Consider the following 136,627-nt stretch of genomic DNA (forward strand, 5'->3'; position numbering starts at 1 on the left):
TATCGTGCGATCACCATAACAACACTTCCTGAAGTCTAGTTGGCTCCAAACAGAAGCTGAAGTCATCCGCATCAAGCATGATCAGAAACAGCGGTTTGGTCATTCTGGTTTGGGTGGAAATCGTGTTTGACAGCTCGAGTTTTAGCATGTTCGATTCGCTGAACAATCACTCCAGATCGTGTAAAAGATTACGCAAACATTGACAGGCAAACACACTTGACCGATCTGGTCTAAAGGAATACTGCCGACTGTCTCTATGGCAGATTCAAATCTGTTACTGCTTTGCAAACTGCTTTAAATCGTCTCTTCGAGGCCACACTTCATATCCACCACATCGCCAACTTCCGTTCTCGCAGAAACTTAGGAAAAGAATCCGTCTAGATACTTTTCTCTGAATTATGAAAGGGCGGCCTCGATAACGTAAGGTCGAGTTGAACTGTCTGCAACCTGTGATCCAACTTCTCTTCGCATATCAACATCTGCATCCTTCGACACCATGAATCGAGAGCATAAAACTCATCGTTCTTTCAACTCTTCCTAATCGATCAGCCTTGAACCTCCCCTCAAAGTACACTTTCGGAAATCTATGCATGACAGGTTTACTTATATACAGATCGAGAGTTGCACACTCCCAACCACCGTCAATAATCAGTTTGTCGTTTGTAGCAGCAACTACAAGCTCACATAACTGAAAACCTTTTTCTTCCAAGTCTTCTGATCGACCTTCGGCGATTCCCCCAACGAATCACAGCGGATCCAGTCCCTTCCATCGTCAAAGGAGGAGACTTTGACGGTCGCAATGCGAGTACCGTCAGTAAAGTACTACCACACAAGCGAGTAGCATCAGTTCTACCCAAACATCGGATTGTTCCTAGTTCCGGCAACCGTGTTACAGGTTTACCCACATGCTCATCGGTCAAATACAATACATGTGCTGCAATGAAGGATATTTTCTGCAGATTTGGTAATACTGTTGGGATAATTTCATAATCCAACTGGGTGTCGAGTCTGTTCACGTAGAACACCATAAAATCAACATTCTTCAAAGGATTCAACCTCATGAAGAGTCCGCCCGCTATGGCATCATTATCGGATATTTTGAGTATGGTCAACGATGGGAAATCATTGTCAAGAAATACAGTCTGTTTAAGTTGGGGATTCTCGAAACCCTATTGCAAACTTTCCAATTAAGACGAGCTGTTTACCAAGAGCGTTTCTAAATCTATTGGGTGTTCATTTAGCATTCGAAAACGCAAGATGATTGCAGTGTCTTTACCTCGGACAGTCAGATCTTGAACAAAACCTAGACTCAGAACCTGAAGACGAGAGTCTTCTAAAGATTGAGAGAGCCAGTAGGTAGGGCGCTAAAGAAGAATTCTACAGTATCGTGTTCGGTGCATGTTCCGTGGACGGCGCATGATATGGCAGTGTGCAACTGCTGTAGATGCAAGTGACGTAGTGATTCTCTGCTTCCTTTGGCCAGAGACATCCATCCATCAGAGTCCATATCACGTTCTCTGCTTGAAAAGCTACGCAGAGTCCATCTATTCAGCGCTTCCTTTATACCAGAGGGGAGGAGGGCATCGTAAATCGAGTGCACGTAAGTTGGGACGATTGGCAGCAAATCTAGACCAATCTGGGGCCGAGACCGAGCGTGAAGTTTTCTTATCTTCGTCATAAGCTGTACGTAAAGTTAAAGCTACTAAAGACGTAGATACATAATCCAATACGGAGAGCTGGTCTGCTCTTATATCGAGTGACATTAGGTTCACAGAACATGATATGATGCTCTTTCCTACAATATAACGAGCTTCCCGGACCGAGTTTTCTGGCCATGTATGTGCAATGAGATTTTTCGTATAATTCAAAGGGAACCGGCTGTATATTGGGTTGGAAGGCGACGGGACTTGAAGTATCCAGCTCAGTGACCCCATAAAGCCATTACAATAAATGTCGACGGTTTTATACACTTTTCTGATTGCGGTCATATTCCATTCTTTGGATACCAAAGCTGCTGAATATACGATGTTTTGGGCATCGGTATGCTCGATGATGCAATCGAGAACCGGTACGGGTAGATATAGACGAGGTGGAGTATCGATGTTCGAATTCTTTATATTAGTGCTATCATATGCCGTTGTTATAATATGCCTATCTAGTAAACGACAAGTCGGTCAGAAAACACATTCAATGTCGACATGTTTAAGGCAATAAACAATAAGAAAGGGGAGAGACAAAGCACAGAAGACTTAACTTAATGTCATTAAAGTAATGATGACATATTCACAACCACCAAATAACGATTGATGCTGGCATCTGTGCAACCAAATCGCTTGCAGATCAGTAACACACCCTAACACCTTGTCCAGCTCGAAATGCGACCCTCTTAACTACTTCGATCGAGTGCTCTTCAACTGCTCTGGAAGCTTGGAACTAGAGCTGAGCAAAGTGAGTCTGAGTTTTGAGCGAACACGATCAGTAGGACAAAAGGCAGACCAATGAAAAGGCAAAGGTTGCAAAACTTGACGGCTATACACATCGCATTCATCGAAGAGTTCCCTTTTGCACGCAACACTCGCAACGTAACAGTGTTAGATTTATACGTCATCAATATACTCTATACAGTTTTTGCCAACCCCTTTTACGGTATACAAAGCTTGCCAAATCCCTCTTTATTTACCAGATATAAAAGGATGCAACAGCGCCTCCTTGGGAGATATCCTCTTTTCAGGATTGAGTTGCAAACATTTATCAAGCAAATCCGCAAACTGTGTCACCAATGCTGCTTCGTCACGTGGTACAGATGCTGCATCAGCACTGAAAAAGCCCTTCAAGTCTCGTGGTGGTTGTGCTGGTATTTGGACTGTCTTTTTCACATCCTACATCAGATGCAAAAAAAATCAAATCTTGATGATAGACTAATGGTTAAAACCAATCACCAGAAAACATAATAAGAGCATACCTTGCCACTAAGCTTATCAACGTCCAATTGCAAAAAGTTGGCATCATCATCGAAATGCAATGATGAGAATTGACCACGACGCAGCATTTGTTTGGCAAATCGACCTCGTACTTCCATAATCAGTTTGAGCATTTGGTTGTTGGTTCGTCCTGGAAATAGTATCTTGCCTGTATATAGCTCATATAGTGTACATGCAACTGACCAGACATCAAGAGCAGCATCATATGGCATACCAAGTACTGAAGAAATTGCAAAAAAACCTGTTAGCTTACACCGATTCAATCCTTTTTTGGCGTTGGGATGGAGATACTTGCTAATTTCAGGTGCTCTATAAAACCTCGACACCAAGTAGGGTGTGATTTCATTCTCTGATGAATCTGAAGCTGATCCCAAGTCACACAACTTGAGAGAAGACTTGTTGGCACTAACCAACACATTGTCTGGTTTTATATCCGCGTGCATTATAGTACACTTCTTGAGCAAATGCAAAGCCTGGAAGAGCTGTTGAGAGTATATTTTCACAGCTCGAATGTTGAGGCCTCGATTCTTGCCAAACTTTTTCAAGACTTCACGTAGGTTCATGCTAGTTAACAAAAGAGTCAGATATGACAGAGACTGGAGAATTGCTTTCGACATATCAGCACCATGTACACTGGAAAACATACCTGAGTGATTCAAATACCAGACATAAATGCTTACGATGTTCAAACTGTCTCAAGAGTCGAACTACATGCTTCTTATCATCTGGATCAGTCTCATTCAGCTTCCTCAATATTCCAGCCTCTTTTATACCAGCTCGATACATGGTCTCGTTATTTCGAATGATTTTGATGGCTACATCTTGATCTCCATCTTTGGTATCTTTGGCCTTGACTACGGACGAGAAGACTCCACGACCTAGATTGGCGTAGACGTGATATCGATCTTCGAGTACTTCACCCAGTATGACACCTGCAAAGCGTTGGTTGGAGGGTTAGGAAGGGGTGGACCATTTTTTTTTACCCTTACTTGCTAATGTGTAACCACTTACGATAGTATCCCTCAGGATCATCCCAGTTATCCAACAAAGACGGATTGTCAGATATTCTTACGACAGGAGCTGATTCCAGTATCTACAAGAAGCATGACATCAAAAAAAAATACGAAGACACTTAAATGTTTGTTCAACTTACATGAGCAGCCCCCTTGATCGTATCTGACATGCCATCAGCGTTGGCTGACGATGCGGGTGGAGCAAACATATCGTCAATAGGAGCAAACATGTCATCTTCGTCATCAATGACCACAGCCTTCCTTTTAGATGAAGGAGATTGATCAATCATGGCACTATCAGCAAACATGTCATCTTGCTTTCGTTTGTTTGATGTCGTTGTAGGAGCGGCTGTGGTTGTTGTACTAGCAGTTGGATGTTGCATGTGGTGTAACTTGTACTCATCATCCTTCTTATCTTCATCCGGATTATAATCAGCTGCATCTATATCGTCGCCTGCAGCAGCATCGCCTTGTTGAGCATTCGTGCCTTCGTTGTGCTTTTCAAGTGAAAAGACATCAATATCAGGCTGAGCGGATTCTTCTTCTAATAAACAGCAAAAAAGCGTCGCTTAGTAGAGACTTAAGTTTACTAACTTGGAAACAAGTACTTCCATTACGATTTGGTACCAACTTACCATCTCGTGGCGTTGGGATATCTATGCTACCATCAGAGCTGGGAATACGTGACATGTCAGCAGCTTTAATATTTGCTACACGAATATCGACAGCCCCTGCACCGGACTTGACTTCTAGAGCCTCGCCAGAAGCAGCAGCACCAGCAACTTCAGAAGTTGCAGCTCGTTCCTTGCTGTATTGTTCAAGGAGCGCTTTTCGTCTCTGTCTCCTTTCTTCAATGAGACGATCTTCATCCACAGCATCCATAACTTGTGGTCGTATGATTTCTTCTTCTTTTGACTTCTCTTCACTGCCAGATTCAGGAGCAGATCCTACTTTACCATCCATAAGTTTACGGACTTTGGTAGCAGGACCTATTGTACCCTTGTCATAATCTGGTGAGAGAGGCCTCTTGCCAGAGCTCACAGCAGCCTCCGAGTATCTGTCTCGAGGATGGTCGTGAGAAGTAGATGATTTGTTGTATGATGATGAGGTAGGAGGTGAGTGATTACGATGTTCTAGATGATTACGAGATCGTGATTCACCTCTACCAGCGTCACGTCCGTAATCACGATTGTCACGAGGCGGGGTATGCCTTGATGAAGAGCTATAAGTACTGGGACCTCTATCAGCATCTGTAGAATATCCGCGATGATCATTATATGAGACTTTGCTACTACCGTAATCACGTCCAGTTGTTGTGCGAGAAGAGGAGCCTCCATCACGGCTTGAAGATTCATGCGGAGCTGGTGTATATCGTCGTCCAGGAGAGCTACGACGGTCTCTATAATCGTGGCGTGCAGAAGGAGACCTTTCTCTATCATCAAGATCATCTCTCCTTCTTCTGCGCGAGTCTCTATTATCATGGCGATCTCGACTATCACGGCGACTCGATCTACTACTAGACTTGTGATCAGTTGTTGGATCGTCTTTGTCTCGTCGTCGATGATCAGATGAATGATGGTGTCGTTTTGATGTCGAGGAAGATGGCCTGCCGTGTTTATCGTCGGGTATATCCCGGTCAGAATTGGGACGTGGAGAGGCAGTTCGAGCAGGATCGTCGGTGATATCACTAGCAGTGTTGTCCTTGAGTCCAGTTGATGTCGAGTCGACATTATCCAGGTCTATTACATCCAATACTACAAGTTTGCTTGCTACGGAAGAGACATCTGGAGACTTTAGATCAGTCTCTATAATTTCTCCTTCTTCTTCGTCTGCCATTCCTATGGATGTTCGCGTTTAAGTGGCTGTTGTGGACGGGTTTTGCGATTTCATTGTGCGAATTTGAAGCAAGAGCTCAAACAGACCAAACCGTTAAGAAACTTGGAGATTCCTTAAATATTGGGCTGCCTACATGGTAAATCGCGTGAATCTAGAGAATCGGACGAATCGGACGTGCCAACTAGTGTTTTGACCCGTATTTTCAACAAATTCAAAACTTTATCAAACAAACTGTAGCAATATGAGCAGCGAGGACCACGGATTGAATAATTGTATCTTTGGACGCGTAAATAATTGCTTCGCCGACGTGATTTTCATCCTTCAAGTCTAGATTACAGAGCTTAAACCACTCCAAAATCGATCAAAAAAGTAGTATCCAATGGAGCAAACTGTAGGCGGTGGAAGTAGCTCTGGCCGAGATTAGCCTGTTTAACCAGCTATGGACCCCTCATCTAGCGGACTGGCGCCTATGCCACGGCCTCATCGGCTCTCTGTATCGACCCAAAACTCGGAATCCAATGCTCCTACTGGAACTGCTGGAACCTTTTATCAAAATATGGCCATTCCACTGGAATATCCTGTTACTTCTATGAGTATATCACCTAGCGGGCGTGACATTGTACTAGCCGCGTATGTTGTTTGATCATTTGTCGTCGTGTTGCAACACAATCTAGCTTCATCTAACCCTCTTTTTACCTCAAATCACCATAGAAAACGAGGACTGTATATTATAGACTTGGAAAATCCACAGGATGAGTCATCTACACGCTTCATCCAGCACTTGACGCGTTGGGAGGTTGCGGACGTACAATGGAATCAACATCCTTCGCGTTCGGCTTGGGTCGCCTCAACTGTAAGCTGCAATACGGCTTGTGTCAGTGATTTCGAACTGATTCTGCCTCTCGAGCGATTATGTAGTCAAACCAAAAGGCTCTAGTATGGAATGTCTCACTACCAGACTCTGACTCGAATCGTTCTGTCGAGTACATTCTTGGCGGACACGAGAGAGCTGTTTCAGACTTGAATTGGTCCCCACATCAAGCTGAAATGCTAGCAACTTGCTCTTATGACTCGTTTGTTCACTTATGGGATCTCAGGGGTCCTGTGGATAAACCAGCAATGAGTTTCCCGGCTTGGACGGCTGGTGCTACTCAAGTCAAGTTCTCGAGAAAGAGTGATGTGCTGTTAGCTAGTTCTCATGATGCTGATCTCAGAATATGGGATATTCGAGTGAGTGGCACTGAATGTCATTGTCATGTTGACGTGCTGACTTTTTTGTTTCAGCGAGGATCATCACCAGTCTCGCTGATACGAGTTGGACTATCCAAAATATATGGTATTGATTGGAGTAGGACAAGTGATACTGAAATTGCTACTTGCTCTCAAGACTCTCGTGTTCAGGTAAACAAAACGTTCCATCGCCATTAAAGGTTCTAATTAATCTGATCTTTTTGGCTAGTTCTGGGACGTCAACAGAAAAACCTGCTCAGGCGTCATTGATACTGGATCTCCTGTTTGGAGAGCTCGTTACACGGTAAGTATTACCTTTTTTCGAAACGATATTTGACCAACAAAAAAATCTCACACTAAATCTCTCACTCCAGCCATTTGGACACGGAATTCTAACAATGCCACAACGTAAAGACAATTCATTGACTCTTTGGAGTCGTGATACTTTACAGCCGATACATCGATTCACAGGTCATATGGATGTACCTCGTGAATTCGTATGGAGAATCAAGGGTGGAACTAGTGGATTTATTGGAGGTGGCGATATTCCTGCTGATGGTGATGATCGTGAATTCCAACTTGTTACATGGGCTAAAGATCAGTATTTGAGATTGTGGACTGTAGATATGGATTTCATGAAGGTAAATATGCGTTTTCGCTGAAAGCTAACAAAACAACCAGGTAATCTCAAATTGGTGAATAATGCTCTTCTAGGGTGTCGGACATCAACCATCACATCGAGTATCATCTCTAGCCAAGATAGATCATCAACCAGCCCAACTATCTATATCAGAAACCGTCCATAGTCCTGAACCATTTCAATCAAGGGACAAGACACCGCCCACTTCTCCTTCTCGTAGAATAGAACCATCAACACCGTTCGAAGATGCCCCCAAGTCATGGGAAGAAGAAATGAGAGCTATACGGAAGAAATTTCCAGGAGTCACTTTTGATGGTGTTGATTTTGTTGGTAGAGTTTGCACTATGACGATTCAACGTGCTAAAGAAATGGGTGGTTTGATACGAGTCGATATCAGATATCCAATGGGATATCCTGGTCAAATTGGTGTTGCTCCTTCATTTGAAGTGCAAAAGACTGCTATGATGTCTATGGCTGATAGGACTCGGACATTTGAGGTGTGCATCCACGTTCTGTGCTCTCCCTTTTTTTGCTGTTATCGATGTTGCATTCGCTATGGGTTCAAAATATAGTGTGACTAATGTTTAAAAAAACGTAGGCTCTAGCAGACATCGCTGAACAAACGGCTACAACTGGATCGCTATCTCTGAATTCTTGTGTCAAGTACCTCCTGTACGAAGATACTTCAGCAAGAGCAACTCCAATGGCCTCACCGACAAAACCCACCGCAAAGACTCAAGCCCTCGATACAGTAAACGAAGCAAAAGTAGTAAGTGTCTCACCTCCTCCTGTGGGAAAGACACCTTCTAGAGACCGAACAGAGAGTCGTACTTTAGATGTATCTTCTACGACACCACTTCAACCATCGGCATCAGATGGGCTTAATGTACCATATCCATGTTTATGTGGTGTGCGATTCTCTCCAAGTGGTATGAGTGTTGTATATTTTGATTTTTTTGCTTCTGGGGCTGCTTCGTCTCCTATTTTTCACTCACTCACCCTCACTTTACTCCATCGTTTCAGGTCGTCTGGTAACATTCCATTCGCCGGTCCCTCATCCATCAATGACACGATTTTCCCACACTTCAACAACTCCTTCGTCTGTTACATCATCAGGAAATCCGAATTCTGGCCAGCCACAACCACAGAACTATGCTACCTATGAACGATTCCGTGCATTCCTGTTAGAAGGAGGTCATGGACCTCTTGGTCCTCATGCAACATCGGCTCTGGGAGCAATTGCCACCAATCTCGCTACATTTTTACGGACACCTCGACCTGTAACTTCTGAAGACTTTGAAGATGATGAAGATGTAAAGAGAGGATTTGATACGAATAAGGTATGCAGAGGTTGCTTCACTGAAAATAGGGTGATTGACCTTTTCCCTTCTCTAGTCATCTACTGCCCCAACAACACCAACCCCAGCCAACCTGCTGACACGTCTATCTATAACGAAAACGTATTCACCTGTGTCGAATCGACCAAGAATGCCATCATTTGGCCAAACCTTTAGTAACGGAGACACGACACCATCTTTCGCTACAGCTTTCCATGCAAGGCATAGACGAACAGGAACTGTCTCTTCATCACCATCAGATACATCCGATATACCATTAACTCGTGTACCTACGGAAGAAGCTAAACGGTTACAGCAAGGCAGTTCGACAACCTATACAAACCATAATTCACCTCATCGTCGCAACACTAGTAATTCAGGAATGGGAAGTGTTATATTTAGTGATGGTGATGACATGACAAGCGACATGATGACTGATTCTATTATATGGTCTCGTGGTGCGCTCGTCATTGTCAAGGATGTACGTGGGATTCTACCCGTCAGTGAAGAATTAGCGAGGGTGTATACTCTAGCTGATGACGATCCAGTCACCGTATGTGGACAAAATTGTCAGGCTGCGACGATTTTCAATCGTCCAGATATAGCTAAACTATGGGGTCTAGTAGGACTATTACTTGCTCGATCAGCGCCGTATTATTATGATTTGCGAATAGCCAAGAATAAGAAACGTAACATTTGGTTGTCGTTATTTCAGAGTGCTGCCACAGCTGCTGGTGTACCGTCATTTGATCATGTCAATGTGCATCGAGACGGTGGTGTAGCTATGGAAGCTGAATTTGATGCCAAGGCGATGGAGATATTGGTGTCTGAGGGCAAATGGAGAGATTGGAGACGCGTTGAATGGGGATTTCATCCTTTTGGACAGAGGCTTATTGATAGCATGTAAGAGTTGCAATGAGAAAACATCAAGAGTTTGAAGGAGTCTGACTTTTTTGCTGCCTTGAACGCTCATATCACATAGGTTCAAGTTTCTTGAACGTACAGGAGATGTGCAAACAGCTGCCATGCTATCTTGTGTACTGAGTCAGCCATTCAAGAATGAGAAGACAGAAAAGGATTTCCTTCCAAACATTCGGGTATTTTGTTCTTAAATTCAAAGCGTTTTTGGCAGTACGCTCACAATGTTTCATCAAACGACAGCCAGTAGAACGAAGCCCTTCTCCAACATTCTCATCTATTGGGATGCCTGGTAATGCTCCCAGCCCACCTTTAACAGTAATGTCACCGCACTTTATGACTTCAATAGCAAGTGAAACATACCCACCGCTCCATCTAAATCGTCAATGGGGAGCTCTTGACGCTCGAGAAACCTCAACTTCAGGCCCATCAACAATCACAGCACCCTTTTTTCCTCAAGCCTACACCAACAAATCCGATAATAACAGCGTTACATCTATACTACCACGCAGCAGACGACTATCAGGAATACCAACTAGCCTGCCGACACAAATATCAGCTCTACTCATGGCAACTATACGTCCCAGATCCGTAATGGGTGATTCTGGTATAACCACTTCGAACGGATTTATTATAACAAAGTTTGGACTGGATGGTGAAGAGTCACATGGCGAAAGGAGAAAGAATGGACATTCGTTTCTGTTGACTGGGAACGGTGGAGGAGGTAGTAGTGGTATTAAACGGTCGTACTTGTTGGATGCTTCTAAACGGTATACATTCAATTGTATACGTTTAGCGTATGCTGACATGTTGTATGGGTGGGGATTGCTCGAGCAGCGTGCTGAGTTGTTGAAGTTTGTGGCGCATTTGCCTGGATCATCTTTTGAAAAGCATGAAGATATAGGTAATGCTTGAGACTGTGAAGTGATCCTTATGTACTTGGATCATGGCGCTAAAGTTTTTTCGCTTCCTTGTAGAATACGGTCTACAATGTGCATTCTGTGGCTCAGAACTCTCATCTCTTCCATCAACACCACCAACATTCAAACCCGCACTATCCGCATTCCGTCATTCTTCCTCTACCACCTCATACTCACCATCACACGCACCTCATAAGCAATTCAACTTTGTCAATCCTGCACCATGTCCCTCATGCAACCGTAAATCGTCTGCTCCTATATGTGCGTACTGTCGGCTACCGTGTAAAGGACTTGTCGCGTTTTGTATATTGTGTGGGCATGGAGGGCATGCGAAACATATGAAGGAGTGGTTTAGTCGACATAGCCGAGGATGTGGAGGTGATGGTGTTGAGTGGCAGCCGCAGCAGCAGGATGACGAGAATGGGGAGGTTGAGTGTCCTACTGGGTGTGGATGCCAGTGTTTATATGAAGGGTATTTGTAAATGTTGTAGAGAATATAGGAATTTGCATCGCAAAAACTCGGCGGGCTAAATTGAAGAAGGCTTTGTATTTGTTAACTTGTTTGACGCATCTTGTGTCTTTCTCAATATAAGCAGTCTCAAGTACCTCGATTTTGTTGCGGATTATATGAATGTGTATTTGCGATATACAACCCAAGCATTTTATTCTAGATATTACACTATGAAGCTAACTTCTCATCATCAGACAAATACATACATCCCATCACGTAGCTGATATAAAACTCAACAGAAAACTCTTACAATCGAAATGATATGCTGAAGTCAGTTACTATTTTTTCAAGGGATGCACCTTGCACCATTGTTTGTGTGCAGGATAATCCAATCTCTGGCAGGCTCGTGAGCAATACCAAGCACCACCACAACCTGAGCATCTTTGGGTACCAGCATTTGGGACAGCATTCACAAAGAATCAAATCTACCGCTTCGTCAAAACAAGCTCAGAATAAATAATTCTTCATGGATTCAAGAGGAGTTTTGACGTGAAGTTCCATACGTTGCCATAATAAGATTCAAGTCCGCTTTCGACGAGCCCTTTGCTCTAGCAGAGCGCAAGAGTTCTCGAGCTTCATCAGAGAGATTCCAAGAGTGGACGTACTTATCAACGTCATATTGTATTCTGATTGTGTTGTGGACGATATCACGACATAAGTCGAGGCTCGCCCACATAAGAGTTTGATTGAGCTGAGCGTCAGAGTACTGGCCGGCCAAACTGGGATCGCGAAGATCCAACCGGCCAGTTCGGTTTGTTTTCAGAATAGAGACTTTGGCTGTATGGTTGTCAACAAGGACAGCAGCGCTAATTGATTTCAAAGAAGAGATTAGCAGTTGAAAGTTACAGTTACGAAAAGGAGCGCACGAAACCCAACTTTTACCTCGTGCAGATATAGGGGCAGTTGACTACATCAGCTTCAACTCCATTCAATTCAGAGCGGAACTCTTTAAAATCATTCACCAACCCTTTCCATACGATGCCTTGGCATAACCAACACGCCTCAAAATAGCAACTGAGACCTTTACTACAGGCGCCATTGCAAACAATAGAAGTTGTCTACTCATATGAAGCTCAGTCCCGAGACCTGAAAATAGCAAAAATTACTAAGTCAAAGCTACGCAAAATAGTTTGCAACACCTCAAAAGTCCAAATGATCTCAAACCTTGAGCACCCAAGCCAAAATTGGATGGAACTTTGCCGCGAGATACATGAAGTTTGGAGAATGAAAAAAACTGTTCTGGCAGGACAATGGACTATAATCGCAAGACAAGTGTTGAGCCTTGAAGTGCATAATCCTGGGTGAGAAAAGAAGGCATTCATTCTGCCGTAGCCATGCTGGTGAATTGGGACATGTTGGACGTTAAGTTGGAGATCTCCTCGTACTGTTCTAGGCGAAACCTCCAGATGACAGATTTCAATACTTTTCTTTTGAGGTTTCTCGACATGACCTTTCATGAGAGATTGACGGTTAAGTTTGATGAGGAGAGTGATGTTGAGACTGCTCAAAGAATCACCAGAGGCTGATAAGGTGACACAAATATTCCAGTAAAAGCATAATCAGTAAGCTGAATGAATAGGACTTGTATGGATGCCAACTTGATGCGACAAAACTAGACCATACCGTCCATCGAGAACAGCTTCATTCAGTATTCAGACGTTAAAACATGATTGTCTCAGTAGGGGCATCATTTTCAGGAGAGCTTGGATCTATACGTGATTGCAGCATTTGCTTTTTTGGCAGTCGACATGGTCACAAATCCAACCCTGAGACTGCGACCAAATACACCATCTCTCGGTACAATGGCATCTGTGACATGTCCGTATCGTTCAAACGCAGCTGGGAGTTGATCCGCTAAAGTGATGACGACAGTGTTGATGGATTTGGATTGGCAAACTTGCTTTTTGTTGATATTTTAAGACCATTTACATTCAGTATTCGATGAAAGGTTTCCAACAAGACTAGTTGAAAGTGAAGATATGTTTGACGTCAAAAATCCCTGACTTCTGATATTCGATTCTTGCAAAACAACAGGTTCAAGAGGGAAACAGGATCCATGAACAGGATATGTGATAGTGTCATAGGATTCTGTACTTTGAATTCACGAAACTTAGAAGCGTACGGTGACCATTCTCAAATTTTAAAACCTTCACCCAACCATACCAGTTGGTTCCAGGAGGCGCTTCCCGTTGACTCATATTTGTCCAAATCAAGTAACAAAGTCCTCTTCTTCTGCAATAGTCCTATTCTTCAGGAGTTCTTGCCGGATGCGTTTGATAGCACTAGAGACGTCCAGTGTGAAACACGATGGATGGGATCAATTTTTAAAGTTCTGACTAGAGTCACGTGTGATGCATCATTCTTCAACACCACCTTATGAGATACAACTGTGCCATTATGTATAAATTATAACACTACCTTACGCGATGCAACTGTGCCTTTATGTACAAATTATAGCCAAGTAAGTGTTCCAAATTTACAGCCTCCTGAACTTCCCTTGCACAAACACCCTATCAGAGTCAGTCCCCTTTGCCCTATTAACAGTATTCTTTCTAACATACACAATCTCAAGCACCTCAAACCCCCTCTGTTCAAACAACTCCTTCAACCCTTCCTTACTGAAAAACACTGCCAGTGTGCCATCCTGTCTCGCATACACATGTTCGGAGATCCTCCTGTTACCATTAAACCGTAACTCGGCTTCATCGTATACGCCATAATCACGAAATAAAAGTATTCCTGTATGTGGTTTTAGGACTGCATGGATTGAGTCGATTACGTATTCGAGAGATGCAGGTGGGATTGCTGAGAGACAGAATATGTTGCTGACAATGTCTAGTGAGTTGGGTTGTACTTTGTCTGATAGGGGTTGTTTGGTGAGGTCGTGGACGAATGCGTTGCATCTTGTTGTGTTGTAATTGGAGTTTTCTTTGAGGAGGTCTACAGCTCTAACAGGATTCGAAAAGCGTGAGAGGAATGGTTGGTGTTTCTTCACATAGACCCGGTGACATGTTTCGATTTTTGTTTTGGTGCATCATCACTCACTTTGCAGAAAAGTCACAAGCATGGATGAACAAGTTTGGATTCGATTCTAGCAGAGGAAATACAAAGTTTCCCACTCCACATCCCAGTTCTGTAATATAAGTGTGCGTTAGCTAAAGTCGCAAATGTGTAAGCAAAAAAAAGGCAGTTATACCTAGCAGAATCACCGCGTCGGAAGAACGGAGCTCTTCGAATTCTCGATCAGTCCAATGCCTGTCACATAAAAAATACGATCAGCATCACCTTAAAACACGGAGCACTCCTCTTCATCACTCAAATGTTACCTGTCTTTAAAGAAATTAGTCTCATTCCTCATATAGAAATCATTCCAATATTTTCCAGCTTGGTTTATAACCTTGTAAGCATCTCTTGGAGGTAGTGCTGCACGTGATTTAGAAGCTAGGATCTCCTCTCCTCGTTCGACGATTTCAGTATCGAGCTCAGACTGTGTTGAGGATACTAGTCGATCGGTCATAGTCTCCATAGTGTTTTATTAATGGCTCCAGTAGTCAATTTCAGTCTCTCTAGGAGTGCCGCAGAGATCACGTCTCTTGCACAGTCTATCGCAAAAGCGTTGGTGGAAAATGGGAATGTCGTTGCTGGTATGCCAGCTAGTGTCGAGTCTCTACTTAAATGGAACTATGGAGAGGCTCAGGCTGCTTCGGTTCAGGTATTATCGGTTTTATAGTATGTGTGGTTGGTGGTGGTCGTGGTCCAACATTTGATGCCATACAAACATCAATACCTGTTAAGATGTCTTTTTTTGCACTTCAACAGCGATCTCATCTTCTTAAATAACATACTAGGCTCAAGTAACATTTCCATCATTGGTCTCTTCTGATCCAACCGCAAGGGCTGCGTCGGCTGCTGCAAAGGAACTCCTCAAGAACACTTGGGACTCGATATATTCTCGTCAAGACGTATACTCCAAACTATTATCACTCAAATCACACGTAATCCCAAAAGATTATGAACGCCTTCTAGACAGAACGTTGCTCCTCTTTGAAAAGAACGGGGTCAATCTACCCTCAGAACAAAGGTTTCAAGCTGAAGCCTTCAAACGTGAAATAACGCAACTAGAACTAGCATGTCAACAGAATGTGAATGAGGATGTCAGTATCATCTTACTAGATTCCGAAGACGAATTATCTGGATGTGAGGAATCGTTTGTGAAATCACTGACGCGGATCGATAACGGTAAAATAGTCGTGCCAATGAAGACACCTGCTGTAGTATCGATTTTACAATCCTGTACGAATCGTGAAACACGATTCCGTGTATCGAAAGGGTACAACTCTAGAGCAGGCACCGAAAACACACCCTTATTGAACAAGCTCATCCTGTCAAGACACAAACTAGCTACGCTTTTAGGTTTTCCATCACATGCAGCATATAAATTAAAAGGAACCATGGCTGGATCAACAGATGCTGTTAATGGTCTATTAGGACGAATGAAGAACTTGTTATCAGACCGTCTCATACAAGATCTGACGGACCTTAGACGTAAACTCAACGAGTCTGGTGAAACTGGAGATTTACAGGTTTGGGATACAGGGTATTGTGAATCCAAGCTTCGAAACGAACGATGCGGTGTAGACGATGAGGTCATGAAACAATACTTTCCTGTGCATCATGTTATCGCCACAATATTCGATGTATATCAAGAAGTATTGCATCTTCGGTTTGAGAAACTCGATACGGCGGACGTGACGTGGAATGAAGATGTGCTGCTCTATGCTGTCTATGACAAGGGGCCGAGTGTGTTTATTGGATAGTGAGTGCACATACAGTCTTAACACTTGACATTTTTTCGCTATGTGCTCTTCATGTGCTGATTCATTATGCTCAGTACCTCATGGCTCACATAAATTTACAATCATTTTCTATAGCTTCTTCTTGGATATATATCCACGTGAAGGCAAATACGGCCACCAGTGTGTTGTGCCACTACAACCTTCATTGACGCTGGAAGATGGAAGTGAAGTCGTTGGTGTTGCAGTGAATGTTGGCAACCTCTCAAAACCAACACCAGGGAAACCTGCACTGTTGAGGCATTCAGAAGGTAGTAACTTGGAATATTTGCAAGTCTCCAAAGCAACCCCATTCGCCCTTTTTTGCCCTAAAGATACAAAACTAAAACTTAATTTCTTTTGCTTGCAAATCTAACAAAATTCTCTTCTGCAATCAAAACTAGTGACAACCTTCTTCCACGAATTCGGCCATGTCGTACATCATTTATGCACCAAGACAAAGTATAACTTGTTCTCGTGGTCTTGGAGTGTCGTGCCATACCCTGGTGGCGTTGAAATTGACTTTTTAGAAACACCATCTCAAATGTTGGAGGTAAGCCAAACCAAAAACGGTCAAACACCCGCAGTGGCGATATCCGGTCTTTCCACTGATTCTTGCACCAAATTAGAACTTTGTTTATGATCCCGTCATCTTGAAGCGCCTATCAAGTCACTACCAAACCGGTGAATCACTACCAGACGATCTCATTGTCGGTATCCAAAAATCTAGACATCTGGTACCAGGACTCCGATACTCTCGGCAAGTATTCATGAGCCTGTTTGACGTCAAGATACACAACGGATCTCTCTTTGAACAAGACACAAAGGGCGAATGGGTGATGAAGCCAGGTGTTGAATTGCGAGAAGAGTGGAGGAAGCTACAAAAGGAGGTTGTGCGTATGGATATGATACCTGAAACTGATCCAGCCTGTAGCTTTTATCATTTGTATATGGGTGGATATGATGCGAGTTACTATTGCTATGCTTGGGCTGAGGTGAGTGCCAAAAGAAACAAGCAACCACAATAGGATCATGCTGACCAGATTTTTCCACAGGTCAATTCTCATACACTTTTTACACGATTTGAGAAGTCGCCTAAGAAGTGTCTTGATACGGACCTAGGATTGGATTATCGCCAAAAGATACTGGAGCCAGGTGCCAATGTCGACGCAGCGCAAATGCTCAAGGACTTTTTGGGAAGAGATCCGAATCCAAGTGATGAAAAGGCGTTCATTGAGTCCATACTTGGACAGTAAAAACACGTCTAGTATATATGAATGTAACATTGTGATGTGGTATCAATGAGTAAACTTTGAACAAGTAACCCTTTGTGTCGTTCACGGAAGTTTGACGAATACTTAGGCGTGTTTTGAGTGTTTGACACCAGTTGTAGCTTGAATAAAAGAGGCCATTTTCTGTCTCCTAGTCGTAATTCGACACACACACACAAACGCTTCCAACAGTACACAACAATGGCAACCGTTGATGAGAATCACGGGAGGCAGGAAGAGAGGAATATGACTGATAGCGCAGCAATGCCGAGTCCACTACAGGACATTAAAGCGTCAGAGGAGGAAGAGAGGCGATGCTGGATTTGTTTAGTGAGTGACACTGAGTTGAAAAATCAATCATGGAGCAAGCCATGTGAGTATGCATAGCATAGGCATGATTTGAATCGCTATGTTCTGATCTATTTGTTGACTTTGTACCTCTAATGCGTTCGATTTCGATCTCGAGATCTTGACATTAATACATTAAACCTTCAAACTCTTTTAGGCAAATGTAAATCGTCGCTGAAATGGGCACACGAAGCATGTCTGCTTAAATGGATTGCCGAAAAAAGTACACCTACATCGTCCATAGTCGCTTGTGCTGCTTGCGGATATCAGTATAAAATCAAACAGAACTCGACGGCCATACTCAGTGTCTTTGCAATCATCGACAAGGTAAACCTCGCTTCAATCATGTCCACCCTTTTTCAAATCGCTTACGACTTCTCGTGTAGGTCTATGGCGATATAGTCCCATACATCTCCCTCGCCGGTCTCGGAACAGCTGCAATGGTCGCATCAACAACGTACGGCGCTTTTGTAGTATACATGTTTTGTGGGCCACTTGAAGGAGAAAGAATACTCTCAGAACCATGGAGCTGGCGTACATGGCTTGGTCTCCCCATGATTCCGATTGGTCTGATATTGTCACGGTTGTCATCGCCTGAACCGCTACTTCCGCTACTGCCCTTCATCATTATTGGGAATCGGCAGATGAAGCTTACGATGCCGCCTTCTCCGTACGTGTTTGCTTGTTTTCTTCACTGACCAACCAAAAATTTGATCGAATATATCGCTATTAGAGCTCTCACACTATGCCTCCTCCCATGGTCTCGAATTGTATACGCCAGAGCATATAAAGCAGTGAAGGGCCTCATATTCCAAAAGAGGGGTGAAGCAGCACCACCACCAGTTATACCAGCCGATGATCTTGAGTTTGATAATCCTGGGGTAGCAGAAGACGATGATTTCGTAATGAATAATGATGGTGTTGTAGTTGGTAACGGTGAACGTCTTGAAAGAAGGAATGGGCCGAGAGTTGTAGTGGGTGCTTTGCTACTACCTGGTAGGTGTTCTTTTTCAATCACTTGCTGTTTTTTTGTCTGATGCAATTCCAACATCTCATTTTAACCTTTGAACAATAGCACTTGCATCGTTTCTTGGACAAAATCTGATATCTCGTATTGCTTTGGTTCGAAAATATTTCCCGGATGTGTTTCATCAGTCTCTAATTGGTGGTTGTGCGTTTGTCGTTATCAAGGATTCGTTGGACTTGTTGTATCGCTATCTGAAACTTTCAAGGGACAAGTCCCGGCGTGTGCTCAATTATAATGGAGGAGATTGATTGGGTTGGGTTTGTTGTTGTAATCTAAGAATAGAGTCGTATTTGCATAGGAGCAGCGCGTGAGTTGCACTCCAGGACTTCAGTCGTAGGTCTGTTTTTCGCATTTCCCTCAGTTCAACATCAGTATCTGCACGACATCGTTGCATTAAAAGAGGTATGACCCCTTCTTACTGTTGCATCTTCAACCTCCCGTCTAAATGAACACTAAAGCACGATGTGAGTGTGCGACAAGTTTAGTTTTATTTTACAGAGCAGCTAGAGTAACTATTTTATGCCTTGACAGCATACTTCCTCATAGGGAAGTGTTGAGCGACCTTTTGAGCTCTTAGAGTCTTGAGGCCTTCTTCCGACTTTGTGAGACGACGACGGATGGCACGAGTCTTTTTTGGGCGAAGGTCTAGTGGGATGTATTTTTTGCCCTTGTAGTACAACCTGAGTTGGTCTCGTTGGGTTTGAGTGACGACAGTCTTGACTCGGGCGACTGATTTACGGACGTCCTTGCTAATTGAGGTTTGAATATATAGGTATTTGTTGAGTGGGTTGGATATTGATGGAGGAATGAATGGAGAGAGGGAGACGAGAGAGATGTTGAGTTAGCTGAGTTCGACTATCGGAAATGATTTCTCGTTTTGCTCACTGCCTTACATTTTGGCAAGTTTGGAAGCATTTCCACCAGCGACCTTTTGCACTCTTAGAGAGGCAAGTTCTTGCTTCAATTCATCGAGTTGCTTGGTCAACTCGGCTTTGGTCTTGGACCTCAATTCCATAGTCTTAACTTTGGCCTATCGTATGAGAGGAGCAGTTAGTCAAATGATTCAAGATGCGGGTATATGTGTTCATTTAGTAGCTCTTCAATAGGTCTCTTCTCCGTCAAATGGGGTGTAATACGTGATCGACTAATGAGTTTTCTGGCAATGTCCAAATGTTGGATGTCAAATAAGTTTAAATCCCTCATTTCTTCCAAGATGCAGTACACAATGCAGCATTTCTGACGAGATTGCCTCTGAATATCTACTTCCTGCATCCATTGCCGTCAAAAAATTCCACAGAGCTTCATCAAAGTCGGTGATTAACGACAAACAATAGGGAAAGTTTGTTCAATATAGGAGAAGGAGGTGGAGACGAGATTCCCTGTATGAAAGAGGTGCAAAATAGCACATATCTGCCTCACTAACCATGCTTTATATATTCCCTTTTGATGGATGTATGTGATTAGGACGGATGCGATTATAGGGTGCTGTGCTTACTAAGCTCGTTGTCATATGTTATTATGAAGGCGATCTATGAGCAATAAACATAACAAAATTAGTCATTTAAATATCCATTTGGCTTTCAATTGTCAAAGTACTCGACTTCACTAGGAAGGCAACGCGAACTTGTTCTATCATTTGCCGAGTATTCGTATCAAACCTCGTCAGGAGACTAGTTCACCCTGCACGGATCAATATTGTCAATTACTTATTGCATATGTAGACACGTAACAGTATCTTCTCCAACTCGGTTTCTCATCAAAACATCCATTTTTTTGTCATCCGTTTCGTCTCTCTCAAAACACACGAAACGAGACAGCAAACGGTTTCTGAAAGCAAAGTGGAAACGACTTCTAATCACGTAAGTATATGCCATAGTCACGTCAATTTATACCATCATTCTCATCTTTTGGTCATTCCTCCTACTTTGAAACAATTAACAAGGACCAAACACACCGACCAGAATGCAACAAGGTCGCCAGTCGAATCCGCTGGATGATCTTGCCTTCCTGGCCGATTCATATCAACACGCGTCGCAACAGACTGCAAGTGTACCGACTACCTCAGTGCCATTGTATCCTCAACAGCCTCAAATGCTTCCAACATCAGGTAACTTTATTGATTTCAAACTTGACGGTCACAGTCGCAAACGCGAAATATTTCTTTCGTGTCTGAACGTGTTCTAGTATTTAATCAAATCTCCTTTTGCACCAAACAGACGCGAATCTCTTGTACGGACCACCACCAACAACATCACAGCAATACCAACAGCAGCAGCAGCAGTTTCCTTTCATACCGCCTATAATCCAACCACCACAACAACTATATCAACATGTCATTCAAATGGACGATCCAAATGCCAGCAGATCTATGCCCCCACCACCACCCGCAATTCCAACAATAATACTCAAACCACCATCTTCAACTGGTCTTGCTCTTTCTTCTACATCAGCTGTCGCTACATCTGCTACAACTCCCGTTGTTACTCTAACAGTACCAACACCACCAGCAGGAATAGCAAGTCATGCCGTATACGCAGCAGTGTATTCTGGAGTCCCCGTATACGAAATGATGTGTAGGAATGTAGCTGTCATGAGACGACGTGCTGATTCCTTCTTGAACGCTACTCAGATATTGAAGGTGGCTGGTATTGATAAGGGCAGACGGACAAAGATTTTGGAACGTGAAATCTTGACTGGTGAACATGAGAAGGTGCAGGGTGGGTATGGAAAGTATCAGGGAACTTGGTATGTCGAAGACCTTGTTGACTTGGTTTTTTTGTTTTGTCATGCTCATGTACGTTTTCTTGGCATAACTGTGTCTGAACTCGTTTTCTTCCTGCTTTGATAGGATTCCATTTGAACGTGGTGTTGCATTGGCGAGGCAGTATAATGTTGAGCACTACCTTGGAGCCATTCTGGAATTTCAGCCTCCACCAGCTGGTCGATCAGATAAGACGCCTACAAAGGAAGAATATATGGCTGCTACCCGAGAGAAGAAGCCATCAGCTGGTTCTTGTAAGCATTTCGCAAGACATTTCAAACGCTTGTTTGCGTGTCAAGCTATCTTGTTCTGATTCCCTTTCACAATAGCTCGACCAGTGTCAACAACCGCTGCAACGTATCGTGCCATACAAAATGCCATTCGTGATGGAAAGGACACCACAACAACACCCTTCATGTCAGCAAGTCCAACACCTGTACAAACCTCAACAAACACACCCGCATCTTCACCACCATCAGGTCCATCACGAAAAAAATATAGAGCAGATGATTATGGACCAAATGGATACGTTGGTGGATATAACGTTGCAGCAAATCTAGTCGAGACAGGTGCTGAACGTCACCGAGCAGCACTCATGGCTCTCTTCTTGAATGAGGATCGTGATCACATCCCTGATCTCTTGACAAATCCTACCCCACCTACAGATCTAGATATTGATCTCGTTATTGATGATCAGGGACACACAGCATTACATTGGGCTGCTGCATTAGGTCGTATTGCAATACTTCGATTACTGGTTGAAAAGGGTGCAAATATAAAACGATTAAATAATTTGGGTGAATCGGCACTTGTACGTGCTGTACTCGTAACCAATAACTATGATAGTCAGAGCTTCCCTGAATTATTAAACATATTGGCTGATGCCATATCACTGGTTGATAACAAGCATCGTACCGTATTACATCATATTGCTTTCACAGCAGGTATAAAAGGTCGATCTCTAGCAGCCAAATATTATATGGAATGTGTCCTCGAACGTATCGGAGCGATGGCAGGTGGATTCTTTGGCACTCTGATTGATATACAAGATAAACATGGTGATACTGCACTTAACATTGCAGCTCGATTCGGAAACCGTAATCTCGTAGAACAGTTATTGGATATTGGAGCATCACCCGATATGGAAAATAAGGCTGGTATTCGACCATCAGATTTTGGAATTGATGATTTATTACATCATGGAGAGGGTTTACGTGCTGCCGCTGCAGCTGTACGAGCCTTGACGGAGTCTATGACTGATGATTTGCTACCACCTGAGATTAATGCTATGCCTAGTGATAGTAGTAGTAATGCCATGGAAGGTGTCATACCTACTAGTGCTGCTGATACAACAGCAAGCACAGCAGCAGTTACAGCAGCAACGATTGCATCCATCTTGTCAACAAACGAGCCAATGATGGTTGATTCAGAAAGTGGCGGAGGACCTAGTCGTAAAAGGCCTAGAAGTCCGGAAGCTGCTGCTGTGCAATCTAATCGGATGGGATTTCCGCCGCTTCAGAGACAACACGTAGATGCTATGGGAATGCCTGTTGTTAAGGGCAAGGCTGTTGCAACTAGTGAGTAACAATGTGTTTAAATCTTGGGTCCGATACACCTAGATCATGGATCGCTCTTTTTGTGCTTTGTTGAGAATTTGTTTAACTCATAATATTTCTTCTCCTTTGTAGCGGTTGAAAGAATGGTTGAAGACATGAATTCCACATTCACTCGTGACTTGAAGACCAAACAAGATCAATTAGGTGAAACTCAAAGCATGTTACGAGAATTGACGAAAGAACTCGCTGACGTTCGTCGTCAAAACTTGGGATTGCGACAACAAATAAGTCAATTACCAGAACTAGCATTACGTACCAAGACTTTGGAAACTGCTTTATCCGAAGAGACTGCTCGAACCCAACTTATACATGGTGGTATGGCAACAACATCAACAGCAGCAGGAGCTAGTGAATCTCGTAGTGGTAATAGCAACAAGCCAACACCTCCGAATCTCGAAGAATTACGTAAAGAAGTAACCAACCTCCGTAACGAAGTACATCGTCACGAAGTCGAAGAACAACGATTACGAGAAGAAATCAATAATGTCAAGGAAACCACATCCACATCCGATTTACAATATCGACGTATCATAGCGTCGTGTACCAAGCATCCAATCACTGAGGTTACTGATGATTATATAGCCAGTCTGTTGGTTGTTGCAGAATTGGACAAGGATGTACCTACTCCTGATATTGCTTCGTTTGTTAGTAAAGTTGAGACACATGAGAGTGGTGGTGCTATTAAGAATAGTGGTGGTATGAGTGTTGCTAGACCGATATAAAAATGTGTGTTGCGAGGGATATCAGAGCTATGAGAAGGATGAAGGACGGAGGATGAGGGAATCATTACATTATTCTTTGGCTCTTTTAACAATGGCTTGGCTTTCAAATACTATTGTACGTGTACTATAAGAATACAAACGTGTATTAGAGAAAAACTTGAAAGTCGTTTTAGGTGTGCTGTTGTGATGCAACTGCCTCTTTTTCGCCTTCACGGAGAAACCTTTTGGACGTTGCAATCCTTGCAAGCAGAATCGCTTCCTTTACGCCGACGAACAAGATACTTAGAATTTACGAAAACATTTTGTGTGTATTTTCTTGAGCAACAAATCAAAGCTACACTATACTCGTTGATACAAAGCGATTCATACAAGACAATAATTTCATCACCAACACACTTATTCTTCAACGGTCTTGTGAGCAGCTTTGGTTTTATGAGTTTCTGCGGACTTGGCAGTAGTTCCAACACCTAGCGAAAAGAGGATTTCAATACTAGTGAGACTATGTTATCTTGTATAACAATCTATGAATAGATAGTTGTACTCACCAACAGCAGCTTTGGCCAATTCTGAAGCTCCGGCGACACTGACAGCTGCGATATCAGCAACTTTGGCACCTGCGTCAGCGACAGTTTGGATTGAAGATTTGGTCAAGTTGGCAGAGGCTGTGACCACATGCTATAATGAGAGAAAAAAATCATTTGAGTATGTCTAACGGAGCGTACGCTCTGTTCCAATCACTTACTTCAACGACGTTGGCAGTAAGTTCAACACCACGTTGTCCAGTGTGAAGAATGGTAGATCCAACAGCGGTGACAGTAGATGTAATTCCTATAGCGATTGGATGAAATGGCAGTTAAAACACTCATGAACGTACGAGTCTAAACAAAGCGTGAACGACAAACCAAAACCATAAATGCCAAATACCTACCTGAAGCGGCTTGAGAGCCAGTTTCAACAGCACCACCAGCGACCTTGCCACCTATTTCAGCAGCTTTGGAAGCCATTCCTTCAGCACTGCTCAAAACACCAGACGCAGTGTCTGTGGCCGAGTGTGCGATTGAAAATCCAGTATCCTTGGCTCCTTGCATGGCACCAGAGGCTGTAGATTGGGCTTTGGAAGTCATAGGTGATGCAGTGTCTCCACCTTTTTCCATCTTCTATTCCGAGCGTACGGTGTGTTAGTTGTCTTCACGTGCAAGTCCAAATATGACATCATGAAAGCAGAGAGAAGCTCAAATAATCGAGAAGATAGCTACCTTGGACATATTGAGATAGTATTTGTACTTTAGAATAGAGCGGAGAGAGCTTATTTTGAGAGATCTGACACGTCAAAAATAGAAACACATGGGGACTTCCGCCTCGAGACAAAGCATAGAGACCTCGCAATTAGCAAATGCTAATCCAGAGAAAGCAACACCTTGGTTAAAGTGGGAAGAGTAGCCGCATCTTCAATCAAGACAATGTAATGTTCATCTCCATCAATCATCAGCTGCTTTCTACCACGTGCCGACAGGTACATCACGTCACTCACAATCATGAGGTTGGCAGCTTGCAATGTTTGGTTCCTGTTGGCGTGTTGGCGGGGCTGTCTTATGAAAACTAAGATGCGATAGATGATTTATGACGAGGCGATACAGATAAGTGACCTCATTTGCCTTTGTATCGTTCTCTGTCGCCACCAAACACGCATGTCTAACATCAACATGAAAGACTAGAAATTCCACCACAAAGGTAGTTCCAGAGCTTTTTCACAGTCTTGACTCATGTGCAGATAGATTGCAACGTGATACCAGAAGGATTGACGAAACAACACATTCTCTTGCGTGAACGTGTGGGTGCTGCTACAAACCACCAAACCACAAACTATTTATTGGAGGATTCTGTAAGTGCCTTGCAACAATAGTGTAAAGAGGTGAAATAGTTGGTTCGGGTTCATCCCAACCACATAAAATGAGGCAATGTACACGAATGCATAAATAACCATCACATAAAGGATAATAATAGCACATAAAAATCTTTCTCATTCTTGTTTTTCGCTGTGTTATGAGCCGAAACCAGAGGACGGCCTTCGCTGTAGTAAAAAATCAAACTGCAGCCAACCTGTACACCAATTCTTTGCTTTGCATATAAAGACAATAAGACAATAAAGCCCTCATCTGACTTTAATAATGGAATAATTGATTGGTATCTCCTCTCCTAAGTCCCTTACAAAACCTGGGGTTGGCTTTGACGATTTCTGTGTTCACCAAAAACCTGCTAGCATCGCAATTTCGAAGGCTACCATAGCTACCATAGCGATGGTGTCAAGACTCAAGGACCAACCAACATCAGTCAGCGGTCATGCAGATTTAGTGGACCGATTAGCCGCTTTCGTACCTGGTAGTCCTACATCTCAGAAACAACAATCCAGAGGGGTTTACTCAACGAATAGAGCTCCTTCCCCGCTCACAAGGGATGCAACACTAACGCACTCTGGCGGCGAAGCTATATACCTGTCTCGTGAACGCAGGAGATCTGACAAGGCTCCTTTGGAACGAAAAGTGAGTTTTGTTGTCAGTGCTGGCTTACTTGATGGCCATGAGAACCCGCATTTGGAACCGCATCCACTTTTTCGAGATGCATATATGTCATCGCATGCATCTGATACCCTTTTTCGTCTTCTTTACTATAGTCGTCAAACTATCACGTCGGGCCACCACAGAAAGTTAGCCTTTGGGAGAGGATCAACGACTATATACCCCTGACATTGTTATCTGGCGTGCCTCCAGGCGAAGGAATGGTGCAACGGCCACATCAGTCTCAGCACATGAGTGTTGCAGAGTTTGATATTGGCACTTACAGCCCGTTTTGGGCAGCTTGTGAGAACGGTGACCTCGCAACTCTAAAAGAGATCTTGACGTCAAATCCTGATCGTCTGAATGAACGTGGTGCTGAAGGTGAATCGGCGTTGCACGTCTGTTTGTTAAGAGGGACGCCCGAGCACCTGGACTGTGCGAAGTGGTTGATTTCAACAGTACGTAATGACGATCTTATTATTACAGTTGAAGCTTCGTTTGTACTAAATTACCTTGCTTGTCTTTCTAGTACGGATCAAGAACCGATCAACATGGTATAAAGTTAGTGGATCGTGTGCTCGAGGCACCCATGTATTTCGGTGAATCTGCAGCTCATATTGCAGTCATACAACAAGACGACGAAGCCGATACTATCGAGATTTTGTCTGCTCTGGTAAATACCGTGCCTTAAACGCCTGGTAGAGCTTAGCTGACAATGTTACAATCCAGATACGAGCGGGTGCTGATATCGTTAAACCTCGAGCTAGTGGTGAATTCTTTTCAAGAGACTTGGGGTGAGAATGTATTCAGACTCAACGCAATCAGATTAACCTGACTTGCTTTGGTTTAGAACATTATACCTCGGTGAATCGCTGTTATCATTTGCAGCTTGCGCAGACAAGCTAGAGGTAGTGAAGAGACTAGTCTATGGAGGAGTCCATGATGGCTCGGATGTTGTTTGGCCGCAAATAAAGATTGATACGGCCGACGTTAACGGTACGGCCTTCCTTTTCCCAATCATTCAACATTGTCGCTAACACAATTTCCCAAAAAAATAGGTAACACCGTTATGCATGTGCTAGCGTACTGGAATAAGGCGTGGACGTTTGGCGAGATGATGGGCTTTAATCCGAACATTAAGCTTGTGTGTATGACGCTTTACATGTCTCGAATAGCATGGATTCTCACACGACTCTGCTAGCTAAATCATGACCGTATGACGCCCATGCTGGTGGCGGTTGCGTCGGGGCATGTTGAGATGGTTCAAGACATCATAGAGCACGAAAAGCAGATTTTGTGGAGGGTCAGTTCGGTCACTTTCTTTTTACATGATTTCAGCCTTTTAATCTCCTTTCGGCCTAGTAGTTTGGTCCGGTTGCCACTACTCTGCATAATGTACGTAACACTGGAAACAAAAACAACAACCCCTTTTTTACTTCAGTATTCTTTAGATCGACGAGATAGACTCGCTTCGAGATGAAAGCTCGGAATTAATCATTGGAGCTTTGGAAATCGCCTGTATCAACGGAGATTCAGAAATGATCGAGATCGATCTGTTTTACACGTTATTAGAGACAAAGTGGCTACTTTTTGCCTGGGGGATGTTTGCAAGACGATTATTCTTGACATTCTTATACATGTGTTGCTTCACGGTGGTGGTGGCTACCATGCCGGGAGATTACACGCTAAGGACGAACTATGCCGAATCAGGATGGCATCGGCTACCATTCGAACTAATAGTGGTGGTTGGCGCTGTAGGCCAGTTCATCGCAGAACTGTTTTCTGTGGCCCAGGATGGACCTCGAGAACATCTTTTTGGATTCGGCGGTAAACGTAATCTGACCCAGCTGTTGTTCTGTGCGGAGGTATTTTTGCTGGTAATTCTTCGATACACGCAACCGCTGGAAGGGAAGGTTGAGACTGTTGCTTTTTGTCTCGCAGCAATAACTGGGTATGTGTATTCTCTCAACTGTACTCTTCAATCGAACTAACACTGCAAAAAACAACAGATGGCTGTACATGTTTAGCTTCACCCCAGGCTCACAATCGATAGGACCTCTGGCGTTGGTTTTTGGGTTTATTTTACGTGGGGCGCTTATCAAGTGGGCTATACTCTGTACGTCCCTTAAAGCAATTGGACATGATGAAAACCTTGATTTCACCGGCTCTTTTTCTAGTCTTTCTGTTCTTCTTTGGCTTTTCAAATGCATTCTTCATCCTCATGCAAGAAAGTCACATAGAAGATTGGGAGAACTTGGGTGGTGCGATTCTATGGTCACTTCGTATCATGACTCTCCAGTTGGAAGGCGTTTATGATAATTTCAGATATGCCAGCATACCTGCGTTTGCACATGTATTATACATGGTTTATGGTATGCAGTTGATTCGCAGGAACTCCACACAACCTCCAACTTGCATTTGCATCGTTAGTCTTCTTGTCTGCAATCCTGCTACTGAATGTGTTTATTGCACTATTGGTTGGTGTATTTGAATCTGTGTCTGAAGCTAGCACAAATCAATGGAGATTGCAATGGGCTCGATTGATCCTGGACTTGGAGGCTGGCCTGTCAAAGTCTCAGATTCGTACGATTAAGAATTCACTTGGCGTGGCAAAGGGAGATTCGCGTTACCTGCTGTAAGTGGTTTACGCTCCGAATTCGCTTGTGGTTATTTGTTGTTCGACCTGATTTAATTCGTTACTTCTTGGCTACTTTAGATACGAGGCATTCGAGACCGATGCTCGTCCCGTAAGTCACTTGAGTTACTCTATTTCGCCCCAAGTTGTACTAACACCATTTCTTTCGCAGATCCGTGTTATATACAGACGTGGTGCTCAGGACGAAGGTTGGTTTAAGCCTAGCTACGGAACAGACTTCCTCGGCAAATCTTCACTGTCGGCTAGCGAACAGAAGGACAAGCGCAGGCACATCATGCAACGAGCACATAGCAAAGCACATCTTCATGTTCGCCGGCTAGCCTCTCACCGTAGTGAGAAGCACACTTTCCCGTAACGCTGCTTTCATAATTCACTCAAACTTGTCGTTTTTAAAAGAGGGGGGGGGGGGGTAATAAACAAGTAATTGTCTATAATTAAGAAAACTTTGTTTTGGGATGTCTAGACTTTTTGCTCTACAATTTTGTTTCTCTAATCCATTCAATATCTGCAATACCGGCACCGTTGGGAGATCTCGTCAACAGCACTCTGTTCTTTGAGCCGGCTTTCACGGTATTCTTTGTTGTCGAGTGGAATTCATCACCTGGTAGTACTAGACCTAGAGAATGGAGTGCTATTAGTGATACGCTGCTTCGTCTCTATAATTTGCCTTGCTAACCTCCGGGTCCCAATTCTGGCTGCCATGGAGTAACAACCCTTTTCGTAGCTCCAGACAGAATCTTCTTTAGATCGTCTAAAGACAACTTGGCCATCTCAGCCATTGTAATGAATTGTGGAGGAAAGAGCTTGATCTCTCCCTTCCTGAAAGCCGCGATGCATTCTGATGGAGTGTACCATGTAAGGGATAAAGTCTCTCCACCGTCTGCAGACATGCGTTTGGATTGAGGAGCAACAGGTTTTGGCAACACTAACGTATAGGTAGCGTCAGTGGACGGCCTTCAAAACAGCACTGCAACGTAACCAACCAGTTATGAAAAAGAAAGTATCGAATCGTTTGGTCTCCATCGTCGGTGTAATCCAGTTCGAAAACAGAGCCAGTCTTGACAGGTCGGGGATGGAACCGGTCTTTTGAGCCATTTCAATAAATTTCTTGCCATCGTCATGTACTTGGTCCCTCCATTTGGCGATTTCCTCAGGCGACACTTTCAAGTCTGGTTTGAAGACGTGTAGACCACATTCTTCAAATGCTTCTCTGATTGCTGCAACCTAGAACGAGCAATTGTTAAAGCTTGGAAACACTTATATGGGTGCTTTCTTCCTTCAAAATTGGTGTCTGGTCGTACCTGGAAAGCAAGTTCTCGTGTAGCTGGTTTACCCAAAATTTTACCCCAGATAGGATCTTGGTCGGCCTTGTCCAATCCTCCACCTGGAAATACCATCAGTCCTGCATGCGAATGCGGGCAGCGTGTGAGGTCATGTTAAAATGTCGAGATGTCATGTTTCCACGATGTGTGATTACCTCCAAATGGCCCTCGATTGTTACTAGAGACAGCAAAAACACGATGCATCAGTAAAGTGAAAGTCGATATCCGATTAAATGAAGCTCACCGTTGTAGAAAGAGCACCTTATATTCGTTTGGGTTTCCGATCACTGGTGCACACACAATAATTGACGCTGCAGGCTTTACTGGAGGTGGAGAGGCCATCGAGAATGTTCGTGTATTAGCTCTTGATGTTATTTTGCACTTTGTTGTAGCCTGTAAAAGCCTCAAGCTCATGTGTAGTGAAGCAAGGAGTTACTAGTGCCATTCGGGATTACACAACAACCTGCAAGGTAAGAGAGCGAACAGATCTAATTGTGCGGTCGCATTTATTAATTTCCACCATTTCAACACTAATCTTTAGACCGGATAGCGTACTTGTGGACTTTTTTGGTGGTGAAAAGAGGAGGACACCTAAAGGACACGCCTGAATGGGGCTGAATCTCGAGTTATCATGAAATACACGTCAAGAGACATGCGCTTAACGGTGAGGCAGACCTTTAGAGCCTTGGCTATTCTGTCGCTGATGGTTGGGAGCATCACATTGATTGTCACTTCGGGTTTTTGGACGCTTGCAAGCAAATACTCGGATCCAATCCGTGCTGATGTACCGTTGTCATCACTTGTGACGTGCAATACACCGAGGTATGTGATGTTAGTGTCGAAGGCAGAACTGTACGATCTTCCAAGTTTTTGGACGATTGCTGTAATGTTGTTACGCTGCAATCAGGTTTTAACCTCTACCAGTACACTTTAGGGCAGCCAACGAACCTAGAATTGCCATTCTTTCGCTCTACTTGAAGGAAGAAAAGCTCTACGAACTCACTTGGCCAAATCGAGTTTCGTATGCCGACCGACACGGTTACTTGACAATCGATGCTACGAGCTACCAAGGTGAATAATGCCTCTTCCTTTTGAATGAGGTTAGTTTGCAGATGACTCAATCTCAAACACTCCAGAAATTCAAACACACAAGGAATTCACCGCCATTGATCCGCGTAAGCCCTTCTCTTTGAATCTCGCCATGTTTGAGTGCTAACACGCATTTTATATTCTCAGAGTACTTGAAGCTTCTCGCAATAACGAGAGCCTTACAAGATGGGGATTGCAAAGAGATTGATTGGATAATGTGGATGGATGCCGATGCATTCTTTTTGAACCACTCGCAACGTCTCGAAACTCACATTGATGAGCATTACGACCTTGTTCTTAACGCAATGGGCAAGGTAAACAGTTCGTTTCAATAACTCAACAACCTGCAGAAGGCTGACGATCTGTATTTTGTTCAGCCTCCAGATGACGTCTACGCTGTAAATAACGGAATCATGTTTATAAAGAATTCGCCATTCAGTCTGCAGTTTTTCACGGCTATGTGGGAATATGTAGATATGTATACGAACTCGAAGCAATGCACAAAGGACCAATTGGGTCATGATGTAAATGGATCACATCCGATGGTATGCTATTTCTCCGTTAGCCACCTCAGCGACAGCTGATCAGCATGATACTTTTTCTTAGGGAAGATATAGGGATCAAGCTCTTTGTGATCTTGGAAACATTATATGGCATGATCAAGGTCTTCTCATGATTACGTTACGAGCCATTCCGGCATCACTAAAGGAATGGGAAGACGTAGATTCTAAGGGAACTGTCTTTTGTCATGCCAAATTTACCCCTACACGAGACTTCAACTCGTGTTTAGACTGGTATCAACCCGGTGACCTGGTTTTACATTTCGCAGGTATTGTTTCAACATCCTGCCTTGAATTGTGAAATGTTGCCTGATAGGTATTGTATTCTCAAAAGGTTGGCAGCCTGAGCAACGGTATTCAGCAATTGAAGCGTTCTTTGGGTCGACCAATTTTGAGACTGGTGAAGTTGATTGGGAGAATGCCGTCAATTTGAAGCCCACATTCATGACGTACTGCCACAATCAATTCACTCCAGTCGTTGCAGAGCCAAGCGATTCGACAGAGTAAGTCACTACGATGGTTTGATGACGTGTCAAGAGTTTTTGACACCATCACTAGGGATTATCCAGGCAAAGGTGGCTGGTCCTACTCCAGGCCTTGTCGCCAAATACACTAGAGAACGGGTACGTACATATAGTGAGTATGCTGTGGTCGATGTACAAACAGTCACGAAGGCGAGGAGGATGCGCAGACGTCTAATTTATTGTATACGGAGGACATTGTAAACTTGTAAATTACTTGTAAGATTTGGAGATGTCGTTTTTTATCACGCGCTCAAGCACGATTTTGTTTATGAATCTCGAGGACTCGGACGCGAATGCGATTCAAGCTTGGAGGAATTAGAAGCTGATTGGATCCGACCTCCCAGATTAACACAAGCAAATCTCTCATTCTTTCGATTCTTTCTCTCTCGACTCAGTTCTACCGTTGTACACATTTCTCTGCAGAAAAAAAATCACAAAAAACTGATAGAAGATGGTTCTCCACACTAGATTAACGCAAGAGCTTGGAATCAAGGTGAGCCCATCGATTCAAACTGCTTATTGCTTCGTAATTGCTTCCTCTTCTTGCTATTTGACGAGCAATTGGACTTGGAAAACATGTCGATGACGGAATTACTGTACGCATTTTGATTCTAACCAACATTTCTGTAATGTAGCACCCAATCATCCAAGGTAACCTTCATTGTGCCTAACTTACACTACACTTTTCTCGCTCCCCGTCTCTTCTTCTAATACTCACATTGCGCATTTCTCCTCCATTCAAACTCCTTGCCCTGCTCACATTGCTCATTTCTCGCTACTCTCTCAGGTGGCATGGTATGTTTACATTAGAGCACTACTTTGCTTCCTATATAGCCTCGTTTCCCTGGTTCTGTTTTTTCCTGGGACCATGGGAAATGTGTTGCACCATTCCAATTTCGTTCGGCCAAAAACAAGGCTCAACTTTGCCAAGAGAGCAGAAAGCCTAACCGCATTATCTCTTAACTAGCAATGGGTCGGCTACGCAGAAATGGCTTCAGCTGTCTCTAACGCTGGCGGTTTGGTAAGTCTTTCTTCTCCTTCTTCTAAACTGTTGTTGAATGTTTTACGTCACACAAATGACATATGTCCCAATCTCAATGCGAAACGAATGTTTTCATCTATCTTGCATTCTTAAACTTACAATGGTATAATTTACATAGGGTGTCTTGACTGCTTTGACCCAACCCACACCTGAACATCTCCGTCAAGAAATTAAACGATGCCGATCTATGTTGAAGGACCCAAAGACCCCATTCGGTGTCAACTTGACCATCCTCCCAGCCATCACTCCCCCACCTTACGCGTAAGCTCTTTAATGCATATTGTTTGACGTCCAGTTGGAATCGCGATGCTGACTCATTGTCCTTTACAACTAGTAAATACGTTGATGTCATCATCGAAGAAGGCATCAAGGTTGTTGAAACTGCCGGTAACAACCCAGCTGAATTCATCAAGCGATTCAAGGCTGCAAACATCAAGATCTTGCACAAATGTACCGCCATTCGTCACTGTTTGTCGGCGCAACGTAACGGTGTAGACTGGCTCTCAGTCGACGGTTTCGAGGTATGCTGATAGTTGAAACGCGTAGTATGTATTAGCTTGCTTGATTTACACGTCCTCTTATTCTGTGTAGTGTGCTGGTCACCCTGGTGAAGACGATATCACCAACTTGATCTTGTTGCCCAAGGCTGCCAAGGTCTTGAAGATCCCCTTCATCGCTTCCGGTGGATTCGGTGATGGTCGTGGTTTGGCCGCTGCTTTGGCTATGGGTGCTGAAGGAGTTAACATGGGTACCCGTAAGTATTTCAGCATAATAGCAAAAAGAAGTCTTTGCCTGTCTTTGTATGAGTCTTGATTCTAAATCGATTTTCTTTGTTTAATAGGATTCATGGCTACCAAGGAAGCTCCCATCCACGAAAACGTCAAGAAGGCAATGGTTGCTGCTACTGAACGCGACACTAACTTGATGTTCCGTACCATGCACAACACTGCTCGGTAAGCACTACCCGAACTGAAACACATTGAATTGCCCGTGGCCTAATATCTGGCGCCCTTTCAAACAGTGTCTTCAAGAACAAGGTCTCTAACGAAGTCGTCGCTATTGAACGTAAAGGCAATGCCAAGTTCGCAGACGTCCAACACTTGGTCGCTGGTGTTCGTGGCAAGCAAGTGTACGAGAACGGTGATGTCGACTACGGTGTTTGGTCTGCTGGTCAAGTCCTCGGACTCATAGGTATGATTTGTCGGATTATGTACATAGACTGAGCAGAATTGACACTGTTGCATAGATGATATTCCTTCTTGCGAGGCCTTACTCACCCGTATGGTCGCTGAAGCCGAAGACATCATTAAGGGTCGTTTGGCGCGAATGACTGCCCGTCTTTGAGCGGTCCCGCCTACTGAGTCCTCTGAACTCAAATTCAATAAAAATCCACGTATTTTTCTGCATTTCTTGAAGAAATAAAGCTAAAACTGCCCCATATAATGATGCTCTGATTGCTCTTCTGTTGTGGATCTCTTTTTGTTTTGGTGTTGTTCCAACAGCTAGCAACACAGTAGCAATTTGTATTGCGATCGCTTGCGGTAAGATGTTATAATTCGATTGAGAAGAACTATATTAACGTATTTTCATCCTCTAGATATTGGTCAAGAACACCTTCACTGCTACAAGCAGGATATTTCAAACATTACGAGCTGCGCTAGTTATCTGGTTTTCAACTACGGATTAAAATGTCACAGTTTGCGAATATATCAATTGTCACAGGAGCTAACCGCCAAAGTGGCATAGGCTTCCAGGTGGCCCGAGATCTCTTCCACAAACATCAACATGTGCGTTCCGACATTAGTAACGTTTGCCATTTCAGCTACTTTTGAGCTAAAACTCACCCAATTTCATATTTAGAATGTCATAATCGCAGCTCGTAAAGGCAGAGAAGCTGAAGCTGCCGCTGAAGCGATCCGCAACGAGTCAAAAACATACCAAGAACACAATCGACCAAACTTCATCGTTGGTATGGAATTGAATGTTACTGACGCCAGCAGTATCGAATCCTTCTCCAAGAAGGTTGAACAATTGACTCCATCTGATGCGGTTATCAATCTGATTAACAATGCTGCCATTTACGGTATGTTGATGTGCAATCACGTATCAGTAAGCGTCTTGACTATTTAGCTCGCTATAAGAAGAACGAGGATCATCACCAGAAGCATTTGATGCGACTATCGCCACGAATGTCCGTGGACCGATCTTACTTTCAAAAAGGATGATACCAATGATGAAAGTACGAGGACATGGCAGGATTATTGACGTCTCTTCCTCGATGGGTAACGAATCCGGAATGGGTGAAAAAACCAAGGCGTACTTCAAATCAGGTAAAAAATTCATTGCATCGTGTTGGATCCATAGGATCGGCTAATCATCTCTGTACTAGGAAACGAAATTTCATTAGAACAAATTGCGAGCTGGAGTTTTGATAAGAACGATGGGACTGGCTTTTATAGCTTGTCCAAGTATCTCTTGAATCACGCTACCGTGAAACTTGCAGAATTGGCTCGTGCTGCGAATGTGGAAGTCAGGTATTCACTGAAAACTTCATCACCTCCTCTACAAGACAGCGCTCACTCGTATGCCTTTCAACAGCTCATTGGACCCAGGTTGGGTGGCTACCGACATGGGAGGCAAATCCGCACCACGAACAGTTCAACAAGGAGCTGATACCATCGTCTGGTTGGCCACACGACCACTCAATGTTCATAATACTGGAGGGCACTATCGAGATCGCAAGGAAACTCGATGGCAGTTATAATGTCACTCTCGCTCACTGAGTCTGACTAGTTTCTTTTGAGATCTCTGTATTCAAACTACTTTACTAAAAAACTATATATTACAGTCTACGAATCAGCATATCGTCCATATTGCACTCGGTTACTACTAGCATAGTAGTTGTCCCTTCTCGGCATAGAGTTGCCAGCAACGTCCATTGCATCCTCTGATTCACTGTTATTCCTTCTAGCAGTCACCCTACGTCCTGACTTAGCTGGTCGAGGTGGCGTGGCAGCTGCCAAATCCCCCCTATGCTCTATGGTATCATCATACCTTCCCGCCCCGCGTTGTGAAGTAAATGCCGCAGATGGTGCAGTGACATTATCATAATACCTAGGGTCATAGGCGACATTATAGTCCTGTGGTGGGTATTTCACAGCTGGTTTACTATACGTCGGTCGACTATTCGGTACAAAGGACATGGCAATCTGTTCTCGCCGAGCAGCCGAATTGTCGGACAAAAACCCTCGACCAGATTTGGGATCGTCATCCAGATACGAGTTTCGGGAGGGAGATCGTGACCACCAATACCGTTGATTGTTCAAGTCGTCAGTGCTGTCGTGACTGTCGTGTGGGTATGCTGCAATATCTTTGCCCGACATGGTGTTCGTGGCATTCCTCTTCCGTATGTATGCTATTGCACCTACTACGGCTAAAGCGACTACTAATACAGCAGCTACAGAGACTGCAGCGATGACCCCGGTAGATGGACCTGAGCTCGACGAGCCCGCATTCGTCCCACCGACAAGCTGGCTACCTACATCTGTTTTACTATATCCTGGTATGGCGAAAGCGTCTACTGATACGGTTTGGCCGTTTGATTTTATGTTGGTTGTGTCTGGTGATGACCATACGAGCGGCGTCGTCAAAACGGACGTGATGTATGTGATGTTTGTAATGACTTCGGGCTGGCTGCTGGCCGGTACTTGGGCGCCGCCAAAAAGGTATAAGTTGCCTGCAGCATTAACTACCATTGAATGTCCATATGTAGCAGGAGGCTGCACGTTGTCTGCTCTAGACAAGGATGTCCAAGTCCAACCACCTGGATTGCTTGTTGAGGTATCTAATTCCCATAAATCATCGTATATTGTCCCACTATTGGGGTTGATTCCGCCATGGATGTATATTTTAGTTCCTGACATGGCTCCTGCTGTACTAACTCTTGGGAATGCAGGACCTCCTGCCATTATCACGAGCTGCTGAAAACTCGCTCCAGCGGTTGTTGTATCAAATGTCCATATTTGTGGACCAATGACTATCAATTGACCTATCATAAAGAGTATTGGTACCAAATAAAGTGTCAACGTACAAGTGTAAACGTACCTGACGCAGCGGCAAAAATGCGGCAGGGAGTCGGGCCAATCCACGGCAGTCCAGATGGCGCTCTCGCCATTAGTGTCGCTTTATTGGTTGAGGGTGTATATGAGTAGAGATAGAGTGATGAAACCCCTTCAGAGCTTGCAGAGCCGCCCATAAAGTAGAGAGTGCTGCTGCTAGATACATATGTGGCACATAAGAATGCTGCCTCAGACGAACCACCGACTGTCGATATGAGTGTGCTAGAGTTTGCTGAAACCCAGGATCGTGTAGCTGTGCTAACTTGGTATACTCCGTCTCCACTCAAAGCCCACACTGTAGGTCCAGATCCAGCTGTATCGGGTACCACAGCGACGGCTGCATCATAGTATCGAGTCGGCCTCGATAGGAGAGTCGATGGTAAATTTATGTAACCCGCCCCATAGAATGCGTCGGAAGCAGTAACGTCCGATGGTAGAGTTACTAGATACTGATAGTTCCTAGACTTTACAGCGACAGTGGAATCATATGTCGGATACCCTCTGCCTCCTACAGATTGCAATCGCCGTTAGAAATGTCGAGCCCAAGAGAATCCCCAGATCTGCAATTGTGCGGGAAAGGAAGGCCTCCTGTGGTTCAAATTCATGTTCTGAACAAGCTTACCTAGAACTAGAGCTGTCGAGTTACTTATCAGGACATGCTGATGCCCAAAAAGGTGAATGTTGGCTGATAATACGCCGTTCACAAGACAGAGCACCAAGGGGAAAAGCTGGAGCCTTAAGCTGGTCACCATATTGGTGTTTGTTCTAACTCTACACCGCTACAGGGCTAGGTTTCTTCTCCAGCGGTTGATGCTTTTTCAGTGAGAAAACAAAAGTGTAAGTTGTGCCACCGTAAGATCTTATACCGAACCCCTAGTAAAACGCGAGGAGGAACATTACGAGTTTGCAACTAGTTAGTGAAGTTCTACTGCACATTCTGCACATTGATCTAAATCTCAACCATGTAGATTAAAAGAGGAGCAATTTATTCGATCACACCACGTCACGTTGATTATGCTAGATTTGAGGTCGTTTCAATTTCAAGAGCTAAAGATAAATCCGTTTCAGATGCACATAAGTTGACTGAAAGTCTTCCGAGTTCGAATGTTTGCAACCGCTATTCGATCCTTTGGCGTTTTGTCGGTGGTGGTTCAACAGTTTCATCTTCTTCTTCTCCCTCGGCGTCGTCTTCAGCATCATCTTCGTCATAATGGCCTCCTACGTCTATCAGTTGAGAAAAGCAACAAAGTTGGATGAGTATGATGTGGCAAAGCATGTTCCTGAAAAATGCCTCACCTTGGATGTATCCAGTCACTTGCTCTAGGAAAGAAGCAGAAAGGATTGGTAAGAACCTCTCAAATAAGGTCACCCAATCGGAAGCTTACCTGATATTTCGCTTTCTTCGTCGTCAGAATAGTCGGCAACCATCAAATAAGTTCGTTTCTGAGAAGACTGTTGTCGGAACTCAACGGGCGCATCGTAATCATCACCATCTGAAGACTCGTTGTCTTCTTCCTCGTCAGCGTATTGGCCTTGAGGTACAAAGTCTAAGTAAATTTAACAGTTTTAGGGCTTAGGGCAACAATTAGGGCAACATGTAATAAAGGGACGACAAACCCGATAAACCGGATGCTCACCGTCGCCAAGGTCTTGCTGTTCTTCATCTTGAGAGTATTCTTCCTCCTCTTCGTCGTCGTCTGGTGCGTTAGCTCAGAAAAATGAGTGGTATGTCACGCGGCACATGATTAACAACTTGCTCTGCTCACCTATGCGAGCTCGGCTAGCAACACTATTCGGATCAGATTTTCCGCCAGTCTTTCCACCAAACGAGACCGGATGAGTTCCGAAGTCGTCATCGTCGTCTTCTTCGTCGCCTTCTTCAAACGGGTTTTCATAAATCTCAGCTACTCCGCTTTGGAACTGTTCCAGCGGTTCTTGATCGTCATAATCGTCATTGTCATCAGTTTCTGAGACATGGTAGGCACCAGAATCCCTGAAATAGGCATGAGTCAGGTCTTGACGACACCAAAGATTACCAAAACAGATGTGTTCCACCGACGTGTCGTGTGGGAGGTTCCATAGATTTGACCATGGGCAGCTCTTAGAAAGGTGCTAATGATCAGAACAGTGACTCACAAGCCTAGTTCAGCTCCTTTGAGGGTTGCGTTCATGTTTGCCTGAATGATTGTTTCGAATTGTTAGCTTCCAAAACCAGTGTCTGACGATTTCCAAGATTTGAGGTATAACGATTCGATAATGCCAGGACTTACCATCACTGGTGTCTTCTTCTTCGTACCTTTTTTTACTCGTGGTGTTTGTCTCCCTAGTACGAATTTAGCAAATTAAACAGCAACCCACGAAAACTCCAACCAATCGGTGGCGAGCAGAGCTGCTCAAATCTATCTCAAGTGGCAAGGGAACGGATCAACACTCTTTGGATGCTCTCGCAGTCGTAAAAAATCACACCATAAAAATCTGGCCAAAATCTCAACATGCCAACATTGCTAGTTGAACTATTTTTCGTGAATGATCATCGCAAGTTTAGTGTTGTGCCTCCCATACAGTTACAAGAAGTGGTCGAGATACGTAGAATCTTGATCGAAACTCCAGAAACTGCAAACATTAAGGATTTGAGAATTCTTGTATCGGAAGCCTACACTAGTCTTGCAACTGATGAAAGAGGACTAGAAGTTGATTCCCTAAGTGACGATGATGTACTAGAAATTGAAGACAAGGCAACGTAAGCTCGTGTGTCGGTAGATGTGGTTTGACATTTACTCAGGGTTTCACTCCCTTCTTTGGTTAGCCGAATCTTATCTGCTTCCGTACGGTTGGCTGACGATACGCTACTACTACCGCAATATGCTCTCTCCGCGCACTTTAAAGAGAGGGATACTGTTTATATGGTAGTCTTATGTCGGACTACTTCTGGCAGCCGAAAACGAAAGCCTAGCTCGTTAGAGTCACAGCCAGGTGCCAAAAAGCAGAGAATCGATGCAAGTATATGTCTTTGGTTGTGACTGGATTCGGACAAATGGCTGACTGCTGATCACTTATTTAGAACACAATGAAACAACAGCAAAATCGCCTTACGTCTGTTGAACCAATAGTACCTTATAGCAACTCAAACCCATCCTCCTCTATGCACGGCGGCATTCAGATGGCAGAGCCAGTGCTACCACCAGCATTGCCTTCTATATCTAGCACTGTTACAGAAAGGAAGGAAATCAACCCGCCTAATTGTCTGATGATACTCGACGACCAATCCTCTAGCACGATCAATAGACCCAATATAGAGCCCACCAAAGTCCTTGACGGTGCTGCTGCTTCTCTCAAACCCAATGAAAAGATGGTTGACGATGAAGATACATCTACCGAGCAAGTTGCACGGCCAGAAATACCAACTGATGCTTTAGAAATGGATGCAGAAGGACAACAAACGATTGGAGAGAACATATCAGAGAAGGAAGATCTACCTGTGTTTAATAATGACGATGGTATAGATCATCAACAGGACCAAGAACAGGTAGTGCCTCATATTATTGAAGATGGCCTGGATCGTCAACACGATCAAGCAAAATCAGTACCTCATAGTGACGGAGATGTTGAACATAATAACGAAGTAGTGGAAGAAGAGAAGGAGGAAGAGGAAGAGCAGGCAAATGAAGTAGTTGAGGAAGCAGCAGCAGAAGAAGAGGATGAAGAGAAAGAAGAGGAAGAAGACGACGACATCGAAGAAGAGGAAGATGACGATGTAGGCAAGTCTGCAAAAGCTAGTCATCCTGCCAAGTTAATGGAGTTGGTAGATGACGAAGCTGAAGAAACAGACGATGAAGGCACTCAAGCTTCAGAGACTGAAGAGGAAGCGGTAGATAACCAACCTAGACATCATCTCCCTGATTCTTCTGAATCCGAGTCTGAAGAAGATGAAGACATGCCCTCCTTCAATGATACCGACTCAAAAAATCAACAGGAAATGATAGCTGTTATGAATCGTATTGAAGACGATGCTTCAACGATTCCGCCTGCATTGTCAGCATCGAAAATAGTCAACTCATCCACCACCTCTAGTGCCGCATCGCCTCTTCTTGTTGCATCAAGGGGTCCATCACCTATCTTGTCGAACTCAAATTCTGATAATACTGTGATAGCTGAAGGAACCACTAGAGCCTCTCCGGAAGACGATTCTCAGGAGGACGTTTACGAGTCTGCCACTGAATCGGCTCGCGCCAGTGACGCTGGTAGTCCACGTATAAATAAAGACAAGAAGGACTCAGACGATTCTGGTCCAAAAGTCAGTACCCCGATACCCCCAAGATCTTTCCTTTTACCGGATAGGATAGCATCTTTATCTGCTGGTACACCTAGTCTTAAATCGACAACTGATGACGACGAGTCTTCCAGTGAAGAGTCTGAGGATGAGCAGGCTGCTCCCAAACCAATGAAGATAGAACCAGCAGCACCCAATAGTCGATCAGCCATCAAATCCTTGTCACAATCTTTAGCAATGCTTTCGAAACGTCGTAATACTATTGGGTCTGTGCTACAGGAGTCAACCTCCAAATCCACTCTACCACGGCGAGCAAGCTCGTTGGTGGAACTCATGCAAAAAGTTGATTCCAGTGTGTCGAAATCGACCTCAAAGCTCTCCCGAGAGTCCGTAATTTATAAACAGGATCGAGTAAACGATGAAATTAGTGCTGAAGATGATGACGATAGGGATTCTGGTGAAAGTAGCAGTAGTAGCAGTGAAGAAGAAGAAGCACCAGTAGTACAAAAGTCAAAGGGTGCATCTGCTACTAATGGTACTCGAGCTCCTATTCGTATGGTGGGTGACTCTGAAGACTCAAAGTCCAAGAAGAAGAATGAGAAGGATCACAAAAAGAAGAAGGCCAAGAAGCCCCGTGTGAACCCTTTAGCAGCCTTGGCCGGTTAGTCCTGTTTAGATCTGATGTTTTTGCCGGCTAGAACAAACCGTCCTCACAGTTTCTCAAATTTACATCCTGTAGCTCATAAAGTTCAGCCACGAGGATCATTTGTGCCTAGAGCCTCGTCATTGACTCCTTCTTCAGCTAAAAGATAAAGACATTACACTTCACACGAGGTTTACACCTAACAAACATAGATACGACATGATAACATCTGTTGTATATTCGTATATTCATGATTAGGAGTAAATACAACACGTCGAGACGCGATGATAGCACGCCTGTGTCCAAACGCCTGTTTCGTTTACATGCACTTGCAAAACGCAGATCACAGCTGTGCTCTTGTTGAAGCTTCGGTCATGCAAAGATGCGAGGAACTAGAACACCACAAGGCAACCAGCATTCAGGAACTCCCACGAATAACTCATCTCTCCTCTCATCCTCCCCAGGAAATCGCAATGAATTCCCGTTTCCTCCACCTGCCCTACCCCCACGGCCTAATCAAGCAGCACAACCAATAGCACTAGCTTCATTTTTTGGACGATCAACAGCATTCTCTACTGCTACCTCTCCCGTCCTAGAAGTCAATGAGCCCATTGAACAGCCCATTTCCTATTGGGACAAGCCAGCTGGATTTGTCAAGACCAAATTCCCACTGTTGGCTTTAGCTGCTAGTCCTGATAAGCAGTACGCTGCGGTTGTTGGAACTGATGGTAATCTTTTGGTTTGGGTGTTGTGTGTTAAGCTAAAGCCACACGTTAACACGAACTTTTAGCGATTAATGTGCTCCAAGTCTTTACGACCGAGAAGGGCGTTGAGACTAAACAGTATCCGAATCTTATGTCGGGAACAAGGAATTTGGATTATCAGTTTAGTGACGTGTCTTGGGCACCACGATGTACGCTTAGTCAACAGATGTGTGTGATCGCCTTGAGCTCAACTTTTTTTTGTCTCGATGCACGTTTATAGCTGCTGGAAATCGAATTGCTACTGCATCACTTAATGGAGCTGTGATTTTGTGGGACGTGGAAAAGAAGTGCAGAGGTTTGTTGACAACCGTTTGCTCGTTGCTCAAATGAAACTGATTGATAAGATGCCGAATAGAACGTATAATTCGAGAACAAGATCGCCCAGTCACAATCTCTTTCCACACAACAGAGCCTCTTCTCGCATCAGCATGTCGAGACGGCATGGTTCGAATATGGGATGTCCGAGATAACAAGACAGCAGCGTTCATATTTGATGGCAAATGTGGTGATGCGTTTGCAGCTCGTCTGAATCCCGTGAATCGAGATTATTTGGTTGCTGGATATGAGAATTCCGTCGTGAAGTGGGATTTGAGGTATCCTGCACATTGGATTTCAATGATTTCTGCGCCACATTCTGGGATGGTGCAGACATGTGAGTGGCATGCTGATGGGCATCGTGTCGCTACTGCTGGAAAGGATAAGACTATTAAGGTCTGTCACTATGATTGATCTACCTTTCCTTTTGCTTCAACCTCTAACAGTAATATCCAATTCTCACTTCGCTATACACATGTAGATTTGGTCTGAAGAACTAAACAAAAAGTCACTTAAACACATTATACATACCCTCACAGGCGTATCACGTATACGCTGGCGGCCACATAGTGAAACACAATTAGCAGCCTGTTTCCTCCAAAACACTCGCATCTTTCTTCTGGATGCACTACAACCACACGTCCCATCTACCGTATTCGACGTCCACAAAGACGTGGCAACCTCCTTCTTATGGTATGATTCAGACACGATATGGAGCTGCTCTCGAGACAAGACGTTTGCATGGCAGGATGTACGGGCATCATATCGACCACGTGAATTGTTGTCGACTAGTGCTATGGGATGGGGTTTGAGAGGTGAACTTACGTTTGCTGTTGAGTCGAGGGGTGTTAGAAGTGTTTGGTGTGGGCCTGAGGACTAGTAAGTCAGTCGCATTTCTGCATCCAGTTTTCGGATATAACTTGCTGATAAATCTTGTTTGTTTCGCTAGTCTTCGGAGGCAGCGCGGTAATAGAAGGCCAGCTAGTGGTGCTACGGATAATAGTCCAGATGAGCACGTAGGTCATTAGACACAATTCACCCCCGGGTTTTTTTGGTGTTTAAAAAGATGTGTCTCATTTTTTCGGTACTAGTTTACGCTTAGACAAAAGGCAGGGGTGTTTAATACTGGTAGCTTTGAAGCCCCAACATTCACATCTCTTGCTAAAAAGTATATGTTGGACTCTACGAACATATGGGAGTCATGTGAACATAATGCTCAAGCTGCTGCAAGTGAAGAACAGTATAAAGCAGCTCAGACTTGGAAGATTGTGCAGCTTTTATATGGCACTAAGTCTATTGCTCCTCGAAGTATGGCAGCTATGCTTGCTTCGAAGCCTGCAGCCCATTCTGGTAAGTGCTTTTGGTACCGCTGGGACTACATGCAAAAGAACGCAACCAGTCCTCGACCCACGTCTCATCTGTGCCTTCTATTTTCTCTCTAGTCTCTCCAGGTCCATACGATCAACCAGACCGATATTCTCCTCAGCCATTACTAGAACCTGACCCTTGGTTACGACAAGCAGCATTGCAACCTCGTCCTACAATATTGGATGCAATCTTGGACTCTGATTCCGAAATTGGTAGTGATGATTCTCCTGCTTCTTCACCTCGTCATAGTGCCACTGCGAATGCTACTGATTCGAGACCATCCGAGTTCAAGACTGCGGGTGATGATTTTGTTTTGCCTGGATGGGATCCGTATAATGTCATGTATGATGTTTTGGAGTATTATGCTGCACAGGTGAGAGCAGAAGCAGATGGCATCAAGTCCATGTGATATTCTTCTCTATCAAGTCAATTATGTTGAGACTCTTCTAAATCGTATCGTATATTTCACCCCACCAACCGTTTTATTTTTGCAGGGTAACGTGCAAATGTGTGTTTCACTGCTACACGTCTTGGCACCCAAGATTGAAGTATCCGCAGAATCAGCAGAACTATGGACATGGTCGTATCTGGACTTGTTGAGAAGGCTCCAGTTATGGTCTGTAGCAGCAGATGTCATCTCGTCAACACGAATACCGACCATTAAAGAGATTCATAAAGGAGTGACGCCGATATATACTGGTTGTGGTGAATGTCGCAAGGCGATCGCTATAGAAGGAGGTCTTGGTTGGATGTGTAATGCTTGCAAGAGAGCACAGGGTTCTTGTTCATTTTGGTAAGTTACAATGTTTCTTTACGCTTGGGTTGCAACAGGAGTCATTCTTGAAACAGAAAAATCAAACATTGTAAATCATAGTCATCGAACAGTCCAGACTCTTTTTGCATGGTGCCAAGGATGTTCGCACGGAGGTCATATTGAATGCATGCGAGGTATGAATGATAGGCTTTCACTGCTACCACTGGTGGCATCCTCTTTTGAAGATACACCCGAAAAGAAGCGTTGATGTCCATTGAATATCTTCCTCTGTTAGATTGGTTTACGGAACATCATGAATGCCCAACAGGATGTGGACACAGTTGTGTCCCGAAGAAGAATCAATCTTGAACCAATGGTTGTAAATACCCATCGCACTTGTGTGTACATCACTCTGCATATTTTATTTGTTGAGAATCATCAACTGTATGAGAAATATATGTCTGTTGCATACTGCCCAAATAGCATGGACAGCATGAATGTGTCTTGCGTTTTCTACAAAGTAGCTACAAAGGCCTTGAGTTCGTCAATCAATGTCTTGACTTCAGCTTGACGAGATTCAGTTTTGAAGGATTGCAAGTATTTTTCCAAGTCTTCGTCGCTCATGGCTAAAAAAAAGAAAAGTTGGTAGGCTCATGAGTCGCAGGCTCTCAAATGTTAACAGTTGAAATACTTTGACACAACGAAAATATGAAGATTACTTACCGGCGAATTGCTTGAGGAAGGGAACAGCTAGACCCACATATTTTTGCATGGCTTCACTCTCTGACATGCTTCCTAACTGAGTCCATGCGTCCCACCTGTTGGATTCGAAGAGATGGTAGTCAATTCAAGGGCACTGATCACCACTTTTTTGCTTCAACGATTACTGAAACGAGTCTAAACATACTTGTACCGGCCTTCCATGTTGAAGATACCAGGTTTGCCAGTTTCGTTGGGACCATTAGTAGCCTGTTTGTACGCCCCGTAAAACTCAAGTCGTTGAGCTGTAGATAATGGCTGAAAGTAGATGCGATTAGTATTGTACGTCAGAAAGTCGGTGGGCGTCAAACTTCGAAAATTTTGCGACAAGATGTCAAGGAAAGCTTTAAATCTGCTATGTGGATCACCAAATTAGACAAGGTACTGATTTTTCTTATTTTGATAGCAGACAATTATTCCGTTGTCCTGCCCAAAGCGTGCTCCAACAGACACCACAACTTACTTTAAAGCCTGGAGCAGCCTCCTTTGGAGCTCGCTGGATGAAATCAACAGCCTTTTCGAATTGCTCTTTTAATTCTGGCATTGTTTAGAGTGAGTTGTAAATCGTTTTGGATTGATTCTTGTTCTGTTTAAGGGATTGAACTGGGTTTGAATTTCCACAATTTGGTGAGCTTTGAGCAAAAGGCATTTGAGCATTAACCTGCTCAACCAATCGCATAGCAAATCGGTACATCGGCTAATGATGATTGATACCCTGAAGTGATCCTTAATACGGAATTTTCTAAAACCAAGCTACCAAGTTTGCTCTGATTGACACGCGCTCATATCACGCTGTGACTTCACCTTTCTAATCGATTTCAACTTGAAAATCGTATCAACTTCAATCTACCCATGGCTTACAACGCGTATCTAGTTGAACAAGTGGGTCCAGCCCTTACTGAAGCTCTATCCCTAATCACGTTACAAAAACCAGACGATGTCATCGAATTCCTGGGCAGCTACCTCCTTACATACAACGAAATGAAGGATTTCGCTGCAAACACTCCCTCTGCTACATCCTCTACGAGCAGTCTAAACACTTTTGGGGCTAGCGAATTCTTGAAAAAGGTATCGACTGTTGATGTTGGTTGTTTTTATGAAGGCTCAAACACGATCAGAGCTGAAACTGAGTATTACACGTGTTAGGCACCAAGGAAAATCCCTCCAGGACCAAGAACGCCACCAGCTATCACCAGTTTCCCTACTCCAGGCGAAATCAAAATTAGAAGAAATGTTCCTGCTGTTGCTAGGACTGGTGGATTTGATGCTTCCGACAATGATGATGACAATGTCCTGTTACTATAGACAGATTACACGTAAAATCACGTAAATCACTTATAGACCAAACACTGCAATGCACTTGTAAATACATCTATTGCTTCGCACCTACAGAACTGTTTGATGAGAGAGAAATGAGCGAGGCGAGTCTATCATAATTCAGAGACAATTCATCAAACACTGTTCTAATATGTATTTACCCACTAGTTCAAAGTGCATGCTCTGGTTTCTCAATTATCAAACGTGTTGAATCTCCCTGACAATACAAGGGATCCATCATCAATCTCTGAACGAATACTATCCAAATCTCCTGCAATAGGACAACCACTCCCACGTCCAATCGCCTCGTATGGACTCGTCGCCGCCGATGACCTAGCCAAAAAATCAACATTGAATTCCAACGCTGATGAAGATGGAGCAGCATTAACGCGACACATAACATCCCACTTAAAAGCAACTCAAACTCGTGAATTAGATCCCTTGATAAACGTCCTCTTACAAATCCGTGATGATCCTGCCGTCGTTAATATGATATCTGCTGAGGGTCATGAAAGGGAGCGTCATGAAGCTGAAGTTATGGCCATGAGGACGTCATTGAAGGAACAAAGTGGTATTAATAGTAGTGGTGGACTGTCATCATCGCCGAATAGATCGTTGGGTCATCATATGACTCCTGTTGGATTACGTGCTATGAGGACGTCGCCTAAACCTGCTTATACTCCTAACCCATTCTTTAAATCATCCGACAGTACGACGACCTTCTCTCCTTATTCGACGGCTACTGCTGTTGGTGGTGGTGGTGCTTCAGCGATGCCCTCACCTGCATTTAGCATTTCTCCTGCTCAAAAGTCACAAAAAGTAAGCTACTTTACTAGACAGGGGGAGTAAAAGTGAAAGAATTGCAACAGCATGAATTCTTTTCATTCCTGAATGTTTTCTAATCTACATATATCCAATTCGCTATTTTTAGGTACATGATCATCGATCTGCACGTGCTACACCTTCTACAGTGTCCTTCTCAACCACATTAGTGAATGATTCCACTGATCCAAAACGTGAGTGATCCCAGAAGTACTTTGCACCCTTTTTGTTGCACTCGACATTCAATGAAAGTAACTCTGAATTTTTTAGGAGGTAAACAACTTCTAGACGAACGATTACAAGGACTGAATGCTCCACTGAGATCGAGACTTCAAAATGAGAAGGTTTGCTCAATTTCCATCCACTACTCGAAATTTTTTGGTCATCAATTTGAAATAAATAGGCATCAAATGGCAACAAGATACTCGAAGCATTGGGAAGAATGCCGTTTGAAGAACAAGAGGCGCTGGTATTAGAGGATTTACTATATGTGTTGATGGTGTGTTAAGCTGACATCTCTGTGTTGCAAACCTAGTACTGACAGTTTTTTGCTTTGCAGGGTATAAATGGAATGTATATACGGCGACTAGGCTCAATCATGTCAGAATTGGAGGAGAAAGACTATTGGGAGGATGTTCAGTACACCTTTGATTCGAGTTTAGGTACTGCGGTTATAATTCTGAAGGACTTGCCAATTTGTACAAACAAAATGTCTTCAACAGCTCACATAAACATTGTTCGTCTTAGATGCATCACTCTCAGATCAAGCAAAACGGATCTTGGCTGTAGCTTCACATTTTGTGTATATTGAGCATTTTATTGAGACACATTCCAGGTTTGAATATGGACGTGTTAGTCATGCACTATGTGCTTCAATCCGTACTCTGCTCAAGGTGTGTATGAAGTTGGATGAAAAGAGAAAAAATGCATGGCGCCCGCTTGAGTTGCTGACTGGTTTTGCAATTATAGGAATACTTGATATTGATTGCTCAATTGGAGTATCAATTCCGCAGTGCACCATCATTTGGTTTACAAAAGCTATGGTATTACTTGAACCCGACTTTACACACTTTATCGAACATTACTTCATTGTGTCGAGGTATACGAGCTGCAGAGACTCTAGGAAGGAGTGATAGCCCTGATCAGATTCTATCCATGGAGGGTAAACCTCGAGGAGGAGGCGTCTTGTTGGGTGTTATTGCTGATCGGATGGTTGCTTTTAGTGGGTGAGTGCGAAGGTCTTATGGATGGAGAGCGACAAAAAAGTCGCGGTATTGGTCTCGATCAATCAGGAACCTCTGCATTATCACTTACATTAATGCCTTTGCTTCTAGTGACATGGCCACTCGAGCACTCCATGCATATCTATTGTCAGCTGCAGCAGTCCCATATCTAGCGACACTTCGTTCCTGGATTCATCGTGGAGAAATATCCGATCCATACGATGAATTCATGGTCGTAGAACGTAAATCAGTCACCAAGGAAAACATTCGTAACGATTTCAATGACGTGTATTGGGAACAACGATACACCCTACGACAAGAAGCCATCCCAAGTTTCCTAAGTTCAGTCAGTGATAAAGTATTACTGGCTGGTAAATACTTGAATGTGATTCGAGAATGTGGGATTGATATCAAGATGCCGAATCAAGTCGTTGATGAGTCTGGAGAATTGATTGGTGGTAGTAGAGGATTCGTTGCTCATGGTATTACTAGTGACGTTGTGAAGGCTGTTGAAGGTGGAAGGTAAGCCAAGCAAAAAGCGGTCGTAAAACAGATGTTCTACGAGACATTTCAACTGGAACTTTATTGCTTTAGATTCATTCAGGATATCGAGATAGCTTATAGATATGCCAACAAGACTTTGCTCGATTTGCTATTTAAAGAGCAGCAGTTACTGCCAAGATTGAGGTATGACATCGCATTATTTGGCTTTCAACGCTTCGCGATATAACGAGATACTATCGTTCTTGTTTTTTGTTCATAGATCAGTCAAGCACTACTTTTTACTCGATCAATCTGACTTTTTAACTCACTTTCTGGATTTGGCACTACCTGAACTGAATCGGCCATCACGAGATAACTCTATAGAGAAGCTTCGATCTCTTCTAGAGCTTGTGGTTCGAAATCCATCATCTGCACTTGCGCATGATCCGTATAAAGAAGACATTGGTGTTGATTTGAGTAGTTCGTCTGTTTGGGATCTTTTAAAGAGGATTAATCTAGTACAAGGACAACAATCTGATGGCCACCAGAAGAAAGAACCGGTCTCGGGAGAGCACGGTGGACTTGTTGGGTCGAGTGGTGGAGCTCCTTTAACTGGTAAAACAAAACCTCAACGTAATAATGGTTTAAACCCTACATTAAATTTTACAACTGCTGCTCTGTAATAGGTATAGAAGCGTTGACCTTGACGTATACAGTACGCTTTCCGCTCTCATTGATATTAAACAAGAGAGCACTTATAAGATACCAACTAATCTTCCGACATCTGCTACTATGTAAACATGCCGAACGACTCTTGTGTGGGTCGTGGCTTGAAGCATCACGAGCAAATGCATTAGCACGACGCAATAATCCAGCTACAACATCGACATTGGGTAAAAGGAAGATTGTGCCATCACGGTCATTTTCCTCTGTTGTAGATAGTGTTAGTGTTGAATATGCAGCAGCAACAGCTAAAGTAGATAAGAAGGTTATGGATGATGCGTCGTTAGAAGGCTTTATACATGCATTACGAGTCAAGATGTTGGCATTTGTGCAGCAATTCTTGTATTATGTGTGCTATGAAGTGCTGGAGCCTAATTGGAGCAAATTGGAAGAGGAGCTTGCTAAGGTAGATTGCTCGTTGAAAATGCCAATGTGAATGTGAGCCAAAACGGAGCTGCGGTTGACCACGACACACACTTGTAGGTGTCGACTGTTGAACAAGTGTTACAAGTACATGGTGACTTTTTAGATACATGCTTGAAGGAATGCATGTTGACTAATTCCAACCTACTTCAGGTATGATTTAACAGTTTTAGACATTTTTTTGTTCATGTGAACGTAAGGATGGCTATTTACCACTCTCCGACAATCTCCAGATCTTTACTGTACTAATGGAGACCTGCGTCAGTTTCTCACGCATCATGACGCAAGTAACGAGGCATGAAATGACGCGAGCTCAACTACCTACTCTAGTAGCCAACCTCGAGACTCGATTTACAACATACCTCCATCGATTAATTGACCAGTTGCAATTCCATGCTAGTACAGAGACGTATCGGTTGGTGAATCTGTTGACGCGGTTGGATTACAACTTGTTTTACTCGAAAGATGGTGGTGGTAGGAATTTGGGTGCAAGGGGTGCTAATGTTGTTGGTGGTGAATTGTAAGAAATTGGTTGATGGACATTTGATATGCTGAATATGCCGTTTGTAAATGTATGTAGAGCAACGAACAAGAGATATTGTATAAAGGATATGTTATGAACATGTCTCTCTGACTACTGCGAAGTAGTATTGATGAGCAAAGCCACAAAATTTGTCACGTTGTTTGCAACTGCGACAATTGTGGTCGTTCCAACACCGAAAGGATCAGTTCAAGCTAGTGAATCGATTTTTGGAGTTGCAAAACACGTCGTCACTATGCTCTCTTTGGTATTGTCTCGTCGTGCTGGTCCAATCATCAAGAACTGGAGCAAACGAAATCTCGCAACAACCTCTTCAAGCAAGGTCTTCACAACTCCTGAAGAGGCTATACATGATTTGAAGCCATATACTACGCTTTTATGTGGAGGTACGTCCTGACTATGGCATTGAGTTCTGCTGGTGCTTTTGTTCGTTGCAATTCAAACGACATTAAACATTCAAACAGAAAACCCCCCGCAAATATACATTGTAATTGATTTCGTCATTCATGTTTACCTATTTCAGGATTTGGTCTGTCTGGTAATCCGGAAAATCTCATTCATGCAATCAACAATCGCAATGATATCACTGGACTCACGGGTATGGACTCAAAACTGTGAAAGAATGTTGGTGATTGAAACAAACCTGATTCCCATCACCATTTACTCGTAGTCGTCTCCAACAATGCTGGAGTAGACGATTGTGGTCTTGGCTTACTACTTCAAAAGAAGCAAATCAAACGTATGATCGCCTCGTATGTTGGTGAAAACAAGCTCTTTGAAACGCAATACTTGAGTGGAGAACTTGAAGTCGAGTTGACTCCTCAAGGTACTCTTGCTGAACGTGTGAGGGCTGGTGGTGCTGGTATACCTGGTATGTGGTTTACGTTGCGTGATTATGTATATTTGTTGATGTGGCTTGTTGGAGTCATCCTTTTATCGATTTCATTATTTTTTGTTTGCTTTTTGGTAGCATTCTATACCCCTACTGGTTATGGAACATTCATTCAAGAAGGCAAACTACCAATCAAATATTCCAAAGATGGCAAAGTGGAGATATTCTCAAAGCCACGCGAAACTCGTGAATTCAATGGCACGAAATATGTTATGGAAGAAGCTATTGTTGGTGATGTGGCGATTATCAAGGGGTGGAAGGGTGATGAATTGGGCAATGTGATATTCAAAGGTTCTGCAAGGTAAATGCCATGTGACTTTTCGATTTGACGTTATTTTGTCACCCTCATTGTAACGAAAGACTTTTTAAGTTTCTATCTTGATCTGAATTGTTAGAAACTTCAATCCAACTATGGCCAAAGCTGCAAGTAAGTTAAACAAGAGATTACAATCATTTTATAACGACGATGAAAAAATCCAACAACGATTGCATATACTATAGAAATCACCATATGTGAAGTCGAAGAACTACTCCCTGTAGGAGCTCTCGATCCAAACGAAATTCATCTCCCTGGAATATACGTGCATCGTATCCTCAAGGGTGCCTCGTACCAGAAGAGAATTGAAAGGTTGACTACCTCATCACCTGGTAAACTTGGTGTCCCTGGTAAACAGGATGAAGGAGCTGCATTACGTGAACGGATTGTTAGACGTGCCGCACTTGAGTTTCGAGATGGTGATTATGTAAACCTTGGAATAGGTATTATTAAAGCGGTTGTGCGTTAACTGGCAAACTTTTATCAGATTCTCATCGATATTTTGCTCCCTGATATAGGTATGCCAATGTTGGCCTCCAATTACCTTGCAAAAGGTGTCACCGTGCATCTACAATCTGAAAACGGCATTCTTGGGTAAGTACAACATATTCTGGATTTTATGAAGGAGACACATGCATGCTTCTTTTGGACTTTGAAGGCAATGCTCACTGATTTTTTAGATTGGGCCCATATCCAGAACCTGGCAAGGCTGACCCTGATCTCATCAATGCTGGAAAAGAGACTGTGACACTCATACCTGGTTCTGTATTATTCTCATCTGACGAATCCTTTGCTATGATCCGAGGATCAAAAATTGACTTGACTGTATTGGGTGCTCTTCAAGTCTCGGCTATGGGCGATTTGGCCAATGTAAGAGGCCTTGTTAGAGACTCGCATATCTTGTGCACTAAAGTGATACCGTTTTTAAATTAGTGGATGATACCACGTAAAATGGTAAAGGGCCCTGGTATGTGGCTTTGGAATTCTTTGAATCCTGCTTTTGTGTCTTCTGAATGTTGTCTCTAGGAGGCGCCATGGACTTGGTTTCAGCGCCAGGAGCTCGTGTCATTGTCACGATGGAGCATACTGCCAAAGGAGGCAAGCACAAAATACTCGAAAACTGTGATCTTCCACTCACAGGCACGCGATGTGTATCTCGCATCATCACCGAGTTGTGCGTAATGGATGTCACGCCAGAGGGCATCATGTTGGTTGAATTAGCAGAAGATGTCACTGTTGACGAAGTGAAGGCAAAAACTGGATGCAGTTTCAAAATCGCTTCGAAACTAGGTCGTTTTGCTTAAGATTTTGGATCAAAACGATTTTGTTAAAGTCGAAAGTCATGGCGAATATATACATATAAGTTGATTTTGAAAAGAGTTTGAACAAAGCGTGGAACGACGATTATTATTATTATTATCGAGCAAAAGAAAGGCGAACTAATTGGACTTCAACACCAGCTGGTTATTTTCCAAAAAAAATTCAAAGTGTTTCAAAGTGTTTCAATTCAGTTATCGACGTTTTAGACCCATAAGACCATCGGTTTTACGTGCTTTGAGTGGCTGAGAGCTTTTTGCAATTACATACGGTGCTGCAGAGGCTGATGTCAAGAATGGAAGAGCAAAGTTCATTGAAGGCGGTTGATGTGCGGCTGCAGACTTTACAAACCAAGTTGGTTTCGAGTCAACAAGTTTCAGAATCAAATCCAAAAGCAAATCTCCGATAGCATTATAGTTATATAGAATCCATCGAAGTACATTGTTGTCTAGTCCTTCCAAGTTGATTTCTGCATGTCAATTGTGATTGGGAGTCAGTACAATGTGAAACACGCTTTATTTCGCAATTTGCTTGCCTTTGTGTGTTATACGACGAATGCAGGCAATGAGCACTGATGCAATGGTGAGGTTAATTGTCCAGCTCATGTTGTGTCGTCTGTGATTGATTCTAAGGAAGTGTGGGTTTGTTACTGTTTGTTGAGTTGTGTGTGTTGGAAAATTTGGAGGATAGTGCATGTGTCTGCTCGAAGATGAAACACCACCAAGTTTGAAACGCATAGAAGTTCTGATATCCCTTTATTGAAATATGAATGATAGAGGCATTTACTCGTTAGCTTTTCGCGTTGACATCTGGCAAATACCAAAAAAGAAATTGCGTCTTTGTAGCGTTTCATAGGGAACGACGCGCTTCGACAGGATTTCGTCAATGAAGTCTTGGATAACATCTTGTATTTTTGGTTTGTCTGGTTCGTCTTCGGAAATGCGCCAACTTCTCTGTATGGAGTTTAGCTACTTTTGGACGCAGATGGCTAGAACCCCATTTTTTTCTTCAAAGAGAGCAGCATACTTGGTTGAAATCTCCCCCCTCTGTATTGATGAATGCGGATATGCTGGTTTTGACTAGCCGAAAGATGATTAAACCTGTGAAAACCCCCTCGCCGACGACCTTGAATCAGAACCAGAAACTTCAACAAGTACTCCAACAGTTCGCTGTCCGCCCCGATGTTCTCACACTTGCTGAGGGAGGAACCGCCAAGTATTGGTATTAATCAAATACTCGAAGGAGGTAAACATTGTTGAGAAAAGGGCGTAAGACCCCCCTTACAATTTCCTCAACTTTTGTTAATTGACTGGTCGCATCGAATACAGAAACACTACCACCCATTTCCAAACGAGACTTCAGAAGTAAGAATATGTTGGATTTCTCTTATCGGCCTGTCCAGTTGCGCAACTCGCCGGCAGTCTCACGCTCATTCTGCGCTATAGTATATCTCGCGAAAGAATTCCATTCAGAGGTGATAAATATTCAACCCAACTACAACTTTCATGTTCTTCTCTAAGTTTGGCTTACTTATTGATGGTCGAATAGGAAATCTTTGATTTTGATGTCGCGTAAGTATAACCCACAAACAGAACATACAACAAGAGTGTAACAAACACAGAATTCCATCTAGAATATGGAGATATCAAGAAGGATACCGTGACGTTAGTGGGAAGCTGAAACTCGATACTGTCGGAAATGATCTTGATGCAATTGGGAAGAATGGACTGCCGGCTCCAATTGCTGACCCAAAAACAAGTCAAGAGGAGCTCACCAAGACGATGAAAATCAGTAATTCTGCAACTTTTGCCAGAAATTCAAGAACTCAAAGAAGCACTGTTGCTCCATACACCACCGCCGAAAATTTCGATTTGGGGACAATCAAGGACTTCGATAAGGCCGAGACGAGGAAGGTACCGGAAACAGTTACTGAGTTGATTGAAGAGGCATGGTTTATTATGAACCAGTACTTGCAGCAGGTATGAAACCAAACAAAACGTGATACAACTGCCGTATTCTTGGTATGAATGTGACTATTTATAGGGTGCCACGAGGGAAATCAACGTTACTGCAAACGCTCGTGACCAGACTATTGCCGATCTGACTACATTTTTGGAGAGGCAACATGCTCCACCGCCAAAATGTTTCGATTCTGTGAGAAGAGAAGCTCGAGAACTCATGGTATGACATGGCACCACTTTGTCAATGTCAGAGAAGACTCGACTGACGCTTTCACGTAGCAAAATAATGCTCTCATGGGATTCTTGGATCGAGCAGCCAACAAGAACTATTGTTCTAGTAAAGTCAAGGCAGAGAGGATAAAGTCATTGGTCCCAATTGGACTTCTTACAGTTTTTTCGTTAATTCTTCCAACTCTACTCGGTATGTCAAATTGGTCATTGTGTTCAACCATTCATCACGGAAACGAAAAAGCATTGCCTTCGGATGACCAAACCTCATTCTCACCATTTCGTTCAAAAGGTGGATCACGATACTACCGTTTCGTAGCATGGCCACTATTGTTTCTTTTGATATCTACCATATTTCAAGTCACAGAAAGCTTTTGCATGGTATGACGACTTTTGAAGTTGTTTCTCATACAAAAAGCAGCTGACAATCACTACAAATTCAGGCACGAGCGCTTTCAGGTGGTTACGAAACTCTTGATTCATACATGTCTGCTGTTTCGGGTGCTTTGATATATATCAAAGATCTGGCAATAGTTGCTGCACATTCCAGAAAGGTTGTGAAACTGTTCCTCTTGTCAGTGTTTCTAGCAGGCATTCCAACACTTTTGATAGTGTTTCTGATACCAGTAGTAGATCCATTTAATATACATGCCATGTAGATAATATTGTGAATAGACCCTTTAGCTTGAAATGCAACAGAGACACGCCATTTGAGAGAAACGTAAGAATGCATCCAGGAATTCATGACAAGCAAGACTAAACCATGAAGGAATCACACACTAGTTTTTATTAAAAAACAATAAGGGTATCCATCCATAGAGGCCTTGAAGACTTGAAATATTCATACATGAAAACACACACATCGAGACTTTTTGTTGTTGAGAAGGAATTTCAGAGAGGGTGAAAAGGAAGAGGTTTGTTGTTGGGAAGGAATGTAAGAGAGGATGAGAAGGAAGAGCTTAGGTGTAACCGCCTGGGGGAGCGAACACTGTAATGCATGTGCATATTAAGGATAATGGCACCGTCACAAAATATAGCTTGCGAATCTTGTCATCTATACGAATTTGAGTTAGTTTTTCTGGTATTTTGAGTGCACACAATAGATAGAACAGGATCACTCATACTCTGGTAGGCAAGAATTATCGGGTCGGTCACCTCTTGCCAGACACGGTACACTATTAAACGTGGGAAAAATTATTAGGCTTCCTTTTATGAACAATCACAGACCAACCAAGCAGACGAAATGCATACTTATTGTAGGATCGTAAAACTCGTATTTGCGCTTCTTGGCACACATGATACAGAAACCAGCATTGACTAGATGAAACGAGTGCCAAATAAAGAAAACTTGTCAGCTAAAATGTCCACGTATTGAAAACTGAGGTTACTTTTTACCTGCAATAAAGCACGAAAAGAATATCATGAATGGAAGGAAGTTGAAGAATCTCCAGTATCGAGAAGCACCTATTCAATTGATCAATTCAGTTTGTTTGTATTTTGGAAACTGGCGAGATCAGACATTGATCTCCTACCTGTTAAAATGGTGGATGCTGTAATGGCAGTGATGGAAGTAATAGTGAACGCGAGGACTAGAAAAATGATCCTTTAGCTTCTGAACAGAGAAATTATATGGACTCGAAAAAGCTCACTTCCAATCTTGTCGTAAGTGCCAGTCCAAGTGGCGACGTTTTTGTTGACGGCCTTGTTCAAGAAACGAGTCAGAGCAGCAGTCCTCATCAACTCGACGATTTCTTTCATTGAGGTATCGAAAGCCTGGGGATGGACTGCCTTGCTTTGAGCCACAGCTTCCTCAATGTCTTTTAAGAGAGATGTACGACAGCCGTTCGTGATGTTGATTTCTTGTGGTGAGGTATTCAAAAGGAAGGTGTCAACGCTACAAGAAACAGACGTCAGCCAACTCAGCACGAGGGAAAGTACAATCAAAAGAAACAGCCGCCCTTACATATATTGCGACTCTTCAATCAACTCCTTGACAGTCTTTGGAGTCTTGCGTTTGGCCAATTTCTTCTTGGATTCATAAGATCCCGGAACAGGATCAGCATTGAAATCAATCGATGAATGGGATGGGTTGAGCTTGCGAGCGTCCATTGAGATAGTTACACTTGGTGCATCAACCGAGCGCAGAGCAGGTAGCGTCGGATTTCCTTCCATTGTAGACGTTCTTTGAATGTCACCTGGACGTGTGTCGAGGGGTCTAACCAACTTGTCCTCGGCAGCGAGTTTGGCTTGAGCAGCAAGGAAAGCTCGGTGGACATTGTTATAGTTTTCCTTGTATCGACAAATCCTAAGCAAGGACGCACAGGATGGTTAGAAGCGATGGTCAAATGAAGTGTGGATATTCTTCTAGCTGTAAACAATTCAATTATCGAAGGTCAAGTGAAATTGTTCTAGCCAGAACTGTGGACAATTCAATTCTCAAATGATGATCCCTTACGTGGTATCTGTGAAAAAAATTCAGAGTTAATCAGAATTTCTCTATTTTCGAGATTATTAACAGCAACTTCCCAACGAAAAATTGTAGCCTTCCCGACTCTTCACAAACAATTATCAACGTCAAATTGCATAACTTACAATAATCAAAGTTCTCTACGGCCTTTTCACTGGTCTCCAAGAAGTTCCGAAAATCTGTGAATGAAATTGGTGGGCAAGTCTCGCCATCAAGGATCTGCTGAATGGTAACATCAGGAACTTCTTCAAAGCACGACTTGATGTAAAAGTCACCACACTGCATGTTTGGCGTCTTTCTCTTCTTTTAAGTTGCTAAGCTAGATTTTTTGAACTCGACAATCAACGGAGATGTGAAGAGGACCCCAATACCCAAACCCTTCTCGTCAATTTTAAAACAGTCCGAACGTCTAATAATTTCCTGTCGTTATTCCGTCCTTCAAGTGGTGAGCGACCGGTTATAAAACAGTGTCTGGATTGCATCGTCAAAAAGTCAGCAATTTGATGAGTCGATTTCTACAGTTCATGTTTGATGTTTTGGAATATTCGACGGTGGAAGTAGAAACGTGATACACATGGTCCAAAATGGAATTTTGTTCCTCATTTGACGCGTTAGAGTTGGTCGCTAAAACACACGATTTTCAAGACTAGTCCTGCACCATATATGAACTATTTACTATTTAGCTCTAAGGAAACAGGAATTAAATCATTCAAATACTCTCGAAATGTTATCAGAGCCAACCACATCATGGTATAGTGAAAACCAGAATCAAGGTGACAGGTAGAGCAAAAGCAACAGCAGCACCGGTCAACGTCCTGAGTTTACGACCTAGGTTTCAAAGCAGTATCAGCAACACTCAAAATTGGTGTGGCATCAACATGACACACTCACTATGCCAAGCCTTCATCAACGGATCCGCAATTTGCATCACAAACACATTCCCACCGTCAAGTAACTCATACGTTCCATTCGTGCCATGCCAAAAGCAGAAGTTGTCTCGGACTGTAAATAGTGCACAAAAGGCGTGTACGATGAAGGGGTATGATAAGAAGCGGAGGTATCGAGGAGCGCCTAATCGTTTGGGGTTAATACTCCTAGGTAAAACTGGAATAGAGCGCATGATGCCTACCTAACAAAGCAGTGGGAATACATATGGAAAGAACAATTGCTAAATCGATAAGTAGTGCTGAGAATCGATTGATTTTCGTTTGAGTTGCTGATATGTTGGATCGAGCAGCCCGCTTCACGAATTTGGGTACAGAGTTTTCTCGCATCATGTGTTTGACCTATTTTGTAGAATGTGAGATCCTTCGAAATAACCATGTTCGAATCGTAATAAAGGAGATCTTAACCTGCTTATTCGCCTCATCAAAAACTTGAGGCTCTGGTGGAGAGTTATGTGCAAGAGCTGTCCCAATATCATCAACCAGTTTTTTACGTATTTGAGAAGGAAGATTCAGCTCTTGAGGTGCACCCTGAGTAACCATTTCAGCTCAAAAATCATTCACTCAATAATTACTACACCAACAACTTACCTGGGCAATATACTCATTGAGTATGAAATCTGCCTCAGACATCAATTCGGACATATTGGTCGGCACCTTCCTCTTCTTGCCAGTACCAGGCTTTTCAACATCAACTACCGCTGTACCAGACTCTAGTCCTGGTATTAGCGAGTCAGGACTAGCAGCCTGTTCGTGCACCACGGCACTTGCTCGAGCTGAAGCAGGTGGCATTCGACCAGCGACAGATGGTTTTGCTGATGATAATGTTGGTGACATTGGTGACATTGGCATATCTCCATCAGTGGATGATATAGATATTAAGGAGCGGACAGACTGTAGGAGGCCTCGGTCCGATTTGTTTAGTGCCTTGCTTACGTTCTCACAGCCTTCACGATAGCGTGTGAATCTGAATATTTTTGTTTGGAGTGTTATGAGTATGTTTCATGTCAGTCTTGGCGTGGGTTACGCTTACGCTAAATGAGCTAGCACATTCTCTTCCGAGAGTTCGACGGTTCTCGTGTATACTAACAGAGAGAAAGAAAAAGGGTAAGCGCCTACGAATGAAGTCCTAGGGAGAAATAATACGTACCACGAAAATCCCTAAGACTAAGTGGTGGACAAAGCTCTCTGCAAGTTGTCAAAAAAACGGAACTTAGGATTTTTCAGAGCTCGTTTGGAACGCATCCTCAAAAGTAGCCTGCATACCCGCTCAAAATCTTTTCCAAGTCCACTTCATCAGGTGCGGCTAAGCAGAAGAGCTCCATTATACCGTTTAATGAATTGATTCTGATTTGCGGCAAACAGAAAAACTGTGATTGATGGTTGACGTGACGTGGTTTCAAAAAATTTACGATGCTGGGGTCTTTTGACGTCACGAAACGATATTCTTCACATCAAAAGTGCTCAATAGTTGTCTGGAGATATCTGAAGTAGTTTTGCTGTTGTTGCTAATGGACACTGACAGCAAACATGCGCCCAACCAATTTTCTACCAAGCATCCATAGCAAACTCACCAAACCCAAGGTCGCCGTTCGAATACAAGGATGGGTGCTTTGTTCCGACTCCCTGTTTTTCGATGCTGTGAGTTGTGTTCGTCGCACACATCTTGGCAACAGCAAACCTTATTTATTTGCTCAAAACTCGAACAGCTACTGTAAAAATATTTCTATATATTGTTTGAAATGACATTCCAACTCTATTTTACACCATCAAGATGCATTAAGTTCATGATGCCAAACGCAATCGAGAGTATTCCAACAAATGCTACCACACTCGCTGGAATGCCACGTGTGATAAAATCGCTTACAGTCAACCATGTTTCTCCAGTAGGATCTTCAACACTTATCGCGTTCATATTTGGGAAGGACGATACGTGTAATCCCATAGCAGCAGAGCATGCCAATGCTACCCATCAAGAAAGAGTTCAGATTTTCATGTTCCAAGTGATCACAATAAATCATCTTACCAGTACACATAACAAGTGTTCGAGGAGCAGGTTCAGGTAATGCAGTGCCCAATTGAGCGACCACAGGCAAGATAATGAGAGCTCCTACAGTATGATTTACAAAGCTAGTAATCACCAGGACTACACACCCAACAGTAGCCACTACTTGGAACACACTCATTCCTTCAAGATGGGGCAAGAGTTGTTTCGTCAACTCTGCCAAAAGACCAGACGAGTCCACGGCTTTGCCTAAAGCAATACCACCCATAGCCAATATAACTACATTCCATAAAAACGAGTTGAAGTCGTCCTTGGACAAGACGCCTGTACCAAAGAAGGCGACCAGAGGCACTATGGCCAATATCCCCATATCACCCACATACGGTTCTATGACTCGTTCACCACACCACAAGCATATAGTAAGGATAAGGACAAACACTACATACATTTGGGTCCCTGTCCATTTCATGGGGGTATGAGTACTATACAATGATGGTGGGGCAGGTGCGTGTTCTCCTGTGCTTCGACCAGGCTCATAAGCGACCAATAACAATATCCAGATGGCAAAATCACATACTAAACATAGAGGCAGTGATATAGACAGCCATTCCAACCAAGTTGGTGGTGGATTCATGTTGTTGACGGCGATAATATTTTGAGGTGATGATATCGGTGATGCCATACCACCAACGTTGGCAGCTAGAGCTATACCTAGCACCAAGGATTTGGCATATGGTGATTTTGATGGCAGATTTCGTAATATTGGCTAGAGGCAATGAGAGGGGAAAAAACCGAGCCTTAGATGACGGAGAACCAATCCAAATAACGAGCACTTACGGCAATGAGACTAAAACACAAGACAGGAGCAGCCACATTGGATATAAACATACTAAATAAGGTACTGACCAGCATATTGGCAAGTATTACATAACGAGGACTTGAGCCAGCTCGACTGAGTACTATTTGAGCCAACCATTGTGCAATATGATGCTTTGAGAGCGCAGACGCTAGAGCAAATCCTCCAAGTAATAACATGATTACAGGTGAGAACATGTCTGCAAAGATACGAGCTGTAGCTTCCTTTGGCGTGAGACGTACAAACTGCCCACCAGCAACTGGTGCTCTGAGTACTCTCATCGTTACTACGAGGAAGGGTATACAAAGTGATGTGACAAATAATGGTAGTGTCTAGTTTGGAGAATGGGGTGTAGTTAGAGGGATTTCAGCTGAACCCGGTGTGGACAACCCATCCAACCACATCCAGTGCATTTTTTCATTCTATGAATACCATACGAGGGCATGCCATATGTGTCTCTTACCTCAGTTGCCCAAAGTGCAGAAGCAAAACTGAGAATTGCCAAACAACTTTGAGCTTCGACTTGCAGACCAATAGGAGAATACAAGATAGCTGGCAATATGGCCAGGCAGACCAACATCTTTATCACTGGTAAAATAACGTCTTGTGGGACATAGACAATGAAGACACTCCTACCACAAACTTTGATTGCGTACGGTAGAGCAGGTTTGTCTTCTTTCGATCTCAAAGCCTTTAATGCCACATTTCCTCTTCCTCGTTCAATAGCCACGAGATCTCGCCAAACTGTGTTACGTTCCCAGACTAGATGTTCTCGCAAGTTGAGATCCAATTCACGCTTGGCATCTCCTGGCCTATTTCTGGTGGAGATGCGAGCGTAATGGGTGATGACTCTACTGATTTCTCGAGACAGACCTGTTATAGTATCAGCCAAGAATGGATATGCCCTAGAGAGTTTGTTGAAGGTATACACGTTCAGCAGTTTTCGGCCAGTGACCTTGTCGAATTTCTTCAATATCTTTTGAAACCCAGTGTGATTGAGCTCGGAATACTTTTCGAGCTCCTTCAAAGATACGTATAGTGATATAGCTCGTCGTCGAAAGCGCTGGCGATGACCTTTATAATTCCTAGCGTCCCAGATAGTTGACGTATATGTATCTGCTGATGCAGGACCGGCACGCGGTGGTGTTTGATTGAGTCGAGTTTCTACTTTGAATCATATTGAATGGATCAATATGCAGAAATGGCTGACATCCAATATAGCAACACGATACTTACCAGAAGTGGGAGGCACTGGATCTGTCCATTCTGCAAAAGATTCAGACTTGGCTCTATATCTAGGTTGTCGACCACCACCACTTGTTCGTGGAGAGCCTGATATAATAGGGGGTGTACTTGATCCAGAGTCAGGACCAATAGCTGGCATAGGGAGTGATAGTGCATGTGGTGGATGAGATGGACTGGTCTCTTCACCATCAGAATTGGCACGTCGTTCTTCCTGTTCTAGATCACGCAATAATCCACTTTGCATCAGATCCGGCACAGATCGTCGTCTCATGTACTGTCCAGCATCGAGATACGACATGTCGACTTCAAATTGATGGACGTCATCAAACAGTTCTTCTTCCTTTTCACGATAAAAGGTGACGACTCTATTGAGCTCCTTGTCCAAAGCCTGCGTAAACAGCGCATCAGCATCAGCTGGGTTGATTGGAGTCAAGAGAGGAGCAGCTTCATTGATTTCGTCTTCCCCTTCTATTTCGACGACGGCTTGATCGTGAGAAGTGGCAGGTAGAGCCACATTGCTCATCAATGACTTTTCAATTCGATATATCAGCCTCTTCAAGTTTGAGTAGTTCCTAGACGAGAAAGTTACAAGGATTATGGTTGTGAAGTTTGGTTGACATGGCACCTTGTGACAAACTAGCACGGAACAAGTTAAATCGGCATACATGTAATGATCGGACCATTCTGCGAAGGCGTTCAGCTTGATTTGGAGACTGAACTTCATGATTGCTACATTGGAAAACATGGTAAGTTTGGAAAGTGAGTTTGATGTTGTTGAAGCCCAAACCTACTCAAGTTGGAACGGTTACGGAGCTATGATAATGGCCAGCAGACCTGGACTCCGAATGGATGGAAGAAATAGCACCTAGAGGGAGTTAGATGTGAATAATTGATTCCTCATCGTACCAAATCATGCTCAAAACAGCACAGAAAAAGCTAGGCGAACAAATAGATACCTTGATGAAAATATTTCAGGAACCTCAAGTACGAGGCTTCTATATTCAACGTGCCAAGTTCTCAGGAATCAAATGCTCGTCAAAAACGTTGAATTTACAAGGTAGGATTTTCAGCTTGAGCCATGGTGAGCAAGAAGGAAATAGCACGCGATTTCCAGTAGATTATTGAGGGAAACGCGTATTCATCAAGTCTTTAGTCTCGCCAAAAGTTTGTCCTTCCCTTCGTCGCAACCAACATCTGTCAAGACAACCAAGTTATAAGCATTTAGCAATACTTTACTATTAGATCCATTAGGCTGCAATGTCCGTCACTGCCAGCCATTCCTTTCGTCTGCCAACAAGGTCCATACTGACAAAGGAGGACCTGGAGCGATTTCAGACCTCTCAAACTGGTCTGGATTTTCAAGACTTCATATCGAGGCTGAATGACAGCGTAAAGGGAAAATCCCTACTTGTCGATACTGAGAAATCACATGTAAATACTCGTTGTATTGTCACCCATTCATTGGATCTCTTTTTTTCCATTCAACTCGTTGTCTATTCATCGTTGGCATCAACTGACATTAACACAATGCTATTCCATAGGTGGTCGTTCAGTTACTTCATCTACTCGATACTATGGATGCATGGACGTCTGAAATCACTCCCTCGACAGATACAAAGTCCAGGTTTGGAAACCCTGCCTTCCAGATATGGTACGATCGATTGGACAAGGCAAGTACATCTAGTAGCTATTTCATTCGCTTTGCATTACCGTGTGCTCAAGGATCACGTCTCTTGTGGTTTTAGAATGCTGAAGCTCTGATACAAGACATCGTCACAATACCAGGTGCGATACCTGAAGTCGCGTCTTACTTGATACACAGTTTTGGAGATCGAAAGAGAATCGATTATGGAACTGGCCATGAACTTAGTTTCATTGCATTCTTGTAAGCCAGATACTGTAGTTGGCAACTTGCGCTTCCATCAAATGGATCGAAACGACAACAACACTCATCTTGACCTATACCCAGATACTGTCTTGAAAAGCTAGGCTTTGTTGGTCCAGCAGACCATCCAGCTCTGGTCCTATCCGTGTTTTGGCGGTATGTCAATGTAATGAGGAGTCTCCAGTTTGCATATTGGCTAGAACCAGCTGGCTCACATGGCGTATGGGGTCTTGATGACTATCACTTCTTGCCCTTCATGTTTGGATCGTCACAGCTGATAGGTGATAACTGGAGCATATTGTGAACACTTCCATCCGTCTCATTTCGAACACCTTGTGTTGTGCAGATCATAAGTACATACGGCCCAAATCTATACATGATCCCGACACTGTAGACGAATTCTCAAAGCATTACATGTACCTCGCTTGCATCAAGTTCATTAACTCTGTAAGCAAAATAAGAATCGATACCACTGAACGATTGTCTCTAGGCCAAAATTGATTCTCACACCACCAACTAGATCAAAACAGCATCGCTTAGATGGCACTCTCCAATGCTCGACGACATATCAGGAGTCAAAACATGGAGCAAAGTGAATGACGGCATGGTGAAGATGCACAGAGCCGAAGTCCTTGGCAAACTACCCATCATGCAACACTTTCGATTTGGATCGTTGATTAGTTTCGAAGGTTCTGTCGACGCTGAACAAGATCATCACGACCATGATCACGATGATGGTCACGGTCATGTACATGCATTTGGGCAAGAGTTTCCTGATTGCTGTGGTATAAGGATTCCAAGTGCGGTAGCAGCTGCTTCGGCAACGACAACTGTTAAACGATTACCGTTTGACTAAAAGATTAGATGTATATATTTAAACACATTACAAGAATGTTAGATTTGCAATAGACGAGGCAAATTTAAATTATTTACATTCAACGTTGGTCGTCATGTCCAGACAGAATCCAAATATGTATCACACCCTTTGTCCAGAGACTTGCACGGCCTTGGTCTACTACCAAAACACGACGAAGACACCTAAATCAATGGTTCCAAACCAAAATGTCTTTTTGGGTTCCTGTTATGGACAATGCTACGAGTTACAAGTGCAGGAGATGCAATATGACTTGACAGTTAGCTACGGTAGACAGTGGAGAGAGAACGACACCTACGTGTAGTTGGGTCGCATCTCCCCATATCATGACTTTCAATACGTCGGGAAATCGTGAGGGCAGGGTCGTTTGTACTGATTTGCTGAACGAGCACGCAAATCCAGCTCTTTGTTTGAAGAGGGGTGTACGGTCTCCTGTTTGCATACTGGCCATCAGCGAAAAGCTAAAAGAGTCTGATGACATGATGAATCACGTCTCCAATCTCGACTCACTGTCTACAACGACAACTGCTAAAGGTTACCTTTTGACTGAATTATGTATTTAAGCCTTGTTTCCACACTATTTATTTATGTACACTGTAACCTTTTCCCCGAAGTTTTTTGGTATACACATAGTTGTTGATAGGTCTTTTGATTAGATTCTCAATGAACTAGTTATTAGCGAATGACTACACGAAAGCATGGCAGTTAGTTAAACTTCACCAACATAGCATTGCAACAGAGCTGATCTTAATCTACTCACATTTCCTTGAACTTGATAGCGTTTCCGGATATTCTTTTTATTCTCACTCCGTAAAGTTTCAGCAGCCAGACACTGCACACTTCAACGTCAAAGACCACACTCGATGCAGTTTCAGTGCTTGGCAGTAGCTCACAACGGAAGAGGTATAGAGACTTTTCACGTTTGAATTTGAGAATGCCACCATTCAAGTTTTGGATTGCAACTAATACTCGATGAACATCCTATAGTGACATGTCTTGAGTTAGAGCCGTAGAGACTTTCAGTGATTAAGCAACTCATCAAATGGCATTCACGTACCAAAAACACTGCAGCAGCTGGTAAACTGCTGGTGGTAGAGGACCCCATAAAGAAACGAGCAACTCGAATCTGTTTCGGAATAGCATGCAACATATGCCACTCCTCAATCTCCTTATCAGATGGCTCCACGGATTGTTGCTGAGGACGTTCAGCTGAAGTTGACTTGGCCAGTCCTTTGCCAAACTCACTAAGGTAAGAACCGATACTACTTGCAAACGACGGTGCCTTTTGCATTACACTCATACTCGCACCACTGGACGTCTGTCCGGAAGAGCGTTGAGGACTACTAGATGCAGATGCACCACTTTCTGTTGACGGGGATCGATTTGTTGTATCCTGAATAAGGGCATCACTTGTCGCCATTGGTGGTTCTATTGTGAGAGAAATGGGGCCCTTTCGTAATACAGGCACCTGCTCAGAAGAGGCGGAAGTAGTATTCGATGGTTGACGGTGGGATTGATGCTTATTTTCGGGTCTTGAGACTGTAGCAAACACATCATACGAGAAATCTCCCGAATTGTAACTACCGGCATTAGAGCTCCCGTCATCAGAGCTCTCTTTTCGGTTCCTCCATGCATGTGCTCGCGGACCTGTGAAGTTGGCGGAGCTGTCCAATGCGGTATCAATAATAGTATTAGAAATCATGGGTGTCTGGACTAGTGGGATGTATGGCTCGGATGATACGGAATTACGAATACCAGTAGGACTAGTTGTTGTTGATGTTCGAAACGGTGATGCACGTTTTATGAAACCGGTAATGCTTGACACGGAGCTTCGACGAAGTTCAACATCCTCTATTAGCAAGGGTGCAATTCCTGGTCCAGCGGTACTCATTCGTACCAGTAGAGCCGTATTTCGACTCGCTTCTGGCTCTCCTGGCAACGGTGTTGTGTTGAATCCAACTCCAGCGGAAGACATGCTTTGAGGCACTGGTCCCGTGGAGGCTACGGATGAGCGACGACCCATCGATTCAGAGTCCCGACATGGTGCCGCGAAACTCTTTGGCCGCGCTCCGGGCTTACGGTCTTGGCCTGGCAGTGGAGGGAGGCTTGTAGGGAGGGAAAATGAAGTGCTTGATGAGGAGCCTGAATCACTAGGTGACTCTAACACATCTTGTGAGAATCCAGGAAGGACGATGACGGGTTGTATTACTGCTTGTGAAGGTGGTGCCGAAGCTCTTCTGTTATGGGCAGCAGCATCGTCTGTACCTATTGAGCCCTTTCCTCTTGTTGATGTGGTACGTTTGAGGTCAGCATGTGGTGAGTCGCCAGAACAACTTGGCCTACGTGCAGCTCGATAGACACTCTCTATCGATGATCGTCGAGATCCTTCACGAGAGTTGCCAAGGAACGAACTCCCCCCTAAGAAACTGCTTCTTCGATCAAAGCCTGGTGGAATGACCTTCAGTCCTATGCCGGATTGTATATGTTGTCGGAAGGTGTAGGTGGTCAAATGTTCATCAGCAGTAATCGCTGTGATTTTGGAGCCCACAAAGTTAGGATCTGTCTGGTCTCCATGTGGTAGCATACGTTCCGGTGGGTCTACTTCGTCAATGTTCACCCACGGATGTATTCGAATGGCGTCCATGTCAATACGGTGCTTGGGTGTTTTTGTGAATATTTTGGACAGCAAATCTCTCAGCTCTGTTTCGAGAAATCAGAATTACTTTTGCTGTCGTCTTCTCTGGAAACAAAATTATTGCAATCGACTTCAAGTCACTTGCCTGTTGAGAAATGGTCAGGGATGGCATAATTTATGGCTTTGATCTTAGCATATAGGGCAGACACGTTTTCACCGACGAACGGCGGTTTTCCAGTCAACATTATGTACAGTATCACACCACAAGCCCAAATGTCTGTTCGTGTTCCAATGTATGGTGTTCCGGTAATCAATTCTATAGCAGCATAATTCGGCGTGCCACAGAACGTGTTGAGTAGTTCTCTATTTGAAGTAAACGTCCTTCCCAATCCAAAATCAGAAACAAGCGCATTCCGTTGAGCGTCGAGTAGAATGTTTTCTAGCTTCAGATCTCTGTGCACTACACCATTCAAGTGACAATGATCCATAGCTGAAATGATTTGACGAAACTAAACGAAGATTTTACAGTTACAGGAAGGATGTAGGAAAAGCATAGTGCAACTCACGTAGAATCGAGCTTCCTTCTCAGTCAAATGTCCCTTCGAAGCAATCAGATCCACCAATTCACCACCTGAAGCATATTCCATGACAACAAAGCATTCCTCCTCCGTGTCAAGCACTTGGTAGATTTTGATGACATTCGGATGATCAAGCCTCATAATCAATTGCACCTCGGCCTGTAAATGTGACAAGAATGACGATGGTTTCTTTGACGAGGATTCTGCCCTCTTAGTATCTTTCGCCTTCTTTTTGTCGGGCGATGCTGGTTTTTCGTCAGGTTTGTCAGCATCAGGCGCCTTTCGTGGTTTCTTCTCTTGCTTGGGTGAATTCTGCTTTTCCATTTCGACTTTGTTGATGATTTTAATTGCGACCTGTGTAATTGTAATATTATTAAAAGATGGAAACGATTTGGTTGGTCGTCCTGAGACGACGAAACGATTTCTCCACTTTCGTATGCACTTCCTCACCTTCTGTCCTGTAGCCTTGTGTATGCCTAGCTTCACTTTACTGAAGGCACCTTGACCAATGGTCTTCCCAACCGAATACTCTCTACAAGAAAACAGGTCAGCTCTGAATTTCAACCATCCGGTCAGCATCATAATGATGGTGACGGAAAACATGTGTCGACGTGTTCCAATACCCTAATAACTGCTTTCTGGCAAACATTGCAAGTATCTAACAGACGTGAAATCGTCTAGATTGTGTGTTTGGGTAACTAGCTTTCACAGCAATCAGCAGTGCTGCCGCAAAAGCCTGTGGTAAAAATGACAGAATATTCTTCGTGGACTAGCAAATTGTAGCGTGATTATCTCACCCAAAGTCTAGGAACAAGCTCACCTGAAGTCCCACACTCAGTGAAAAACGAGGGTCCCTGAAGATTTGCAGTGTTTTTCGAAAAATCGACCAAACGGGTCCACAGGCACCTTCCTTCACCTACCACAATGGCTTCCGCCGACAAGCTGGATCGACCAGGATAAACGTACTTTTTCAATGACGTTTGCTGTTCTCAAAGTCTAAAAACTCCTGCCTAAATTTACTACTCGTGCAATGATCGAGTACACACATTGCAAGTGCGTCAACTTTGGACAACACTGACGCGAGTGAACCTTTCTCATATCACTCATACTTTGTCGAATTCGTTGAAAAGGACGCGTTTATTGCCAGTTTCTCGTCGAATTACAAAATATAGGAAACACCTTCACTTGTAGCGATCGCTCCTATCTTGGGCAGACCGGGCCATATTACTACACTGGCCCATTCGTTTAGGGCATATTTCGCTTTATGCAATGAGTTATTCACAGCGAAACCACCTCCTTCCGGGCGGAGGTCAACCCCCACTGATCGACGAAGACTGGAGTTGGACGGGTAAATACACAGCTTAGAAAGGCCTAAACCCTGTCGCTGGCATATACTAGCACCGTCTGGAGGCTGGCTGAACGAGAAAAATGGCCATCAATTCAACAGTTTCATCAAACACAATCATTAACAAATAAGAAGCTTGATCAATTACAAGTATCCTTCCCCGTTAATTTTATATTAATGAGCGATTGACATTCCTCGCGTGTCAAGTACGAAAGGCAACAGGGTAGTATAAAAGCTCTCAATTATTCTCGACTGACATCTCGACCAAATAACGTAGCTTTGGTCCAATCGAAAGCGACTAAAGCTCGATTCCTCCACGAAAACAAGCTAGAAAATATAAAGGGTCGTTAGCATCATGCCTCCAATTGATCCTCTAGAAGAATTCAAAACTTGATCGGGTTCTCTTCAAACATACTTGCTCATGTAGGCACTTCGCCAGAAGTAGAATGTGAGTGCTCCACCAAGCGCAACACCACCAGGAAGATCTAGGACATTCAGAGAACTTTTAGCCCTCATGCATTCTAGAACTTTGAATCAAGCTCTTACCTGCTATTGCCTGGCCACTACCTATATAAGCCAATGTCCCGAAAGTGACGTTTTCAAAAGGTTCGATCGATAAGGACACCTTCTTGGAATCGGAAAGTTTCCCTTCTGATACCAAGCGCTGTCGTTCGTTCTCTTGCCTGGCCATCTGTTTGAACTCATAAGCCAGATACTCCCCTATTTAGAGCGAAAGGTGAGAATTGCTGGGCCATATTACTACACTGGCCGTTATACCTTGACGAGAAGCCACTTGAGCTACAGGAATATTGAATAATGTTTAGAGTAAAGAACATTTCAAGCTCAGAAATGAAAAGAGAACACCTGTTGCGGCATATTTCGTTGCTGATGCGTCGCCAAGGGCAAACATATTGGCAGCACCTTTGACTTTGAAGAATTCGTCAACTACCAACCCTCGGCTTAAGAGTAAAAAGTAGGTTAGCTATGCCGAAAAAAAAACAAAGATTGAATGTGTTTATGTACCGTTGGTTTTGCAGATCAGATGGCAGCTTCTTGATGAGATTTGATACGACAGACCGTGGAGCGTTTCCAGTAGCCCAGACGAGTAATCCATAGTTGATATCAAACATTTCCTTGGTTTTGGTATCTTGCACCACCAGCTTCTTCTCCTTGACCTCTTTGACTGCGGTATTGTTTCGTATGTTGACTTTTTCTTCGGCAAACGTCTTTTCTGTATAATCGATGAGTTGTTTGCTAAACATGGGAAGGACGTGTGGCATGGCTTCAACGAGAGTTATCGAGATTTGACCGGAGATCTCTGGGAACCAGTCCTGGAGATCATCGACCTTATTGAAAAGATAGATTGGGTTGATGATTGTGTTGTAGTGAATGTCACAAATATACATACCAAGAAATCGTGTAGTTCCGCGGCGTATTCGATGCCAGAAGGACCTCCACCAACTACTACCATATGGAGGAGTCGTTCAATTTCTTCTTGTGATTGACCTGGGAATGACGCCTGTCGAAACGAGCAGGATAAGTGGAGTTAGCTTCGAACAAGACTATCATCAGTAACGATACTTGCAGTTTCAATACAGTCCATCAACCTCGTGCGAATCTTCCTAGCGTCCCAAGTCTCTTTGAGAAAACAAGCGTATTCCTTCACTCCAGGTATACCTGGAGATGAGTAGCAGTGTATGTTAACGAGAATGCAAGCAACCATCGTTAACAGTGCAAACAGCCAATACCGAATGTGGCATTCTCAGCTCCTACGGCCACTACGAGATAGTCATACTTGATCTATGCACAAGAGCTGACTGTTAATGTTCAATTTGAGGATGACCTGAAACCACGTACGAACCTTTTGGGAAGCAGTGGCACCCTTCACTTCAGAATTGTCCTCGATCATCAAAGTTTGAGCAGTTGGGTCAATATCTACACAGTCACCTATTCTCGACGACGAATATTCATTGAGTTGAAACAAAGGTCGGATGGTATCGAAGTCATGGACCTCTACCTTCCACAAACTTGACTGCTCTCCTCTTGAAACGCGTAAAGTGTCGAATAGGTGTCATTATAGACCTGTTGTTCCAAAAAAGTAAAATTTGAGTCGTGATTGTAAGGGAGGGACAGCCTATTAAGTATGAAATTATACAGACCTCAGTTCGACTGTTCCAACAGTACAGGAAGGCAGCAATGGAGTAAACAAGAAAAAGTTCCTTGGAGAGATGACTATCACATTATAATCGTCATTATCAAGTTGCTTCAGAAATGATGTTGCACCCCAGCCAGTGCCTAGCACTGCCAGAGTCTTCTTTGATGGATCCCATTCTTTTTGAGGAGGCGGGTGTCTAGCTACCCAAATCGCTAGATCAAATTGATAGAGTGTCAAAAAGGTTGGATTCGGCACGTGGATCCCCTTGATCAGCGGCAAAAAGCATGAGATACAAGCGAGTTCTCATCCGTTTGAATCACATTGCTTATCTTGACCACATTGGGTTGATCAAGCACGTGTTAAGAATTCCTAGAGTGCAAATGGTTGATGTTCCAATTTGATTTACCATATCCCATGCCGACGATTGAGGTCACAACAACGACTTTGAACAATGGGCCGATAGCTCGTCGAAATACAGATTTACGTGGTGGTGCATTGCTCGACATTGACCGACTGCCGAAAGAGAGCGACGCATGTTTTGAGATTATTCCTACGTTTGACGATAGGAGAACGTGTTAGAGCATTGATATACGTGCCAATTTAAATCGATATAGATGAGAGTACCTCTTGCAAGCCTCAAACCCTTCATCGCTCGATATCTTCTTCAGCGTCGCGACAAACGGGAGATAGCAAGAAAGCTTAAGCAGGATGAGGAGTGAATTTATTTAAACTATAAAACGAGGTGTGGACAATAATAATACGGCAATTAAAATTAACACCGAAACAGGTTCTCAAAGGCCTCCAGTAAACTAGAAGAAAAACACGCGTCAGTTGAGCTGATCTTGGACGAGCTACTTTTAAAACACTGGCTTACTTCAGTGGCCACAAAGGCGATGAGAGCAAGTAAAACACACAGTAAGATACAGTTGATCATAAACTTGTCTCCTCTCATCATCTGTAAGTATTATGTGAGCTTATTCCACGACCGAACGACGAAGTAAATCGACGTTCTTACCTTTTCAAGCGCCACCTTCATCTTGATATTCACGTTGTCAACGTGATCCAAAGCATTGTTCACCTTGGTGTCAACGGCATCAAGCATCTCATTTTGCTTGTCGAGTTCCTAACCGAACTTGACGTGTTAGGTATGATCGTCAGGACATTCTAACGAAACGCAGTCTCTGTATGTACCGTATTCATTTCGTTGGCGATATCCTTCAGTTTGGACACTCCTTTGCCAATCACATCCAAATCGTTGTCCTAAAGAGCGATGGCGTGAACATCAGCGAGAGGCATCAATCTCTCAGCAAGTAGCCTTACAATATCCTGATTCTTTCCCTTTATCTTCTTGAAATCTTCATCGACATCAGGATCAATAGGTGCCAAGTCTGATTCCATGAATGGATCACCTCCTCCAGGTGCAGCGTTTCCTCGATACCTAGCACCATCTAAAAACAATTAATATCTCAGTCTTCGAGTTTCAGTGGGTCTCTGAAGCTCCAAACTGGGTCCTCACCACCAGAACGTGCCATAAGCTCAATCCGATCACTGCCAACTCGATCTGTAAACTTTTTCTTTTCCAAAGCTTCAACTTCTTCAACGTGCTTATGACATAGCTCAGCGATTTCTTTCCTCTTAGCATATTCTTCGGGATTTTTGTGCTTTTTCTAAATGAGACGATCAAAACTGTATCAGAGATCAACGTGGTCATCAAAAAGTCAACATCTAGGAAAGCCGAAGACCCATATATGTAACTCACCTTCTTGTCCTCTTTAGCCATAATATCATCCATCCTTCCCAGCTCTTCCTTGAGCGATCGAATGGCAACACGAATTCGATATGATGCTTCGGCAGTTTCGCTTGTAGTTCCCATTCGAGCAGTCAGCATTTCCCGTTCCTTGAGCAATGATCGTATAGTTTTGCAATCTCCATGCAATTTCTTGCGTATTCTGGTGAAATCGTCCATGGATTTGGCTGCTGCTCCTTGTTCCATTGCTTCGGGAGAGCACGCGTCGTAAATGACCTGGAGACGCTTCATTGCGTCTCGCATAGAGGCCATGGCTGCTAGAATATATCGGGTTGGATCTAAATCTGAAGAATCTGGGTTCTCTTTCTCGTTTGGTTGTTCTTGCTCACAATAGGTTTGTGGGTGTTGTTAAGGAACGACACTGCGCATTTATTGAAGATGATATCAAGACACCGTTCATATATGGTTCATCTGGTCCTACCTAATATTCAACAATCAAACCGTGCAGAGCAAATACTTCATTAATCTAGATTCGTTGTTGCGTCCTTTGTTCTCATCGCGGACATCAAACTCTGATAGATGTCTAAACGTTTGGGGAGATACGACTCAGACCCGTACGTAATCTTTTATTCTAGCCCGCTTGCACAAGTTTGATTATGAAACGACGAAAGCAGTTCATATAGAATACCAATGATGTATGATGGGGGGAGTAAATACTTTCTACAAAACAGACACTACCAAAAATATGTATATCATGTGCCCCATTCACATTTATATTTAGTTTCTGATGGTACTTTAGGCGGTATGATACCAGACACGGCCCCCTTCTTTGTTTTACTTGCCGGTATGGCATCCTTCAGCCAACACCACTTGCCCTGTTCACCTTCCCAAGTCCACGCAGAGCATTTCGAGCTAGCTTTACACCTTGCCTCACAAGCATCAGCAGTCTCTGTATAAAAATTTTCGTAATCGTTTCCTGGTCTATTGGTATCGACTTCTACACCAGGCACCATTGTCAAATCAGACGAGAATTCCTTGAATATATCGGCATATGTGACTACAGGTTCAGGATTATGTATTATAGCTTGCTCTTCAGCATGCGATAATCGTTGTATTTGGCTGGTGGTGACGTGATGGAATGTATGTGGTCTACTACATGATGCGGAAGGCCATCCAAATCTCGAGTTTGGCGGATCAGTGTTGAAGCCAGGCATACCTTGCAGTTTGACGCCTGCGTCACGCATGCATAGACCTGTTCTGACATCTCCTGCCCAGCAATCTCTATACTTTATAATGCATGAATCAACTACATCTAGTAGTTTCAGCATGGCTCCTCGAGACAGGACTATACCAGATCCACCATGTGCGAATGGTGGGCCCTCATCAAACGTTTTGACTCCATCACATCCAACAAATAAATTATGTGCTCCAAAGTAGTATGGCTCGTATGGATCAAAGGGTAGTAACAGACGTACGAGATTGTCTACAAACATATAGGTATCATCGTCCACCATAAAGTACCACAAGGCTTCCGGATATGATTGATATAGGTATCTAAATCCTGGCAAGTTTTTATGTGCATCTAGTTTCCATCCTTGAGCTTCACTATTCACTTCTACAGCCTCATCTGCTTTTGCTCGTTTTTTCAGGCGAGAAGTCCTATTACAAGGCTGCTGCTGGTGTATCAGGTCATGACGAGTTGAGCCTGTCAAACTGTCACTGTCACTACTACTGTTAGTACTTTTCATCATGGCTAGTATACTACTGCACCACTCAAATATGTCCTTTGTCGTATCTATAGTATAAGTCCTTGTAGCATCCCACCATGCAATAATACGATTCGACCGTGGTAGTGTGTCATAATTACTGCCGTACATGACAGGTTGGGTATTTTTTTGATTGAATAATGCTAACTGTACAGGCTCATCTACAAGCCATCGTTTCGATAGATTCTTGGCAGCCAGATTCCTTTCAGCGTCCTCATATACACCGGTATATACATCCTTGACAGGTATCTCCCCAACCGAAATACCACCAGCCTCTCCAATAATAACGACCTTATCCAGCCGTTTCAGGAAGGTGAGCATCTGTATCGGCACTCGTATAAGAGCTGTATCCCTCCCACTCTTGAGAGCAACAGCGAAAAATCTATATAGGGGAGGGTAGTGACTTGGATACTCCCAAGGCTTATCGACAGTTCCAGGAGGAGGAAGCGATACATTCTTGTACGCAGGCTGTTTCCTCCTTTTAGTAGTTGATGGCGGCTTGCGATCTATGGTGCTGTCTGTCGTATCATCTGCAAATGTTTGATCTGTCTTGCCTGGTTGGATTTGCACATCTGGATTTCTGTCGTGGAGTACGTCTATGGGATCTATATCCAGCGATGATTCTGAGTCGATGGGCGTAGGCGGCGACAGGAAGGATATCAGTAAATATGCGAAAAGAAGGGCAAGGACGACAAGCGATGTCCTGGTCAACGCCCTATTAGTTCTAATTTGAAAGGCCATCTCGAGAAGACAAACAGCCTATTAGAGAAATTGAGTCAGTACCCAATATCTAGAACAGGACTAGTCTATTTCACTAACTTGCCAGCCAACTTGAGGTGTGTTGACACAAAACTTGCAACAATGAAAAGTTGGAATTGAAGGAACATGATTAAATCGACAAAGAACGGTCGTCAGATTTTTCAAAGCTTGGAATATGTGTATTGACGCGTCAGAAACTATACAAGAACGTGTTGGACCTGTTGCAAATTGTACTGTGTGTGAGAAATCGGGTGTGGGTTTTCGAATCACTCAAACCCACCAACCAACTGTTGTGTGTGTTAGTGAAGAGAGGCACTAAGCTTTAGAAAGGCCATTCATTGTATTTTGCTTCACCATTTGCTTTGGGATTTGGATGTGTGGTCTTGAACGACTGGGTAAAGACACATTTGCCTTTTCAACCCTTCACGCGACGACCTAACATCCATTCAAATTCTACACAGCAATCCAAGTAAAAACCTGAAATGGCAACGGCTTCACCTCTACCGGCACCTCAATATGTCAACTATACATCGTCGTATGATCCACCCACTGCCAACATTATCGACGCAAACTGGAATACCCCAAACTACAAAAATCCTCTAAATGTAGGATATCAACTGATAGTCATTATCGGAACTATCGGTGTACTCATCCTAGTACTTGTTGTCGCTGGTGGTACATACGACGTCCGTCGAAGACGCAAAAAGGAAAAGACAAACGCAGAACGCCAATACTATCGTGCCAAACTCATCGAAATGCTACGTACAGGGCCACCACCAGCAGATTTAGAAAATATGCATACTCGATCATGGCCGCCAGCTACAATTACACTATTTGATGGTGATCGAGTCACTCGATCGGCAGAACCTCGTAAAGTCTCGTGGGATCATGTTTGGGAGTCTGCCACCACTCATGATGCTGTACAGGCTGAAGTCGCTGAAGTCGTACCTGAAACTGGTGCTAAACGTGCCAGGGCATTGAGTATGAGAATCCCTCAAATAGCGTCGGACGGTCTACAAGGTCTGAAACGAGCTGCTTCTAAAGTTGGGCGACGGCCTGCTTCTCAAATGGAAGATCCGGAAGCACCCAATGTTCCTACAGTACCCGAACGATTCAGTCGTAAAAAGAGTCGCAAACAACGTGCTTCTGAAGCAAACTTGGAATTGGGCCTAACAGAAGCCGATGAACTGCAAACTGATCCTTTACCATACATTCCCTTGGAACTTCCCGTATTGACTCTGAACTTATCACCAGCTGTAGTCGCTTCAACCGTCCGATTCCCATCTCGAAACCCATCCGTCAGGTCTACAAGATCCAACCGAGCGGCAAAATTGAGCATAAAGAACATCCAAGTGCCAAAGGAGAAGATTGATTTGGATAATGTAACTGAAGTCGAATCTGTTGCCCAATCTTCAGCACGGGCACCACCATCACCAAACAAACGTTTCGCTTATAAGGGTACTGAAACACCCCCGATGCAAAGGACATCGGAAGAACGTAAACGTAGTTTCGATGCTGGAAGGCCTATACAGGCTGCCAGGCCAGGACCAGCACCAAACGTTGCTGCACCAATCCTTCCACCAAAACCAATCAAGAACAGCAGTCATCCCACTAACGCACAACCCAGTCATACTGCTGCTCCAGTACACCAAGCAGCACCCGTACTACTCCCACATCAACGCATATACGAACAATCGTCTGATCCAGTACGACAATTAGCAATGGCCTTATACGGACACCAACAGCAAGACAGTAGAGTAGGTCCACGCCCACAAAAACAACGGGTCAACATTACCGATAAGAACCACGAACAAGCAGGATACATGTCATCAGATATAAATCCAAACCAACCGTCAGTCCGTATTCAGAAACTAGGAGATGGATTACAAGTTGGTATCAAGTCGCCTACGACCTCAGAGTACTCATACTTTGGCCAGTCAACGGATAGCTCCACACCATAGATTCAACTACCGAAATTATATATCTATATTTGCCGTGTCTTTTTTATACAAGAGCCCCCACCGCATCATATCAAATAATACATCATGCATACAGATTACATATTAAAGAAGCTTAACACGTTATGACTCGAGAAGCAGCCTTCCTTACACGATTCATCACTGCGAGCCCCTCATCAGCGTCCGATATGCCCTCAACTAGTATTACCTGTACTTTGCGTGCCTCAAGTTCACGCAACCCTCTAAACAGTTCGTGAGCAACCTGTTCAGGACTACTACCTAGATAATAATCTTCTATAGTAGCTAGCCCGGATACCGAGTCTGATACTACTATTGGCGTGTCTCTAGTTCGTAATATACCAATCCGTGATTGTCCAGACTCAACGAATTCGGTGATTTCGTGCTGTATGAGTGCTTCGACTTTACTACTCGAGCCACTACTAGACTCAAAGAGTACAACCTGGCATTCAGGAGTATAATGTCGATACTTCATTCCCGGAGTAGTCGGCGTAGCCTCTAATTTCACATCTCTAAAATCTCTACCATGCACTCGTAGCCCTTCTAATCCAGGCAAATTACATAGTCCTTCATACGTAGCACCACCAGGCCGTAGTATCGCAGGTGGCGACGACAAGCCATCCAATACGGTAGACTCGACTCCAGAGGTACACGCACCACCATCCACAACAAGCTGTATCCTCCCATCCAAATCACTCGCTACATGTTCCGCAAGTGTCGGCGACGGCCTCCCAGACGTGTTTGCAGACGGAGCAGCAATCGGGAATCCACAAGCGTCAATTAAAGCTCTAGCTACCGGATGAGATGGAAACCTAACACCAACACTCGGCTGTCCAGCGACCACAGAGTCAGGTATGTTGGGACCTCGTGGCAGCAATATGGTTAAAGGCCCAGGCCAGTATTTGGCAATAGCAGCTTTATATACGTTCGGTAGTTCCGTGTTCTCTGGCATTATCTGGGACAGCATTTTGAGTGATGATATGTGTACAATCAGTGGGTTATCGGAAGGACGTCCTTTTGCTGCGTATATTTTGGATACGGCGGATGGGTCTAGTGCGTTTGCTCCTAGTCCATAGACGGTTTCTGTTGGGAATGCGACCAAATGTCCTTGTTTTAGGAGTGTTGATGCCTCGTTTATGACCTGTATGTCGGCTGCTTTGGTAGATGGGGTAGAGGTGGGTGCAGTCGAGTCATTGGTATGATCTGGTAGTTGCGAGTATATGTTGCTGTTGTTGGTGAATGAGGCAGGATCTACGGTTTTTGTCACAGTCTTGCACTGTGGAACTAGAAGAGAGTCTGTAGCCATATTTGCTAATTAAAATTAAATTTTCGGTAGTATGATGTGTAATGTGTCGTCACTTGACGTTTGCAAGCAGCCTCCTATTTAAATCCAACTCCGTCTGACTCCAATTTTTTTTTTTGCTCCAAAACACTTGACGAAAAAAAATCAGCCTACCGATCGCTATATCAAAATGGTTCAAATCAAGAGTAAAAAGAAGAGCTTACCATCCAGACACAATCCTACGAAACCCAAGACTGCACCAGAACGTGAAGCATTCGGCCAAGAATTCAACTTGGAAACATGGCACGATTCAAGAACCAAACAATCTAAACAGAGACAACGAGACGCTGCCGACATTGAAGACGCCGACGAATCAACCGTAATCGATACAAAAACATCTCAAAAGATCCTATCGCTAGCCCGTGAACAGCAAGACGAGCTAAACCCGCACGCTATATCATCAACATCAAGCAAGCACAGTAAAAAACAGGTCAAGAAACAACAACCAGTCGTAGAAGATAGCAGCGACGAAGAAGAATATTTAGAGGATGATGGTGGTCTGCCGCTATCATATGATGACGCGGAGGCTGAATTAGGGATTGACGCATCAGATCAAGCTATATTGGAAAAGTTTATGTCTAGTCAGCAACCAAGACGGCAGTTGGCGCTTGCTGATGCTGTCATGGATAAAATTAGTGCTGAGAAACAGGTTGTGGCTGCTTTGGCGGCTGCAAGTACGGATATGGTGGAGGAAGGCGATGGTGAAGAGGAAGGAATGGGACAGTTGAATCCTAAAGTTGTCGAGGTCTACACCAAGTAAGTTCTTAGTAGGTCAAGATGCGTGTTCTTTGCATATGGGTGTGCATGACTGTGATCTTGATCATTTTTTTTGCGACTGTTCAAAGCTAACACTTCAGCATGCAGGGTCGGAATGATTCTCTCACGATACAGGTCAGGCAAGCTCCCCAAAACCTTCAAAATAATACCAACCCTCTCAAACTGGGAAGACATCCTCCTCCTCACAAACCCCGAAACCTGGACTCCACACGCCACATACCAAGCAACCCGTATATTCTCCTCAAACCTAAAAGCAAACATGGCACAGCGCTTCTACTCGGTCTTTCTCCTCGACAGGATCCGAGCCGAGATATCCGAGACCAAGAAACTAAACGTCCATTTATACAATGCATTGAAAAAGGCATTATATAAACCAGCTGCGTTTTTTAAGGGATTCTTGCTGCCGTTATGTGAATCAGGGACGTGTACGTTGAGGGAAGCGGCTATTATTGGGTCGGTACTGACAAAGATATCGATACCGGCATTGCATTCTGCTGCATGCTTGCTGAAACTGGCGGAATTGGAATATACAGGTGCTAATAGTTTGTTTATACGGGTGCTGCTGGATAAAAAGTATGCATTGCCGTTTAAGGTGTTGGATGCGCTGGTGTTTCACTTCTTGAGGTTTAAGAAGGATGAACGGGATATGCCAGTGTTGTGGCATCAGTCCTTGTTGGTGTTTTGTCAAAGGTATGCATGCTTGGTGGCTGCTCTTTTCTTGGGTTCGATGTGATTCTGGCCATAACGCTGATTACATTCACAAACGTACAGGTATAAAGCTGACTTGACGGATGATCAAAAGGAGGCCTTGTTGGAGTTGATTAAGCACAAGATACATTATGCCATATCTCCTGAAGTCAGACGCGAGTTGTCGCACTCGGTTGGTGGAGCAGCAGGAGAGTTGGTTGCAGAGGAGGATCTAGAGGATAGTGATGTAGACATGCTCTGATTTGTGATTTTGAACCATAGAAAGCACTTAAAGTAATATACAGTAGTTGAACAATCATCAGACTTAAAGGATTTTTATAAAGCAATTTTTACAAAAGGCGACTCTTCTTCCAGTGTTTCATTGACCTGGTGCATATTCAACTCGAGCCTCTCGCTCAATCCAATAGGGACCATTCTTCCAGTATTCCTCCATTGAGCTCCATTGGGCAGCAGCAAACGATGTCTTTGCGTTTCCAGCCTTGTCAAGCACCAGTTTTTCCAATACAGCAAACTTGGCATCCAAAACAGGCTTTCGAGAGTCTGACCTGTCTGTCAAGAGAGTAGCAATCAATGTAGACTTCAATTCAGTTACACCCCAAGCATGTATGCTCATCGATGATAGATAGTCATAAGCGACTAGTGCTAATTCGTCATCTGGAGATCGTGTATCAGCAAAGACATGTTTTAGTGATGGCGCGGATTTAAAGATGGAGTTTGTCAATGTTTCTATTTCATCAGATCCGTCCCTTTGGGTGAATAAAGTGAGAATCCGAGGTCAAAAAAACCGGGTTTTAACTGAGCAGAGGAATGCTTACTTTGTTGAAAGCCATATGGATATTGATTGAAGTATAAGAGTGCGTCGATGTATAGGTGCACCTTGATATGAGTAGCCAAGAATATCAGATAATTCGCCCAAGTGTCGTAATCCAGCCATAGATGAGCCCAAGTTTCCAGCAGTAATTACGGCAGTATCAAATAATTGTGTCTCTTCGTCTGCCTTCATGATTTGTATGATGGTTGCTATGTATTGGTTGAAAGAGCTTGTATCTGACAGGGCCTACAAGGAGACGGATGTTGGGAGTTTGTATTGACAGAAAACTTTGCGTTACGACTTACAGTGAATCGAATACTAGCGATGCGACCCCATGATTTCAATATGGATGATTTGATGAGTCGTTCAGTCTCGGGAAGAAGTAGCCATTCTAGTAATCTAGTGAATACACCACTTTTTTCCAAGAATGCAATGCCGGCATCGATATCAGTAGCAATCTAGCAAATTGAGCGTGTGATTGGCTGAGTATGTCAAGCGGTACATCAATGCTCCATGGAGAGTAGTCCACTTCAGCACCAAAAAAGGCAAAAAACCGCCGGATGCAGGCATTATTACCTGAGTATACAGCTCAATAGCATTCAGAGTCCCCAACAAGTCATTTGCATGCACAAGCCAGCCAGATACACCATTCAAAAGCTTGCTCTGTTCCACTAAAGCGAAACTCTCGTCGCTCAGAGTTCCAAGCTCAACAGCTAAAGCCAATGCTCTAAACTGCACCTCCAAATCCTTTTGCTGATGAACCATATCTATCAATCCCGTTGACGTTAGAATGGCTTCCTGAATTTGGACCGAGTTATGAGCGAATGTCACTAGTATTTTGGCAGCAGGAGATGCGATTGTTTCGGATTTGAAGCATAGGCAGTTTATGAGAGGATTTATGAATGGGTTTACGAGTTCGAATGTTGAATTGGATTTCGAGTTCAATGGAGGTTGCTGCAATGCGATAATTGCAAATTCGCGAAAAGTTGTATTGTCGCTTGTCAGTCCGTCGACAATAAAGCTCTAATGAGACGAATTGTGAGTATGTAATGCAGCAAATGTGATGAATTCTAACTTTATACCGAGTAGACGGTGACCAACTCATCAAATGACTTTGCTCGAATGTACAATTCGATGGTTGCTGATGTGATTTCTTCAAGTTCTGGCTCTAGAAGGTGAGGCAGCAATACATTTATAGTCAGGGTATTACTTGATAATATTGGATTTAGAGGACGGATTCGTAATGCAGTGTCGATTGTTGTAAGAGCTTGGTGAATCAACTGATTTTCGCTTGTTGGAGCCTTTACAACACCAAGAGCAGCTTCTAGATCCATTGCACGCCCTGGCACAGCGTCCACATCCATAGGAACTGGCATCCTGTTCTTAGGATCACCGATTTGTTGCTGGGTGAAGCTGACGTGGCACTTTTTGGAAATTGGTAGAAGTGGAGGAGGAGGACAACAGAATAACGTTATAAGGTCCGTGCTCATGAACATCTATGAGAATTTGAGAAATTCAACGACATGATTTATATCTGTCGAACAGGATCTGATGCTTTTGTCACAACATCTAACATTTCTGAATTCTTATCTATCATAGAAGAGAGTCTCAATATCTTACAAGGAAATGGCAGTATTAGTAACCGGAGGAACAGGAAAGATTGGTCTCCGTCTCGCTAAACTTATGCACGATGCCTCAATGCCATGCATCGTAACATCACGTAAAGGTCAAGCCGGTTTACCAGACTGGTGTACAGGAGTGGAATTTCAATGGGCTGATACCTCCTCATGGGACATTCCATTCAAGCCTGACATTCTTGCTAAAGTGAAGGCCGATTCGATCTCGCAGGTCTATCTCGTTCCCCCGAACGATTATAATGCCGAGGCCTTGCTAAACAATTTCATAGATATGGCCATGACCAAGCATCACATCAAACGCTTTATCCTAGTCGGTGGATCGTCTCTTGTCAAAGGTGGACCCCGTATAGGAATGGTGTGGCAACATCTTGACGATGTTGGAGCTCAATACGCAGTGCTAATGCCTACTTGGTTTGACGAGAACTTTTTGCAAAATCCTCTGTTGCAAAACATACGTCAGGATGGTAAAATGTATAGCGGAACTGGTAATGGTAGAGCCGCATGGGTGTCGTCAGACGACATAGCTGCTGTGACCTTCCATCTGCTCAACGATAAACAGCTGCATAATCGAGAATATCGCATACTTGGCCCGGAACTGTTGAACTATGACGATATTGCTGCTCTGTTTAGCAAGGCACTCAATCGAAAGATTCAACACGTAAAGCTATCACAGGAGGAAAACATGGCTAGATTTGTGGGTCTTGGAATGCCTCAACCCGTTGCTCAGTTTATGAGCTGGCTAGACGAACGTACAAAGGAAGGCGATGAGGAGAAATTGATGGGGCAAGGAGCTGTCGAGTCCTTGTTGGGTCGCTCAGCAAAGCCTTTTGGGAAATGGTTGGACGAACACAAAAATGCGTTCTTGTAAAGATCTCGATATATTTAGACGTGTAGTCATGCATTTTAAACATATGTAACATTTCTATACGACCCTGGGAGGAATAGGGTGATGATCGTGAGCTGCAAACTGATAGAAACGCGTCCAACTCGGACGAGAACGAACCGGTATTGAATCAACAACGATTCAAAAACAATTTCGATGATTGTGCCTGTTCACAATTCTTGCACTGGCGAGGGTGTCAGTTTAGGGACGACATTTTTCACACTTTTTAGAAAGTTGGTGTTTTGCAGTTAGGACGGTAAAAGAACATGGCCCTGAATGGAGACACTCAGATATCGAGTCCCATCTCTCCCGCTGAGGAGATTGACGACCTGGGAAGATACGATATCGTCCAAAAGAGTGGATTGTCGACCTTTTGGTCACAGTTGAGCATCATGTTGCGAAGGAACACCATTTTACAGGTACGCAGAGGATCGATATGAAGAGATTGAAAGAGTACATGGCCTGTGTCGCCCAAATTCGATGGGAATGTTGCTCATTCTTGCAATTTCATTTAACTTCATTTGTTGAATATCTGGCCAATGCTGATCTCGAACATAAGCCAACCACAATCCACCCTTTCGATTACTAACAATGCATATCATCATATCTTCTCCTTCTGCCTGACAGATTCGATGGTTTCGATCAACACTCTCGCAATTCGTGGTCGCTCCTTTTGTCTTTATGATTCTGCTCTACGTCTTGCAACAGGCCGATTATGCAAATCAAGGCAAAGCAAATCTACATCCGGGCCAGGCACCTTTACAAGGAATACAACGGTGTCAAGGTCCTACGTATGGTTCTCCATGCGTCACGATCATGTACACTCCTGCTGATCCCATATATACGGGGTTTATGTCCACTTTTGCTGCTATCAATGGTCCTAGAATGGGCGATGTTCCTATGGTCATTGAAAGTGCTGTCTCTGGTATGAAGAGCCAAGGTTAAAAATAGACTGTCGCGGAAATGTTGACGAAATCTCAATTGTAGATCCTGGCTTCTTCCCTGCACGACAAATGGACATTGTGCCTGTCCCAAATGCAGACTATATTTATAACTTTACTCTCTATCATCCAAATTATACTAGTTGGGGTAAGTTCTGAATTGGAAATTGATACTTGAAATCTCCAATGGCTGAAATGCTTCTTTTTTCTGCAGGAATTGTGTTTAACTACTCTCCCACACCTAATCCTAATTATCAATATCAAATATGGTGTGTTGCTGTCGGACCTTTTTCAGTGTTATTTAATCGCAGATACTCAAATTCACAGCTCAAGGCCAACACACGCAAATCCTTCTACATCTCAGGTACAATTCAACCCAAGTATCTAATGGAAGTGATATATTTGGACGTGATTTGACTGGATTTATGAGGGGAATTGACGAGGCCATAAGTAAGTGCTTCAGGTCGAAATGCGCAAAAAGCTTTGATACAACTTCTCTTATATCTGACAACTGTCAACCTTAGTCACGAACTTGAATGATCCAACGGCTACAGTCAAGGCCAACATCAGTGTCGATATTCGTGACTGGCCGGTCATCCCCCCATCAACATTGTCTGATTCCATCGTCCAGAATCTTGGACCAGTATTCTTCTTCTGTTCCGTCATGGTCATTTTTATCAATGTATTGAATCAAATAGTGTCGGAGAAGGAAGCCAAGCAGAGGCATGGAATGGAGATGATGGGTTTGAAACCAAGGTATGTAAATGGCAATATAAGCCGAACTCGTTCAGCCAATTTGCTATTGCAATTTATTTTCGTTTTCGTTATATGCTCTGTGCTCTCGCATCATTGGTAACCGTCGTGTTTGGTCTTCTAGCATATATTGGATTAGTTGGTATCTCTCCAACACATTGCTCTGTGCTCTCGCGTCATTGGTCACTGTCGTTTTTGGCCTGATACTCAAGTTTTCGGCTTTCAGGAATGCTAATTTCTTTGTTCTTTGGTTTACGTGAGTGTGGTTTGTTTTACCCATTTTTTCATGGTGCAGGAGCCTAAGAGCAAAGAAATAACGACTGTCCGCATTTTAAGCTTCTTCTTGTTTGGGGATGGAATGGTCATGTTTGCCTTCTTCATAACAACCTTTGTACGAAAGGCTCGTGTAGCAGTCTTGATCGGTATCTTTGTATTCGTCATTGGATTGCTATTTGAAAGCTTTGTGTTTGGGACGAATGTGCTTGGATATATCTGGTGGGACGCGTCGACGAGTCCTGCTGGTTGGATTGTATTGATGTTTTTCCCATTCTTCAAGTATGCTAGTTGGATCCATTTTTCTCAATTGCTACTATAGCTCAACCCCTTTTTTGTATTTAGCTTTGGAAAAATCTTTTTGGATATTACTACGTATACGACAGGTCGCTTGGACTCTTTAACAAACACATACATTCCAGGACCGGGGTTCAATTTGACGGCATTGACGAACCCCATTCCAATCGAATTACGGCCGACTTATGGCGGCGGAAGTATTCCAAACGTGCCAGCACCAGTTCAATCGTGGTACTTTCTTCTTATGAATATCGCCTTTTACGCACTCTTGACATGGTATTTCGACACTATCATCCCGAATGAATTTGGAATGAGTCTGCCATGGCATTTCCCATTCCTCGCTTCATATTGGGGCATTGAGACTGGGAAACGAAAGGGCGTTGAAGCTCGAGAATGGCTAGAAAAGGAGAAGAAGAAAACTGCTGATGTCAAACCTCCTGCCAATGAGGAAGATGCGGTTGCTGCAGAGCGAGTTCAGACGCTCAGTGAAGGTATAATAAAAGTTGATGTACTTTTTTGATCTGCGCGGCGGTCGAGTTCTTGTCTCTTACCAAATTTCGTAAACTAGATTATTGGCCAGCGGTTAAGATTGTAAATCTTCGCAAGGTTTTCCCAACCAATCCACTCGGATTCAAGTCAACGACAGACAAAATTGCTGTTGATGACTTGTGCCTTACATTTAAAGAGGGTGAAGTGTTTGCCTTGCTAGGTCTGTATATAACCTGAGGGAGGCAACTTGGTGTATTAGTACATGGTTCTGATTATGTCTTGGTATAAATTAGGTCAAAACGGAGCTGGAAAATCAACCAGTATAGTGAGTGCTATAAAATTGAAAGATTCGAACTCAGTGTCTAACAGTCAACTCTCACTAGAACATCTTATCTGGTCTCACTCCATCTACAACCGGTGACTGTCTTATTTACGGCCTTTCCGCGAGAAACCAGATGCACCGAATCCGTCGCATCATGGGTGTTTGTCCACAACACGATATTTTGTTTGACGATCTTACTGCTCGAGAACATATTCGTTTATACGCAGGTACATTTACTTTCTCTCGCAATGCCTACTTGGATATTGATCTAACCGACTCGTCCACCAGGTTTAAAGGGTGTGCCATCCAAGTCTATCGAAGCTCTGGTTCAGTCCCGATTGACTGCAGTGAGACTACTAAAAGTTGCTGACCAAAGAGCTGGGTCATACTCTGGTGGAATGAAGCGCAGACTGTCTATGGTTATTGCTACAATCGGTGATCCTAAAGTGGTGGGTGATGCTTTGTGCTGGATGCATATTATCAAGAGTTTTTTAATTTTTTTTGTCTACCCTTAGGTGTATCTTGATGAGCCCACCACTGGTACGTATCCTCGATCGCAAGTTTCTGCGGCCTTTGGCTAGTTTTGATCATCAGCTGTTTTCTCATGTGAATAGGAATGGATCCTGTCAACCGACGTCACGTTTGGACGTTTATCGAAAAATTTAAAAAGAACCGTGTTGTCGTGCTTACGACTCATAGTATGGAGGAGGCCGATGTCCTAGGTATTTTACTTGACCTTTGTTTCTTTTTTTCAACAATAATCCTCACTCTGGGTTTTAGCCGATCGTATTGGTATCATGGCCCGTGGTCAACTCAAAGCTATAGGGTCTTCGATCGCTCTCAAGACGAAATATGGAGCTGGATATAGGATCTCGGTAGTAACTGATGCGTCTCGAGTATTAGAGGCCAAGCAAAAGATCCAATCGCAAGTACCTGATGCTATACTGGAGGACGAGTCAGCTGGAGCCATGATATTCCAATTCCCGCCGAGCTCTACACCTGCTATACCCGCGTTTGTAAAATATCTGGACTCGCAAAGTGACTCTAAGAGTGATGGGCTTGTTAGAGCTTGGAGCATTTCTAACACGTCCCTCGAAGAAGTCTTTTTGGTGAGTGGTTTTGATTGTTGGTATTTGACAGTCAATGTAATTACTAATTTGAAAATACGTTTTAGAAATTGCTAAGGGACGGCGGTGTTGGTACTGGTGGAGCTGATAGTGCAGCAACCAAAACCCTGTTGAGGCAACGCATGGATCGTTCGCAATGAGGTCGTCTAGTTTCGTTTAGGTCCCTGCTTTTATAACATATCCTTATACGTTATCTTTTGTTAAATGTCATAGTACTCAAATATATGAAGTTTTTATTCTTGTCAAGTATTTCAACAAATGTTTGTTTTGAAGTCTTTTGACGTGTTGCGCATATCAACGCACCAGTAGATGCACTTTCTCTACTATCCTTTCATCAAATCATAGATATTTGAGGTGAAGAAGCTCTTAATTTACACGCTCTAACCGTCGTTCTTTTCGTCTGCGTCCTGCTCAGAAGTCGTCACCAAGTCAACCACAAACAACTAAACCTCATTCGAAATCCACGAAACCCCATTATATAATAGCCTCATGCCGGACTCTAAAGACGCGACCAGGACTGCAAAATTGAGCACCATGGCCTCGAAGCCAGCTCCAGCTCATTCAAGAACGACAAACCGACCACAAATAACACTTTTCGCCACCCTCTTCCATGGCCAACCATCAACCAAGGGCTCAAATCAAATAGCCAATTCAGGATTGAACTCATCCAAGCAAGCGCTTTTGAATACCACTCCCTCTGGTGCTCCTTCATTCCTGTCTAACCCTTGGCGGCAAGATCGAGATCAACAAGATCAGAAAATTCATGCCCAATTTTTGGCAAGTAATAACAAGAAGAGTGAGAGGAAGGGACGTGCACAATCTGGATCTGATGCTACTACGACCTTGTCGACGGATAAGCCAGCAGCTACATTGAAAAAGAGACGGTCACTATTATCGCATTTTGGAAGGAAGGGTGCTGTTGAAGCAGCCAAAATCGATGCATTAGCTGCTGCATCTAATGCTGCTATAAAGGCTCCAGTGCAGAAAGGACCTGTGGAATCTGCTCCCATCGATGGAATAGCTCCAGCTGCTGAACGTGGTGAAGTTGTTGCTCCTGTGCAGCCTGTAGCTTCCAGGTCAAGGATACCGCCACCGCCATTGAAATCACCTCCGCCGCCTCCCTTGGTGAAGAAATTGTCATCGACATCAGAACAAGTATCCAAGAACACTAGTAGTAAACACCCACCAAGACCAGCCCATACCTTACCAACCAATGAGCCCAAAAAGCTGTTGATACCCGCTGCCGCCTCTATGGCTCCCCGAGATCCCATATCACCAAGCTCAATTACATCCACAAGCTCATCATCGTTTTCGGTTTCAAACAATTCTGATAATGGTGACGATGAAGAACGCGATGCCAGACATTTAGAAGTCCTCAAGATTATGAATGGGACGACAAAACTTCCGAAAGATTTTGAAGCCAAGTATGCTGTTGGTGAGTTGCTGGGAGATGGTGCCTTCGGATTTGTTTTGTCCGCCACACGGAAAATAGATCAGAAAGAGGTACTGCAAGCCTTGTTTCATCATGTGGATATCACGGCTGACAAGAAAGAACTCTTAGGTTGCAGTGAAATTCATAATACGGAAGAAATTACCCAAAGATTTCTACACCATGACAAAGGACGGCATGTTGCCCTCAGAAATAGTCATCCTAAAGTCACTACACCACGCAAACATCATCCCATACTACGATCATTATGTGGAAGAAGTGCACATAATCCTGGTGACCGAGCTGTTTGGAACGCAGTGGGATCCTACAGTACTTGATCCAACAAAGAATGCTGTACCAGAAAAGAAGAAACCGCTTGGCAATTCTAAACCTGCTAACGCCATTGTCGAATGCTCGCCGCTGTTTCGATTGACGGAGGAGCAAGAAAAGCAAATCAAGAGACGAACTTCGTGTGATTTGTTTGAGTGTATCGGTGAGAGAAAGAACGCGACGGTCTCATGACTCCATTGTGAGCCAGCTCACCCCTCTCTCGTTACAGATGCTCACGGCAAGCTGCCAATACCAATAGCTATAAAGATATTCTCGCAAATCGTGCTGGCCGTAGAATACATGGACAAGTACCACATCGTTCACAGAGATCTCAAAGATGAGAATATTGTCATCGATGCCGATTACAATATCAAAATTATTGATTTTGGATCAGCATCGTATATACCCACTACAGAAAACGGTTATTTCAAGAGTTTCAATGGGACTGCACATTTCGCTTCACCCGAGATTGCAAGAGGGTATGCGTATCGTGGACCGGAAGCTGAAGTTTGGTGAGCTCGAGAAGAATTTGTGATCAGGACGAACATGAATTAACATTTAACCACGTTTTCTAGGTGTCTTGGAGTGTTGCTATACACCATCATATTCGGTGAAAACCCATTCAATTCGAAAGCAGAGATAGTTCGTGGAGTTTACAAGTTGCCTGTTGATATCGACGAAGGTACGAAATATCCAGACTTCAGATACGATTGTTTTGCCTGACGAATGGTTCTTTAGGCTTGAGGGACTTGCTGAACATCACACTGGCATATGAACCTCATAAACGCGCATCTATCAAAGATGTTGCTCATCACCCTTTTATACGCAAGCAATGCGAACAGTTGAGATCTCGGTGACTTTGAAATTCTGCTGAGACTACCAGGTGTACTTTACCATCTATTTAATATTGGCGAATCTCATATATCCATTAAAACGATGATTTGAGTTTCAAAGAAGCGTCAGTCAGGCCGTGGCATGTTCTTCATAGTAGATGTTCACCGTTGTCTTTCGAAACCAGTTAGCACATCAGATACAATGGAGCCAAGAGATGCCGCCACCAAAATTCAATCATATTATAGAGGGTATATTGATCGGAAGCGTATAATTCCCCTCGTAAAGGCACACGTTGAGCGATTGCAAGCAAGTGATGATCTAAGGAGGTAATGTATATGATCACACCCGTTGCGATATTAAGACCAGCTGGATCAGCTTTATATCATACTAAAACTATCATTTCTTTCCTGAACAGGATTGGAAAGTCTCTCTCTGCCAGGGAACGACTCTTAATTAAATTGAAAAACTCATCACTCAACGACGTCAAAGAAGAATCCGCACGCACAATCCAGAAACATTTCAGAGGATACCGATCTAGATCCAGAAGTAGAGCGAATTCTCCACAACGCCAGGGACCTGATGCGGCTGAATCTGCTACTGTGGTGGTACTCGACATACCCGAACCAACTCAACAAGAGATCGAACATACCGTTTTATCTGCCTTACGAAAATCGGCTATTCGTGTATCAGATCGAATCAGTAACGAAGAAGGCATACATTACGGTTGCGATTTGCACGTTAGCGATGCCAATGAGAAATGGGACGAGTTTAGAAAAGAGTATGCATCGAGATCTTTTACAGATGAAAAGGAATTACTCGCCAAAGCGGCTGAAACACGAACGTTTGTGGATGTCATAACAAGTATGGATTCAAAGACCTATGTGCAAACATGTTTGAAATCTTACAATGAGTTTTTATAGGAACGTCAACATTGACGGAAGATTTAGAATCTCTAGTGATTCCAGAGCATCTAAGGCCAAAGGTGCTAGAGCGGCACAGATATGAGCTGAAAGCCATCCAGAAAAAATGGTGGGAGCAAGATATACCTATATAGGTCTGCATGAATTATAGTGCTCTCCGAGGCCATACATGTGCCTATGGTATCTAATAATCATTTCTTTTGATAAATAAATAATAAATAAACACCTCTGCAAACATATACTTACGAAATAATCAAAGGTTCAAATGATGCAAACTCTTCGCCGATAACCATTACTGGCTGGTTCATTTGAACGACGTGGATAGGTCTTGACAAGGCTGCTGATATAGCCTGAATCTGTTTGTTCAAAGGAGAAGGGTCGATGACCACATGGAATTGAGCAACGGTCACCACTACAACGGTACCTCCAATTGACCTCCCCATACGGGCTTTTGCTCTATATCATCGCAATACTGTTGGAATTCACCTAAATCAATGGTTAGTGTTGATCAATACTGTAGGCAAAAGGGTCGATATTTCCAATCAATACCTTCCGTCATCATCTCCCCTTCGTCGCTCAAAAGGAAGGGAGCAAAGGCATCCTGGTGGGTGCGTAAATAAGATGCAGCTGTTCTTCTCATGTCTGCAGCAGGCTAACAAGCGATGAATATTTTCGTTACTTTCGGAAGTCAGGTAGGTGTTCCAACTTTGGATGATGCAACTCTGTACCACAGCAGAATCCTCTCGTCGCCATGCCATTTGATCCGAGATGGCATTATACAGACTAAAATCGATGGAAAATATGTGGTATGAATCAAACCGCAAAAAAGCTGGAATAACTACGTGGACTGACCAGTGACCGTCAGGCATTATCTACGCAAGCATGATTAGATGAAATGAAACAGAATGAACCATCTAGGCGGGGGACTTACGTGTTTAATTGTCAACCCCATAGGCTGTAAAGCTTTCGATATTGCAGCATCTTCAACTTCTCGAAGATTGGGTGCATCAGCTGCTTCCTTCAAAGCTTGAGCCCTGTCTTCTTCAAATTTAGCTTGCTTCTTTTCCTATGAAACGTTATAATACGTTCAATATTGCGTTGCTGAGTGACGTTCTTGAGCAGGACGCAAACCTTTCGAAGCTGTTGTCGGTTTGGTTTCTTTGATCGAGATTCTGATGCTGACGGTGCATCGGGCGACACTTGAAGGTTGTCCATACGTGATTCAAGATCTGCGTCAGGTTCCTGCAAGGAAAATGGATATGAGTCGAGCAAAAAACATAGTCACAACATTAACATACTGCAATTGGCTGTTCGTCTGGTTTAGATAAAGACGACGACGATGCGAGGAGAGCATTCAATTCCGATTCGTGACGTGATTCTAGTTCTTGCTCTACAAAAGAAACGAGTAAACGCTGAGTTGCGTATGATTGTTGATCTCTTTCCTTCCCAACAGGACTGCAAAACAAACTTGCCACTAAAATAATTGAATTCGTACCTAGTTTCGCTATTTCTTCCAAGACTTCCTTCTTCTTTTTGGCAGAACTAGCTCCTTTGCCAACACTCTTTTTCAACGATGTTGTCCTTCCAGCCAAATCCTTGACTTCCTTGCGATGCCGCGCTCGCATATCTTCCTCTGTCTCATTCTGAGCACTAGATGATGCCATCGCAACAGATTCTCCCTCATTGTCTGCCATTTCTAAAGCTTAATGTCTGGAGCTTTTTGAAACCCGCAACAGCGAACAAGACTTATGAGTTATTCCGACTATCTACGAAATAATAATTATTTTCAAGATATATATATAGTATACAGTATCCAGAATATCCAGTATAGAGATACGCGAAAAGCGCGTCAAACACGAGTCCTGAATAACCACATCCCAAACACTGAACAAAACAAACACAGCTAATTAGCGTATTCCATGCCCCGTAGCAAGAACTAGAGGTAGAAACGTGGATTAGACATTGCGAGCTTATAAACATTCGAAACACCAACACTCACCGATTCAATATTAACACTATCAGCCGGATCAAAGGATCTACGTCGATGCGACACAAAAATCCGCTTGCTCTGATCCACGAAATTGGAAGGAATGCTGACTCTAGTGCCAGAAATACCCGTGAGCTGGGAATGATTCTCAAACAAGACAAAAATACGTACTTGACCATCAGATCATCATCAAGGTAATCGCGCGCCCTCGTCACTACTTCTTCCTTGTAGGCATCCAAGTTTACAGGCGCGGGCCGTTTACTTGGAACAGGTTGTAACCGTTCGTTGACTCGAAAGAATCCGCTGTCTATAAATGGTTCAGTTGAGTGTTGATCAAACGGTCCAAAGTGAGCCAAGTCGGGTCTTACATATATAACGATCATCCAGGGATACCGAGTCGTCATCCTCCAAAGCTGGATCCTTCCACGGTGGCATTGATTCTGGCAGGTCTGGAATCCTATCAAACCACTGCAGCGTCATGATTTGCATACTTGAAGGTAGTTGGAGATGCAGCTTACGTAGCACCGTCACTGACGAATAAACCAGCATACGCATCCCTGAAATCCCTCAGATCTTCGTAATATTGGTCGTCGTGTTTCAATGCGTTTGCATGCTAACCAAAACACAATGTTTAATTGCAGTTCCGATGCATGAATGAGCTCCTTGTAATATAACTTACTTTGCGTAAATCTTGACTGACTCGTTCTTGCCTCTCTGGTGATGGTGTCCTTGATAAGGTAGTTCTCCGTGGTGATTGTTTAGCTGGAGACGGAGGCAGTCTTTTCTTTGGCGAGGCTGACGACGATATTAGAGACGGAGCCCTGTATATTGGTGTTTGAAGCCTCAAGCTTGCCTTGCTTCTTGACGGGGACGGTGTCTGCATCTTTTGTTTTATTGTTGAGATTGTGAAGGTGAGCCAATAGAGGATCTGAACAGAAAGCAAGTAGATTGTTGCAATTTGAAGCTATTAAGATCAGTCTTGACGTGTATTCCACGTTCAGATACCCACAAGTGCTTGAAAACTGCAACATCAAAAAATGTAATTTACTAGTAACCGACTCCCTTTTTGTTGGTCTTTTCTATGTTTAGCAATGTTACGTACACGAGCACTACTACTATATTGTCAGAATGCACTGATACACCGTGCCACTGCATCCCAAAACGTCAGATCATCAATAATACAACCGAGTCTGATTCCAGGACACATCATCGACTACGAGACAATAAATCGAGCCTACGCCTCATCATCATCATCATGGAATACACCAAACAACGACCTTACCCCTCCACGCAACGAAGCCATACCGCACCCATCACTCCTTGTAATAGGCCTCGACGGTGCCAAACTAGGCGTAATGTCCCTTCAAGAAGCCCTACAATCCTACGACCGCAACACATTCGATCTCGTCATGGTATCATCTACATCATCGCCGCCCGTAGCACGTATAAAGATAAAGGAACCCATAAAACCAAAACCGCAACAACAGCAACCATCTGCAGCAGGTGCATCACCAATACAGACCAAAGAGATTGAGATACGAGCCACGATATCACCGCATGATTTAGAAATCAAGTTGAAAAAGGCTAGAGATTTCCTGGGGAGGGGGTTGAGGGTTGAAGTTACAGTGGATTGTGTTAAAGGGCGTAGCGGGCATCCGGAAGTTGTTGCTGCGACCCAAAAGGCGTTGAAGGCTACGGGGGCGAGGGTTGTGGGGGAGAGGAAGGTAGAGGGAAAGGTTTGGCAGGCTACGTTTGTGCCTTCCCCAGTTAAAACGACGAAAGCACAGCCAGCGTCGGAACGAGGGATTATATAGCATTGCTTCTAGTATAATTGCTCCTGAATATAATGTTCTACTGTATTGCTATATGTATGTGTCTTTTTAGAATCTCTGGTACTTTTGACCAAAAGCTTCCAACCTTTTGCAACAATTCTGTGTTTTGACCAGACGCTACCCAGCCATTCGAAACACTTCTCAAAACCCAACAAACTATATAATATGAAGAATGCGTACAAATGCTATTACATTATTATAACTTGCTCAATAGTGTCCGTTCTAAATACAATGCGATTCCTAGCGTTATGAGAGTCAGCAAGACACCAACCACTACTTGTACAATCTGTATCGAAGGTGCAGACACAAGAAGCAGTCTCGACCTCGTGCTATACCATCTATGCAAAAAAGTGTAAGACTGCATGATCGACTGGAGCAAATGCTCAGGCTTACCTGCTTTCAACCCAAGTTCCCTTTGTCGAATCAGTTACCTCCCAAACGGAAGCATCAGCGTTGAATTTTATGCCTGTACCGAACGCGTAGTGATAGAATGTCTGAGAAGATATGCATGTTGAAGATACACACATTCCAGTCTGTTGGAACAAGAATGATGATCAGGGGCGGGTCGATAACCAGTTATACTCGACTAGGCACATACCGGTTGAGTGCAATCAGCATCTGATGAACAATTCACTCCCGGTGTTCCAGTGATGGTAGCAACTAGACTCTTTAGGAAACGAGTATAGGCTGATGGATTGTCGTACTGCGTAAGAGTGTGAAACGGTTAATGCGAATTCAGACAAGAGCTTGTGCGGCGAACAGCAGGGCTTACCGCAAAGACACTGGGATAATTGGAGACATGGGCAACTCCAGTAGCTATAAAAAAAAAACGAAATATTCATCGCAAGGACGCAGTGTCTGTCGTACAATGTTTTTCATTCTCCATCATACCTCCAATTAAGCCATGTATCAATGGACAAGAAAAGTTGCCAGCCAAACAAGACACCAATTCAGCCACCTACATTGATATTCCCACAACAAAAAACATAAGCCAATGCATCCATACGATCGTTTGCTTTGCGTTACTTACAAATGAACAATTCACAACCACACTAGATGGCAGAGCTACTCCATCATTAGAAGCTAGTCCCCATAGTGACTTTGCTGTGACATTGGCTATAGCACACAACGATGTAATGTTGATATTGGATAGCCTTGTATTTGTGTCATATTCAGAGTTGTAGAATCTGTCCAATGTATAGATCGATTAGCGTGAATTGACGAGATAAGCTTCCGAGTATGCCAACATACGGGTTGGAAAACTGTGATTGAAAATCTGAAATAACCATGGCCGGTATTCTCTTCTTTTGCAAGAAAGCCATAGCACTAGAAGGTGGCAGTCTCTTGCTAACGCTGCCCGCTACTACCGCATTCTGTATCGTAACTGGCAGAGCACCACCATTGTATCCCGGCTGGCTAAACGTACTCGACCATCGAGTCTTGAGTGCCAAATTATCTGCATTCTCATCATCAGAATGCAAGTAAAAGTTTAAACTAGTCCCATTACCGGTAGTGCTAGCAGCAGATGATACTTGGCCCAATTCAATTACGGATTCGATATTGTTAAAATTGATTCTCGTGAATTGTGAATGGGCAAAGCATGGATTCCAGCATGCCGCTTGTATTCCATCTGGAGTATAGCATCCGGTCGTTCCACCTGTTGTCCCTGATGGTGGTGATGTGGTGCAAGAAAAGGTTGACGATATGTCTTGTACGAATCGTTGGGATCCCGCCAACCCGAAATTTTCAGCGTTGAAGAATGTAAACACGATATGTTTAGGTAGAGTTGTCAGAGACGTCGTTGACTATCGACAGATGGTTTGAATCGAAGCTAAGCGTCGTTTTTGGTTCTCAATAAAAAGTTTTTTGCTTACCCTGCGAAGAGCATCAATGACAGCCAGTTCCGTAATCATACCAGACAATGTAGACTCTACACCCCATGCCAGATCATGAAAGAAGGCATCACCATCGATTTTGCTGGCGACGACGATTATGGGTTTGCCGTCATTGCTAGCGAGATTTGTGGAGAGTGTAGACCACACTGAGAGTCCACCTATAGGATCGCACCAACCTATAATGAAGTAGGTTTTGGAAATGCTCCTCAAGATGCAAGGTTCTCAATGCATAATGGCAGAAGAGACGAAGAGACGCTAGGAAGTGGTATTGGCACTCGACTACAACATCAAGCAAAGCGTACTTCTTCTCAAGCAAGTCCTCGAGTCCACGGCGGCCCACATGAATGCATCAAACTCTGCAGAATACAGAGGATATTGGTTATAACCTTTGGCCTTGTTCGACAGGACTACCGAATGTATTGGGATTAGAGATATCAATACACCTAAAAGCAATGTCTGCAATAAAGTTACCTGCTTCGCGCAGTGTTGCTAATGTTGTTTGCGATGACGTGTCGAACGGATAGCCCCCAAAGATTGGGTATGGGTAGTTCTACAAAAGGTGCCGATTTAGTTGTGTCTGTCGGCTCTTGCGAATAGTGTGTAAGTGCGTTACTTGGTAGATCAATGAGTTTCCCTGCGAAGGCAAAAAATGAGGTCAATGTAGCACTTCTAATACAAGCCCAATTGTAGGCGATTCTTACGTTGGGATTCCATATAACCGGCGCGCTAGTCGAGTTTGCATACAGCCCATACTGATAGTTGGGCGTTGTACTATCCGGCGAGAAAGCAGCTGGCTGGGAGTTTGGAAACAAGATTGTGTCCTGCGATACAATGACACCAGCCATTCGACCGGTGGCAGCCAAAGCACTCAAACTAGTGAGATGAGCATGTCAGTTACTGTCCGTCTATTCTGTTACAATTCCAGATTGTCATGCCTTTGTAGTAGCGAGGGTGGCATCACTAGTACATAGTTTGCCAGTGCCGAAGGTGCACTGTCTATGAAAGCAGCGACATCTTCGGTGCTTGTAATAGCGTATAATACACCAGACGCGGCTCCAGCTTGATGAGATGAAAGGGATCACGTCAGAACGATCGTGCTTTTGGACAAAGTCCAAACACATTTTCAATGTCTGTTGGTTCCCACCTTGACAACCAATCGACTGCGACGCATTAAGGATCCTTGTACAGGGAGAAAGAGATGGCAGTCCCTGGTAGAATGATGATTCCAGATATAAACTAGACTGTCCGTTGACTGAAGAAGGGCCTGTCAGAACACTGGGCGTAAATACAAAGTATTGAAAGGATCCGGACATACCTTGAATTGCCCATAATATTAAAAGTGTCGACAGCCCGTGTAGCCACCGCAATCTTGGACAACACTCCATCCTCATCAAGTTCCAAGTTCTCCTTTGTCTCGAGCAAGTGTTGAAACAAAGGATGCCAACATGGAGCTACTTCTATTGAGTAGCATGGTTCAGTGTACAGTATACGCCTATTGACGCGTGGAAGCGTGGAAATGGCTTGCCTTGGTTTGTCCAAAGAAACAGTACTTGTTCATTGTCGAATTTGGTTCAAATTGACGTGATTTTTCAACATCCAAGCAATTGGAACGCGTCAATCGATTTGTAAGATACAATATCACCTCACGACTGTCACCCTTTCTTGACTTTATAACTCTATTCTCGGTATTTGCTCAAAACTCCATAAAGTCCAAACCGCTCGAGACAGAAGGAAGATAATGGCCGTAAGTCACTTCAAAATATTTATATTGTCGACATAGCATTCTAACAAATTGCTTCTCCTTTATTAGGCTCTCTTTGGATTAGGTGCTTCCGCTGATATTGAAATTGCACTTCAAGGAGACGACCAGAGGAAACTCGTAGAGGTCAAGGTCGACAAGGACAAAAAGGCTAAATATCCCCTGTATTTCGATGGCGAATCTGTCATTGGAAAGGTACTTGTACACTGGTTAAGACCACATTCAACATTCAAACATCATTGGTTTGATGATTCGTGTACAATGCCACTAGGTCCAAGTACGTGTGCGTGATGGCAAGAAGATTGAACATCAGGGAATCAAAATAGAGTTTGTGGGTCACATCGGTGAGTCATTAAAACTTTGATACATATAGATTATCGCCTCGTGAACTATGTTGGAACTTGAATTCACGCTACTCACACCCTCCATCTACACTAGAACTATTTTATGATCGAGGAAACCACTACGAATTCCTATCCATGGCTCAAGAATTAGCTGCTCCCGGCGAGTTACGGCAAAGTGCTACTTTTGACTTTGAATTCAAAAATGTCGAAAAGCAATATGAATCCTACTTTGGAATCAATGTCAAACTGAGGTATACAAGAATTCCCATTATTGCCTCTGATCTTCCTTTTTTTTCTACTCAAATTCTTACTCACTCTAAAAACCACTTGCACAGGTATCTGGTACGAGTGACTGTTGGACGTAGGATTGGAAGTATCGTTAAGGAAAAGGATTTATGGGTATACTCGTATCGTATGCCACCAGAATCAAACAATTCAATCAAAATGGAAGTCGGAATTGAAGACTGCTTGCATATCGAATTCGAATACAACAAGAACAAGTATGTGTTAGAGAGTGTTGGTCTTATTGAAAGACACGTAATGGGTAATCATTTCTCACTCTTTTTTGCAAATCCAGATACCATTTGCGAGACGTCATTGTTGGTAAAATCTATTTTTTATTGGTTCGCATCAAAATCAAACATATGGAGTTATCCATTATAAGAAGAGAAACTACAGGAGCACGTAAGTTGTGTATCGTGGAGTGGTTGGCGAACATTAGCTTTCGGTTCAATCCCTTTGATTCACTTTCGTCGGCTTTTTCCCGCACAGCACCAAATCAATACAATGAAAGTGAAACAATAACAAAGTTTGAAATCATGGATGGAGCCCCAGTTCGAGGTATGATCAATCTTAGAATGATATTTGCAGCCTCATCACCTGACCAATCTCACACTTTCCTACAACTTTACAGGAGAAACAATACCAATACGACTCTTTTTGAGTGGATTTGAACTGACACCCACCTATCGAGACGTCAACAAGAAATTCTCGACACGATACTATCTCAATCTCGTACTGGTGGATGAAGAGAATAGGCGATACTTCAAACAACAGGTGAAACTCATTATCAGCAATCGCTTGGTCGACTTTTTACCTTGGCCCAGTTCCTAACAATTAATATTGATTTAAACTAGGAAATCACTGTATACCGAGTTAGAGCCGAAGATGAAGCAGATCATGTTGACAACTCAGACATTCAGCAATCACTGCATCAAAGTGTTGGAATTTGATTGTTTTTTCTGTAGTAATGATTTGTATCACAAAAGCTTGCCACTTGTCATATATATACCTCCCCACGGCAAGCGGTGCGCATCTTTTTCGTTTGGTTATTTTGTGCATTTTTTTGAGCTCCGCGAACAAGAAAAACAAACCACCAGGGCGGATAATGTATCATATCTGTTTACTTATCGATTTGTACAAGTTACAACGAGTGCCTGTGTCTGCTCATCTTACGAACCCAAACGTCATAAGTACGAATACACAATCGATTGTCTAGAAACATCAGAACCAAGCTGTTTAAGTCCTTCTCAATAATCGTCATGATATCTCAAATGTTGAAGCTCTGGTGAGACAAAAAAAGCTTCAACCGTATGTAAACCCATGCAGTCCATTCAACCGTTTTCTCATCCCAACAGCAGCACACACAGTCCGTCACCCAACCGCTTCAGCTTCATTCTACTGACTTGATAAATCGAAATCGATGCATCCAATGATATTGTTGACAGCGTCAGAGTTGACAATGTCGATAGTCTGACATACTTTGACTTTTCCAGTCCCAGTAGACCTCCATGTAGTGTTGCCCATCCGAGTTTTGTGGTTGTGAGTGCTCGAGCGGTTTGTTTAGTTGGTGGACCAAAAGCCGGAAGACGTGGACTGGGCATCGATGGTTCCAAAACAGCTCAAACACACCAGACATGGTAAACGCGATGGTGGTTAAACACACTTGTATCTCACTTCCGAGAACGTCTGCATCGAGAGCGTAACGAGGTGTTGCAATACAAAATGTGACCACAAAGGGAGAAATGAAATCAATCGACAAAAAAAAGACTATCTTACAGATGGCGCATCATCCAGCACTTGGATGAGAAAACACCCATACAATCATAATGCAAAACGGAGAAATTGTCATTCAAAGTCGTGGGTTGCCAACTCTAGCACTGCAGTCAAATCCCCACACACCGAGGAATGCATGATCTTTTGATACATCAGGTAAACCAACCATACGCAGGATGGTAGTATCTTAATGACTATAACTGCAATTGATGTGTCATTAAGAAAGTATTTCTGGTGAAAGCTACCGCATCCTCGTAAGTTTGGTGTTGCGGGTGGCTCGATCTAAAAATGTATCCTATAACCAGTTGGTTTTTTTTTCGATGACTGCCAAAACATGCAAAACATACGAGACTTTGCATACCTTGATAGGCAACCCTACTCGCAGCGAATTGAGAGACGCTTTGTGTTTGCGTTGAGCGATTTGGTGGTTGATGCAATGTTCTTTTCGAATCTGCCGTGTGATGGTACAACCTGAAGAGGGGACAAGAAGATATGAATTCATTGCGCACATTGCGAACGTGATGGATTCGAGCCTACTTCTTATGTACCTTTAGGATATGTACATTACTCGTAATCTCAATGTCATCCACTAGTGATTTGGCATTCCTGGTTATCGGGTTCTTCTGGGGTTCTTTGCCGTTGGCTGTTCCTTACGCCTTTAACGTTCTTGTGAATCAAGGTTGAGCAAAACCCCCCTCAATTATATTGACTAACGTAGTCGTTTCACAGCACCCTGACAAATGCATCAGCGACAACACGCTTGACTTCCACCACGAGTTTTCTCCTCAACCTTTCTCATTGCGATATTGTGATTCTTCAATAGCCTCCCGTATCTTCGTTCAGGTTACTTGTGTACTTTGGCGCAATGTCTTTTCGTGGGATTTGGATTGCTGGTATTTGTCGACATCCAATCTGACGGTATAGTGAGCACAGCATATTTTGGGAAATCGAGGTCACGACATTAGAGTATCAAAGATCGTTTTGGTCGACCCTTCCAAACTTGATTTGGCTGGTAGCGTATACCTCTGAGACCTGTCAAAAAGCAGCATATTCAATATATATTATGATGAATTGGGCTCTTTGAAGTAGCTTCATACCGCCTTTAGCCTCATCAATCAACTCTTGACACTCATGCGATTGGAATTGAGCAACCAAGCCTTGCAAAAAATCGTAGCTTCTTTATTTTTACAACAAACCCACCAAAGGATCGTCGTGTTGTATCAGATCTTGTTAATGAAACTGTACAAATTACAATAAGCAAGTGCTTGCCCACATTAAAATGTCAAGGTTCAGCAAACTCAAGATTGCACAATCAACCTTCTCGAAACAGCAGGTCCAAGCAGCTTAAGTGCTTCCGTAAACATTTTCCTATACTCCTTAATATCTCTGATATTCGTGTGCTAATGAAAGCGTACAGCCAGAAAAACCTTTGTCAAAATATCAATCATAGTGGCATATTGAAAATCTCTTACCCCAAGCAGAAGCACACCATGTCCCTTAACCATCAGTTTGATTCTATCCACATCATCATCCAATATTGGTGCATCCAATGGTTGTGGTGTCTGAGCAGCCATTTCTTCTGCAGTTAATAAAGTCGATAGTTTGACATACTTTGTCTTTTCCAGTTCGGGTAGACATCTGTCTAGTGGTACCCATACGAATTGATCCTATTAGTACAGGTGCTATAAGATATAAGTGGTTTGGTCGATGGCGGAAGCAAAAAATGGAAATAGTGGAGAGAGATTAATATTTGCAAGCAAAGCAACCTCACCGGACACAGCAAATCCGACGGTCGATAATTACCCTTGTATCTCATTTTCGTGCATGTATGTATATAGAAACCTAACAAGATTTCAGAAGATCAAGTCAAAAACAATGCAGAAAAAAACGACCACATTGTTCCGGCAATTGTGTTGAAATCACCAGTCAGCACTTCACCGTAAACCCACCCATGTAATAATAATGCAGATCAGGCAAACTAGCATGCATAGTCTTGGCAAATGCCAACTCTCGTACTGCACTGTAAATCCCCACACCAAGGAATGCATAATCTGGATCATACATCAGATAGACGGAGGATACACAAGACGGGAGTATATCAATGACTGCAACTGCAATTAATGTGTCATCAAGGTAGTATTTCTGGTGGAAGCTACCGTATCCTGGCAAGCTTGGTGATGCTGGTGGCTCAAACTAGAAACGTGTATTGTGTTGGCAAATTGTGACTTTTGTTGTAAGCGTTTGCGCAACAAATGTAAACATATAAGAGTTCGTCTACCTTGATAGGCGACTCGACTAAGAAGTTATTGAACGAACTTTCAGTCAATTTAGATGGTTCGTCTTTATGTATGGCGATTTGGTACTTTCGGTATAGTTGATATGTGTCCATTTCGAACGCTGCGTGTGATAACACCACCTAGAGACGGAAAAAGGAGTAAGCAACATATTGTGACTGAACCTCTTGACGGTTTTGAAGGAAGCAGTACCTTCAGTGTATGTGCATCACCGTTGATCTCATTGTCCTCAAGCAGTGATCTGGCATTCATGGGTATCGGTTTCTTCTTGCGTTCTTGTTGTTGGTTGATACTAGAACTTTTACGTTTCTTGCCCCTAACGATTCGTGAAGAAGATGTTGAGCAAAAAAGTCCAACGATGTAACTGTATGATTGCTACAGTCCAGCGCACCCTGACGACGTCTCTGCGACAACAAGCATGACTTCTTCCACGGGCTTCGCTTCCACCTTGTCGTCCTCCTTCTTGATGGGGTTGCCGTATTCATCTTCTGCAGTAGCCTCTTGTACATCTTCATACAAATACTTGTGAACTTTGCGCAATGCCTTCTTGTGTGATTTGGATTGTTGATATTTGTTGACATCCAGTCTGATGGTATAGCAAGCACAACAACTTTTGAGAAACGGAGGTACTGGTGAGTCATCATCCTTGAGTATGAAGGTTCGTTTTGGGCCCACCTTTCAGCTAGATTTGGCTTGTAGAGATACTTTCCAGACCTTTGAAGAATAAAAATTCAATAATCGTTTACAACAAATAGCGTAGTTTGAAGCGTCATACCGCCTCCAGCCGCGATCAATCAAATCTTGGTAATCCTGAAATTGGAATTTGAACAGTTAAGCGATTTCCTAGTAGGATTCTTTTGGGCTGGTTGCTTACTTGACACGAGATTGTTATAGCCGACATTCCTATATTTAAATAGTCACAACTCCTCATCAGCCAAAAGCAACCAACATTTTAACTCGAGCTTTACCAAAAGAGACAGACGTGTCGCCATCTGAGTGGCAGTATCCACATGAATGCGCATTTGGGCCTGCCAGAGTGAGAAGACACGTTGGCTTCGGGGCGGGGTTCGCCGCTTCCATTGTTGTCGTGTTTTGCTAAACAGCATCACGAATGCCAGGAATAATAGGAAGTAAAAGGACCTGGCTTACGCGTATATAAATATGAAATATAAAATGAAATAATCTGATAGAATCCGACTCTAGTTGTCTCATTGTCGCGTTAAATCATTGGAATTGTGCCTTTCCGCTACATCTTGAAGCAACAGAAGTGCAGAAGCAAGTAAACTGCATTAGATCTGAAACTCCAATTAAATTCTCAACTTCATACGAGTGAAATTCAATTCTTCTTTTTCTTCAACATGTCTTGTCAACTTTCGATCTGCAAGAAAAACATTCACACGAAAGAAACCCGACAGTTGCAACTGGTCGTTAAGCTCATCAAAACATGCTCTGCCATCAGTAAACTTTAGAAGCAAAGAGGCCTCATTGCAAAGCTCGGTTTGCTAATCCTGGAAGGCAGTTCTTCTCATTCGCGGCACCGTGAGTGGAAGAAGCAGGAATGAATTGGGAACAACAAACACATCCGGATGTTGATGCATAGAAAGGATCAATTCAACCACACAAAAAAATCTTTTAAATTCTCTTGCATTTAGGCCTGGGACTTTGGGCGCGCACACATCGATCAAATAGAGTCGATCCACTTCCTTCATCTCTTTCATCACCACACCAAGATTTCGACTACTTTATCACATCCTACGCCGAATTCTTTTACGACGATATGATGCAGCAAAATCCTCCCCCACCATCCATGTCTTCCTACCCATACGTGCCATCCGCCACAGGGAGTGATCTATTCGCTCCTGGCTCCCATTCAAGACCAATGAAGCCATCTCCGAGTGGTGAAGGCATATCTCGTGGCAAAAGCATCAACTTCAAATCACCTAGCATCACAAGCAATATGCCGTGGTACGAACGGTACCCTGCTCTCGTTATGCGCACAGTGGGACCAAAGTTTGTTGCATTTGTGCAGTGGCAACGCAAGGCTAAGAAGAATAGATATGTGCAAATGTCGCTGGCTGGACTCAGTGCAGTATGCTGAACGCTTTTGTGGTGATGATTCCAAGTTTTTTGGTCTAAATGTTCTATGAAAAATGCTAGATCTTGGCTGTAGCCGAATGTGCCATAGTTCAGCCGGTACCTCATCCAGGTACCAATTATCCTTTTGCAAGATCTGACGTGCCGACTGGATTCCTTAGCAAGTTGAGAAAGTCGTTTGTTGTTGAAAACATATGCAAGTACACTCACAAGGTTTGCTCTCTCCTTCGAAAACAGGCTTATGGTCACAGCAGTGTGGACATTCGTGTTCCAAATCCTGATATCTATAGGCCTAGGAGTTGTCGCGTATTGGGAAAAATTGGATCCAAGGAAACGGGGCCTTTCACTCCTCTTTGTACGGACAAAAAGAGAACGGCCAGGCTAGAACTCTATGTCACATGTAACTCTAACAACATCTCATCCCGAAATAGCTGATTTGGAGTTTTATGATTGTCATCTTATTGGAAAGCTTGTACTTTGTTGCATACGTCAACCAGGGCGTCACTCTGACCTTGCAATGTGGACAATGTACGTAAACATGTACCTCATATTTGAGAGTTACAATAGGAGTTTTTTGTTGCTAACTAATTTTGATTTGTAGGGTGCCAGACCTCACCGGACTGTTTCTACGGTGTGTAGTGCATCTCGCAGTCTTCCAACCTTTACTTTGAAACAGAACCCTCATGATTAATTGCTTGATCTCTACAGTTCCGGCATTAGCTGCTGGTACCAACTGTACAGCTGATTTTGTTGTAGCATACAACGCGGCTTCAAGCTTATGGACGATTGAAGGATGGTGGATTATAATTAACTTATTCGTTCAGGTATAATCAATGCAATGCATGCAAGTCCATTGCGTCGAGACTTTTCTCTCGCATCATACGTATCTCATGCTCGTCCCATTGAATGTCTAGATCGTCGCACTCCACTGCTGCATAACTACAGTTCTCGATTATATCAAGAAAGAATTCGTCTTCACAAGAACAAACAGCAATACACCTTCCCAATTACAAACACCAAACCCACTGAGCAAGCAAGCATCAGCATCAGGACAGCCCAACCACGGCTCTAAACAAAGAAGCTATCTAACTTCCAAAGAATTGGCAAGAGCACTTGAGTTGGACAATGCAAGTAACGCAAACAGTTTGACTAGACCTGTTACGAATGCAAACTTACATCCCGAGACGGCTGAATCGCATGGTCATATCCAAGTTGCTACTTCTCAACCACCGTTGCCTAGTATATCGAGCTCGGATGAGCCTGCTACACCTAAAATGACTTGAATTATCCAGACGAAAGTGGTCTTTTTGGTCCTAGTGCCAACTAATAATAAATATCGAATAGCTTGAAGATGTGTATTGCAAAAAACCGGTGTGGTGTTTACGTACAAATTCTTCCAACACGTGCAACTTCTGACGCTGTTGATATCCTCTTTTGCGAATAGATCCAGTGCTGCCGTTCCGAGGTTGCTTTGCAACTATGCTCAGTTTTCCAGCAACCAAAAGCAAAGAAGCGACCTCTACTACGACTACTGGAAATTTACCACTTTCGTCAATATATACTTTAGAGAATGAGTCTTCAACGGCGGAGATCTAACAAGTATGAGAGAGTCAACATTGTCCTTCCAACACGAGGTTTGGATTGGTGTTGAGGACAACTGACTCCAAGTGGTCTATTTCGGACTAGAAGAGGGAAGTGGTATGTCACTTAATGATATGAAATGAGATCGCTGCCACGAAGTTCCACTTTCAACCGCTGTAAACCAGCCAGCAATTGCTTAAAACTTCAAATCAAACAGGGAAGTGCTTGCTTTCAAATTTACCAAAGAAGCTCCCATCGAATAGAATGCTATCAAGCCATGAGGGCTAGTGTCTATGGGCTCTTTACCGGCCGTGTTTCTCCAAATAGCTTTATGTCTCGAGATTGGGGAATTGTTCCTTGAGTATGAGTGAAGGAGGGAAAGACATCACGACAAATTGGATTTTATCAAATCAAGCTGAGCACTCCTCAATGACTCAATGATTTGAACTATGGTGATGGTTTGACTACGAGAAGACTGATTTGTTATTAAAATTCCTCGTATTTGAAGTCATTGGAAAGATGAATGTAAATGATCTCGGCGGATTCCCTAGTTCCCATTGTCGTTGATGTATCTTGATATTTCAGGTATCTAGCGTGACCCTAAATTAACTTAGTAGCGAATTAGACAATTGAATAGACTCACAAAAAGATGCGTGATATATCGAGTTCCAATGAGCATGCTACAACACCTAAATTGATCTAAGTACATTAGAGCTCTGCGGAAACCTTTCTCATCCTCTTACTGGAAAGCAATAATATATGCTTGAAGAATTATATTGCAATCCAATGATACCGTTATGTACAACATGAAACCTCCGACTCAGCTCTTAGCCTTCTTAGCGAATCGATCCAGCGCTGTATACTCTGGTTCTTCGCCATGCTCTTCACCAGCTTGTCGCTTCCTAATCTTTTCCAGTTCACGTTCCTCCTTTTCGAAAGCTGTTTTCGCGGCCTCCTGCAACAAAAGAAACATCATGAGTATAAGTATCCACGAAATTGTGGACGACAAGGGCTAACTTACTCGTTTTGAATCAATAACATTTGTCTGTTTACGAAGATACTTGCGCAACGAGGATGACCTGCCTCGTGCTTTCGGTCTTGGAATATATTTTTCTGTGGGATTGTTTGCCTAATATGATTGACAGAGGAGAGTCAGATGAGTTGCCAGAATTGATATGATTCGTAGACTTTGCGTCCTGTCCGGTTTTTTTGTACCTCATATTCGACCTTTCGTTCACCAGCAATAACCTCTCGTGGAGCTCTATCCAAAGTGCCGACAAATTCGGGATTCATGGCAATCATTTCAGGTTGTATCTAGAAAACGAAAAAAATTAAGTTCCTGAACAATGCCATCAAGGCCCAATTACCAATTTACCTTATCCAGTAAACTATGAACTTCAGTCTCTCGTCTCTGCTTCTTGTTTTGGTATGGATTGGCTTCAAGTGAATCAAAGTTGGGTTCTCCGGATCCTACAGAGCACAAAAAATACATATGTCAGAGAGACATATTGACTCGAGATCATTCGAAAACTAACCAGGTATAGCGAGACTTGATATTCCACCGGCATGACCAACACCAAGTATGTCTTCGTACGGACAGAAATGCACGTCTTGGACACTGGAGCCAGGTATTAGATGTGTCATGTATGGTGATGATTGCTTTTCGAGAAAGGCGTCCTTCCAAACCTGGACAGAAAGAAATGTTAAAGTCCGTTTTCTCATCTTCATTGTTTGCGTGCGCAAACGAGACGTACATGAACATGAGGCCCAAATCCAACAGCCAACAGACCTAGCTCACTGATAGCCAGGGACGATGCCGGTGTTGGAGTATAATATGATTGTAAAGGCTTGAAAGTACGTATATCCCATATCTTTAATTGGCCATCCAGTCCAGCACTGGCCATGTATCTATAAATGTGAAGAAGGGACAATCAGATAGTCCATTCACACAGGAGAATTGCCGCTTTCTTGGACTTACAATCCATTCCTGTCTACAGCTAACGCCGACACAGGACCTTTATGACACAACATCTTGACTAGCGGTGTTGTCATATTTGGACTCCATAGTGTTACCGTTCCTTAAAGAGAAATTTGAGTGTGAATACCAAACCAAAAAGAACAAACATGACAATCTGCTAGGTGTATACCGTTAGTGTGGCCTAACTGCATTATAGCATTATACGGATTCTGAGCCATGACATCACAGCGACCCAATCCAGTTCTCAATTCCGCAACCAGATTGCCTGTTGATGTGTCTTGATATTTTAGGTATCCAGCGTTACCCTAAATCAACGTTACCGTATCAGACACATGCAACCAAAAAGCACGTAATCGCACAAAGATGATATGAATGATTCGTGCATTACCACAGAAGCCAACAAGAAATGATACGGCAAAAACTCTAATCGATTCACTTCAAGATGTTTTCTCAAACAATGCACTTCGAGACCCGTGTTGTCGTATATGTAGACGTATTTCTTTTGAGCTACGGCAAACATGGTTTCGTTATGCAGCCATCTAAAGAGACAAGATGTTATTTTCAAGCAGCGCAAAAAAGACTCAAGTACAAGTAATGGGCTTACTTGACATCGCGAATCGTCTCCTTGACCTGTATCTCACATCCTAGCTTTCCAGTTCTCCAATTGAAGGTAGCTATGTGGCCCTTCTTGCCTCCAATCAACACGTTCCTAAGTTTACATATGTGTTTAGGTGTTGCCCCATGTTTCTGCTCAACTAGTGACTGCCCCCACCGTCCGTTACGTGTATAATCCAAACAATATGGTCCGAATGTAGGTAAATCCAGATCAAACATCTACAATTTGATCATGAGCAAATACATAGATATGCCTTTTTCGGTGCAAACTGATCTTCACCTTATTCGAAGTAGAGACATCAACCGACTTTTCAATTTCATGCTGCTTAAACCTCCACGTTCTCTCCATTCCCTCAGCGACAACAAAACCAGCCGACTCTGGCAGCAGCATTTCATGATCGACAGCTTTTTCAACAGCAATGTGTTGTTTCTTGCCACTCTTTCGTAGTAGGGTCTTGAGTTTCAGATCTTGGACATTGCGTATGGGCACATTGTGACGGTTTACGCCTCGATTATATACTCGTGCTGCATCTGGGTCGACTACAGTCAAGCGAAAAAAGTGTGAATTGTCGGAAGCTTCAAAAGCTAGATCATGTAGCGATGTACCTTGTCTAGGAGGCTGTTTTGGTCTTGCGGGATCCTTGCTAAGGGTACTCATAGCTATGAGCGTACGGTTATTGAACTGATGGTGTTTTCAACTATGGTCGATTGTTTGACAAAAAAAAGTTTTGGAAGAGGAATTGGGACGATTGAGGTTTTTCGGACGTGATGTAGATATTGAGACACTGATTGTGCATAACTAATTACAAAGTTAAATTATCGGATCTGCTTCGTGTTCACGTCAAACGCGTCAGTCCCAACTCCCAACACCAAAGAAAGTCGAGAGCAACGATGGGGGAGAAGAGGAGTAACCAGCAATTCAGGTATATCATAACACGTATATTTCTCATGCACACCACTAATTTTCAACTCATGTATACACAGAAATGCTCTCAAATTCGAACCTGACACTCCCAACTTTCTCGCAAAACTCCAAGCAGCCAACTCTAAAGTCGCAGAAATACAGCAACGGGCACATGACGCTCGTGAAGCACAAAGCACGTCGAGTCTCGAAGATGAGGCTCCGGCCATTCATATTGGAAAGGGAATCACCGACTTTGAGGTCCAGCATTTCCTAGGCAAGAAGACGGCTGGTCAAGATCCAGACAAGGTCGCAGATGATGGTGTTGTCGCGGGTGCAGCAGATTCGATACCGGCAGCTGTTGTACAAGGTATGCTGATGTCTATCTAGTTGCTGCGGTAAAATCGCAGTATACCATTTACCCATCACTCGATTATGATCTAGACAAGAAACGAAAGATTGCTGATATAGGATCAAAAGCTGATAAAGAACAGAAGAGCAAGGACGTCAGAGCCCCAGATGTAAAGGCTGAGGAAGCGCCAAAGAAGCGTAAAGTCAAGGCAGTGACGAATAAGAATCTGCTCTCATTTGACAACGACTAAGAGGACTCCCATTATGGTTGTACATAGATAAATTCTTGTAGATAACTCCAACCAACAAATGTATAAACTTTTAATATTGCACTCATACATTTTTTATTGTGCGCAAAACTGTGTATCTTTTTTCTACCTAAATGCTTCCTTTTTCAAAATGAGGCTTGCCAACTAATCTCTCGTTCTTTTTATATTGGACTCTCTATGTTTCGTCCGCTATGCCCGTTCCATGTAATCCGACAAAAAATCTGCGAGCCTCGTTGGCCCAACGATTTTTGATTCCTCTTCACCACCACCAGTGACCCATCTTTTTTTGACTTGCTCTAACGAGCCGTCAGCATAAGCATGGCGATAGAAACAACTGTTTCCAAATGGACATTGACCTCGTCCATTATCGAAATGTTTACAGTCCATGCTATTGGAATGAAGTGTTGGCTATTTCGGCACACGTCTATATTCTCAAATAATGCATTTTTACTCACGTTGCCAGTTTTTGTTGGTATATCTCAATGACTCTCTCCTTTTCCATTTCATCACTAATCCATACTGTACTTGGAATGACGAAATGAGTGACCTATGCAAAAAAAGTTTTTAAAAGTGATTTTTCAAGTTCAGAAACTGTTAGACTATTACCGTTCTACATATTGGACCTAGGTAGACGGTGGTTGAAAAAGTGGTTAGAAAACCAGCAAAATTGGAGGTTCAAAAATTTTGTTTTGTCTTACAAGTTTTTGAATTGTCCATAGCCTCGTTCAGACGCCATTGCCGTATGCAGTCTAAGCACACTGGATGAGGACACTCTAAATAGTTTGAAGCCCAAGATTAACAACGAGCCGTGAAAAGCAACAGAACATTGTGAAAGAAATCTCACTCATCAATCCAAATCTTGGATCCTTCTTCTTTTTAATCACTTCAAAACATATCACACACTCCAAATCGTCCGCATGATCAGCTTGAGCATTCCTAGCATTGATTATAGCCTGTTTCCTTTGACAAGAAGCAATATGCTCTGTGTGTTCTTGTGAGGAACCTTGGGGATGTAGTACCAGTTTTTGACATACAGGACAAGGCAATCCGTGTAAATATCTGGGAAGAGGGGAAAAAAGAGATGTTTGAGCTTGGCCTTGCATGACCATAACTGATCTAATGCGAAACTCACTTGCACTTGTCACCAAATCGACAAGTTCCTTGTTGAGCAAATGGACATAATAATTCTAATTCTTGCTGTGGTCTAGTAATATGAGTTTCGTGTCGTGCTGGTAGTGCTCCCATGACATTCTCTTCTACACCTGTCCTTGCTACAGACGAATATGACATCATACGAGGCCCACGTTGAGTTGGTGCCAAGTATGATCCAGGAGACGTATATGATAGTTGCGCGTGTTGGTCGGATGGAATTCGGGCAGTCAAATTTATATTCATCACGCCGTTTGGTTTATCAGGTACTATGCCTAATCCAAGAGATTGCTGACCATAAGTCTGATAGCCGTTACTAGCATATCCATTGCTACCATAGCTGCTGCTAGCTTGATAAATATTGCTTCCATTTATGTGGTTCATGCCTATCCCATTGGCTCGACTACCGCCAGGAGATCCAGCCAACCCACTCAAACGATTATTCATCACTGGCGATCCAGCTAGACCACTCAAGTTGGAATTTGATCCATTCCTTCGTGGCCTGCTGCTCGTCACCATCTCCTCTTCCTCCATCAAAAACGGTACATGATGTTCATCGTCGTCTTCTATACGTTCATCGTCAGGGAGATCACTGACATCGTCGCCATGGACGCTCTCTGCAGCACGATAATAGCGACCCAAAACGTTCGGTAGAGACCTGGCATTCAAGAGAGTTTGACGACCATTTTCAGCGGACCAAGCTAGAGCGGAATTCATACGTAGTGGTGAGGCAGGAGCAGTTAATATATACTCATCACGTCGTTTGGCATTGTTTGGCATGGGTATTTGGGCACCTCCAAAATATGATTCGAGACTGGTTTTGCCAGCTGATCGTGACAGCTGTATTTGTTCAGATGGTGTCAACAGCTCATTCAACGATGATGGCAGTATAGCGCCAGGGCCATCATGATCTTCATTGTCATCATCGTATTCAATGTCACTGTATATAACGCGAGGTACTGAATTAATGCGAGATTGTTGTCCCGGTTCTGCAAAAGTAGGTGGTCTAGATATAGGGATGTTTTGAGAAGGCCGAGATATTGGCTCATTTATCGGTGACGGGTATTGATTTGTAACACCTCGCGACGTTGCGTGCAGAGACGATGCAGAACCCGCTGCAGTCTGACGTTGCTGGGCTTGGTGTTGAAGCTGTATAGATAGCGATGATGGCTGATTATTATTTGGCATTGCTTTTGGTAGTATAGGTGGTTTAATAGACGTCGTTTGTTGTGATGCAATAGGAGGCGTGGAAACTATAGGAGATGGTTCTGGTGAAGGGTTTATGGACTCTCTATGATTGTTTACAGGAGACGCCGAGCTGCTTGCTGATGTAGGTGATATTTCAGTTGTCTTTGTTGAGGCGGTAACTGGTTCACTACTCGTACGTTCGCCCTTTGACGTGGCATTCTTTTTAGTTGAAGATGATGCCGTTGACTTCTTTTGAGCTTGCTTTTGTGCTGATATATGTGGAAGTGCACATGCCTATGAATGGAATTGAGGGTCAGATGCTTGCTTGACGTTTGAATTCGTGTGAAGATCGTGTGAAGATGGTCTGGGTAGTTTACCGAGCCGTATCTGCAAGTTCCTTTCAAGAAATCTAGATAGATGTAGGAGCGAGCGCATCAGGGTTTGAGATCTATAAAGCAGTTGCACAAAAGGAACTTGGGACTTGAGAACTTACACATGCAAACTAGATCTTGAGTTGCGTTTGATTGGAGTTCATGAGAGAACGTACAAGAAGAGCCTAACCAGACATCAAGTCAATACGTGTTCCGTTTCTAGAACGAGTAAGATGCGAACTAACCGGCTGAGCAATGTCCCATCTTATAAAACTTGCATGGCACTGTGCTTCTTTTTTGGGGATTTGACGCAGCTGATGTGCCTAAAAGTTTCATGAGTTCGGGTTAGAGTCTTGCGATCAGAGCTCATAGAGTGCTTTAAGCCTTTAGAATCCATGTTCTCGTTGTTTGATACAGAGACATTGTCGTTCTCCTTCTTATCTGAAGTTTGGAAATTGAGACCACAAACAAACAACGAGCATCCTACCTGATAATGCGGGCTCCTTCTTCTCTTTCTTTTCTTTGGAACGCTTTGTGGACGGCGTCTCCCATCCTGTGGTCCCACTCATCGTCCTTCTTGGGCGTTGCGTGTTGCTGGAACTTGGTTGGGTGGTGCAACAACGAAATCGCAACACTTGAAGTCGCACTCTGGCAAACCACTTGCGAAGCAATATACATTTCTATGTTTTGTGCATATATATAAACCTACTACTTGAAAAGAAGACGAGTCACAGGTTGTGTTTTGCTTCGTTTACTTGCATCCTGATCATCATCATCTGATTGTTTTCTTTTCGTTCCACGAGGACCTGCATCTGGAGCAACGGCCTCTGGACCCAAGTAGACGTCTCGATTGGGCTTGATTTGTTTTGTTGTGACCGGAAGCTTGGGAGGTGGAGTAGGACGTGGCAAGTTGGTAAAGTATGGGTGTCGTAATGCCTACAGTTTGGAAGGTTGTGTTGAGACAAGCGTCTTGCGAAACCAAACATCTCTAGTATGTGTCTTACTTCTTCAGCAGATATCCTCTTGTTTGGATCAAACTCAAACATCTTACGCATGAGGTCAATCGCATCTGGTCGAGCAGCTGTAAAGTACTGTTGAAGGGACCTTGGTTTGGGGAATAGTTGCAGTTCGACATTCGCATTCAATGGCATGTACTAGACAAGTGAGAAGCCGATCAGTAACAGTGTCTAACAGCGAATAGCGAGTGGAACAACTCACATTCCACTCCTCTACAGTCGGAGTACCAAGAGCTTTCAGAATCACATCGAGTTGTCCCATGTCACTATCTCTCTCTGCTACGAGGAAGGGACTTCGAATGAATAGCTCTGCGAATATACATGCTGTTGACCACATGTCGACTGCACTTCCATATGTTGTTGCAGACAAAAGTAGTTCTGGCGGCTTGTACCATCTAGTTATTTGTGTGTCATTTTAGGTATAAAACAGGTCTTGACGGCGACTCTATACCTGGTGACTGCTTGTGGAGACATGGGTCGATTCCATTCTCCAAACTCTCGCGTCAAACCAAAGTCAGCCAACTTGACAAGTCCATCAGGAGATATAAGAATATTGTTTGGCTTCATATCCTGTTGACAAAGTCGTGTTAGCCCTGCGGGAGCCACTGTTCCTACTCAAAAACTCAGCTTACTCGATGTAGGAGATTGTTTCGATGACAATGATACAATCCTCGCGTAATCATCAGCATCCAGCTCTTTACATCTTCTTGTTTGAATGTCAATGTAGTATCCTTGATGACCATTTCCAAATCACATTGCAGGAACTCGAGAATGAGGTGCAAGTTTCCCTTGTGCATGTAAACATCCACGAGCTACGTGAAGAATGAGCAATGGCGTCAACATAATTGACAATTTGATGCGGTGCCGACCTCTATAATGTTTGGATGCCGTAACTCCTGTAACGCCTTTACTTCACGTATAGCACTCATATTCACTCCATCCCGAAACTGACGAGAAGGATTGTCAGCTAAATAATTCACAGATTCGTCAAGTAAATGCTTCTTTACATGTCCCAGCTTGATCTTTTTGATGGCAATCTCTCGTCCTGTAGCTTTTATCTTGCCTGAACAAATGGTCGAAATGTTGGTCAAATGTTTGCCAATTCTGACTGACTTGCGACATTTCAAGAAAAGAAATGGTCTGCACCTTTGAATACATGAGCATATGTGCCCTCTCCGATCTTCTCTTCCTTGGAGTAAAGCTCTTTGCTCGAATTTATTGGTCGCCAAAGCTCTTTGCTTCCCGTGGCTGCCATTCTTTCAAAGATCGGATTCCAATTACGAATGTGTCTCCAAACTATGAGTAAATTAGCTGACAAGTCCCGGACTAGCTAGTCTTTGCTGGCAGCCTCACTTGCATTTTGTGTGGAAAAACGACAATGAGGGTGGCAAGACACCATAATACAAATTGAAACGCGTATTTAAACGTGAGATATAGACCCCATCATTCATGTTATGGTTGCAAAGTCTTGATTTGCGTCCTGTTTGCGTCACTGGCATCGTTGTCAAACTTCTACTCGACAAAAACTTGAAATCATACGATGTACGCTATAGAACGAGCTGTAGGAATCGAGGCCATCATCAAAGCAAGCAGACTATGTCAGAGTGTGTTTAAGCAACTAGTTAAAGGTGAAACAGTCACTAAAGCCGACAACTCGCCTGTTACCAGTTAAGCGCCGTCTTTTGTTGCTCTTGGTGAGAACTGAGCTAACTTCAACCAATTTCCTATACTAGTTGCTGATTTTGGAGCTCAGGCAGTAGTAAACGCCATCCTACAAAAGTCCTTTTCATACCCAATTGTTGGAGAAGAAGATGCAGCCGATTTGCGATTGGATGCCACGTTGCATGCCAAAGTCACCGAACTAGCAAACTCGGTCCTGGATGTACCATTGACGTCTGAACAGGTACTAGAATGATGAGGCTTGATGATGGTGCTTGGGGTCTATGTTGTTGAACCTATGTTTTTAGGTGCTGACGACCATTGACGCTGGGACTTTTGCCGGTGGAAAAAAAGGACGATTCTGGACTTTGGATCCTATTGGTAACCTATCTCCACTTCTGAAATCTCGCTGATTCTACCCAAAATACCGTGTTAACTCTTTCGCCGGGGTTTATCAGATGGAACCAAGGGATTCTTACGTGGAGAACAGTTTGCAGTCTGTCTTGCACTCATTGAAGATGGAGATGTCAAGGTTGGGGTCATGGGATGTCCAAATCTACCACGCAACATAAATAATCCAAATGATCCAGACCGTGGTACCATCTTTGTAGCTGTAAAGGGTGAAGGTGCCTTCCAAGTAAGACATGAGACAAGCCTCAGTCCAGTTTCTTTTTCTCTTCAGCTCACGCTTCATCCCTTTGTCACTCACAGAGATCATTTGATTCCAACGTCGAAACAAGAATACACGTAGCAGACATCTCATCACCAGCACAAGCATCATTCTGTGAATCAGTTGAGGCAGCTCATTCATCGCAAAGTGACACAGCTGTCATTGCTCAACGATTGGGAATCACAAAGGCTCCTGTTCGGATGGACTCTCAATGCAAATATGGTTGTTTGGCTAGAGGTGATGCTAGTATTTATTTACGAGTCCCTACTCGTGCTGACTATGAAGAAAAAATATGGGTATGTTGGACGTGCAAAACAGGACTTGCGTCGAAAAGAAGTACAATATTTGAATCTGGTTCATTAACGCTCTTCTTAACTCCTGTAGGATCATGCTGGTGGTGCGCTCATTGTTGTGGAAGCCGGTGGACAAATATCTGATGTGACTGGTGCTCCATTGGACTTTTCATTGGGTCGAACACTGAAGGCAAATAAGGGAGTTGTTGCTGCCAATTCTACAATCTTCCCTGAAGTAATAGCTGCTGTTAAACAAGTACTCAACAAGTTGTAACAATCTAAAACCCATCTTCATGAAACAACGAGCATTGTCAAGGTCTCAGACTACATGAAACGTTTCGATGATTTGTAAAATTTCGTTGATATGTGAGATGCCAGGATTGTGGATATTCAAATTGGTCGCAATTCAACCAGGCCACTTTACTTCTGTCACCCGATTATTTAATAGGTCATCATCGGATCATATAGTCTCCACATTTGCATTCACGACTGGTACCATCGTTGGCATCATCTTTGTCCCAGTAAGCTGTTATTCCAACTCAATGGATGCTGAACTTCTGGTTTTGACTCTGATCTCGTTTTTAGAGGGTACTTGCACTCCTGTCGCCTGCAGCGTCGAATCTGAAATTTACTTCAGCCACTGGTGCTATTTGAAGTGAATGGAAAAAGTTAGTGACATAGCACACGCATTCTAGTCTGTAAAATTGTAAATCGCATTCCCATCTTGTTCGTCGACAATATAGTACCTGTCATTGACAAGTTGGTAAAAGTTGTCACAACCCAAAGAGAAAATTTCTTATATCAACTCCAAGATATTCCGTCGATACTTTGCATTTTGAGGGCACCATCTGCACAAGCGCGTCGTCGAAGCAAGCGGCGTTCCTTTTGATCTCAATATTTTCTTGCACCTTCACTTTTTTTTTTTTTTTTTTCCAAAAAGCGCTTTAACAAACGCTTTATAGCAATCGCTCATCAATGGCCAAGAGACAGACACCAGCAGCGTCAGAGATATCAGAAGAAACCGCAGAGATACCAGTTGAAGCTACTCGAAAGATCAAAAAGCAGAAAGTAGCAAATATCCCAACATCAACACCTCCAACCACGACAATATCAGCTGCACCTACAATCGCTGAAGGCTCTGGATTCCTAAAAAAGCACGGAATAACCGTATTAAATGCTAAAACTATACAAGATCCGTACCTCACCTTCGCAAACATCGAACATTTGAAACCATCATTGCTCAAACCATTCAAATCGTTCGATGCTCCAACTCCCATTCAAAGTGCTGTATGGCCTTATCTGTTTAATGGTGATGATGTCGTTGGCGTCGCAAAGACAGGTGCGAACTGATCTGATTTGAAGTTTTTCTTTCTTGAAGGACCTGCTGAGTGAAGGCTCAACTTCTTTTTTCGATCTAGGCAGTGGAAAGACATTCGCATTCGGACTACCAGCAGCCAAAATGGTTCGCAAACAATCTCCCAAACAATTAGGAATACTTGTACTAGTCATATCACCTACACGAGAATTGGCAATCCAAACATTTGAATCCTTCCAACAATTTGGACCGAAATCATATGTGAAACCTGTCTGTATATATGGTGGTGTGCCCAAGGGAGAGCAGAGACACTTATTAGGTGAAGCAGATTGTAATGTATTGGTTGCTACTCCTGGTCGTCTAATGGATTTCATGGAGGAGGGTGTTATTGATTTGGGAGTTGTCAAAATGGTTGTCCTTGATGAAGCTGATCGTATGTTATCGTTTGGGTGGGGCTTTGAAAGTTATTTTTCTGTTAGTAGTGTCTTGACATACCAGTCGCCTTGTTTTGTCTGACCCTCTTCTCATCTACCACCAGATTTGAAGAAGACATCAAAAGAATTCTTTCAGCAGTCCCATCACCCCGTCAAACAGTCATGTTCTCAGCAACATGGCCAATGGAGATTCGCAATTTAGCAAACACATATCTCTCACCATCAGCAATCCGAATCACTGTCGGATCAGATGAATTACAAGCAAATACAGACATTACACAAAACGTAGAAGTTATGACTCAAGATGCTAAAGAGGGTAGATTATTACAGTTGTTGAAGGGTCAAGCAAAGACGGATTTGGTGCTGGTCTTTGCATTGTACAAGTGGGAAGTTGGGAAATTGGAAAAGTTGCTGGTGCAACGTGGATATAAGGTGGCTAGTATTCATGGAGATAAAGCTCAGAGGGATCGTATTGCTTCGTTGGATTCGTTCAAGGTAGGCAAAAACGCTCAGGGTAGACACGTCGTTACCGTCAGATACCTAACAATTTCCAACTGCAAATCTCTTGCTAGACCGGTAAAACACCCGTTCTAGTTGCTACAGACGTTGCCGTAAGTGCAAGCGTATCTACGACTCGACGTCGGTGACCGTACGTGTCTCACTCTCGTTCTTGTTCTACTATAGGCTCGTGGTCTCGACATACCAGAAGTAGCATGTGTCATCAACTTTACATATCCTCTTACTACAGAAGAGTATTGTCATCGTATCGGACGAACGGGTAGAGCAGGTCGCAAGGTACGACTCCGTCAAAGTTGTTAATAATTATTATCTTGGCATAATTTATAAAGATGCCAACGTGGTTGTCATCTGAAAGCTAATTTCTTGTTTTTTCCAGGGTATCGCATACACATTCTTCACAGTGAATGAAAAGTCTCATGCTGGTACGTTGCTTACTTTCCGTCCTAGGTATGAGTTTTTGCTCACAATTTGATACTCCAATTCTTCTAGGTGCTTTGGTGAATGTATTAAAGAAGGCGAATCAAATAGTGCCCGAGAATCTCATCAAGTTTGGAACCACTGTAAAGAGAAAAGTAAATGAGAACTACGGAGCTTTTGTGAAGGACGTGGATATGAGTGTTAAGGGAAAGAAAACTACATTTGACGATGACGACGAGTAGAAGGCTGTGTCAAGATGCATACTCATGACGAACCGTTGTTTCGGACAAGAGTTTGCAATTTTTGTTAGCCCTGTCCTTTTGTGTTATTACAAGAACGATACAAATAGATTTAGATTAGTTATAGCCCATTCATTCTGTCCTTGGACGTGATATTTGGCGTGAAAGTAGTCATCGCTTGCGCCACATCACAAACGAATACAGGACGACGAAGGAAGCTCCGAGACAAATACAGGCCACATAATTACTCTACAACATTAACAAAGCATGAAGAGTCTATTCTTCTTTGGAAAGAAGAAAGAAGATCGGCCAAGGCTCTCTTCAAAATTAGCACTAGCTAAAGTAGTGCATGGTGGTTCTTTTCAGTCTGGATTTGAAGAGCACTACTTTTTAGGAAAGAAGTTGGGTTCAGGGAGCTTCGGTATGTCGCTTGAATGTGTCTTTGTTGGCCACAATTTACTTACACCCATCATGCCATCACAGCTGTTGTAAAAGAATGCACTCGAAAGACAGATTCTAAAAAGTTTGCAGTCAAAATCATTGACAAAGTACCTCTGAAAGGTATATCCATTGCTTGTCTCTCTAGTTTACTTTGGGTTGGCATGGTTACTCTTGGTCCGAACTTCCACAGAGCCACAAAACAGCTACAGGAACTATATAAATTACACCGTACATTCTATACTAACACGACTTTTGCTTTTTTATTTTTCCATTGTACAGGCAAAGATGAGATGTTGCGCACCGAAATCCAAGTCCTGGAAATGATTGACCACCCAAATATTATTGGCTTGAGAGACAAGTACGAGACCCCCTCACACATGTATCTCGTAACGGATCTGGCTACTGGAGGTGATAATCAGAATTCTGGGATATTCATACCAAGGTGGGCCTGTTGGCTGAAGGGTTTCTTGTCTTTAGGTGAACTGTTTGAACAGATCGTCAAGAAGGGAAGCTATACAGAAGGAGATGCTGCCAAGATTGTTCGAGAGCTGTTTGACGCTACTGCTTACTTGCACGAACTAGGTACGAATAGTGGTTGCTTTGAGTCAAGTCAGTTTTCGTATACTCACACTCTCGTCACCATAGATATTGTACATCGGGATCTGAAACCAGAAAATCTCTTGTTTAGAGATACATCTGACAGCGCTGATATTATGGTAATTTAAATTCAAGGTACTTATGAGAAAGTAACCGAATAACTCAAGTCCCCAATCTCTACTTTGTAGATAACAGATTTCGGACTATCGAGAGTGGTAGATTCTGATGTTTATCTCAAAACCGCATGTGGCACTCCAGACTATGTAGCTCCTGAAGTCCTGAAACAAATGGGTCATGGAAAACCTGTTGATGTATGGGCGCTAGGGGTGATAACGTATGTCCTGCTATGTGGATTTACACCGTTTTGGGTAAAACAAATCGGCTTCTTGAGTTTCGTGCTATACCAGTTCAGTGTGACCTTACCGTTTTCTATCACAGGGTGAAGATCAACCAGCACTATTCGAAGCCATAGTAAAATGTCGCTATGAGTATGAAGAAGAGTATTGGGGAAACGTATCTGATAACGCCAAGGATTTCATTAACAAGTGCTTGACTGTGGATCCTTCGAAACGACCCACAGCACAAGAAGCCATTGATCATCCATGGTTGGCTTCTGAGTCCAAAACGGATCTGCTGCCTACTGTCAGAAAGGGGTTCAACGCAAGGAGGCAATGGGGAAAAGGTACACAACTTGTAGGATCTTCATATGCAGCATACAAATCAACCAATCTGTAACTCTTGTTATAGCTATCAGCGCTGTGCGTGGTGTCTCTCGACTGGGAACTCTGGTCGATATGTCGATGAGATCGAAGAGCACAGATGACTCGCTGACCACTGATTCTGCTAGTTCAACATCAACACAACAAGAAGACAAGGACAAGAAGTTAATAGATGTTTTAGCGAAACTCAAAGTGACGAACTGATTCACTGTATGTCCGTGGTGCGGAGATCTGCTTGTACTAGTAAACTTTGTTTTTCACTGGGGTTTATTTAGAGATTGAGTGAGAAGGAGTGTATTTGTGCGTGCCCCGTCTGTAAAGCTTTCTGGTTGTCTTCTTTGTAATTTGTTTCTTTACCGCAATCCATAACACGGCATTCTTTTGTAAAACACAAGTGTAGAGAACTGTAGTATGCTGCAAAAACTCCATTGACGTCGTCGAAAGGCGGTTCTGTCACGAAATTAGTAACATCTTACGTTCTCAATCCCAGAAGCGTCCAAACTGGGTTTCCAGCACAAACCCGCCTGTATCGAACCCTCAGCGCTTAGCGAGTTGAAGTCATCGACGAGCGTACAATTTGTTTCGATGAAATTTAATTCGTCAAGATGTCTTTTCCTCCCTCACTTATACTGGAAGCAAAACCACTACCAATTCCGAGCATCTCCAAATCTCGATGCAGCGCTGTTTGGAGGAAACACGCGGGTACAGAGCTCCTAAATTCAAGCAGCATTTGCTTGACAGTAGTGCCCGTTTGAGCGGCTGAAAGTGAAATTTCTTGCCATTTATCTCTTTCAATATAATACACTGACATACTGTCGCTTTTTCTAGTCCAATATAGGCCACTTGGAGTCAGTTGTCGCCAACATCAACCTCAATTATGCCACACCTCTTGTTGGAAGGACAGCCTTGACAGTCCAAGGCTTGTACGATCTCCGCCGTTGGAGCCTTAATGTTCAAAGGGGCGTACTGCTGAAATCGATTCATTTCTAGTAGTGGTAGCATCCCTAGCAGATTCGTTTTAACCATGGTTGTGGTGGCCGGTGATGCTTATAGGAAGGTGATATGTGCAGCAGATGCTGTACGTGTGTGGAATGTAACATAATCTTGTTCTATAAAAATCCTTCATTGTATCTCTGGTTCGTCAATATTATTATATGTCAAAGCAACAATAGTCACGAACTTGTTCCTTCCGTTTCCTTGAGCAGACATATGTATTGTTCAAGCAGAAAAAGAGCAACATAGGAGCGTTACAAATGTTGCGTTCTAATCTACTGCTATATTTAGCCATCCTATAGATTTTGCAAACAACAAAAATTGTGCCGTTCATTTGTTCCTCTTCTAAATTCCTTCCTCGTTCAAAAAAGACTGTGGCGTGGTGTTCGTTTACATAGCTATACTGCTTTTACTACGTTTGGTAAGTCCACCTTCTACCGTTGTTGAAGTAGTATTATTACTTGTCGAATCGGATACAATACTAGGAAACCCATCATCACCATGTTGTGCCCCATCCCAGGCCCTCTTTTCTCCAACAATCGTAGTCGTACTTGATGATGTCGATGGTGGTATAGCGACATTACTACCACTAGTGGTGGTTGTTATTGGCCGTCCTGGTCCACTATATTCGGTATGCAAATCCTGGTCTGGTTCTGAAATATACTGTCGTTTTATGCTGCTGCTACCACTACTAGATAGAATATGGCCATTGCCTATCGATTCGTCTCCTGGTAGTGGTGGGGGTGGTAAATCCGGTTCTGTTGTTCTAGTTATAGGTATACTACTATTGGCATTCCTGCTTAAAGTCAATGTATTCCTGACATGCGAATGTGGATTATTATTCTCATCGGCGTGTTGTGCAACCTCATCATCATCATAATCTACTAATCCAGTTATGGGTGCTCGTGGCCTAGGAGAAGATGTCTGTATAAACTCAATCTTGTTTCGACCGGGTATTGATGTTGATGATGCAGGTGGTGGTGATAATGATGCAAGTCGTAATGGTGGGGATTGCGATCGCGCTCTTGGTATGAGTGTTGGCGGTGGAGTCACGACTCGCGGTGTCGTATATGCGGCTTCCTGCATGGTGGTGCTACTACTATTATTATTGCTATTGTGATTGTTGCCGCTGCTTGAATGATGGTGTGTCGGATCATCATCGTCGTCTGAGCCATTGAAATAGGCTTCCTCATCTTCATCGAGCTTACTCCAGCCGTCTCTGTGCTGCTTTGGCTTGATACTAAATGACCGAAGAGCTATTAGCACAAATGGCGAAAACTAATTGTCATGGATCTCCGAAGAATGGTACTATAGCTTACGTCGCAGGCTCAGCTTCAGATGGCCCATTCAATCGTGCAGCAGTATCTTGTAGTTGCTCATATCGAAGAATGATGGCAGCCAATGATCCGAAAGGTATCGATTCCATCAGCTTTCGATGATTCGAGACCATATGATTTATCAAGAGCTTGACGGATTCCTAATATGGGATAAAATTTACAGTTTCAGAGATACGAAGAAAATCAAGTACATCTATCTGAATGCTCAAAGGACTCTTTTTCGATTTACCTTTTTGATAAACTCAAACAATTCCAGCAAGGCAGAATTCATCATATTATATCTGCCCTTTGTTTCCTTATACAGAGACAAGATTGGCCCAAACACATCGGCTTTGGTTAAATGACGATTATAGAATTCATCCTTCATTCCAATCACGGTTCGTATCACTCGTAGGGCACCTATTGCAAGAAAAAAATGAATATCCAGGACATATTGTACTCGGGGATCAAGCGAACTTACTCAGACGAACATAAACATCCTTGCATTTGAATAGCAAGACAAACTTTTCCAAAACCAGTTTGTTGAGTAGGTAGAATTTGCTTCGGTAGGTGTGATGTTTGATCATGAAGCACACTAGCTCGCAAATATGATTGCAGACGGCTACACGATCTTTGTCAATTACTAATACTTCTGGTCGACCTATGAATTGCAGAAGCGATTAGCCAGTAGACCGGAATATTTGGGGCATTTTTGCTTGTAGAATAATACTGTTTCACTCACCTTCTTGTTTATGAATCATATTAGCATCCAGCGTCACAATAGGATCAAGCAACGACAAGACTTGTTTTTCATAAAACATTTTCAAAAAGTTGTCTCCATCTTCATCGTTGCCCACATGACTGATAATTCCATCAGTGGTATCTAGACCTGTAGTATCCAGCAAGACTCGTATAATTTCAGCAAACTGTGACCTAAGTCCAGAATCAGGTTCTTGTAAAAACCTCTCGATTATCAAGTCGATTAAGGGGCGATGGTTGTTCTTTGCTTGAGCCAGACAGAACGATCTTACGAGGCCTGGATCGTGTTCGAGGACTGATGTCAGAATAGCCGTTACTGCTAGCCGTATTGACATGTCTGTATCTGCTAGTGTATATTCGAATATGGCGAAGAGACCGTGATTGCCCAATGACCTAAAACACAAAGACAGCGAATTAGAAACAAATCAACACGTACTTCATTCGGGAGCAAAAAAGGGACTACGTCGTTACACACATACAGGGCAACTTAACACACCTGTAAAACTGATTCCTACTAGCAACTTGCAACGTCTTGGCAATACTCGTCAACTCGTGCAACAATAATATTACATCCTTCTTCTTCTCCATCGACACATCCTCGTTACTTAACATCTCAAACAATTGATTCAGATAGTCACGCTCGGATTGAAAGTAATTTACAATGTCCACATGGTTGAAAAATATGAGGGAGTTCATGGTTGAGAAGGTGCTATCGTCTAATAATCTGGCCAATGCAACGTCTTTGAGGAATTGAACACGGTATACGAGGGTTATTTTGGCACATATGTCCTTGTTCGGGATTGGTATGATCTATTTCGGGGCTTAATGTCAGTCAGATGTTTTTCATTTGCGGTACTGTTTCAGATGTTACCTCTTTGAAGTGAGCTTTACTCTGTAAATGATCACGATGACTAGCTTTTATATGTGGAAATTCTCGATCGTCTAAAAACAGCCAAGAAATCAGTATATATGGACCAATCTTTGTTCAATCTGTACTCCAAGCGACCGTTCCCAATCTGTAACCGCTTCGCAACTCACATTCAAGTATACCAGCCACCTGCTCAAACACTTCATCTTGCAATATGTAATCATATACATTCGACTCATTCAAAAAGATGACCATACGAATGATTGCCGATAGAGCGAATAATTCTTCCATCATTTCCATATCTTCTGCAGGACCCAGTAATGATAGTAGTGTTTCCAGATATCGCTAAGCAGATAAAAAAATGAGCAACTTGGACCAAACTTTTCTTCAAAGTCGAGAACACCATACATCTTGATGCAGAGCTTGTAACAGTTGATCTCTCCCAAAGATTGTTCTGGACGCATTTGTGACTGCTTGTTCTATTTCTTTTAGATTGGCGAGTGCTGGTGCTGGTAGTGTAAATGGTCCGTTACTCTTTTCAGGAACACCATCGCCTAACAAGAAAAGAATTATCAGCGATTCTATTTCGTTGATCCAATGCGGATGAGTACGAACTGCACCTTCTACAGGTGTTGTTGAAGCTGGTAAAGGATCGATATCTGTTTTTCGAACATGAAATTTGATGAGGCGAAAAGAAGTCTACTGCAAGTCCTTTTGAATGATCAAGACGTACCTGAACCCTGTATAGCTAGCCTTTTTTGGACAGATTCAATCGAGTCCCTATAACCGTTGTAGTATGAGTATCGAGCAAGAAAACATACGAGAATATGCACCTTTTACACGAACGCACCAAACATCTTGACATCCACCGGGCTCTTGAAAACTCAGAGCTAAATCAGTTCCGTTCGGTTCTGTCCAAACTATGAGTGTTTCTGTTGATAAAGCGAGCAAGCATGAGGATCATGTTATTGTTTCTGACAGCATGCGTGACTCAGAGTATGCATGTACCTTGCTGTCTCTGATATATAGGATCTTTTCTTATTTTCGAATTGAGAGTAACAGCGCCAGTGTCTTCAGATCGCACTAGTATGCATACACCATCTTTTGGCTGTAAAGTTTGAAAAAACAGACAATGAGCAAAAAAGACAACACCAAAGAAGTAAACCATGAATCGACAATATCAGAAAGCAATGTCAGAAAGCAAGTAATCCCACAAGTATCAAACAAAGTAACGAACGAACGCACCTCAACCCAAGTAGTTTCAACCTGACCAGTTCCCTTGTCTACCCAGTCGCCCTGGTCAGATAGCTCATATACTTTGACTCTGCTATGTTTTCCGTTGTCTTCTACAGTTACAATGACAGCAGCACCTGATGGGGCTTGTGCTTGTTCTGTCACTAAATGTTCATCTTGAGGAACAGCAACAGCTGAATTCTCAGCGAGGGGCGGGTCTGATTGCAGCGGCTGATGGCTGGCCAGACTGGCCTCGACTGGTTGAGGAGTCTCTGCCACTTTGGATGATTTTTAAAAGCTTGATTTTGGCGATGTTTTGATTTTGCTGGTCTGTTGATTGTGAGAGAGACGAGCAGGTTTGTCGAGAAAGCCCTATCAGCTAAAGTAAATGAAAAGTTCTTCAGATATATAATGGTTGGCTTCGTGCCTGATGCCCTATTTTACACCATCTAGATTTGTTTTTGTTATGTCAACCTTTCGCTAGTTTTACGCATTTTTTTGTAGCAATGATCAAGTGATGTAATAACGCAAAACACGCTCTAGATACAGCAAGCACGTGCGAAATTCTCACTAAATTCACCAACAATCAGATCCATCATTGATGATCTACCTCCACCTCGCCTAATCACAGATCCAAACACACATCCGGAACAAGGCTGATATCGAGAATTGACATCCGGAACGAAAGTTATATAGATCCTTACATACAAATTTGTGGGCATTTCATGTCGATTCATACAATAACTATCTAAAAGCTACTTAAATAGCCAGTCGAGCTCCAACTTCTTCTGTCCCTAGTATGACCTCCATTTGGCCTGTCCAAAGTCACGATCAGGGAAGAGCAGCGGAGCACACAACGTCCACATATACAGTAAAACATTAACCCACGATGATACAACTTTAACCCATATCGCACCATATCCTTTGTCGATAGCTATCGGGACAGTGTTGCCTGTGGTATCGTATTGATTGAGAGATCCCCACTATGAGAGACAGATTTCAGTCAGTAATGATCTTCCTTAGTTCTCGCTCAACATATTCGGATGATTATAGACGTGTCTCTCACGCACATTGGTCACCACACTGGCCATGAAGAATGATGCGAGAAGGAATGCAAAGTGAAAAAAGGAATAGTTATAAGCTGTTCCTTCTTGCTCGTCATCCATATCGTCACTAGATCCAGTGAACTCGCTGGATCCTATTTTAGAATATTAGATCACAGCAAAAACACTTGACGAGTGGCAACAAGCACTGACAAACAATGTCGAATATCACTGGACACTTTACCAGAGCTGACAGCAGAATATCCCAAAGCCAACAAGGTCAATATAGCACCAATGATTTGTATTGCTAGTGTCCAGCTAGCATCCGACGATGTTGCTCCGCTACTGCATTGTTGCGGATTATTGGCCACTGCTGAGCCAATTAGATACGTATTATACAGAGAGAGCATAGCAGGCTGTAATAGTCCTGATGTTGGGTTGGCTTCTTGTACTGCAGGCAGTAAGGCCACCACAGATTGAAACACCACCAGGATAAGGTTGAATGTGATGAAGAAGACTAGGAGTAAGAGAGTGTCACGAGTTAAATCACTTGCTGCCTATGAACCACATACACAGTAGACGTTGATTCCCAATACCAAGCGAACTCACTGTTTAGACCACAACCAGGTACTTGAGTGTAATAATTGTATAGTAATGCTGACCCAGTAATGACTGCAGAATACAACAACACAGCAGTCCCAATAAGCAAACTAGTCCAAAACGAAGACCCAGTTTCCTCAGCATTCGCGACCCACGTTTCTGCTGTAGTATGAGCGAAATCCACCAATATCATGCTCTGCAGCAATATGAACAAGGCGGAAAAGAAGAGAGCGGCAATCCAATACGTATAGAAAGTAGGTGAAGCAATGAAAAATACTCCAATCATGGTTCCGACAAATAGGACGAATTTAAGTGGCCAGAATCCATTCTGGAGTCTTGCTCGTGGATCTTGTGATGATGTGACTCCTAGTAGGAGTAGCATGAAGAAGGCATGATATATGACCATAGCGAGGGAGATTCGATCTACGGCTAGATAGTTCCAACAGTTTGCATCGCATTCTGGCGTTGCTGCAGCTGTGAAGATATTTGATCCTTGAGATCTACACATACAGGAAGCGTTAGCACTGGATCCATACGAGAACAGTTCACTTGCGATCGAAAAGAAGGGCAGATTGAGACGTCGTGTTGATTTACTTGAGAACAAGAGCAGTGATGGTAGCCAATATGAAGCCCAGCATATACCATACTCGAGTTGCCACTGACAATTTCCTTAATCATAAAGTAATCGTAGTAAGCTACTTGTGATATTATCACCACACAGGTCTCGGCGACATCCAGATCTCGAATTACCATGGCACAGCACAGCAGCAGCATTGAAGGATGGTGCCAGCCGCACAGCATATACTCTCTAATCTTATTGAGTATTAGCGCTTGAAATCTGACGAAAGCACAAGATCCTGATGGGCATTCCTGACCGAAAGCAGATTGACATACCACCGATGCAGCAACTTAGAAGCGCTCCCATGGCTACCAGCAACTATGAAAGGCGTCTTGGATCGCTTGTGGATCCTGTGTGGAATTTCGCACGAAAGGCGGCAGTTTGAATCAATATGTTGGACGTCGAGTTTTAAGCACACTCACCCTACGATCGCGAGAGAGGATGAGCAGTATACATGTTCCACACCAGTATTTTATGTAATTTGAACTATAACCATGTCCAACGTTCACTAATGACATCGAGTTTTCGCGTTTTGGCTATCACGGATTCCTTGATCAAGTACTAAATGTGGGATCTCAGAGCGAGATCAATAGTTTTTAAACAATTCTCATATTTGGGCTGTTAAGTTGCCACGCGTCACAAACTTTACCTCACCTCCAGCATCAGCATTTTCTGGATTCTTCGAGGTTTCGAACCTTTTCACTTCCAACACATCCACCGCACTGTTCACACCTTGATTAGCCTCCACCACCTCATATAGAGCATCATAGAGCAGCTCATATACGATGCATACATTCGATTTCTCCCTCACATCCTTGCTTCTCGCGTTAATCCTACAATCCCACACCACAAGTGCCATCTGGAATTCCAATTCAGCCCAGCACAAGAAGATACTCTTACGCGATATCACTACTCTGACATTCAAGGATGGAGCACTCACTACTGGGAGACGGTCCCGAGCAATTCCACAATTGACGTGTATAGGAGGAGATGCATGTGGCAAAGTCTTGATTCCAGCCATTCAGTGTAGAAACACAGGTTGGGACGGAGATGTACAGTGGCAATGTCAGTCGGAATTGTCTGATGAATTCAAATTTGGAACTACTGAAGTGACTTGTGGTATGTACAGTTGTGTGTGTCGTTGAGCTGTCGATTCTCACATTTGTTGTCGCAACAGAAGGATTTGACTATACTGATGATCCATATGTCTTGCGAGGGTCTTGTGGTGTCGAGTGTAAGTGCTATCTGGATTGGATACATCACTGTTCTTTGCTCACCGTCCTTTCTAGACACATTATACTACACAGAAAAGGGACGCAAACTACATAAACAGCAATCTAGCTGGTTTTCCTCATCATCACCATCATCATCCTACGACCACACTGCAACGTCGAGACTAGCGAAGCTAGTATGGTTTAGTGTCGCAGGATTAATGCTCTACTCTCTATATGTATCATGGTGGAGCCCCGTACCCGCAACGAATGGTAGACCAGCGTCTAGAGGAACAAGTGGAGGTTCAACTAATAATTATGGACCTGGTGGAAATGGCGGAGGAGGTATAAGATTTCAAGGAATGTTTTGTTAAAACTGTTTCACGGAAATAAACTGTTCTCTTTACTCTAGGAGGAGGAGGATTTGGACCATTTGGAGGCTTCTCACCATCATCAGATCCATCATGCGCACCATCGTCATCATCATCCAGTGGTCCAGGATTTTGGTCTGGCACCTTGTTAGGAACTATTCTAGGCAGTCTGCTCTCACCAAATAGAAGAGCCTACTATGCACCCCAACCAGCATTCATGGCTGCACCTGCATTTGGCGGAGGATTGAATGGATTTGGAGGATATGGAAGCCCGAATCGTGGATTTGGTGGTGCCTCCTCGTCATCTGCAGCCTCATCGAGAATGGCATCGGGATATGGTGGAACTCGTAGAAGATAGACCACAACGACTTTATTATAGTAGTATGCATCCTTCTTTTTATAACTTATATATAGGAAAACGACCGAGAGACAAAACATTATGCTTTACACATATACATTTGGAAATTCCTCAAAATAAAATAGTATATTCCACCTGAGATTCTCTGGTATCGGTAAAAGATTATGTGCCCTTTTAGAAGTATCGGTAGTAGTTTCGACCGTACACCAGTCTCAACATCTTCACTCTTTGCCGTCTCACGAATCTCCTCCATGACAATTTCTGAACCCTCCACTGCTCCTCTTTTTCTCGAATCTTGGTCTCCTTTGGAAAGTACGACCTTAGGAAGTTGTCGAGTGCTGTATCGACCATTATATCGGACCTTGATGCACCGACAAGATACACATTCCTGCAAAGAGGGCAGGGACACATGCCTGGCGAGTCAAGGTATACGTGTGGCCCTGGAGGTTGGTATAGTTGGAAGTTTTCTATGTAAATCAAGGAGTAGTGTCAGTACCTGATTCGACTGAGGCACATATAACACAATCTTACCTAAACATCCAAAACAAAACTGGTCATGTTTACAAGTCTGTATCAGCACTGGCTTGAATTTGACATCAAGACATATACAACATCCGTACTGTTGTATATCTGGACTCATGACCTTGATCAAATCCGTGATTACAGTCTGGCTTGATTCAAGCCATGATGATGCCTGTTTACATATATTCTGAAGCCTTTCATTCAGCATGTCGCCATCTGACGTACTGTGGTTGAGAGTGCTGGTATGTATGTGGAATCGTTTGATGAGGACTTCCACGTCCGTTGCTTGCTGTTCGACTAGTTTTGAAAATGAGACCAGCTCCTTTTCAAACTAATGTTGTAAAGAGGCGTTAACGACCCTGTTTGAGTGAGATTGAATACTGCAGGATTCTTACATTGAGCAAAGTGCTTAAGGCTGCCACAATCTCTGTCGAGCGAAAACGTCTACACAGTTTGGCCACTTGATTTTGCAGCGACGTGATATAACGAGCCATTGCAGCATCCTTTTCCTCCCTTTCCATTATTAGAGACACCATAGAAGCAGTAGGTGTATATGTTGGTCCGAATACAACAGCTCTCTCCTTCACATACGATGCCAGAAACTTGCGAAGAGCGTATAATGCCTTTGGTTTGTTTTGGAATGGCGATGTCTAGAATGATAGTAAGTAAATGATTAAGCTCAAGTTGATTTGGATCTCTGATACAAGCAAAGTTTCACAGCCAAAAGCCTGCAAGCCTGGTCTATGAAAATCCGAACTCGTTACATACCAGCCTTGAAATGGCTCTGGGTATCTCATCATCAAGGAGCACCTGAATAGCATTCATTCGATTTGAAACTACTCGTTGCACACGTTTAAGCTCCTATAAAATGATGGTGAATTAGCGAAACAAGGATTCAAGTGTGCAAAACCCCCTTACCGTTTCAATTTCTGCTGTGGAGGACGCAATGCTCTCCACGTCAGCAGAAAAGGTCGGAAGAGAGCCCAAGCTATTCAGACTAGCACTTGAGATAGGTAGAGCAGTGGATTCGCATGGTTTCGAGGCCTCTTTCGGCGAGAGATTGAGCAGAAGTTTCCAATGGGCAAACATCTCGTTCGGCGTTGCTCAGTTGTAGAGGCCTTCCAGCGTCGCCTTGTAAGGTACAGAGACGATCTGGCCCTCGGATGCTGGTTCCTCTATAGACCAGGTGCGGCAATCATTTCAAAGACACTTTTTTGGCAATGTGATTGAGGCGGTTCTAACCTTTGTGAGTTGAGAGCAAGTACGCATGCGCCCAAACAAGCAAAGAGATTGGAAAAACTAGAGTCTCTTTAAATCAGCAAAGTACAAAGCAGATGTCTGCACGAAATGATAAATAAGCCTCTTGTTTCCAAATCATCCTACGTCAAAACGCCAGAACGCCAAAGTCTAAAACCACAAAACAAATAATACAATGGAGAGTCCGGGATATTCAGGTGCAAAGAAGACCACGCGGAAACATAACTCATCAGACTCAGATTCCGATGCTGACACTAGCACTAGGAAGAAACGAGGAACCGGCCCAGTAGCAGCGCAAGCAACTAAGTTGGAACGACTCATGAACAAGATTGACAAGCCCATTGAATTACCACAAGCTGCTAATACTAAATTGCACAAGGAACGAGCACCTAAAGAGTTTAATATGAATGTTCAAGGTATGGTGTTTGTGTGTGTTG

The 136,627-nt window shown here is 43.4% G+C and overlaps 37 protein-coding genes across 37 annotated transcripts in view; 17 read left to right on the top strand and 20 right to left on the bottom strand.

The window, feature by feature from the left end:
• Positions 1-1,333: 1,333 nt before the first annotated feature.
• Positions 1,334-5,830, bottom strand: SmJEL517_g03792 (uncharacterized protein; the record flags this gene model as incomplete). The annotated part of the gene is made up of 9 exons (XM_031169720.1): positions 1,334-1,529; positions 1,567-2,155; positions 2,681-2,879; positions 2,963-3,159; positions 3,235-3,545; positions 3,628-3,913; positions 3,993-4,074; positions 4,135-4,538; positions 4,630-5,830. 9 exons carry the CDS (start codon positions 5,828-5,830, stop codon positions 1,334-1,336), a joined length of 3,465 nt encoding a protein of 1,154 aa, XP_031024225.1.
• Positions 5,831-6,269: 439 nt separating this feature from the next.
• Positions 6,270-11,357, top strand: SmJEL517_g03793 (uncharacterized protein; the record flags this gene model as incomplete). The annotated part of the gene is made up of 13 exons (XM_031169721.1): positions 6,270-6,460; positions 6,542-6,683; positions 6,749-7,060; positions 7,115-7,231; positions 7,290-7,364; positions 7,435-7,701; positions 7,775-8,197; positions 8,299-8,629; positions 8,724-9,040; positions 9,096-9,940; positions 10,020-10,134; positions 10,199-10,859; positions 10,933-11,357. 13 exons carry the CDS (start codon positions 6,270-6,272, stop codon positions 11,355-11,357), a joined length of 4,221 nt encoding a protein of 1,406 aa, XP_031024226.1.
• A 2,505-nt stretch (positions 11,358-13,862) lies between these two features.
• Positions 13,863-14,903, bottom strand: SmJEL517_g03794 (uncharacterized protein; the record flags this gene model as incomplete). Its single annotated transcript, XM_031169722.1, has 4 exons — positions 13,863-14,334; positions 14,432-14,519; positions 14,583-14,641; positions 14,713-14,903. The coding sequence occupies 4 exons, from the start codon at positions 14,901-14,903 to the stop codon at positions 13,863-13,865; spliced, it is 810 nt and encodes a 269-aa protein (XP_031024223.1).
• A 2,787-nt stretch (positions 14,904-17,690) lies between these two features.
• On the top strand, positions 17,691-19,112 carry SmJEL517_g03795 (uncharacterized protein; the record flags this gene model as incomplete). The annotated part of the gene is made up of 5 exons (XM_031169723.1): positions 17,691-17,862; positions 17,995-18,164; positions 18,224-18,507; positions 18,571-18,833; positions 18,913-19,112. The coding sequence occupies 5 exons, from the start codon at positions 17,691-17,693 to the stop codon at positions 19,110-19,112; spliced, it is 1,089 nt and encodes a 362-aa protein (XP_031024224.1).
• Positions 19,113-19,381: 269 nt separating this feature from the next.
• On the bottom strand, positions 19,382-19,879 carry SmJEL517_g03796 (uncharacterized protein; the record flags this gene model as incomplete). The annotated part of the gene is made up of 2 exons (XM_031169724.1): positions 19,382-19,613; positions 19,758-19,879. 2 exons carry the CDS (start codon positions 19,877-19,879, stop codon positions 19,382-19,384), a joined length of 354 nt encoding a protein of 117 aa, XP_031024221.1.
• Positions 19,880-20,826: 947 nt separating this feature from the next.
• On the top strand, positions 20,827-23,963 carry SmJEL517_g03797 (uncharacterized protein; the record flags this gene model as incomplete). Its single annotated transcript, XM_031169725.1, has 5 exons — positions 20,827-20,971; positions 21,081-21,609; positions 21,713-21,879; positions 21,955-23,202; positions 23,314-23,963. The coding sequence occupies 5 exons, from the start codon at positions 20,827-20,829 to the stop codon at positions 23,961-23,963; spliced, it is 2,739 nt and encodes a 912-aa protein (XP_031024222.1).
• Positions 23,964-29,647: 5,684 nt separating this feature from the next.
• On the bottom strand, positions 29,648-30,838 carry SmJEL517_g03798 (uncharacterized protein; the record flags this gene model as incomplete). The annotated part of the gene is made up of 6 exons (XM_031169726.1): positions 29,648-29,790; positions 29,851-30,099; positions 30,158-30,398; positions 30,476-30,576; positions 30,652-30,674; positions 30,741-30,838. The coding sequence occupies 6 exons, from the start codon at positions 30,836-30,838 to the stop codon at positions 29,648-29,650; spliced, it is 855 nt and encodes a 284-aa protein (XP_031024227.1).
• A 310-nt stretch (positions 30,839-31,148) lies between these two features.
• On the top strand, positions 31,149-35,055 carry SmJEL517_g03799 (nitronate monooxygenase; the record flags this gene model as incomplete). The annotated part of the gene is made up of 15 exons (XM_031169727.1): positions 31,149-31,318; positions 31,431-31,567; positions 31,633-31,671; positions 31,733-31,899; positions 31,963-32,130; positions 32,192-32,414; positions 32,462-32,622; positions 32,715-32,768; positions 33,637-33,690; positions 33,830-33,972; positions 34,046-34,232; positions 34,303-34,465; positions 34,553-34,664; positions 34,733-34,902; positions 34,958-35,055. The coding sequence occupies 15 exons, from the start codon at positions 31,149-31,151 to the stop codon at positions 35,053-35,055; spliced, it is 2,046 nt and encodes a 681-aa protein (XP_031024228.1).
• Positions 35,056-43,124: 8,069 nt separating this feature from the next.
• Positions 43,125-45,986, top strand: SmJEL517_g03800 (uncharacterized protein; the record flags this gene model as incomplete). The annotated part of the gene is made up of 9 exons (XM_031169728.1): positions 43,125-43,470; positions 43,533-43,655; positions 43,727-43,801; positions 43,862-44,217; positions 44,303-44,700; positions 44,771-44,837; positions 44,913-45,171; positions 45,264-45,562; positions 45,684-45,986. The coding sequence occupies 9 exons, from the start codon at positions 43,125-43,127 to the stop codon at positions 45,984-45,986; spliced, it is 2,226 nt and encodes a 741-aa protein (XP_031024272.1).
• Positions 45,987-46,456: 470 nt separating this feature from the next.
• On the bottom strand, positions 46,457-47,246 carry SmJEL517_g03801 (uncharacterized protein; the record flags this gene model as incomplete). The annotated part of the gene is made up of 4 exons (XM_031169729.1): positions 46,457-46,569; positions 46,667-46,761; positions 46,851-46,960; positions 47,166-47,246. 4 exons carry the CDS (start codon positions 47,244-47,246, stop codon positions 46,457-46,459), a joined length of 399 nt encoding a protein of 132 aa, XP_031024273.1.
• A 308-nt stretch (positions 47,247-47,554) lies between these two features.
• Positions 47,555-52,217, top strand: SmJEL517_g03802 (uncharacterized protein; the record flags this gene model as incomplete). The annotated part of the gene is made up of 15 exons (XM_031169730.1): positions 47,555-47,770; positions 47,849-47,992; positions 48,188-48,838; positions 48,951-49,035; positions 49,112-49,185; positions 49,245-49,340; positions 49,401-49,503; positions 49,589-49,734; positions 49,811-50,067; positions 50,134-50,586; positions 50,659-50,751; positions 50,828-51,162; positions 51,234-51,676; positions 51,754-51,846; positions 51,927-52,217. 15 exons carry the CDS (start codon positions 47,555-47,557, stop codon positions 52,215-52,217), a joined length of 3,480 nt encoding a protein of 1,159 aa, XP_031024270.1.
• Positions 52,218-52,469: 252 nt separating this feature from the next.
• SmJEL517_g03803 (3-oxoacid CoA-transferase) lies at positions 52,470-54,746 on the top strand (the record flags this gene model as incomplete). The annotated part of the gene is made up of 10 exons (XM_031169731.1): positions 52,470-52,620; positions 52,758-52,832; positions 52,905-53,105; positions 53,205-53,427; positions 53,522-53,553; positions 53,628-53,885; positions 53,961-54,036; positions 54,123-54,312; positions 54,376-54,409; positions 54,469-54,746. The coding sequence occupies 10 exons, from the start codon at positions 52,470-52,472 to the stop codon at positions 54,744-54,746; spliced, it is 1,518 nt and encodes a 505-aa protein (XP_031024271.1).
• Positions 54,747-60,160: 5,414 nt separating this feature from the next.
• On the bottom strand, positions 60,161-61,684 carry SmJEL517_g03804 (uncharacterized protein; the record flags this gene model as incomplete). The annotated part of the gene is made up of 8 exons (XM_031169732.1): positions 60,161-60,243; positions 60,307-60,486; positions 60,545-60,701; positions 60,768-60,890; positions 60,951-61,326; positions 61,393-61,444; positions 61,510-61,547; positions 61,626-61,684. 8 exons carry the CDS (start codon positions 61,682-61,684, stop codon positions 60,161-60,163), a joined length of 1,068 nt encoding a protein of 355 aa, XP_031024268.1.
• A 431-nt stretch (positions 61,685-62,115) lies between these two features.
• SmJEL517_g03805 (uncharacterized protein) lies at positions 62,116-65,189 on the bottom strand (the record flags this gene model as incomplete). Its single annotated transcript, XM_031169733.1, has 6 exons — positions 62,116-62,324; positions 62,386-63,130; positions 63,202-63,552; positions 63,684-64,384; positions 64,457-65,037; positions 65,131-65,189. 6 exons carry the CDS (start codon positions 65,187-65,189, stop codon positions 62,116-62,118), a joined length of 2,646 nt encoding a protein of 881 aa, XP_031024269.1.
• A 924-nt stretch (positions 65,190-66,113) lies between these two features.
• SmJEL517_g03806 (uncharacterized protein) lies at positions 66,114-67,206 on the top strand (the record flags this gene model as incomplete). The annotated part of the gene is made up of 5 exons (XM_031169734.1): positions 66,114-66,116; positions 66,211-66,350; positions 66,435-66,631; positions 66,697-66,797; positions 66,871-67,206. The coding sequence occupies 5 exons, from the start codon at positions 66,114-66,116 to the stop codon at positions 67,204-67,206; spliced, it is 777 nt and encodes a 258-aa protein (XP_031024266.1).
• A 774-nt stretch (positions 67,207-67,980) lies between these two features.
• On the bottom strand, positions 67,981-69,868 carry SmJEL517_g03807 (uncharacterized protein; the record flags this gene model as incomplete). Its single annotated transcript, XM_031169735.1, has 2 exons — positions 67,981-68,205; positions 68,282-69,868. 2 exons carry the CDS (start codon positions 69,866-69,868, stop codon positions 67,981-67,983), a joined length of 1,812 nt encoding a protein of 603 aa, XP_031024267.1.
• A 128-nt stretch (positions 69,869-69,996) lies between these two features.
• Positions 69,997-71,086, bottom strand: SmJEL517_g03808 (uncharacterized protein; the record flags this gene model as incomplete). The annotated part of the gene is made up of 4 exons (XM_031169736.1): positions 69,997-70,368; positions 70,426-70,791; positions 70,888-70,969; positions 71,061-71,086. 4 exons carry the CDS (start codon positions 71,084-71,086, stop codon positions 69,997-69,999), a joined length of 846 nt encoding a protein of 281 aa, XP_031024274.1.
• A 938-nt stretch (positions 71,087-72,024) lies between these two features.
• Positions 72,025-74,443, bottom strand: SmJEL517_g03809 (uncharacterized protein; the record flags this gene model as incomplete). Its single annotated transcript, XM_031169737.1, has 13 exons — positions 72,025-72,109; positions 72,198-72,267; positions 72,329-72,502; positions 72,560-72,580; positions 72,647-72,741; positions 72,806-73,128; positions 73,191-73,288; positions 73,379-73,459; positions 73,531-73,582; positions 73,644-73,729; positions 73,800-73,864; positions 73,942-74,149; positions 74,344-74,443. The coding sequence occupies 13 exons, from the start codon at positions 74,441-74,443 to the stop codon at positions 72,025-72,027; spliced, it is 1,458 nt and encodes a 485-aa protein (XP_031024275.1).
• A 285-nt stretch (positions 74,444-74,728) lies between these two features.
• SmJEL517_g03810 (uncharacterized protein) lies at positions 74,729-75,996 on the bottom strand (the record flags this gene model as incomplete). The annotated part of the gene is made up of 7 exons (XM_031169738.1): positions 74,729-74,746; positions 74,812-74,892; positions 74,953-75,060; positions 75,129-75,197; positions 75,258-75,385; positions 75,454-75,604; positions 75,697-75,996. 7 exons carry the CDS (start codon positions 75,994-75,996, stop codon positions 74,729-74,731), a joined length of 855 nt encoding a protein of 284 aa, XP_031024214.1.
• A 440-nt stretch (positions 75,997-76,436) lies between these two features.
• On the bottom strand, positions 76,437-78,191 carry SmJEL517_g03811 (uncharacterized protein; the record flags this gene model as incomplete). Its single annotated transcript, XM_031169739.1, has 1 exon — positions 76,437-78,191. The coding sequence occupies one exon, from the start codon at positions 78,189-78,191 to the stop codon at positions 76,437-76,439; it is 1,755 nt and encodes a 584-aa protein (XP_031024213.1).
• A 2,091-nt stretch (positions 78,192-80,282) lies between these two features.
• SmJEL517_g03812 (uncharacterized protein) lies at positions 80,283-81,491 on the bottom strand (the record flags this gene model as incomplete). The annotated part of the gene is made up of 1 exon (XM_031169740.1): positions 80,283-81,491. The coding sequence occupies one exon, from the start codon at positions 81,489-81,491 to the stop codon at positions 80,283-80,285; it is 1,209 nt and encodes a 402-aa protein (XP_031024216.1).
• A 166-nt stretch (positions 81,492-81,657) lies between these two features.
• Positions 81,658-83,253, top strand: SmJEL517_g03813 (uncharacterized protein; the record flags this gene model as incomplete). The annotated part of the gene is made up of 3 exons (XM_031169741.1): positions 81,658-82,283; positions 82,392-82,994; positions 83,076-83,253. 3 exons carry the CDS (start codon positions 81,658-81,660, stop codon positions 83,251-83,253), a joined length of 1,407 nt encoding a protein of 468 aa, XP_031024215.1.
• Positions 83,254-86,609: 3,356 nt separating this feature from the next.
• SmJEL517_g03814 (uncharacterized protein) lies at positions 86,610-90,685 on the top strand (the record flags this gene model as incomplete). Its single annotated transcript, XM_031169742.1, has 16 exons — positions 86,610-86,762; positions 86,971-87,268; positions 87,331-87,432; positions 87,499-87,553; positions 87,649-87,734; positions 87,809-88,040; positions 88,374-88,592; positions 88,656-89,098; positions 89,176-89,316; positions 89,390-89,421; positions 89,480-89,645; positions 89,707-89,867; positions 89,934-89,958; positions 90,033-90,140; positions 90,199-90,527; positions 90,593-90,685. 16 exons carry the CDS (start codon positions 86,610-86,612, stop codon positions 90,683-90,685), a joined length of 2,643 nt encoding a protein of 880 aa, XP_031024218.1.
• A 394-nt stretch (positions 90,686-91,079) lies between these two features.
• On the top strand, positions 91,080-94,192 carry SmJEL517_g03815 (uncharacterized protein; the record flags this gene model as incomplete). Its single annotated transcript, XM_031169743.1, has 8 exons — positions 91,080-92,048; positions 92,107-92,467; positions 92,534-92,816; positions 92,880-92,986; positions 93,043-93,157; positions 93,327-93,464; positions 93,554-93,999; positions 94,059-94,192. The coding sequence occupies 8 exons, from the start codon at positions 91,080-91,082 to the stop codon at positions 94,190-94,192; spliced, it is 2,553 nt and encodes an 850-aa protein (XP_031024217.1).
• A 108-nt stretch (positions 94,193-94,300) lies between these two features.
• On the bottom strand, positions 94,301-95,752 carry SmJEL517_g03816 (uncharacterized protein; the record flags this gene model as incomplete). Its single annotated transcript, XM_031169744.1, has 9 exons — positions 94,301-94,414; positions 94,483-94,544; positions 94,608-94,710; positions 94,787-94,841; positions 94,911-94,930; positions 94,990-95,124; positions 95,190-95,300; positions 95,357-95,448; positions 95,554-95,752. The coding sequence occupies 9 exons, from the start codon at positions 95,750-95,752 to the stop codon at positions 94,301-94,303; spliced, it is 891 nt and encodes a 296-aa protein (XP_031024220.1).
• Positions 95,753-98,073: 2,321 nt separating this feature from the next.
• On the bottom strand, positions 98,074-101,085 carry SmJEL517_g03817 (uncharacterized protein; the record flags this gene model as incomplete). Its single annotated transcript, XM_031169745.1, has 14 exons — positions 98,074-98,215; positions 98,271-98,410; positions 98,476-98,580; positions 98,650-98,693; positions 98,769-98,835; positions 98,908-99,064; positions 99,129-99,682; positions 99,752-99,948; positions 100,075-100,179; positions 100,244-100,322; positions 100,386-100,406; positions 100,474-100,645; positions 100,690-100,831; positions 100,917-101,085. 14 exons carry the CDS (start codon positions 101,083-101,085, stop codon positions 98,074-98,076), a joined length of 2,094 nt encoding a protein of 697 aa, XP_031024219.1.
• A 425-nt stretch (positions 101,086-101,510) lies between these two features.
• SmJEL517_g03818 (uncharacterized protein) lies at positions 101,511-103,107 on the top strand (the record flags this gene model as incomplete). Its single annotated transcript, XM_031169746.1, has 9 exons — positions 101,511-101,516; positions 101,583-101,726; positions 101,803-101,875; positions 101,970-102,126; positions 102,211-102,375; positions 102,453-102,559; positions 102,647-102,715; positions 102,789-102,931; positions 103,012-103,107. The coding sequence occupies 9 exons, from the start codon at positions 101,511-101,513 to the stop codon at positions 103,105-103,107; spliced, it is 960 nt and encodes a 319-aa protein (XP_031024212.1).
• A 2,121-nt stretch (positions 103,108-105,228) lies between these two features.
• SmJEL517_g03819 (uncharacterized protein) lies at positions 105,229-107,125 on the bottom strand (the record flags this gene model as incomplete). Its single annotated transcript, XM_031169747.1, has 10 exons — positions 105,229-105,330; positions 105,403-105,597; positions 105,702-105,772; positions 105,880-106,123; positions 106,209-106,346; positions 106,417-106,540; positions 106,616-106,810; positions 106,900-106,938; positions 107,000-107,034; positions 107,099-107,125. The coding sequence occupies 10 exons, from the start codon at positions 107,123-107,125 to the stop codon at positions 105,229-105,231; spliced, it is 1,170 nt and encodes a 389-aa protein (XP_031024211.1).
• Positions 107,126-110,719: 3,594 nt separating this feature from the next.
• On the bottom strand, positions 110,720-113,150 carry SmJEL517_g03820 (uncharacterized protein; the record flags this gene model as incomplete). Its single annotated transcript, XM_031169748.1, has 12 exons — positions 110,720-110,854; positions 110,921-111,028; positions 111,115-111,213; positions 111,275-111,369; positions 111,435-111,585; positions 111,654-111,807; positions 111,878-111,977; positions 112,047-112,182; positions 112,266-112,416; positions 112,482-112,711; positions 112,773-113,032; positions 113,099-113,150. 12 exons carry the CDS (start codon positions 113,148-113,150, stop codon positions 110,720-110,722), a joined length of 1,671 nt encoding a protein of 556 aa, XP_031024262.1.
• Positions 113,151-114,202: 1,052 nt separating this feature from the next.
• SmJEL517_g03821 (uncharacterized protein) lies at positions 114,203-118,992 on the bottom strand (the record flags this gene model as incomplete). Its single annotated transcript, XM_031169749.1, has 13 exons — positions 114,203-114,401; positions 114,469-114,560; positions 114,620-114,636; positions 114,712-114,786; positions 114,858-115,072; positions 115,146-116,644; positions 117,454-117,657; positions 117,726-117,875; positions 117,940-118,132; positions 118,189-118,307; positions 118,370-118,549; positions 118,607-118,800; positions 118,884-118,992. The coding sequence occupies 13 exons, from the start codon at positions 118,990-118,992 to the stop codon at positions 114,203-114,205; spliced, it is 3,246 nt and encodes a 1,081-aa protein (XP_031024263.1).
• A 285-nt stretch (positions 118,993-119,277) lies between these two features.
• Positions 119,278-121,013, top strand: MET22 (3'(2'),5'-bisphosphate nucleotidase; the record flags this gene model as incomplete). The annotated part of the gene is made up of 8 exons (XM_031169750.1): positions 119,278-119,404; positions 119,471-119,640; positions 119,705-119,777; positions 119,855-120,033; positions 120,108-120,362; positions 120,451-120,629; positions 120,808-120,880; positions 120,945-121,013. The coding sequence occupies 8 exons, from the start codon at positions 119,278-119,280 to the stop codon at positions 121,011-121,013; spliced, it is 1,125 nt and encodes a 374-aa protein (XP_031024264.1).
• A 321-nt stretch (positions 121,014-121,334) lies between these two features.
• Positions 121,335-123,286, top strand: SmJEL517_g03823 (uncharacterized protein; the record flags this gene model as incomplete). The annotated part of the gene is made up of 7 exons (XM_031169751.1): positions 121,335-121,698; positions 121,778-122,123; positions 122,213-122,603; positions 122,681-122,719; positions 122,793-122,903; positions 123,004-123,049; positions 123,117-123,286. 7 exons carry the CDS (start codon positions 121,335-121,337, stop codon positions 123,284-123,286), a joined length of 1,467 nt encoding a protein of 488 aa, XP_031024265.1.
• Positions 123,287-123,550: 264 nt separating this feature from the next.
• SmJEL517_g03824 (uncharacterized protein) lies at positions 123,551-126,142 on the top strand (the record flags this gene model as incomplete). Its single annotated transcript, XM_031169752.1, has 10 exons — positions 123,551-123,704; positions 123,767-123,844; positions 124,004-124,132; positions 124,202-124,306; positions 124,370-124,440; positions 124,510-124,689; positions 124,760-125,003; positions 125,069-125,232; positions 125,869-125,963; positions 126,031-126,142. 10 exons carry the CDS (start codon positions 123,551-123,553, stop codon positions 126,140-126,142), a joined length of 1,332 nt encoding a protein of 443 aa, XP_031024258.1.
• Positions 126,143-126,423: 281 nt separating this feature from the next.
• On the bottom strand, positions 126,424-132,490 carry SmJEL517_g03825 (uncharacterized protein; the record flags this gene model as incomplete). Its single annotated transcript, XM_031169753.1, has 19 exons — positions 126,424-127,273; positions 127,353-127,510; positions 127,600-127,769; positions 127,831-128,010; positions 128,092-128,501; positions 128,605-128,918; positions 128,980-129,050; positions 129,147-129,321; positions 129,385-129,530; positions 129,597-129,635; positions 129,710-129,756; positions 129,827-129,908; positions 129,985-130,084; positions 130,222-130,487; positions 131,039-131,192; positions 131,280-131,407; positions 131,497-131,769; positions 131,862-132,352; positions 132,447-132,490. The coding sequence occupies 19 exons, from the start codon at positions 132,488-132,490 to the stop codon at positions 126,424-126,426; spliced, it is 4,098 nt and encodes a 1,365-aa protein (XP_031024259.1).
• Positions 132,491-133,256: 766 nt separating this feature from the next.
• On the top strand, positions 133,257-134,411 carry SmJEL517_g03826 (uncharacterized protein; the record flags this gene model as incomplete). The annotated part of the gene is made up of 4 exons (XM_031169754.1): positions 133,257-133,590; positions 133,649-133,705; positions 133,761-134,027; positions 134,095-134,411. The coding sequence occupies 4 exons, from the start codon at positions 133,257-133,259 to the stop codon at positions 134,409-134,411; spliced, it is 975 nt and encodes a 324-aa protein (XP_031024260.1).
• A 174-nt stretch (positions 134,412-134,585) lies between these two features.
• Positions 134,586-136,022, bottom strand: SmJEL517_g03827 (uncharacterized protein; the record flags this gene model as incomplete). Its single annotated transcript, XM_031169755.1, has 5 exons — positions 134,586-134,878; positions 134,943-135,264; positions 135,329-135,583; positions 135,702-135,794; positions 135,852-136,022. The coding sequence occupies 5 exons, from the start codon at positions 136,020-136,022 to the stop codon at positions 134,586-134,588; spliced, it is 1,134 nt and encodes a 377-aa protein (XP_031024261.1).
• Positions 136,023-136,365: 343 nt separating this feature from the next.
• Positions 136,366-136,627, top strand: part of SmJEL517_g03828 (uncharacterized protein) — a gene marked incomplete at both ends in the record, with an annotated part of 700 nt that continues 438 nt past the window's right edge. The window contains one exon of the mRNA XM_031169756.1: positions 136,366-136,606. Within this exon, the coding sequence (XP_031024256.1) occupies positions 136,366-136,606 (241 nt within the window). The remainder of the gene's footprint in view (positions 136,607-136,627) is intronic.

Source organism: Synchytrium microbalum (genome assembly GCF_006535985.1).
Source record: "Synchytrium microbalum strain JEL517 chromosome Unknown SmJEL517_scf0022, whole genome shotgun sequence".
NCBI lineage: Eukaryota > Fungi > Chytridiomycota > Chytridiomycetes > Synchytriales > Synchytriaceae > Synchytrium > Synchytrium microbalum.